The sequence below is a fragment of the Micromys minutus genome (assembly GCF_963924665.1).
Source record: "Micromys minutus genome assembly, chromosome: X".
Taxonomy (NCBI): Eukaryota; Metazoa; Chordata; class Mammalia; order Rodentia; family Muridae; genus Micromys; species Micromys minutus.
In genome coordinates this window covers 21,342,360-21,486,538 of record NC_137970.1, presented here as the reverse complement: position 1 = coordinate 21,486,538, position 144,179 = coordinate 21,342,360, and positions in this window count along the sequence as shown.

Genomic DNA, 144,179 nt, shown 5'->3' with positions numbered 1-144,179 from the left:
TCATGTATGTGGTTAACAATGCTTCAATGAATATTGAACACTCATTATTTTACATATGTTATAATTTTTGTAAGATATTTAGAAGAACAATATTTGACTAGAAAAGAATGTTTATTCTTTTTTTTAACAGACTTAGCTCATTTATTTTGTCTTTTATAAAAACCCTTATATGGTAGCCATAGCTGGAGCCTGGGTCCTCTGAACAGAGACTCTGGTGTGGGTTTTCACAAGATGATCAGTGAATTCCTTATAAGGAGACTTGGTGAACTCAGTTTCTTTCCAGAGGTCAGGGGTCACGTAGCTGTAAGTCTTTGAGATGGCATCAAAGATGGCCTCAGCAAAGTTGCCCAGGGTTGCAGCAGTGCAGCCTCTGGCTGAAGTGTAGCAGTCATCTATACCGGCCATCATCAGAAGCTTCTTGGGCACAGGAGCAGAGACAATGCCAGTGCCTCTCCGGGCAGGAATGAGATGCACCAGCACAGAGCCACAGCAGCTTGTCACCTTGCATGGGACACTGTGGGGCTTGCCAGTCTTGTTCCCCCAGTAGCCTCTCCTCACAGAGACGATGGAAAGCTTGGCCAGGATAATGGCCCCTTGAATGGCAGTGGCAACCTCCTTGGAGCACTTAACACCAAGACCAATGTGACCATTGTAGTCCCCGATATCGACGAAAGCCTTGAACCTGGTCCGCTGGCCAGCCCGAGTCTGCTTCTGCACTGGCATGATTTTCAGAACCGCATCCTTTAGAGATGCACCCAGGAAAAAGTCGATAATCTCAGACTTCTTAATGGGCAGGCAGAACAGGTAGATCTCCTCCAAAGACTTGATCTTCATGTCCTTAACCAGGCGGCCCAGTTTGGTGACGGGGATCCACTCCTTGTCTTCAGCTTTACCTCCACGAGCCCCGCGGCTACCACCATAGCCTCGGCCTCTACCACTAAGACCTAAGACTGCTGCCGAATCCTCCTTGGAAGCCACTGCATCCTCCTAAGCCTTCTGCCATTTGGTATTTTCCCGAAGAAGCAAGAATATTTATTCTTAATTTTGATAAATATACACCAAATTTTCTCCATAGAGGTTAAACTAATTTGTTTGCACTCTATTTATGAAAATTTATAGATACTTCTAGTCAACCATTGGACTGAGCTTGGAGACTCCGATAGAAGAGCTGAAGGGGATTGCAGCCCTAGAAGAAGAACAATATCAACTAACTGGACCACCCAGAGTTCCCAGGGCATAAACTACCAACCAAAGAGTCTACATGGAGGGAGCCAGGACTCCAGGTACATATGTAGTGGAGGATGGCTTTATCTGACATTAATGGGAGGGGAGGGATGCTTGATGCCCCAGCATAGGAGGATGCTAGGGGTGAGGTGGGAGTGAGTGAATGGCTGGAAGAGCACCCTCACAGAGGAAAAGGGGAGGCATGGGGAATGGGATGAGAGACTTGGTAGAGGAGTAACCAGGAAGAGGGGTATCATTTAGAATGAAAATGACTAAAATGATTACTAAAAAGTAAATAAAATTTAAAAAAAGAAAATTTATAGTTCACCCTATATATTGTTGTTTAAACTAAATAGTGTTATTAAAAATATCTTTTAAAATTGGGATGTGATAGAAAGTATTTTTCAAACAGTTCACCAATAGCACAGGCACCAATAAATAATAAATGGATTCTTATGAAGGTGAAAATACCATTATTTGTACAAAGTGACAGTCTATATAATGGGAAAAGATCATTACCAATTATGTATCAGATAGAAGGTTAAAATCTTAAATATATAGAGAAAAAAACAAAATCTGCAATCTAAAATACCACCCTTTCTATTTACTTAAAAAAAAAAAAAAAAAACTTTTCTCTCAAATGTAAGCTGTGTACAGCTATCACCATTTGAAAATCATCTAAATGACTATGTTTTCTCAAAGTTAATTAACTTTCGTAGGCTATGAGATGAAAATAATCTTCACCTCCATCAGAAATCTGTGAATGGCCAAATATCTATAATTATAGGAAGCCTACATGGCTTTTAGAACTGAGACAGGTTGTAGTGACCAATGTCCACTAGCAGCCCCCTGTTAACCACATGTGGGAGCAAATCTTCAGCATTCTGGCTACTGGAGGAGAAAAGTAACCATCAGAATCACCTAGCTGAAAACTTTGTGACCTTTAACAATAAGCTGCCTGCAAGATGTACTAGCACAATAGAGGCACAAAGGTTATGAAAGTAAACAATTATTGTTTGATTGGATTGAAGACATACTTCATGAACTGACACTGCTATAGAGGCCAAGAATTAGAGACTAGGTAAGTCATGAGCATAGGGGGAACCTCCTACTATTTTCCTACTAAAGGAACATTGATAAAATGACTCCTAAGAAAGTATTGTTTAACCCATAAATTAGTGCCTCACTCAATACACATTATTGAAGCACCTTCTTGCAGTAGATGGGAATTGCCAAAGAAACTCATAACTGAACAACATTCAGAGAGTGAGAGACTTCAAAGCACTCAGTCCTAAATTGCAAGTTTTCACCAGTTCCCTACCTTTAAGTCTTAGGGGTCCATGTGGGAGAGGAGGCAGAAAGATTTTAAGAGCCAGACATGATGGATAACTCCAACAAAGCAGTGGGTTCCATATACAACAGGACAGATGCACACATTTGCACTCACAAAAACTATGTTAGCATGCACAGGATCTGGTTAGGCTCAAGCCAGATAGAATCCCAGCACTTAGAAGGGAAAGGGGACACAGAGTCTCATCGCTAAACAGGAAGTTATCTGTAATTGATACCTGTTGGCCAAAGGAAAATCAAATTTGAATCACACTTGAGGGTAGGCCCTATGACCAGGAGCAGTGGACTCACAAAAAACAACCGTAGTATTTTTATAGACTTTTTGTTTTGATTCTCTTTGTTTCAAATTTTAAAAAAAAGTTAATTGGCCTTTTGCTTGTTTTGATTGTCAATTTTATGTTTTTAAATAGAGAAAAAGAAAGATAACAAAAATTTGTGTGTAGGGCATTGTGGAGAATATGGTAAGAACTGGAGAAAGAAAAACAGTCAAAATATATTGTATTTTTAATAATTAAAAAAAAGAGAGAGAAATGTGGTTTTTTAAATGCAATTGAGCTGTCACTAGATACTGTTGATGGAACCTAGCAGAGAATTCTGACAAAATCACACAGTGCAACAGTTCTCACATGGGATATTTATTGAAGGGAGGGGGTAAGGGAGCACAAAGGATGTCCCTGGGTGGGGGAGGGGACTAGGGGAAGGGGGAAGGGTAAAGGACAAACATGGCTTTTTACTGGCCAAGGGGCATGCACAGGAGGGAGCAACAAGGGGATTGCTGTGCAGCTGGGCAGCTAATGATGACTTGTCTCGTAGTGTCTTGGTCTCACTAGGCTGATAATGAAGGTGCCTGATTGCTAACAACTACAGAATAAGAGACTTCAACTAAAGCAATTTTGCTCCTTAGTAGCCTTGTAGTCCTTACTGGGAAGGGAATTAGGAACTTGAGGATATATTTATTGAATCACATTGAAAAGTCTAGGTTTTTTTTTTTTTTTTTTTGACTTGAATTGTCAAATCCTGTTTGCTGAGCACGAATGTATTTTTAATTGGTTTAGTTTTGCAATCTTGGTTTAATATAAACTTTTGTCTGCAAGTATATACATACAAAATAATAAAATAAACAAATAAGAACAGCAAAAAACCTAAACCAACCAGAAACAAAACATAAAAAAAGAAAGAAAAGGAACTCAAGGTGAGAATAAAAGAACAGGTATTTTATCATGAAAGCCTTAGGTCTAATACTGTACATTCAGCAATAATATGGCAGGGATTCAGGGCTCATGTTTCTTTACATCTTTATATACACTGAGTATAATCCATGCTGTCCCATTTGAAGGGAAACCGTGAACAACAAGGGTGAGGTGAGCAAGGTGTGTTAGTACATGCCTTTTAGTGTAAAGCATGTTGAATGCTCTCAGTTTTGGTTTCCAAAGCAGAGAGATCTGGATTTGATAAGTTTTCTTAACTGAAGTGAGAAAGTAAGGGTGAAGAAACAAAAATATCTAAGTGTTCAATAAAGCTAGTTGAATAGTAACTTCTTAAGCCCTACATTCAAGGCCACCCAGCACTACAGTGAGTCTGGCCTAACAAAGATTTGCAAATGTAGATTTAGACTCTGAAATGGCTCTAGGGACCTAACAAATACCCCAACCTTACTGTTAATGCACACCATCATATTTTGTGGCAACACAGAGGTACTATGGGATACTTCAGACTAATAGCTGACAAATCTTTATTTATTTTCTTATAATTTTATTGGATATTTTCTGTATTTACATTTTAAATCTTATCCCTCCCCATTCCTCTTCTCCCCTCCCTTTGCTTCCCAGTCCCAACCACCGACTCCCCACTTAGCAACTTGGCATTCCCCTACACTGGGAAAATGAGCCTTCTCTGGACTAAAGGCCTCGCCTCACATTGATGCCAAACAATGTTATCCTCTGCTCCATATGCAACTGGAGCCATGGGTCTCTCAATGTGTGCTCATTGGTTGGTGTTTTAGTCCCTGGGAACTATGGGTGGTTTGGTTGGTTGATATTGTTGTTCTTTCCATGGGGTGGCAAACCCTTTCAGCTCCTTCAGTCCTTTCTCTAGCTCCTCCATTGGGGTCCTTATGTTCAGTCTGATGGTTAGCTGCAAGCATCCTCAACTGTATCTGTATGACTCTGGCAGAGCCTCTGAGGAGGCATCCATATCAGGATGCTGCCAGTAAGCACTTCTTGAAATCAGAATTAATGACTGGGTTTGGTGGCTACATATGGGATGAATCCCCAGGTGAGGTAGGCTCTGGATGATCTTTTCTTCTGTCCCTATTTGTCACTGTATTTCCTTACATGAGTATTTTGTTTTCAATTCTAAAAAGGACTGAAGCATCCACATTTTGGTCTTGCTACTTTTTGAGGTTCATAAGGTCTGTGAATTGTTTCTTGGGTATTTAGAGCTTTTGGGGGTAGTATCCACTTATCAGGGAGTGCATACCATGTGTGTTGTTTTGCAACTGGGTTATCTCATTCAGGATTATAGCTTCACGTTCAATTTGCCTAAGAATTTCATCAAGTCATTGTTTTAAATAGCCAGGTAGTACTCCATTGTGTAAATGTACCACATTTTTTTTTGTATTTATTCCTCTGTTGAAGGTCATCTGGGTTCTTTCTGGCTTCTGGCTATTATAAATAAGGCTGCTATGAACATAGTGGAACATGTGTCCTTGTTATAGGTTGGAGTCTTTTGGGTATGTACCCAGGAATGGTGGAGCTGAGTCCCCTGATAGTAGTATGTTCAATTTTCTGAGGAACCACCAGACTGACTTCCAGATTGTTGTACCAGCTTGCAGTACAACCAACAATGGAAGAGTGTTCCTCTTTCTCCACATACATCTGCTGTCACCTGAGTTTTTATCTTAGCCATTCTGACTGGTGTGAGGTGGAGTTTTAGGGCTGTTTTGATTTGCATTTCCCTGATTACTAAGGATGTTGAATATTTCTTTACCTGCTTCTCAGCACTTCAGTATTACTCAGTTGAGAATTCTTTGTTTATCTCTGTACCCCATTTTATAATAGGATTATTTGATTCTCTAGAGTCTGTCTTCTTGAGTTCTTAGTATAAATTGGATATTAGCCTACTATTATATGTACTATTGGTAAAGATCTTTTTCCAATCTGTTGGTTGCCAGTTTGTCCTATTGACACTGTCCCTTCCCCTACATAAGCTTCGCGATTTTATGAAGTCCCATTTGTTGACTCTTGATATTAGAGAATAAGCCATTAGTGTTTTGTTCAGGATAATTTCCCAGGTGCCTATGTGTTCTAAGCTCCTCCCCACTTTCTGTTCTATTAGTTTCAGTGTACCTGGTTTTGTGTGGAGGTCTTTGATCCACTTGGACTTGAGCTTTGTAGAAGGAGATAAGAACAGACCAATTTGCATTCTTCTACCTGCTGACTTCTCTTTGAACCAGCACCATTTGTTGAAGATGCTGTCTTTTTTCAATTGAATGTTTCTAGCTTCTTTGTCAAATATTATGTAACCATATGTGTGTGAGTTCATTTCTAGGCCTTCAAATTCTATTTCATTGATCTACCTGCCTGTCTCTGTACCAATAACATGCAGTTTTTATCATGATTGATCTGTAATACAGCTTGAGGTCAGGGATGGTGGTTTCCCTGAAGTTCTTTTATTGTTGGATTTAGTTTAAGCTATCCTGGGTTTTTGTTGTTGTTATTCCAAATGAATTTGCAAATTGCTCTTTCTAACTCTAAGAAATGAGTTGGAAATTTCATGGGGATTGCATTGAATCTGTATATTGCTTTTGGTAAGATGGCCATTTTTATTATAATAGTCCTGCCAATCCATGAGCATGGGAAATATTTCCATCTTCTGAGACCTTTGATTTTTTTTCTTCAGAGACTTGAAGTTCTTGTCATACAGATCTTTCACTTGCTTAGTTAGAGTCACACCAGGGTAATTTATATTATTTGTGACTATTTTGAAGGATGTCATTTACCTACTTTCTTTCTCTACTAGTTTATTCTTTGAGTAGAGTTTATATTGCCTCTACTATGTTTAGGTATGGGCCTTGAATTCCTGAGTTTTGCATCACTTATATCATGAAGTGGTGTTGAATTTGTCAAATGCTTTCTTAACATCTAATGAGATGATCATGTGAATTTTTCTCTGAGTTTGTTTTTATAGTGGATTATGTTGATGGATTTTTATCTATCAAACCATTCCTGAATCCCTGGGATAAAACATACTTGATCATGTTGAATGATCTTTTTGATGTGTTCTTGGATTCATTTTGCAAGAATTTTGTTGTGTATTTTTGCATTGATGTTCATGAAGAAATTGGTCTGAAGTTTTCTTTCTTTTTAGGGTCTTTGTGTGGTTTAGGTATAAGCATAATTGTGGCTATGAAGAATAAATTTGGTAATGTTCCTTCTGTTTCTAAGTTGTGGAATATTTGGGAGAATATTGGTATTAGGTCTTCTATGAAGGTCTGATAGATCTCTGCACTAAATGCATCTGGCCCTGGGCTTTTTTTTTGGTTGGAAGAGTTTTGATGAGTGCTTCTATTTTTTAAGGGTTATGAGACTGTTTAAATGGTTTATGTGATCCTTATTTAATTTTGGTATCTGGTATCTGTCTAGAAAGTCATCTATTTCAAACAACTTTTGTTCTGAATTGTTGAGTATGGTATTTTGCATTAGGGTCAATACTTTTTTAATTTCCTCAGTTTCTGTTGTTATTTCGCCCTTTTAATTTGTGCTTTTTTAAATTTAAATAAAGTCTCTGTGTCCTCTAGTTAGTCTGGCTAAAGGTTTATCTATCTTCTTGATTTTCTCAAAGAACCAGCTCCTATTTTGTTGATTCTTTGTATAGTTCTTTTTATTTCTACTTGGTTGATATCAGCTCTGAGTTTGATTACTTCCTGTTATCTACTCCTCTTGTGTATGTTTGCTTCTTTTTGTTGTAGAGCTTTCAGGTGTGCTGTCAAGCTATTAGTGTATGTTCTCTCCAGTTTCTTTTCAGAGGCACTCAGAGCTATGAGTTTTCCTCTTAGTACCGCTTTTATTGTGTCCTATAAGTTTTATATGTTTTCCCTTTATTTTCATGAATTCTAAAATGTCATTAATTTCTTTATTTCCTTCTTCACAGAATTAACCTTGAGTAGAGCACTGTTCAGCTTCCATGTATATGTGGGCTTTTTGTTGTTGTTATTAAAGACCAGCCTAACTCCCTCTTGTTCTGATGGGATGCATAAAATTATTTCATTTTTCTTTTATCTGTTGAGTCCTGGTTTGTGGCCAGTTTTCTTATCAATTTTGGAGAAGGTAGTGTGAGGTGCTGGGAAGAAGGTATATTCCTTTTTTAGGATGAAATGTTCTATGGATGTCTGTTAAGTCCATTTGGTTCATAAATTGTTAGTTTCGCTGTATTTCTCTTCAGTTTCTGTCTCGATGATCTGTCCACTGGTGAGAACGGGGTGTTGAACTCTCCCCATATTATTGTGTGTGGTGCAATGTGTGTTTCCCATTTTAGTAAAGCTTCTTTAATTAATATTGGTGCCCTTGCATTTGGAGCATAGATGTTCAGAATTGAGAGTTCATCCTGATATATTTTTCCTTGGATGATTATGAAGTGTCCTGCCTTATCTTTTTTGATAATTTTTGGTTGAAAATTTATTTTCTTTGATATTAAGATGGCTACTTCAGCTTATTTCTTGGAACCATTCACTTGGAAAACTTTTTCCTGGCCTTTTACTCTGGGGTAGTATCTGTCTTCGTAACTGAGATGAGTTTCCTGTACGCAGCAAAATGCTGCATCCTATTTAAGTATTCGGTCTTTTAGTCTATGTCTTTTTATTGGGATATTGAGTACATTGATGCTAAGAGATATTAAGGAATAGTGATTGTTGTTTCCTGTTATTTTTGTTGTTAGAGGTAGAATTATGTTTGTTTGGCTATCTTCTTTTTGGTTTGTTTTAAAAAGATTACTTTCTTGCCTTTCCTAGTAGTTTCCCTACACCTATTGCAGTTTTCCATCTATTATCCTTTATATGGTTGGGTTTGTAGAAAGATATTGTGTAAATTTGGTCTGGTCCTAGAATATCTTCTTTTCTCCATCTATGTTAATTGGGAATTTTGCTGGATATACTATCCTGTACTGGCATTTGTGTTCTCTTAGAGTGAGTATGACATCTTTCTAGTATCTTCTAGCTTTTATAGTGTCTGTTGAAAATTCTGGTGTAATTCTTATAGGTCTGCATGTATATGTTACTTTACCTTTTTTCCCTTACTGCTTTTAATAAACTTTCTTTGTTTTGTGCATTTGGTATTTTGACTATTATGTGACAGGAGGAATTTCTTTTCTCATCCAATCTATTTGAAGTTCTGTAGGTTTCTTGTATGTTCATTGTCATTTCTTTCTTTAGGGAATTTTTTTCTATAATTTTGTTGAAGATATTTACTGGCACTTTAGGTTGGGAATCTTCGCTCACTTCTATACCTATTATCCTTAGGTTTGGTCTTCTACTTGTGTCGTGGATTTTCTGGATGTTTTGGCTTAAAACCTTTTTGATTTTTGCATTTTCTTTGACTAATGTGTAAATGTATTCTTTGGAATATTCTGCCCCTGAGATTGTCTCTTCTATCTCTTGTATTATGTTGGTGATTCTTGTATCTACTACTCCTGATCTCTTTCCTAGATATTCTTTCTCCAGGGTTGTGTCCTTTTGTGATTTCTTTATTGTTTCTGTTTCCATTGTTAGATACTGTATGGTTTTGTTCAAACCCTTCACTTGTTTGGTTGTGCTATTCTATAGCTATTTTATAGATTTTTGTGTTTCCTCTTTAAGGGTTTCTACTTGTTTTTTCTACTTGTTTATTGTGTTCTCCTGTATTTCTTTATTTGTATCCTTTTTAAAAGTATACCTCATCATCATGAGGTATGATTTTAAGTCCAAACCTTGTTTTTCTTTTGTGTTGGGGTGTCCACTACCTGCTGTGGTGGGAGATCTTGGTTCTGACGTTTTAGTTATTTTGTCTTCATGATTCATGTTGTTTCTTCATAATATTCTAAATTCCTTAGACATGGGTGGTCCTTGTTTCTTAACATGTTTTTTTTTCCTCTCTCAGTACTGTGGGAGTGTGAGCCACATGCCATCTCTCTTCTGGGATGTTGGTGGGAGAAATTTGATTGCTTTTAATACCTCCAAATGGATTACTTACATTACTAGAGTTGTGTTAGTATATTGCTGTATTGGTTTTAGCCCCTGTTCTCTATCAAGAGTATGAGATGTGTAGAGATCACAGTATCATAATGAATTTGGTGACTCTATTTACCAATGCTTCCACTAATGATGGCAGCTCCTTTCACATAATTACAGATCTATTGATTTTTGTGCTTTTATTAGCCATTGGGAGTTTTCATGTCAAATATTAGGGGTTTTGTATATTTATTTATTAATGCTTGCTTATGCAAAGGCTTAGAGTGAATTGATGTGACGGAGGGAGCAGTTCTAATGAGAAGATTTATGGTATGCTTAGAATTACTCTTATCTTTAAAGACTGCCTGCTATTTCAAGTATGAACTTTTTGTTGAACCCTTGTCGTCTCAGAGTCAACAATATCCCAAGAGTTAAGTCCCTTAAGTTCAAAGATTCTTGGTAATACTTTATTTCTTGGGGTAACTATGTAAAAAAGTGTTACTTCAAGTCCTTTTGAAAGTCTGTGACTACTGATGGATATAATATCTTACTTCTTCTGGAGCAGAAAAAAAAAACAAAAACAAAAACAAACAAAAGAGGGCATAAAAAGGTCCAAGGAACCTGCAATATTAAGGCTTTGAGAATATCAGCTAATCCCTTTGCTTTTTTTGCCTATATGATTTTCATTGAAGAGGTTATGAGGAACATGATATGTGAAAGAAAATGCTCTAAAGGTCCTGGTAATGTTTGATATCTGCATCATTAGTGACAAGTGTTTTATGGTTAATATCTTTTTTTAATCCTTAAAAATTCTTGTGGTGTAGACATTGGAATTCTGGCCTTATTAGTATAGAGGTTAAGAAGGAAAAACGTTAATTAGCTTGATGATCTCATGCAGCTGATACATCTGGAATCTGACTGTGAAGTCTTTAATGTTTTAACTATACAATTTCATACATAGCATCATTTAGAGCTCTTTCTGCGGCTCAAAAATGTCCCATAACTTACTAGATCCTTTTTAGTTATACAATTAAGCTTGATCTGTGTCACTAGGCAGACTTTTAGAAATTGATTAGTTAATTTTTTTCTAGGGCAGTGTATTATGTGCCCTGGTAGGCCTAGACCTTTTTGTAAAACTTAGGGTGAGTTTAAACATTTTCCAGTTTTTATTATTTATTTATTTAAAATTATTTTATTTATTTACATCTGAAATGTTATCCCCATTCCCTATCTCCCTATTGCAACCTTTGCCCTCCTCAGCCCTCTCCCCTTTGCCTCTAAGAGCATGATCCTCCACCCACCCACCCATTCTCAGCTCACCCACTTACTGCTCATCCACTCCTTGCTCACTCCTCCAACATCCCCGTTCACTGGAGTAACAAGCCTCAATAAGATCAAGCACCCCCACTCCTATCGATGTCAAATAAAGCAGTCCATTGCTATATATGTAGCATGATCGATGGACCCACCCATGTATTATATTTGGTTGGTGGTTTAGTCCCCGAGAGCTCCATGGGGTCAAGTTAGTTGATATTGTTATTCTTCCTATTGGGTTGCATTCCCCTTCAGCTCCTTCCCTATCTCTTCCACTGTGATTCCTGTGCTCAGTCAATTGGTTGCCTGAGTGTCTGCATCTGTCTTAGCCAGGTGCTAGCAGAGCCTCTCAGAGGATACCCATGCCAAGCAAGGACTTTTTGGCAGCAGTAAGAGTGTAGGGTTTTGGTGTCTACAGGTGTGATGAATCTTAAAGTGGGATGGTCTCTGGATGGCCTTTTCTTCAGTCTCTGCTCCATTTTTTGTGCTTTGTATTTTATTTGATTGTTGTATCAATTTCTTCTATGGTATCTTCTAAGCTTGAGATTCTCCCTTCTATCTCTTATATTCTGTTAGTCATTCTTGCACCTGTAACTTATGATCTTTTTCCTAGGTTTTCCATCTCCAGGGTTGCATACTTTTGTGATTTCTCTATTGTTTGTATTTCCATTTTTTTTGATCCTGGACATTTTTGTTCAATTTTCTCACCTCTTTGACTGTTTTTTTGTCTTTTCTTCTATCTATCTATCTATCTATCTATCTATCTATCTATCTATCTATCTTTCTTTCTTTCTTTCTTTCTTTTTTTAGTACAGAATAGAATTTATTCAGGTCATAGGGGAGTTAAGAGGGTAGGAGAGAGAGAGAGAGAGAGAGAGAGAGAGAGAGAGAGAGAGAGAGAGAGAGAGAGAGAGAGAGAGAGGAGAGAAGAATAGAAAAGTAGAGGAGTAGAGAAGTAGAGAAGTAGAAGAGTAGAGGTTGGCCATGAGCACGTGGATTTTTCTGTCTTTCTTTAAGGTGTTTATGTGTTTCCTGCCTAAGGGCTTCTACTTGTTTACCTGTATTTATTTAAAGGAGTTATTTATGTCCTTTTTAAGGTCATCTATCATCTTAATTTGTTGGAATTTAAGGCCATTATTTTGCTTTTCATGCATGTTAGGGTAGGCAGGGCTTGCTGTATTTGGAGAACTGGTTATGATGGTACAAAGTGGCACTGATTTCTGTTGGTTATGTTCTTGAGCTTTCTTCTTCCAATCTGGTTATCTCTGTTGTTAGCTGGCCCTGCTGTTTAATTTAGGAGTTTCTCCCTTTATTGAGCCTGTGTATGAATGACCTCCTCCAGTCAGGCTGTCTCTCTGTGTGGAGGGGTCTGGAGTCCCAATATTTGAGTCTAGTTATGATAGAACCCCTGGGAGTTACTCTGTCTCTGGTTGAGTGTGTGTGTGTGTGTGTGTGTGTGTGTGTGTGTGTGTGTGTGTGTATGCAAGGGGTGCTGGAGCACCTGATCTGCCCCCTGGGACATGTGTGCACCAGAAGGAGTAAGATGTGTCTCCAGAATGGTGGATAGGCCCTGCTTCTACTAAGTCCCATGGGAGTCCCATTTAGGTCATGAATTGAAACAAAAGCTCAAGTGTAAGTAGATCAAAGATCTCCACATTAAACCAGATACACTGAAACTATTAGATGAGAAAGTAGGGAAAACCTTAGAACACATAGGCACAGGAGAAAATTTTCTGAACAAAACACCAATGGCTCGTGCTCTAAGATCAAAGATTGACAAATGGCACTTAATGAGATTGCAAAGTTTCTGTAAGGCTAAGGACACTGTCAAGAAAACAAAATGGCAGCCAACAGAGTGGGAAAAGATCTTTACCAACCCCACATCAGATAGAGGCCTAATATCCAAGGTATACAAAGAACTTAAAAAGCTAGACACCAGAGAATCAAGCAGCCCTAATAAAAATGGAGTACAGAGCTAAACAGAAAGTTCTCAATTGAGGAATATGAAACGGCTGAGAAACATATAAGGAACTGCTCGACATCCTTAGCCATCAGGGAAATGCAAATCAAAACAACCCTGAGATTCTATCTCACACCAGTCAGATTGGCCAAGATCCAAAACTCAAAAGACTGCAGATGCTTGCGTGAATGTAGAGAAAGAGGAATACTTCTCCACTGTTGGTGGGGTTGTAAACTGATACAACCACTCTGGAAATCAGTCTGGCGATTCCTCAGAACATTGGACATAGTACTACCTGAAGATCCAGCTATTCCACTTCTGGGCATATACCCCAGAGACACTCCAATATACAACAAAGAAGCATGCACCACAATGTTCATAGCAGCTCTATTTATCATAGCCAGAAGCTGGAAAGAACCCAGATGTCCTTCAGTAGATGAATGGATACAGAGGTTGTGGTACATTTACACAATGGAGTACTACTCAGCTATCAGAAAAAATGACTTTATGAAATTCTTAAGAAAATGGATACATCTAGGGAATATCATCCTGAGTGAGATAACCCAGTCACAAAAGAACAGGCATAATATGCAGTCCCTGATAATGGGATAGTAACCCCAGAAAGCTCTGAACACCCCAGAAACAACTCACAGACTTGTGAAGTTCAAGAAAAAAAAAGAAAAGAAAAAAAAACATTATGCTCAATCCTTACACACCAAGAAAACTTTGACTAATTCTGGGTTTCATCCTCTTTTATATGTGCTTTCTGATCATTGTAACTAGTAAGACCTTAATGCACACTATCAAACCTTAAAAAAAAAAACAAGCACTGACAAAAATGTATTTATATACTTTTATGCAAAAATGCTTAAAATTTGTTTATTTATCTTTTTTTTAAATAAAATTATTCAAAAAAAAAAAAAGAAAAGAAAAAGAGACAAGGGGGTTGTCTCACCTGTGAATCTGTTTATGATTAACAACCTCCAGGGAGTAAAGGTGTCTCTGGGTGTGAAAGATTGTTTGGAGTACTACCATCTTTTTCCCAGGCAGTGTTACACTGGGAAGAAAGGATGACTTTCAGCTTTTGATATTTCTGATTCCATCCCTTGAAACTAGGATTACAAGCATGTATAACTATATTCACTTGGAAATATATATGCATGCATGCATGTACTGGGTTTTTTTTAAGACAAGGTTTGTTTGTGTAGCCTTGCAGCCTTGGCTGTTCTGTAACTTGCTCTGTAAATCAGGCTGACCTTGAGCTCACAAAGATCCACCTGCCTCTGCCTCAAGAGTACTGGAATCAATGGCATGCACCACCTGGATGAGATTATATTTTTTAGAACAGAGTTTCTATTTAGTAGAAGCCAGTGATATCTACCCCTAGTTCTGCCATGTTGTGACAGCTTAAATCAAAGATAGCACCACACTCTATTCCATATTTCTTAGTGATCAAATTTCCTGAAAACCACTGATTAAATAATTCTAATCCAACACATCTCTTCATAGATAATTTCTTTATTCTACTCTGCTCCACTATTGCTTCCATATTTTGTACTGTAGTTATATTTCTCATATCAATAACTGGCTTTATAGATTTGTGCTTAAGTGTGAATGAAAATGAAAGCCTGTAGAATGACCCATGGGCCATAAAGAGATGAATGTTAGGAACTTCTGGAAATGAACAGATGCTATTTCGGTGCCTTCTTTTTTGATTCTTCCCTTGTTTGTTGGAAAGATAGAGAGAGGAACATCTAAGAGCATGCCTGTTATTTACCTTCTGTCATCCATATCTTCCATGGGTTTGAACATTTTATCTGCAGTTACTATGACATCTTAGCCTGGGTTTCATGTGTCTCTTACCTTTTTTCTACTTTACCATTTCTTGGAGATTTTAGGAATCCTAGACAAAAAGAAGCAATTGTCCTGGTGAGTTAAAATTTGTATATTAACGGAAGTGTAATATCTTTTAAATTGGTTTTACTTACTCCCAATGACAGTTCTCTTAGCTCAGCCAATATCATGGCAGCATTTGACAACTGTAATTAGATACATCAGAGCACACATGGACACATGTGTTTAACACAAAGAGTGATCCTTTTACTTCAACTAAAGCAGTATATTTTTGTTCCTGTACTCTATTGCCTTATCTAGACAACTCTTAATGTGGAACAGCTTCAAAACTCACCTCATCTTTGATCAGGTTCTCACTAGTCTCTGCAGACAGCATTCCTGTGTCTGCTAGGCTGCCTTTTAAGAACACTAGACAAGAACAATTCAGTCTCGATGATTTGAGTTAAGTGGGAGATAGGTAAAAGAGAATTTGGCTTGCTTATTAGATGGCACAAATGTGGGTGGCTAATATTTCTGTTGGAGTAATTATTGGTTTCATAGCAACTAGTTCTCTTTCTTACCCATTTTTCCAATAAAACTCCCAGTTAGCTAGTTTTGAACAATGATGATCTTGAACATTATTTGCATTTTCATCACATATAGTTTAATCATTTATTGTTTTACTTTAAATAGGCAGTTTGAAATTATGTGAGATATAATGCATATACTGTGGCCATAGCCTTATTTCATGTATGATACATAATTTCCAGAATAATAAATAACATAGAACATAGGCAAAATATATTCATATTAATGATTAAACAAGGTGTCATTTCCTTGTTTTATTATAAAAACTTGTATTAAATTTGCAAATATGAGGACTTGAGTTGATATCCCTAGCTCTTATGTAAAATGCCATGTAATGACACATATCTATAATCCTTGTGCTGAAGAGACAAAGGCCAAAGGATGCCTGGAGCTCCTTGGGCAGTAAACCCTTCTGAAAGTGAATAGACCCTGCCTGAAAAAAGTAATGTACAGTATAAAAGTAGATACTTAACATGAAACTCTGTCTTACACATATACATGAATACATACATATGTACACTAACATGTATGTGCATACATGCACAAAACAAATATTGAAATTACTGTTTTCATGTTAATGTGACTAGATGCTACTTTAAAAACTCTACCCTTTCATATTAACAATGATTTCATATTTTCCTTATGAAAATTAATTATTTTATGAAGCATTTTTTCAGAATGTAATGATTTTCAATAAATAGAGGAAAGTCAGACACAGTGGTGTAGAACTTAAATCCCACCACTTGGAAGGCAGGAATAGGCATATCTCTGTGAGTTTGAGGTTAGCCTGGTCTACAGAGATCTAGACCAGCCAAGACTACACAGTAAGATTCTGTATTAAAAGAAAAAAAATAGAAAGAAAAGAAAAATAAAGATAGAAGGTTGGTTTCCTGTATGTTTATATTTGTGCCTGTTTGATATGTGCATGTATTTAGGTGTTCATAAAGATATATAGCTTTAAAAATACATAAAGCTATCATTCTGAGTGAAGTAACAAAAGAACACTCATGGTATGTACTCACTGATAAATGGATATTAGCCCAAAAAATGTTGGAATATCCAAGAAACCATCCACAGAACTTATGAAGATCAAAGAGAAGGAAGGCCAGAAGGTGGATGCCTCAGTCTTTCTTAGAAGGAAGAGCAAAACAATCATGGGAGGAAATAAAGGGACAAATAGAGAAGCATGAATAGGAGGAAAGACCATCCAGAGACTGCCTCACCTGGGGATACACTCCATATGCCCAATAAATCCACACACTATTGCTGATGTCAAGTAGTGCTTACTGGCAAGAAGCTGATATGGATGCCTCCTCAGAGGCTCTGCCAGAGTCATACTGATACAGAAGAGGATGCTTACAGTTAACCATTGGGAGGAATACAAGGACCCCAATGGAGGAGCTAGAGAAAGGACCGAAGGAGCTGAAAGGGCTTTCAACCCCATGGGAAGAACAAAATTATCAACTATTCAAACCCACCACTACTGCTCCCAGGGACTAAAACACCGACCAATGAGTTCCCATGAAAACACCTATGGCCCTGAGGTACATATGCAGCAGAGGATAGCATTTTCTGCCATCAATTGGAGGAGAGTCCTTTCTTCCAGTGAACGCTCATTTTTCCAGTGTAGGGGAATGCCCAGGTGCTGAGGTTGAGAGAGGGAGCATCTTCATGGAGGCAATGAGAGGGGTGGGGGGATGGGATTGTGGGAAAGGGATAACATCTGAAATGCAAATACAGAGAATTTCTCAAAAAATTGAAACATAAAAAAAGAGTTATAGATGTATAGTTGCTAAAATATGAGAGATTCCATGAACTCCAGTGTTGTTGTAAATAATAAATGGATGGCTTATCTCAATCGGCCACTGTGGTCTCACTCTGAAGACACTACTCTAATATGGAGCCGAGCACAAGGACTCGGTCACTCAGTTTGCAAGCTACATTCTCGGTCACATTCCCTTCCCAGGTGGTTCACTCTGCCTGCCCTGGTACTTCTGTCCTGGGTGGATACGACTGCCCCAGCGTGTTCCATCTCTCCATTGCCCAGCACAAACGTGACTCTAAAACCCGATAGCTTTTCATGTAGGTTTATATGTTAAATTCTTAATTCACAAAACCTCATACACAGTATGATTATATCCAATGGACAAAGATACAAACTGCCCTTCTATATGAGATAAATAAAGCATAGAATCCCTTAAAACATTCATATCTACCTAATGCCGATTAAGTCCACCTGGATCCAGATCACCCTTCTAGATCTCCATCTTGATTTCTCTCCCAGAATCTCCTCCTCTTCCGTTTTCCTAAGCTTTCCCCTGTCTCCCACTCCACTGTCCAATCCTGTATCAACTTAACATAAATCTACACTCTAGTATCTCTTCTTTCTTTTTATTTTCTAGTTTATAGAATGTATGATCAAATTCAGGGAAGTGACACTGATACAATGTGTTTATTTCTTTTTTTAAAATTTTTATCACATGTAAATATGTAACCACCACTGTAATAATATATAAAACTGTTATATAACAAAACTTCTTAATGTTTTTTTTTATATTCACACACATGTCACATAATGTGCTCTAAAGTCCTGACAACCACTAACTTGCATTGTATTCCATATTTTGATATTTTGGACACTTTATGCTCCAATCTGAAAGGGTTCTCTCAACTTCGTTTGTTTTTCTTACAACTTTGTTTTTTAAAAAAGAGGGATACATGTACAGATTTTTAAAGGCATTTTGGCATAACACTATATGAATATATTTTTGGCGGTACTTAATTCTTTTAGAGGTTTGATAGCATGGATTGAAATCCCACTAGTTACCATAAGTATAAAGTACATGTAGGACAGAATGGAACATGGAAACAGTCAGTATTCTTGGTGTGTATAGATTAAACATAAGGATCTTTGAATAAGAAAAATTGCCATAAGGCTATATTCTTAGCTCTTGGGTGATTAATGATTTAAGGTCCAGGTGTACCACATTCTAAGAAGGTGCTATTTTTTTTTATCCTAGAAGGACTGAGGCTTTTACCTTTTGGCCTTTGTTTTTCTTGAGCATATGACCTGTGAGTTGTTTCTGGGGTATTCAGAGCTTTCTGGGGTTAGTATTCAATTATCAGTGACTGCATATTATGTCTGTTCTTTTGTGACTGGGTTGCCTCACTCAGGATGATATTCTCTAGATGCATCCATTTCCGTAGGAATTTTCATAAAGTCATTGCTTCTAATAGCTGAGTAGTAATCCATTTTGCAAATATACCAAAATATTTGTATCCATTCATCTACTGAAGTACATCTGGGTTATTTCCAGCTTCTGGCTATTACAAATAGGGCTTCTTTGAACATTGTGGTGCATGTGCCCTTATTGGATGTTGGAGCATCTCTGGGGTATATGCCCAGAAGTGGAATAACTGGGTTTTCAGGTATGACTATGTCCAATTTTCTAAGGAACCACCAAACTAGTTTCCAGAGTGGTTGTACCAGTTTACAACCCCACCAACAGTGGAGGAGTGTTCCTCTTTCTCTGTATCTTCTGTCATATGAGTTTTTGATCTTAGCCATTCTGACTGGAGTGAGGTAGAATCTTAGCATTGTTTTAATTTGCATTTCCCTGATGACTAGGGATATCAAACACTTCCTTAGATGCTTCTCAGCAATTTGATATTCCTCAATTGAGAATTTTTTTTTAGCTCTGTACCCCATTTTTTTAATAGGATTGTTTGATTCTTGGGCTTCTAACTTCTTGAGTTTTTTGTATACATTGGATATTAAACCTGTATCAGATGTGGCATTGGTAAAGATCTTTTCCTAATCAGTTGGCTGCCATTTTGTTTCCTTGACAGTGTCCTTACCCTTACAGAAACTTTGCAAACTGATTAAGTCCTATTTGTTGATATTTGACCTTAGAGCAAGAACCATTGGTGTTCTGTTCAGGAAATTTTCTCCTGTGTCTATGAGTTCTAAGTTTTTTCCTACTTTCTCATCTAATAGTTTCAGTGTATCTGGTTTAATGTGGAGATCTTTGATCTACTTGCACTTGAGCTTTGTACAGGGAGATAAAAAGAGTCTATTTTCATTCTTCTGTATGCTGACTGCCAGTTGGACCAACACCATTTGTTGAATAGGCTGTCTTTTTCCCATTGAATGTTTACAGCACCTTTCTCAAAAATCAAGTGACCATATATGTCAGGGCTCATTTCTGAATCTTCTATTCTATTCCATTGATCAATTTGCCTTTCTCTGTACCAGTACCATGCCATTTTTAACACAATTGCCTTGTAATATATCTTGAGGCCAGGGATGGTGATTTCCGCAGATGTTTTCTTGTTGTTGAGGATGGATTTCACTATTCTAGGGCTTTTGTTATTCCAGATAAAATTGCACATTGCTCTTTCCAACTCTATGAAGAATTGGTTTGGAATTTTGATGGCGACTAAATTGAGTCTGTAGATTACTTTTGGTAAGATGACCACTTTTACAATATTGATCCTTCCAATCCATGAGCATGGGAGATCCTTCCATTTTCTAACATTTTTCTTGATTTCCTTCTTCAGAGGTTTGAAGTTCTTGTCATACAGGTCCTTCACTTGCTTAGTTAGAGTCACACCAAGGTATTTCATATTGTTTGTGACTATTGTAAAGGGTATCTTTTCCCTAATTTCTTTCTCTGCATGTTTGTCCTTTGAGTAGAGGAAGGGTACTGATTTGTTGGAGTTAATTTTATATTTACCACTTTGCTGAAGTTGTTTATCAGCTGTAGAAGTTTTATGGTGGAATTTTTGGGGTCACTGACTTACACTATCATGTCATCTGCAAATAGTGATGTTTTTACTTCTTCCTTTCCAATTTCTAGTCCTTTGATTTTCTTTTGCTGTCTAATTGCTCCGGCCAGGACTTCCAGTACTGTGTTGAATAGGTAGGGGGAGAGTGGGCAGCCTTGTCGAGTCCCTGATTTTAGTGGGATTGCTTCAAGTTTCCCACTGTTAAGTTTGATGTTGGCTGTTGGTTTGCTGTATATTCCTTTTATATTATTTTAGTCATTATACTGTCACAAATATTTGGAAGGTAATGGAATTACTCTTGCAAAATGCACGACGTTGGCTTCTCACATTGTCATTGAGGAAAGTTACATCAAAGGACTTGTACTATTCATTGTTGCTGAATTAGAAACTCAAGTAACTCAACTAGTTCAGAACTGTTTTTCTGATATTTTATCTAATTTTCCTTTTTTATCATGTATATGAATATGTTTGTATGTGTTTAGGTACACCCATATTTTCTTATGTGTAATAATATTCACTTGCTTTTCTGTTATAACTCCATTTCAGGTTTTTTTTTGTTTGTTTGGTTTTTGTTTTTTCATATTGTAAATCAAAATTGTAATAAGAATGTGATTTTTTCGGCTCTGCTTATCTTTATCCCCTACCCTGATCCTGAGAAATGCTCCGAGGTAGAGCTAACCTGTTTGTTGTAGGGTGTTTGGGAATATCCCTGGCTTCTTCTGCACACTAAATTCTACTAATGTACTACCCCTTCTTATGGAGTGCCAAGTCATCCAAGATTAAGAACCACTGGTCAAAACCCTTCAGTGACTGCATAAACAAAATAGGAGTCAATTTTACCCAAAAGGGGAGAGTTAAGGAAACTCAATAACATTTTATATTATCATCAGTCAAATTTCAAAATGACCTAATGAATCTACTTCTAACCTTAATTATTTTTCCTCTTAGTTGCCTTCCATAGGCTGGAGTTGTGGAACGAAAGGGAATGAGAGAAGAATGAATTATACCTTTATCAATGACTTTATCCTGATTCTAGGTCACAAGATAGACATTTTAAATCTCCATCACCTGTCAACAAAAATTCCAAACACTGCTTTATCTGTTACTGAATTAGAAATTCACAGACATTCAGGACTGGTTTTTCTGATGTTTCATCTAATATTCCTTTCATAGTGCATGTATGAATGTTTGTATGTGTGTAGGTACCCATTGGCTCCATGCTTAAACTCCAAACAAAAGAATAAGCATTAAACCAAACATGGGTAACAAATCAAGACTCAACATTGATGATCATGAAGGAATAATGCTAGGTAATAATCATTTCTTAGTCAAGAAGAGCTATGAGGCTGAGGAGATGGCTCAGATAGTAAGGTGCTCGACGTGTACACAGGAGGACTTGAGTTGGATCCCCATAGTCTTTTAGGATCTCAAGGCTGAGGAAATGGTAACAGGAAGATCCTTAGAGCTCAGTGGCGAGCCAGGTAGCTTAGCATGTGCCAAGTCCCAAGACAATGCAGAACATTGCCTCAAAAGAAAAGAAAATGTGGCAGTTCTTGAGGAATACCATTCAAGGTTATTCTGTGGCACATCCATGTATGTACATACACACATACAAAATTACAGATGGGCTGGGACATGGAGGCATGCCTGTAATCATAGCACTCAGATCACTGAAGCAGGAGGATTTCTGTGAGTTGAAGCTCATTTTGGGCTACAGAGAGTATAAGATCAGCCAGGACTAAAGAGCAAGCTCCTGTCTCAGAGACAAGGGAGGGTAGGACTTATGTTTCTACTTTTGTCATAGTTCCTTGAATATACCTATGATTACCATACTGTAAAAAATTAATAAAATGGCTTCAGAGTTGTAATTCTTGTAGATTTTTTTCTCTAAAAATTTATACACTGGGATATAATGGTATATGTTATAACAAAATCCTCGAATCTGAAGTATAAAGCTTTATGGATATTACATGTGCATATGCTGTGCTACTGTCTCCCATAAGATATCACATATTCCCATTATTTTAAAGTGTTTTCCTTGTACCTCCCAATCTAGCTAATATGTATTTCATTACTCAAAGCAAGCAGCTCTATGAATTCTGCAAAGAAAATGAGTTTTTCCAGTTTCTTGGTCTATAATTAAGCTCGATAATATGTCCTCTTTGCACATTTTCTTATTCACATAATGTTGCTAAAGCTCATTTATATACTTTCACATCAGCACATTGTCATTCTATGTCTATATTCTATTTTGCTTCATATAACACAGACTTTTGATAATTATATGCATGGGCTGTTTTTTAAATTTTTTTTGAACTGTTATTTTAAAAAGCTACAATTAAAAACTGTACAAATCCTTGTATGGATATTTGTGGCTATTTTTCCTAGCTATATAACTAAAAGTAAAATTATAATTTTAAATAACAGACAATATTAACTATCAAATTGATTTACTTGTAAAAAGAATTGAGGGACACAGTGATAGTTTCTCATTTATTTTACAGAAAAGAACAAGAAACAAATGAAATATTTGTTAATTATATATATGCCAGCACAGGTTAGCATGAAGCCAAAAGTATAATTTCTCTTGAAACTAAGAGATTTTCATATAGAAAGTGGTTCTTTTAACATTTACATTTGGGCTACTTAACCTAAACCTTGCTGAGAAAACTGGTTCTTCCAACTTTCTGACTGAGAAGACAGGATCTGGGGCCATATATCTAATCCCAACTTCAGCATTAAATTGTTTTTTGACCTTGGCCAAATTGTTTAAACCCTTGTCTTCTAATCGAGACATTGGTCAGAATCTTCTCCACTGAAATTTTATAGGGGCTCCATAAATGGCAAGCTATAAATCCTAAGATTGCAAGCCAATAAAGCTGTCGAGGAAGGATTGAGAGCTAGAGTACAGACTCCAGAGTTGAGATGTGTGCTTACAAGAGCCAGGCTATACCTGTATCTAAAATGCCACCAAATTAATTTATGAGGTTCTCTCTCCCCTTTCATTTTCTCTTCCAGTTCTGGATCCATTCTGACTTACAATAACTCTCAGCTAGCCACATATGCTCTATGTTATTTCATTAAAAAGATGTGAGCTGCAAATTACATCAACGGTTGTGACACATTTGGCAATATCTTTCTTCTTAATGTTTCAGTCACTTGACTTGCTGTATGATGAGAATCCCAGAAGGCCAGTGCCATAGTCCCTGAAATTTTATCTGGGCTAAATACTATGAAATTATTTCACATAGCTTAATTTCAACATTGAGTAGCCTTCATCAAAGCCAGTTTTCTTAAATTCATGATAGAGAATATCTTTTTTATTTCTGCCATGTGTAAATGCTTAAAAACAAGATATGACAACAACCAAAGAGAAAAAAATGCTTTTGAAATAGGAGAGACTGACTATTTTCAAGTCACTTAAAAGAATACTCATCACTAACCTGAGAAAGTTAAGTAGAAAAAAGAATAACGTAAAGAAAAATGAAGAAACAACATATTTTGTCTATTTTTTTAACCACATCTTGATACCATTTTGCTGAAATGTTTAATTACACAGGAATTTTCAACTTAAATAACTAAAGATAAGGTGCTATAGAGTATATTATTTCCTACCACAGCTATTCCATGTGAATTCACCAGGAAACATACTATATCACACAAATATAAATTAAAATAGAGACTAGAAATACAGTATACAATTTGAATACTACTAAAACATGGGTTTTTATGGAGTAAAATTTGTTTCATAGAACTATCATCACTGTAACGTTAAATTCACATTTTCACCTAAGCACTGTGGGACGGATTTATAACATCGGGCTAGTATTTAACAATTAGCTAATGTGATAACACTTTGTATATTAGAATATCTACATATTAAGGTATGGACCAGTAATCACACTTTTGGTCAGCCATTTAAAAAAATAAAAGTGAAAGTCTACATATGCATTTTAAAATAAATGTTCATAGGAGTTTTATTTGTACCAGTTTAAAAATTGAAAAAAACCCTTTATTCATCACCTGATGAACAGATAAAATGTGACATATCAATGCTATAGAATACATCTATGCAACAAAAGGCAAAAAACTCTTAATGCCAACAAAAATTTGGATGGCTATCTATAGAAATATGTTGTTTTAAAATGGTTAAACTGAAAGAGCATAAACAAATATGATTTCATTTCTATGAAGGAATTTAGTGCACTTATAATAATATTATAAAATAACTTGTATTAGGTAATTGTTAACTAACAGAAATGCCTTTCTTCACCATTTTAATCAAGGCATTAGCTTGTTTACTGTCTGGTCAGGGCTCTGGTGTCTAAATACAAAGTGTTTCTTGAGCACAGTATAGACAATGAAATAAGGGTGAGAAAAAAGTATAAAAATGATTTTCATATGGTAAATTAGCAAAATATAAGCCCATTCTTCAAAGTCCTTCTACAGGGGTTCTAATCCCACTTTTGAGTAGTCTGCCCTTATCTCCTAAAGGCCCCACCTCTATAATGGTTGCAGTAAAATTTTTTGTAAGAAGTCATAACACCTAAATAAATAGAAGCAGTCATCAAAAGCCTCCCAAGCAAAAGAAGCCCAGGACCAGATGCGTTCAGTACAGAATTCTATCAGATATTTATTGATGTCCTAATACCAATACTCTCCAAACTATTCCAAAAAATAGAGTCATATGGAACACTATCCAACTCATTTTTTGAGGCCACAATAACCCTCATTTCTAACCCACACAAAGACCCTACAAGGAAAGAGAACTTCAGACCAATCTCACTTATGAACATTGATGTAAAAATATTCAATGAAATTCTTGCAAACCGAATCCAAGAACATACCAAAATGATCATTCACCATGATAAAGTGGGATTCATCCCTGGGATGCAGGGATGATTTAATATACAGAAATCCATCAACATAATCCACCATATAAACAAACTCAAAGGGAAAAAAAAAACAGCATGGTCAGCTCACTAGATGCTGAGAAAGCAGTTGACAAAATTCAAGACCCCTTCATGTTAAAACTTTTGGAAAGAACAGGAATCCAAGGCCCATACCTAAACATAATAAAAGCAATATACAGCAAACCAATAGCCAACATCAAACTTAACAGTGAGAAATTTGAAGCACTCCCAGTAAAATCAGGGACTAAACAAGGCTGCCCACTCTCCCCCTACCTGTTCAACATACTACAGGAAGTCCTGGCTGGAGCAATTAGACAGAAAAAGGAAATCAAAGGGATACTAATCAGAAAAGAAGTAGTAAAAATATCACCATTTGCAGATGACATGATAGTATAAGTAACTAACCTCAAAGATTTCACAAGAGAAATTTACAGCTGATAAACAACTTCAGGAAAGTGTCTGGATAAAAAATTCACTCCAACAAATCAGTACCCTTCCTCTACTCAAAGGACAAACATGCAGAGAAAGATATTAGAGAAAAGATACCCTTCACAATAGTCACAAACAATATGAAATACCTTGGTGTGACTCTAAGTAAGTAAGTGAAGGACCTGTATGACAAAAACTTCAATTCTCTGAAGAAGGAAATTAAACAAGATCTCAGAAGATGAAAAGATCTCCCATGCTTCTGGATTGGAAGGATCAACATTGTAAAAGTGGCCATCTTACCAAAAGCAATCTACAGATGCAGTGCAATTCCCAACAAAATTCCAACTCAATTCTTCATAGAGTTGGAAAGAGCAATTTGCAAATTCTTATGGAATAACATAAAACCTAGAATATTGAAATCCATCCTTAACAACAAAAATGTATTGGCAGGAATCATCATCCCTTACCTCAAGCTATATTACAATGCAATTGTGTTAAAAAACTGCATGGTACTGGTACAGAGACAGGCAAACTGATCAATAGAACAGAATAGAAGATCCAGAAATGAACCCTCACACATGTGGTCACTTGATTTTTGACAAAGGAGCTGTAAACATTCAATGGAAAAAAGACTGCCTCTTCGACAAATGGTGTTGGTTCAACAGGTACTCAACATGCAGAAGAATGAAAATAGACCCTTTCTTATCTCCTTGTACAAAGCTCAAGTGCCAGTGGATCAAAGATCTCCACATTAAACCAGATACACTGAAACTATTAGATGAGAAAGTAGGAAAAAACTTAGAACTCATAGACACAGGAGAAAATTTCCTGAACAGAACAACAATGGCTCATGCTCTAAGGTCAAAGATCGACAAATGTGACTTAATGAGATTGCAAAGTTTCTTTAAGGCTAAGGACAGTGTCAAGAAAACAAAATGGCAGCCAACAGAGTGGGAAAAGATCAGATAGAGGGCTAATATCCAAGGTATACAAAGAACTTAAGAAGTTAGACACCAGAGAATCAAACAATCCTATTAAATAAATAGGGTACAGAGCTAAACAAAAAGTTCTCAATTGAGGAATATCTAGTGGCTGAGAAGCATCTAAGGAAGTGCTCAACATTCTTAGCCATCAGGGAAATGCAAATAAAAACAACCCTGAGATTCCACCTCTCACCAGTCAGATTGGCCAAGATCCAAAACTCAGATGACAACAGATGCTTACATGGATGTAGAGAAAGAGGAACACTTCTCCACTGTTGGTGGGGTTGTAAACTGATACAACCACTTTGGAAATCAGTCTGGCGATTCCTTAGAAAATTGGACATAGGACTACCTGAAGATCCAGGTATTCCACTTCTGGGCATATACCCCAGACACACTCCAAAATACGACAAAAACACATGCACCACAATGTTCATAGCAGCTCTATTTATTATATAGCCAGAAGCTGGAAAGAACCCAGATGTCCTTCAGTAGATGAATGGATACAAAAATGGTGGTACATTTACACAATGGAGTACTACTCAGCTATAAGAAACAATGACTTTATGAAAATCTTACGAAAATGGATACATCTAGAGAATATCATCCTGAGTGAGATAACCCAGTCACAAAAAAACAGACGTAATATGCAGTCACTGATAATTGGATACTAACCTCAGAAAGGTCTGAACACCCCAGAAACATCTCACAGTCTATATGAAGTTCAAGAAAATAAAAGAAAGAAAAAGAAAAAAGAAAAATCATTATGCTTAATCTTTATACACCAAGAAAACTTTGACTATTTCCAGGTTACATCTTGTTTTACATGTACTTTATGCTCATTGTAACTAGTAAGATTTTAATGCATACTATCAAACCTTAAAACAATTCAAGTACTGACAAAAATGTATTCATATACTTTTATGCAATAATGCTTTTAAAATCTGTACATTTATCTCTGTTTTTTTAAAATAAATTTGTTCAATTAAAAAATCTTTTAGGTACGTTATTGTGTTTTACTTCTTAAATCTTTTAGTTTGCCTGCCACACATGAAAAGCACTGTTGTTTGTATTATAACATCAAAATATATCTTTCTAAATCGCTGATTTAACTGTTTGGTAAAATATGTTCCAGGTAAAGGAAAATAACCATTCAGAGATGTTTAACATTTGTTCCTAATGTTAACTTTCAAACTTTGCTTAGAAAAATAATTCTGTTCAGAAATTTGATCTCTTTGCCTTCCTTTTGTATTGCTTTTGGCTCTTTCAGAACTTCAGAAATGTCAGTTTGTTATTCATGTTGGCCATTGCTAATCCTTCTAAAGAATGTGAAAAGGCTCACTCCTTTATATTAGGAAATACCTGAGATTAAAATGGATTAAGTCTGAATGCCCTTCTCTTGCTCTGAGCTGAAAAAGGGAGTGTTATCACAGTATGTATGAAGGCAATGGGGCTTTATGAACTAAGCAATCATTTCTTTGTGTGAGCCTCCAGTGTGGGCATTGATACAGTTAGGCCTGGTGACTTATTTCAAGTTAAATGCCAAGTTCCCACAGTGTTCTTGTAATGGGCAGAATTAGGTGGTAGGTGTGAAAGGATGAGAAATAGAAGTGCATATAAAGTTAAAGAATAATCAGACATGGCTATGATGAGGGTGACCAGTGAGGGATGTGTTGCATGGTAGGAAAGTGCTAAAATGTGCAAGTACTACTGTTTTAACAAAGAATAACAGAATATCCTCTTCTTCCATAGAAGGTGTAACAGAATTCAAATTACACAGTTGGTATATACTTCATCTTCCAATAATTTTAAAGAAAATAATTTTCTTACCACACTTCTTCATGTACACCTATTTAAGATAAAACACTATGATACATGGCCAAATCAATCAAAATACAGGAATCAAAATACATGTGGCATTAGGCTTCATTTGTACCCCAAGCAGATATATAAGAGACATTAGGGTGAGTATATATCATGTTACATGCTAGTTTTCCCTCTACTTTATCTAACCCAAAGCTAAGATGATGCTGAAACCCAAATCTCTCAAAGTTAGGGGAAAATATTGTATTCTTAGAGACTAGATAGAGAATGCCTCTTCTTCCCCAGAAAAAATGAAACAATTATTATTGATCCCTGAAATTGTACTTCCCCCAATGGGAAAGATTTTGCTTTGATAACTCATGTCTGTTGCCTCATATTGACTTACCTGCTTAGATCCATTCTACTGAGCAGTCATTGAAAGTGTTCCATGTTATGGATTGAATGTGAAAATTTCCCCATGGGCTCCTGTGGTAATCTCTAGCCGATGATACCATTTGAGGAAGTTCTCAAACATTTTGGACTTGGGACATAACTGGCAGATGTAGGGCTTGGGGTTTGCTGATGGCTATGTTTTCTTTCCAAGCTCTGCTTCCTAGGCATTCCTATTTCTGTTCCTATTGTCATAACCTACTACTATGCTTTCCCCACCAAGATGAACTGTACAGTCTGAAAGATGAGCCCAAATAAATCCTTCCTTCCTTCCTTAACTTGTTTCTGTCAGGTGAGGTCTGTTAGAGCAAAACGAGAAAAATAAAACAAAAATACAAAAATACTATGAGGGACTGTGAGGGCCCAGGGAAGCAGGCTTCACTTTTGTGAAGAAACAGCTTTTCAAGCTTGGTAATATAGTTTATAGTCCACCATGAAGGAAACAGGAAGCCAAATGAATTATTTTTTGTGGTCTATGCAAAGAAATAATTGTAATGTCAAATCAATTGGTAAGGTTCCTTTGGGAGAATCAGACTCAAACCTCTCTATACCATTAAGGAAAATCAACTAAAGAGTGTACAAAAAAAAAAAAAAAAAAAAAAATCAGCATGACAATTGGGTCTTCTCAACGTCTGTGTCACCAATGACTTTTCTGTTAGCATTCCCTTCCTTTTACCTGACTAATTGTTGAGATGTTATTAGCTTTTATTTCATGGCTAGTACATAAACTGGATTTTATAACTCAGTAGAAGAGGAATGGGAAGAGCATCTATTTTCTCTCTGTGTATGTGTGCATGTGCCTGTGCATGTGTGTGTCTGTCTGTCTGTGCATGCATGTGCACATAAATGTGAGTATATGGGTGCTCCCACAGATGCAGAGACCACAGCAGAATGTTGAGTTATATTGTTTACTGTAACCTCATGGCATTGAGGCAGAATCTTGTACTACACCAAAATCTTATCTTGTCATCATGGTAGGTAACTACTGATGTATTGGGATTTGTCTGTCCTTTCTTTAAGTGCTAGGATTAGAGGTGTAGGCAACAATATATGGATTTGTACATGTGTACTAAATATTTGAACTCATATCTTTGTTGCTTGTAGGACAAATGATCTTATTAAACCATCTCCATTGTCCCCACTTTTTAATGAAAAGTCATACCTTAGTTTATTTTTTTTACTTTTTATTTCTCAATTGTCCCTACTTTATTTCTTAATTTTGAGATTATAGTTTAATTGCAACAATTCTCCCTTTCCTTTCCTTCCCCCAAACCATCTCATACTTCTTACCCTCCTTCAAATGTGTGGCCTTTTATTTTTAATAATTGTTATTGTATACACACACACACACACACACACACACACACACACACACACACACTCACTGCTAAATATTACCTTATTAGTCTATATAATGTTACTTACATGTATGTTTTCAGGGCTGACTGTTTGCCACTGGGTACGTAATTGGTGTACTATCATTCCTAAATTTCCTCAGTTTCTTGTAGTTCTTTGTATAGGTTGGAGATCTAGTGGACTTTTTGCCATCCAGTTTGGCATATCCACTGGTGTCATTCTTATTCAGATCACATTTTGGCAGTCATGTTGGTAAGACTTTCTGCACGTTGCTTCAGTTATTTCTGTGAGAAATAGTCTTCTATCTTTTGACTTACAAAAACTTTCTGCCTCCTCTCCTGCAAGGTTTCCTGAGTGTTAGGTGTGGCAGTGTTTTGAGGGTATCTCCACTGGATCTATGCTCCAGCAGAGCACATTACTACTGGTTGTGGTTTTCTGTAGTGGTCTCTCTGCTTTGTTGCAAAGAGGAAGTTTCTTTGATAAGGAGTCAAAAGTACACTTATCTGTGGGTTTTATCTTACTTTAAATAATGTGCTTTGGGTCTAGAATGCCTTACAAAGAGTCATTAGTCTTACTATTTCAGAGAAGATTTTGCATGACATTTGGAAGGCTTGGATCTCAATGTAACAAATTTCAAAGGTTTGAGAGAATATTGGCTTACTAGGGTGCATATATTGATGTATTTATAATTTTACATAAAATTAGGAGATTAGACCTCATTTAAGGGAAATGGATTTCTAGGAATGTGTTGGGGGTTATATTTTGACCTTGGCTGATCACCATCTCTTTGTTTCCTAGCAATCAGGATGTAAATATCTTTGTTCAACCATATCCTCCTTTCTGCGAGATTCTGCTTGCTATAGCCAAAAACCAGTAGAGCCAATGGATTACGAATTTTGAAACTGTGAGCCAAAACAAATCTTTCTTCTGTTAAAGATGATTTTGTCGGGTATTTTGTCATAACCATGAAAAGTTAACTATGGTACTTGAAGAAGCCTATTTAAATGTTAAAATTGTTTACAGCATACAAATTTTAAATTGCTGAAGATATTATAGAAGGTTTTGGATTTTGTTTTAGGGCCTTGATGATAGACATTTATCAATATAATTATGTTACACATTTTTCTGTCATAGGCTTAAAAAGCAAACAAATTAAATGCAGAAAGAAAAAGTAGCATTTATTCCTGATACTTCAAACCATAAAGTTTTCTCTAATATCAATTCACTTCAGGCTTGTATGTAGGGATTGTCTGTAATATATGTTTTTTATGATAGCATTGCCTTTTCTTAGCTCTCACTCAATGTTTCAGCCTCATAACAGTACAGTTTGTAGGCCAAGTACTCTTTAAAACTATTCCCCTCTTTATTTTATCATGCACAATTATTTTAGTTTTATAATTGTCTTGTTTAGTTGGTTTTGTCTCCTCTTTGTACTTATCTCTCTTTTTGTCATTGTCCTTCTCCCCTCTTTTAGAGATTCTATGCAATATAACATTTATTACCTTCCTTAAATAGAGAACCCATATCATTATTTATTACTTTTCTATGCCTAGATTCTTTTAGACAAGGGTTTCTCGAATTGGCAATATTGATATTTTGGGGAAAACATCTATGTATTCAGATATCACTAGCAATTAGTTGTTGTGGCAGCCAAACCATATCCAGACATCATCTTGTGCATCTAAGAACTACTCTAATAGATATTGATTAGTCATATTACCAAGAAGTAAACAAAGAACTTAAAGAGATGGCTTGAAATTAAGTATATTTTACCTAACAATCATATTAATTGGTAAGTTCTCCCTTTATTAACAGATATAGCTATTTTAAGTTTTCTAAGTAATTAGGAAGGAAATATGTTTTTGTCTTTTTTCACAGAAGATAGTCAGTTTTAAAAGATTTTGTTTCATATATTTATTTGGATAAGAAAAGATAAATTATAGGGTTGAAAAGATGGCTCAGTGGTTAAGAACACTGACTGCTCTTCCAGAGGTCCTGAGTTCAATTCTCAGCAACCACATGGTGGCTCACAACCATCTGTAACAGAATCTGATGCCGTCTTCTGGTGTGTCTGAAGGCAGCTACAGTATACTCACATACATTAAATAAATAATATTATAAAACATTAGAAAAACCAAGTCAAAAAAGGATAATTTATAATAAAAATAACTGCTATCCTTAGAAATTTTATCTCATTTTTTATTAAGGAACATTTGTTTGATGTTTTTCCATGTAAGAACAATATATTCATTACAAAATTTCTGGAACACGCCCAAAACCAAAAAAAAGTATTGTGTGATTTAAAGGTTAGGCAGAGTGCAGAGTTTAATTTTAAACATTCTATTAGTCAAAACTAACATTTTCCTTTGAACCATATGACTGTTTTAAGCTCACCAATTTAATTTTTTCAGTTTTATCTAAATTTATTTGTGTTAAAGGTTCTATGCAGATATTCAAGTATTGCTTGTATATAGTGAAGGATTAGGTTTATAGGACAGTGACAATCCGGAAAACAAAATTATCATTCAGCTCTAACAGGTAGCCTTTCTACCCAGGGGATTTCTTTTCTTCAAAATAGGGTATTACTTAGCCATAAAAGGACAAAGCACTGCTACATGCTATGACTTGGGTAAACTTTAAAAATGTTACGCTAAATGAAAGAAGCTAGATCCAAAGGATCACATATTATATGAATATATTTATATAAGCAATATTCAATAGCTAAATGTATACAGATGGGAAGTAGATTAGTGGTTGCTTTTATCCTTCCAACATCCCTCTGGAAACTTTTACTAAAAAAAAAAAAAAAAAAAAAAAAAAAACAAAGAAAAACCATTTGGGGATCAGTCATAATCTATAATTCATATCTTCACATCACCCAAATTGTAAAGATTAGACACAGAAGGTTTTTAACAGGTATAATTTATGTACCATATATGATCTGCCTACAGTACAAGGATGTGTTTTACTCTTCTTGACTTACTTTCCATATTCCAGAGGAAGGTCTCATAAGAAAACTAATGATGTAGTTCTTACATAGAAATAAATAGAACTATGGAGAAAGGGTGAACATTGTCTGGTTTCACTACCCCAGTGGATTCTTCCCATGAGTTGATTCTGTTCTCAGAAAAACCATGCTAGAATAGCATCTTAAGATACTCTTGGAAGGGATAGAGTTTTCATGGGAGTTCAAGTGTATTACACTCTTTACTGTGATAACAGCTAAGATGAGATAAGTTCTATTTAAATAGGGTTCCTTTTCTTTTTAGCCATATGCTTGAGGAGCCTCCATAAAAGACAAATAGTATAAAAGAAATTAAAAATGTATTTAAGGTTAGTTTCTAATAGAGGTGTATATCATAAGTGAAGGCAAATTATAAATTCGATCAATTTGGAGGACTTTTCAGTGTGAAGGAAAGTATATAATATACATTGCCAAGTGATTTACTCAGCAAACAATTATTGAATGTTTACTTTGTTCAAAGTATTATTTTGGGACTTTGAGGAACAAAAGAATTTAGACAAAGTCGTTATATAAAAATAAGAATGGAAACCTGTCTTTTGAGAAGCTGTGGCTCACTTAAGCCTTCATAATATGTAAAGAGATGAAAAAGTAAGTACTTTATAGGTGTTTTGGTATTAATGGACATGACCTTCTTAAATATTACATAATGAGTCATAAAAAATCTAGACTGGTTTGGCTCAAATACATGGATTTTTTTTCACTGTTGCATATTACTTCTCTTACTTATTTTTTATAATTTCTTTGATGTATTTTCATTATCTAGTAGTTTAAATATAGTCTGGCACTGTCACTGAAAAAGACTACTTACTTCATATATCTTTAAGTTTATAGATTGAAAATATAATAGTATATTTAATACACTTTAAACATAGTATGTGTGTGCATTTGATATACATAGAAATTAATTTAAACAAAAAGAAAGAAGTGATAGGAAAATTATATGTATTTTCTAGAAGGAGTATATATCTGCAAAAATTTTATTCTTTATTTTTCTAAAATAATGTTTGACATTGCCTAAAATAATTGACAGTTTAAAATAAGCCATTTAAATATGTTTAAATATTTAACATTCACATATTATATACACATTACAGATATGCATATATACATGTATATATATGTGAGATATATGAGTATACATGTATATATTCATAAACTATATATATATATATATATATATATATTACTTCTATGCCTGTATCTTCATCTGAGGACTTCAAATGCAGGAAAAATAGTTGAAAATAGAATGTAAGGTTTGCTGAGGACTATGGCAAGCATATGTTAGTGTCAGCAATAGAGAATATATAATTGTTTCCAAATGGGAAGCCACAAAATAAAAATTAAATGTTAATTAGAATATTATCAAGTCACAAATCTCCAGGTATAGTGATGGAAGGATGAGTCACTTTCTTGTAGGACTGAGCACTGTCACTCTCTGCGCATTGCCATGTTGTGTGTTTTTGTGCTATTTTCCATTTACTGCATGAAGAAGTTCTTCTGATGAGGGGTGAGTGTGGCCACACACACAAAAGACCTACAAAGGTTCAATCCAGATGGAGTTCCAGTACTGAGAGTGGGATATGCTCATGGGATCCCACTGCTAACCAAGAAGCTATCAGTAACTGTCACCTGCTGATAAAGGAAAGGTTATTTTTTTTCTTTCCTAACGAAGTCTCATTAGGTATATTAACCACATTTTAGGGCATACCTCTGGGGCAGGAGTAGTTAAACAACAGGGAATGAATTTAATGCTATTTTTGTGGACTATTGTTTCAATTCATGTTGTTTGGGTTTCTCCCTCTTATTGTTTAATTTGATTTCCATTTTTGTGTTTGTGGGTTCTATTTTACATGTGTTTATTTTTTCTGTTTGAGAGGGAGAGGGGGAGAGAGAGAGAAGGAGGGAGAGAGGGAGGGAGGGAGGGAGGGAGGGAGGGGGAGAGAGAAGAGAAGAGAAGAGAAGAGAGAGAGAGAGAGAGAGAGAGAGAGAGAGAGAGAGAGAGAGAGAGAGAGAGAGAGAGAGATAAAGTAGGTAAAGTAGGGTAGCTAGGGCAATGAAGCTCTGGAGGAAAATGGAGAAGGGAAACAAGACACAATTAAACACCCTGTATGGATTTTTCTTTCAGTTGAAAACAATAACATGGAAAACCATAAAGAAAGAAATGTATAGGAGGTTTGTTAAACCATTAGATAATTTACTTTTGGTTTTCAACACAAAAAGGGTAGAAGGAGTTCATGATAAATTTTTAAGCTTAGAGGAAAATATGGAAATGATAACACAAAACCTTAGAAGGAAAAAAAAAAAACTATTGATAGTGTGTTCATTTGTTACTCATATTGCAGTAAACCTGAAAAGATACCACAGTCCTGGATAATCAAGTAGCAGACAGGCAGGCAAAGTTACTCTGAAAAAGAGCTGATGTAATCCTTACAATGATCCTGTAAGTACAAAATGATTCACCAGTCTTTCTACTGTGGAGTTTCTCTCTCTGGCTCTCTGGCTCTGTCTCCCTCTCCCTCTCCCTAGCTCCCCCTTCTTTCTTTCTCTCTCTCTTTTCCTGTGTATTTGTGTGTGTGTGTGTGTGTGTGTGTGTGTGTGTGTGTGTGAGAGAGAGAGAGAGAGAGAGAGAGAGAGAGAGAGAGAGAGAGAGACAGAGACAGAGAGAGAGAGAGACAGAGAGAAGAGAGAGAGAGAGAGAGAGAGAGAGAGAATAGAGAGAGAGAGAGAGAGAGAGAGAGAGAGAGAGAGAGAGAGAGAGAGAGAGAGAGAGAGAGAGAGAGAGAGAGAGAGAGATTCGGAGCTCTTTAAATAGAGGCCCAGAAATCACAACTTTCCTATGTTGAAGTGCCCTGGTTTAAAAATTTTGATATAATTGAGTCTGTTTTTTGGTCAACTAAATGGAAATTCAGATGGACAAAATGGAAATAGTGCATTACTCTGTCTCTAGATTCTTAAATTAGATATTATGAATAATGAATATATATTATGTAACATAAATGTTTAATTATATATATGTATATGAATGATTTCCTTTAGTTACTAAAGCTTAGTGGGATTTTGAGAAGCTCTTAGCCAAAAGTTTAAACCTTTCCTTAATGCCTTATTTCTCATTCTGACAAACACATATAAAATAAATAGTGGTAAAATAGCTAAAAAACCAGAAGATTTTACATGGATTTTCAACTAACTAATATGTAACAAATTAAATTATATCTGAGATTATGGGAGAATTCCTCAGATGACTATTGGGGTGCTTTTCAAGAAAATATTTTTACCTCAAATCAATTATTCTGCTGACATTATGTTAACTATTCTGGGGGAATTTTAGATTTTATTTCTGTCAATAATTTAAGTACATGTCATAAGAATAAGTGCACTTTAGCTCAAAGAGTTATGAATACTTTCAGTCTTGTAATTAATTAGAGTTAAATGATGCTAGAGTTGGAGGTATTCCATGGAACATTTTTGTTTTTATCTTTTCCTATGTCAGGCTTAGAAGATGTACCTCCAGAAGAGACCAAATGCAGTGAGCACCTGTAATAGAACTTAGACTTGAGGCAAAATCACTCTGTATTGCTGAAAAAAATAGAAACTAGTAGAATGGGTACAATCATATATATTAATATTATATTTTCATGTTCAGACAGAAACGTTACTTGGCAAGCAACCAGAGATGATTACCAAACACTTTGCGGCTGTAATTCTTAGTGAATTCATGGATAGTCCCTTTAATGTAGAAAAAAAAAATAGTGCATCAATTGCCAAGAGAATGGCTTCCAGAAATCCATTTTCCAGTCGCTAATGGGATGAAATGGCATACATCATAATGACATATTTGTAGGAAGGGGTAAGGCCTATAATTCTGTACATTTCAACCATGAATATGGAAATAACTTTTTAAACTAGGAGATGAGTGTCTATAATTGTGCCAGACTAAAGCCAATCTTAATGATAATCCTATCCTTTCTCAAAGCAAAGAACTTTCCCAGCTCAACAAAAAAAAAATCCAAAATAATAAAATCTAGGCATGCAAGCTACTGGGTTCTCTTTTAGGATTTTGATACAGAAAGTAACACTGGATATTTTGAAATCATTTATATTATTTTCTTCTGCATGTTTCCTTGCCAGGCTTTTGATATTTCATCATAGTTCAACAAAGACTCCAAAAGGTTCCAACTATAATTTCAAGTTTTCATTTCTCCATCAACAGGGCCAAGCCTAGGTGCTTACGTCCTGGTGCAATTATTTCCCTTGAATGAAAACCTTCCTTCCTAAAGTAAGGAAGGAAGGGGATTCATAAGGCTCAAATAGGCCATAAAATCCACAAGACCAAGAGCTCAGAAAATGTCAAGATTAGCAAAGTCCCTCTTCAAATTCATATAAGCAGTACACAGTTTTTTCAGTGGAGTTGACTGAAAGCTAGACAGTAAGCTCCCTTGATGAAACTTTTAAGAGTCATTGCCCCAAGCTACAGTATTTTGTATTTTTTGTTGTTGTTTGCTTGTTTTTTGTGACTCAGCTAGCTGCCTTTTAGTCACCCATGCTTATCTTCCATCTAGGGGTTTGTAAGTAATCCTGATAAACTTGTCAGATCACCAAGCTATAATTGGATGGAATTGTTTCTTTGGTTTGTTGGCAGTGCCCTATCTGGAGTGGACAACTGTTCTACATTTCCCTTAGGAAAGTCAAACAGCAGAGCTGATTTGCATCTTGTGTATGACACTGGCATCAAACCTAAATTATTGAATATTCAAGAACTCTAGCTAAGAAAGATCATTTCTTCTTTTTCTGTGCCTTTTACTGTCTCTTCCATATATTATAAACACTAACTTTCTTCATTCAAGGAATGTAGTTACTAGAGCAGGACAAGAAAACTAAGGAACAGAAAGGTGATTTGATATCATCAAGTTCCCATAGCCAGGGAAGAGCAGAAATATAATCTTGAAAGAGGTCAACTGGCTTAACCTTTACTTCATACTTCTCTGCTTGGAGAAGATTTCTAGAATTATAACCTCTACTTTTCATTGGAAAACTCAGAACTGAAATTTCCCATCCATACTTGTTACAGCTTTCCTCTTAACCCAAATGTTTCCATCAGTACTTTCATTTAGGCTTCATGGATTCTTCTAAGGTACAGATACTCCTGTGGACATCATTTCAGTTTGTTTGCATGGGTACTCTCTCTCTCTCTCTCTCTCTCTCTCTCTCTCTCTCTCTCTCTCTCTCTCTCTCTCTCTCTCATATCTTACACCTTGTTTTGTTCTTCTGCCTTGCATTGTTCAGTGAGGTCTCTAAAGTCTATATCAATGACCTCCACATTTTTCATTCTCATAGCTCACTACCTTTAAAATCCAGAAAAATCACATCCTACATTTAAAAGAGGTATAACATCATCATCCATGGTTTCATACTAAGGACTGCACACATTATCCAGTATCTACTTTAAAGTTTGGATCTTGTCAATCTTACAGAATTCCATGCGTTTCCAACATGATTCTTCTATGTCATCATCTTTTTCCCAAGCCTTTTCATTTTCCCGAGTTTCAGCACTTACCAGGTCTTTTCTCTAACTCTAATGTCTTCAGTGCTTCTGTTTATATCTTTTTTCCATACTCCACAGCTATCAATCTTGGAGGACTCAGGAACCTATAGATTGTTGTACCCACAGACCGCAGTGGAACTCCCATCAATTAGGCCCCTCCCAACCCATGGATGAGAGAGGTTTTTGTTCTAGTAAAGTCTGTCATTTTGTTCTTCTTTTGTATTTGTGGCTGATGTTTCTTTATTGTTGTTATTCATCTATATATTGTCATCCAGTCTTTATGGATCTGTATTCTCACTATGTGGCATTGTAATACTCCTTTCTAGTTTCAGATCTGTTACCGACTTTGTATCTGGAACCTGAATGATCTCTCCTTTTTCTCTATGTTTGATGGCAGCTACTTTACTGTCCCTTCTTGAGATCTGTAACAGTCAGGTTTTATTGGGGACCATCAGGATCTCAAAGTCTCAAGCTAGTGGCAGCTTCCATTTTGTATTTTCTGTCCCAAACCTGTAACTGTCACTTTCTGTCAGGGAACATGGGCTTGTGAGAGTGAGCCTCCTGACTTCAGAAGGAGCTCAAGATTCTTAAAGTGTGTGGTACACTTATAGTTTATTACCAGAAACATGATTTTTCAAATACAAATTTAAATTTATTTTTATTGGGTATTTTATTTATTTACCTTTCAAATGGTATCCCCTTTCCCAGTTTCCCATCCAGAAACCCTATCCCATCCTCCATCCCCCTGCTTCTATGAAGATGCTCCTCTCAACCCACTCCTGCCTTCCCACCCTGGCATTCCCCTACACTGCAGAATCAAGCCTTCCCAAGGGCCTCTCCTCCCATCAGTGCAAGACAAGGCCATCCTCTGCTACATATGTGTCTGGAGCCATGGGTCCCTCCATGTGTGCTCTTTGGTTGGTGGAGCTCTGGGGAGTGTGGTCTGGTTGGTTGATATTGTTGTTCTTCCCATAGGTTGCAAACCCATTAGGCTCCTTCAGACATTTCTCTAACTACTCCATTGGGTACCATGGGCTCAGTCCAATGGTTGGCTGCAAGCATCCACCTTTTTGTCAGCCTCTGGCAGAATCTCTCAGGCGAAAGATATATTAGGCTCCTGTCAGCATGTACACCTTGGCATCTGCAATAGTGTTTGGTATCTGTATATGGGTTGGAACCCAGGTAGGGCAGTCCCTGGGTTTCCTTTCCTTCAGAATCTGCTCCACACTTTGCCTCTGTATTTTCTCTCTTAAGGATTTTGTTCCATCCTTCTAAGAAGGACTGAAGTATCCACACTTTGGTCTTCTTTCTTCTTGAGTTTCATGTGGTTTGTGAATTGTATTTTCGATATTCTGTGCTTTCGGCCTAATATCCACTTATCAGTGAGTACATACCATGTGCGCATGTGAAAACCTGAGTTTGAATCATCAGAAGCTTCATAAATCCAGGAATAGCAGGTAGCACACATCTCTAACCCCAAGTGTTCCTATGGAGAGATGGCCTCTGATCCTCTAAAGGGACAAATTTTAAATTTATTTCTATTCTATACGCCTAACACATAGTATGAGTTCAGTATTTGTAGGGTGATTAAATACAGGAAATGCAAATATTCTGATGAGCAAAATAATTAATAATTTATATTATTTTGAAGCCATAAATTTGTTTCATTCATTTGAATCCCTCCAAAACCATTTGATTAAAATTAGAACTAGTGTATTAAAGCCTAGATTCTCTGAGTTGTGTATAAGATTGACCAACATTAATGTATTAAAGTTTTCTGGGCTTCAAAGGCAATGATTAGTATTTTCATGTGTCTGACTATCTATCTGTGACATTTTCCTCTAGAAATTTATTAATAATAAACATATTTATGGTGCCCCCCACTATGCCAATTTGCTTAATTCCTTAAGAAGCATTAGATTACTAAATGCTTCTCATATTTTGAAATAACAACTTACAAAAAATTTAGAAGAGATGAGAAATCAATATATTTTAGAAATGATATTAGATAAAGTTCATTGAAAATCTGCCTGGTAATCACAGCATCCTCAATCAAGTTGGTTTAAGCCAGAGAAAAGGTGCTTACTCAACAAAGAGAAGGTTCATAGGAAGGAAATGCTGAGTTATAAACTTTAGTCAAGTTGATGATTATACACATCACCTGTAAATACAATGCTTTCCTTTCATATTTCCATATGCATTCCTATGTATGTGTATATGTGAATTTGTGCATACATGTGTGTGAGGGTGCATGTGTATGTATATGCACATGCATAAGAAAGAAAGAAGTGAATGTTAAATGTCTTCTACGATTGTTCTCTTATGAGGCAGGGTTTCTCACTGAACCTGGAACATACCTATCCAGTTAGAGCCACTGGCCAGTGAACTCCAGAAATCCTATTATATCTGCTCCTAGCACTGAGATTGAAGTCATATACCACAAAATTTTTTTTATGGATGTATTAGAGTCTGACATCATTTTTTCCAAAGAAAAAGAAGAGATGATGCCACTTGATTCTCTTTTCAAACAAGGAAAACTTTTTTTTAAAAAAACAACTTTATTTTACAAAACAAAGTTAAATGTACAGATTGTAAACAATTTTTGCTTAAAATTATATATTTTTGTCAGTACTTTTTTCCGACTTTAACATAGTTTTTACATAAAACTATATGAATATATTTTTTAGTCATTACTTGATTTTTTTCGAGGTTTGATAGTATGCCTTGAAAACTTAATAGTTACAATGAGCATAAAGTACATGTAAAACAAAATGTAACATGGAAATAGTTAAAGTTTTTTGTTTTGTAAATATTTGTTTTGTTTTGTTTTGTTTTCTTTATTTCTTGGACTTCATACAGTCTGTGAGTTGTTTCTGGGGGAGTGCAAGCCTCTGGGGTTAGCATCCCGCTATCAGTGACTGCATATTATGTCTGTTCTTTTGTGACTGGGTTATCTCACTCAGGATGATATTCTCTAGATGCAGCCATTTTCTTAAGAATTTGGTTAAGTCATAGTTTCTGGTGGCTGAGTAGTATTCCATTGTGTATATGTACCACAATTTTTGTATCCATTCATCTTCTGAAGGACATCTGGGTTCCTTCCAGCTTCTGGCTATTATAAATAGAGCCGCTATGAACATTGTGGTGCATATATCTTTGTTGTGTATTAAAGTGTCTCTGGGGTATATGCCCAGAAGTGGAATAGCTGGGTCTTCAGGTAGTACTATATCCAATTTTCTGAGGTATCGCCAGACTGATTTCCAGAGTGGTTGTATTAGCTTGCAACCCCACCAACAGTGGAGAAGTGTTCCTCTTTCTCCGCAGCCTTGCCAGCATCTGCTGTCATCTGAGTTTTGGATCTTGGCCAATCTGACTGTTTTGAGGTGGAATCTCAGGGTTGTTTTGATTTGCATTTCCCTGATGGCTAAGGATGTTGAGCACTTCCTCAGATGTTTCTCGGCCATTCGGTGTTCCTCAACTGAAAATGTTTTGTTTAGCTCTGTACCCCATTTTTTAATAGTGTTATTTGATTCTCTGGTGTCTAGCTTTTTGAGTTCCTTGTATACCTTGGATATTAGGCCACTATCTGATGTGGTGTTGGTGAAGATCTTTTCCCATTCTGTTGGTTGCCATTTTGTTTTCTTGACGATGTCCTTAGCCTTACAGAAACTTTGCAATCTCATTAAGTCCCATTTGTTAATCTGACCTTAGACCTTGAGCCATTGGTGTTTTGTTCAGGAAATTTTCTCCTGTGCCCATGTGTTCTAAGGTTTTCCCTACTTTCTCATCTAATAGTTTCAGTGTATTTGGTTTAATGTGGAGATCTTTGATCCACTTACACTTGAGCTTTGTACAAGGAGATAAGAAAGGGTCTATTTTCATTCTTTTGCATGCTGAGTGCCAGTTGGACCAGCACCATTTGTTGAATAGGCTGTCCTTTTTCCATTGAAAGTTTACTGCTCCTTTGTGACCATATACATGAGGGCTCATTTCTAGATCTTTTATTCTATTCCATTGATCCACATGCCTATTTCCATAGCAGTACCATGCAGTTTTCAGCACAATTGCCTTGTAATATATAGCTTGAGGTCAGGGAAAGTGATTCCCTCTGATGTTTTTTTGTTGTTGAGGATGGATTTTGCTATTCTAGGTCTTTTGTTATTCCATATGAAATTGCACATTGATCTTTCCAATTCCATGAAGAACTGGGTTGGAATTTTGATGGGAATTGCATTGAATCTGTAGATTGCTTTTGGTAGGATGGCCATTTTTAAGATATTGATTTTTCCAATCCATGAGCATGGGAGATCTTTCCATTTTCTGAGATCCTCCTTAATTTCTTTCTTTAGATGTTTGAAGTTCTTGTCATATAGGTCCTTCACTTGCTTAGTTAGAGTCACACCAAGGTATTTCATAGTTTTTGTGAGGATTGTGACGGGTACCTTTTTCCTAATTTCTTTCTCCACATGTTTGTCCTTTGAGTATAGGAAGGCTACTGATTTGTTCAAGTTAATTTGGTATCCAGCCACTTTGCTGAACTTGTTTAACAGCTATAGGAGTTCTCTGGTGGAATTTTTGGGGTCACTCAAGTACACTATCATGTCATCAGCAAAGACAGATGTTTTTATCTCTTCCTTTCCGATTTGTATCCCCTTGATCTCCTTTTGCTGTCTAATTGCTCCAGCCAGGACTTCCAGTACTATGTTGAATAGGTAGGGGGAATGTGGACAGCCTTGTCGAGTCCCTGATTTTAGTGGGATTGCTTCAAGTTTCCCGCCATTAAGTTTGATGTTGGCTGTTGGTTTGCTGTATATTGCTTTTATTATGTTTACGTATGGACCTTGGATTCCTGTTCTTTCCAGGACTTTTAACATGAAGGGGTGTTGGATTTTGTCAAATGCTTTCTCAGCATCTAGTGAGATGACCATTTGATTTTGATCTTTGAGTTTCTTTATATGGTGGATTACGTTGATGGATTTCCTTATGTTAAACCATCCCTGCATCCCATGGATGAAGCCTACTTTGTCATGATGAATGATCGTTTTGATGTGTTCTTGGATTCGGTTTGCAAGGATTTTGTTGAGTATTTTGCATCAATGTTTATAAGTGAGATTGGTCTGAAGTTCTCTTTCCTTGTAGGGTCTTTGTGTGGTTTAGGTACTAGGGTTATTGTAGCCTCAAAAAAGGAGTTAGGTAGTACTCCATCTGATTCTATCTTCTGGAATAGTTTGGAGAGTATTTGTGTTATGCCGCAATAAATGTCTGATAAAATTCTGCACTGAACCCATCTGGACCTGGGCTTTTTTTGGTTGGGAGGCTTTTGATGACTTCTTCTATTTCTTTAGGTGTTATAGGGTTATTTAGATGGTTTACTTGGTCCTGGTTTAGCTTTGGCATCTTGTATCTGTCTAGGAATTCCTCCATTTCCTTCAGATTTTCCAATTTTGTGGAGTATAAGTTTTTGTAGTAGGATCTGATGATTTCTTGAATTTCCTCAGTTTTAGTTGTTATGTCTCCACTTTCCTTTCTGATTTTGTTAATTTGGATACTCTCTCTTTGCCCTCTAGTTAGTCTGGCTAGGGGCTTATCAATCTTGTTGATTTTCTCAAAGAACCAACTCTGGGTTTTGTTGATTTTTTAAATGGTTCTTTTTTTTCTATTTGGTCTATTTCTGTCCTAATTTTGATTATTTCTTGCCGTCTACTCTTTTTGGGTATATCTGATTCCTTTTGTTCTTGGGCTTTTAGCTGTGCTGTCAGGTTGCTGATGTAAGCTCTCTCCAATTTCTTTTTGGAAGCACTTAGGACTATGAGTTTTCTTCTCAGTACTGCTTTCTTTGCATCCCATAGGTTTGGGTATGTTGTGTTTTCGTTTTTGTTGAATTCTAGAAAATATTTAATTTCTTTCTTTATTTATTCTTTGACCCAGCTATCATTTAACAGAGCGTTGTTTAGTTCCATGTGTATGTGGGCTTTTTGTTTTCTTTGTTGTTGTTAAAGACCAGCTGTAGACCATGGTGATCTGAGAGGATGCATGGCAGTATTTCAATCTACTTTTATCGATGGAGGCTCGTTCTGTGTCCAATTATGTGGTCAATTTTTGAGAAGGTGCCAAGGGGTGGTGAGAAGAAGGTGTATTCTTTTACTTTAGGATAATATGATAATATGTTCTGTATATATCTATTAATTTTAGTTGGTTCAAAGTCTCTGCTAGTTTTTCAGTGTCCTTGTTCAGTTTCTGTTTCCATGATCTGTCCATTGGTGAGAGTGTGGTATTAAAGTCTCTCACTATTATTGTGTGGGGTGAAATGTATTTTTAAGTTTTAGTAGGGTTTCTTTTATGAATGTTGGTACTTTTTTATTTGGAGCATATATGTTAAGCATTGAGAATTCCTCCTGACAGATTTCCCCAGTAATGAGTAAAAAGTGTCCTTCCTTATCTTTTTTGATAACTTTTGGTTGGAAATTTACATTATTCGATATTAGAATAGCCACTCCAGCTTGCTTCTTGGAGCTGTTTGCTTGGAAGTTTTTTTCCCACCCTTTTACTCTGAGATAGTGTCTGTCTCTGTCTCTGAGATGAGTTTCCTGTATGCAGCAAAAGGCTGGATTTTGTTTATGTATCCATTCTGATAGTCTATATCTCTTTATTGGGGTGTTGAGTCCATTTATATTGATAGATATCAAGGAATAGTTGTTTCTGTTTCCTGCCATTATTGCTTTTTTGGGTTGAGTTGTGTCTGTGTTTTTTTCTTCTTTTAGTTTTCTTGTTTAGGAGTTTTCTTGTTTTTACTAGGCTGTAGTTTCCCTCATTGTATTGGGTTTCCCACCTATAATTCGTTGTAGTGCTGGGTTTGTGGTCAGATATTGTGTAAATTTAGATTTGTCTTGAAATATCTTCATTTCTCCATCGATGGTGATTGATAGTTTTGCTGGGTATAGCAGCTTGGGCTGGCACTTGTCCTCTCTTAGGGTGTGCATGTTGTCTGTCCAGGCTCTTCTAGCTTTCATAGTCTCTGTTGAGAAATCAAATGTGAGTCTGATTGGCTTGCCTTTATATGTTACCTGACCTTTTTCCCTTACTGCTTTTAGTATTTTTTCTTTGCTTTGGGCACTTGATGTTTTTACTATTATGTGTCGGGAGGTATTTCTTTTCTGGTCCAACCTATTTGGAGTTCTGAAGGCTTCTTTTATGCTCGTGGTCATCTCATTCTTGAGGGTAGGGAAGTTTTCTTCTATGATTTTGTTGAAGATATTTACTGTGCCTCTCAGTTGATACTCTTCTCCCTCTTCTATTCCTATTATCCTTAGGTTTGGTCTTCTCATTGTGTCTTGGATTTCCTGGACATTTTGGGTTAGGAGCTTTTTGTTTTTTGCATCTTCTCTGGCTGTTTTGTCTATGTTTGAAATGTTGTCTTCTGTCCCAGAGATTCTCTCTTCAATCTCTTGTAATCTATTGGAAATGCTTGCTTCTGTTACTCCTGATTTCTTTTTTTGTTGTTCTGCCTCTAGAGTTATCTCTTTTAGGGTTTTCTTTATTGTGTCAATTTTTGTTTTAATTTCCCTCTTCCATTCCTTTATTTCTTGGGTTCTGTTTTTCTCTAGTTCTTTGAGTTCTTTGAGTGTTTTTCTTGTTTCTTCTCTAAAAGCTTCTGAATCTTTTTGCTTTTCCTCTCTTTCTTGTTTAAGTATCTCTATAAGCATCTTGAGGTATGATTTCAGGTCTGCATCTTCTTTTTCTGAGTGTTTATAATTCCGATGTTTGCTGTCATGGGAGAGCTGGGTTCTAGTGTTTCTAGATTGTCTTGGTTTCCTTGGGATATACTCTTTCGCTTTCCTCTTGCCATTTTGTTGTCAGTGATATGTTCTTGCCCTTTTCTTGTATCTGGTCTGTGTCTCTGGATCTCCACTGGTCCATGTGTCAAATGTGATGAGCCCTGTTCTATGTCTCAGAGTGGTCGGGTGGGAACAGAAGTTCCAACGTTCTGTTTTTGGTCGCTGGCTCAGGCAGGGCAGGGCAGGGCAAGGCAGGGGGTGCACTTTCCGTGTGCACTCCGCAGAGATCTCTCTGCTCTTTGGCAGCCCAGGTCTCCCACCCACCAGTTGCTCAGCCTCTACGAGCCGCCGCTCTGGGTGGCAGATGGGCCAGGCTCCGCTCTGCGTCCAGAAGTCGCCGCCAGGTGGAAACAGAAGTTCTAATTTTCTGTTCCCAGTTGCTGGATCAGGCATGGCAGGGCAGGGCAAGGCAGGGGGTGCACTTTCCGTGTGCACTCCGCAGAGATCCCTCCGCTCCCCTGCAGCCTAGTTCTCCCACTCACCAGTTGTTCAGCCTTTGTGAGCTGCTGTTCCGGGCAGCAGATATGCCGGGCTCCGCTCTGGGTCCTGATGTAGCTGCCGGGTGAAAACAGAAGTTCTAATTTTCTGTTCCTGGGCGCTGGATCAGGCAAGGCAGGGCAGGTCAAGGCAAGGGGTGCACTTTTTGTGTGCACTCTGCAGAGATCTCTCTGCTCCCCGGCAGCCCAGGTCTCCCACCCACCAGTTGCTCAGCCTCTACCATTTTTTTTTAACATTCAAGAGTTCATCTCTCTCCTAGTCCACCCTCTGGCTGCTCTACATCCCATACCTCCTCCTCTTGTCTCCTCAAGGATGTCCCTACCCCTTAAACCCCCACCACATCAGACTTCCTCACTACCTGGGGCCTCCAGTCTCTTGAGGGTTAAGTAAATCTTCTCTGAATGAACCCAGACCAGGAAGTCCTCTGCTGAATATGTGTTCAGGCCTCATATCAGCTAGTGTATGTTGGTGCCCCAGTGTTTGAGAGATCTCAGAAGTTCAGGTCAATTGAGACTGCTGGTCTTCCTCCTACAGGGTCACCCTCCTTATCAGCTTCTTCCATCTTTCCCCCAGTTCAATTACAGGTGTCAACACCTTCTGTCCATTCGTTGGGTGCAAATATCTGCATCTGACTCTTTCAGCTGCTTGTTGAATCTTTTGGAGGGCAGCCATGATAGGTCTTTTTTTGGGGGGGGAGCACACTATAGTCTCAATAAAAGTGTTAGGCCATGGGCTTCCACTTGAGATGGATTCCAGTTTGGGCTTGTTGCTGGACTTCCTTTTCCTCAGGTTCTTCTCCATTTTTGTCCCTGCAAGAACTAGGAAATCTTTAAGAGAAGCCATTACCTTTTGTCATCTCATCTCTAATGAGCTACAGTAAAGTCATATGCCCATTCTTCATTGAATTAAAAGTGACAAGACTGATATTCAGTGGAAATACAGGTGGCCTGATGTTGAACCTAGAGCACATGAAAAAGTCAACAATTTCACTAACACTAGTGTAAGCCTATTGCACTGTCGATTGAAACCTGAAGTCATGTTTTGACCAACATGTTCTTATGTTCAATAAAAACCAATAAGTTAGATTTAGATGCATATTCTAGCAACCATAGTTAGTAGAGTGGAGTTGCTGAAATCTATGTCAAATTTGTTCTATTTCAAACTAATGCCTTAAGCTTATGGAATGTAGAATACAGTATGTCCAAAATCTCTACAGGAAAAAGAACTAAAGAAAGCTCAGCAGGCCAGTAAACACAAGAACAAAATTGAATCTTGACTTAGTCACTGGTGAAAAGTAATGTCTTGGCAAAATAATTACTATCTCAAAGCCTTTTATGGCACAATGGCTCTAGAATAATGGGAGTTGGCAAAGCATAGCCCTCTGGTCAGATGAGGTCCATTGCTTGCTTTATAATCACAATGTTATTGGCACACAGTCACTTCTATTTGCTGATTTAGCCAGTAACAGCACAGCTGAATAGTATGACAGGCCATATGTCCATTAAAGCTTCAAGGTGGTGATTAGCTGGTTCTATATAGAAAATATTTGCCAAACCTTGTACCAGAGCTGTTTTTCTTCAATATGTTGATGGCTTAAATATTTAAAAATTGATGAAAAGAAACTGATGATTTCCCAGTTTAACATTCAGAAGTCTTTATTTAATTAGTCTAAGGCAGAGTCCAGTCAGAGTCATTATTTTTAGTAATTTAGATAAATATTATGTAGAGCTAGAAATTCTGAATGTACTTTTAATTGAAGCCATAAAGATGAACCTGATCAGGGAATGTTCTTTCTTGTTGGTACTCAAATGACAGAACTCAGATCCACCCTATTCCTGAGGTCAGGCTTGTTGCCACTACTTACTAGCCTATCTAATCCCCTTCTATCATCATATGTGTTTTTCAGTTATAAAATAAGAATAATAGACCAGCATAAGACAAAACTAGTTAAAATTCTTTTATGGCTCAGGAAGTCCTACCTCTGGATAAGAAGTGGCAGGAGAGAGTAGGTAGGTGGGAGGTGGAGAACCCTCATAGAAACTGGGGTAGGGAGGATGGGATAGGGGTTTCTAAAGGGGAAACTGGGAAAGGGGATAATATTAGAAATGTAAATAAAGAAAATACCTAATAAAGAAATTAAAAGAGTAAAAACTATTAATAATAATAATGTGGGAAAATTAAGCCATTGGTAGTCATAGAGGAGAGTATATTTTCTTTAGGGATATTTCCCCTGAAAGTCTACTCAAACTTTAGTTAATAGTCATACAACAGTGTAATATATATCACTATCACTACAAATATCACTACAGATATCCCTGAGTTTTGAAAAAAAAATATACCATATGAAGTTGGAAAGGAAAACTAGAGAGCAATAGAAATCAAAGGAGACTGTATGGGAGAAGATTAGATCAAAACTCATTTTATGCATGCATGAAATACTCAAAAAAATGTAAGTACCCTCTGAAAAATCCAAAATAAGTGTAACAAAATGTTTCTCTGCTTCAATGAGCAAAGTATATTGAGATGGGTTTTCTATATGTACCTTAAAAACCCAAAAATAAATAAATGTAAATACAATTTTGTGAACTTTGTTAGACTCAAATGAAAATATTTTATGTTAACAGATTTACCTTCGACTATAAAAAGAAAACTTACATTAAGTATACATATTTCAAATTTTATTCATTTCATGCATCCTCATTAAGTCCCATTTGTTAATCTTTGACCTTAGAGCTTGAGCCATTGGTGTTTTGTTCAGAAAATTTTCTCCTGTGCCTATGTGTTCTAAGGTTTTCCATACTTTCTCATCTAATAGTTTCAGTGTATCGGGTTTAATGTGGAGATCTTTGATCCACTTACATTTGAGCTTTGTACAAGGAGATAAGAAAGGGTCTATTTTCATTCTTTTGCATGCTGAGTGCCAGTTGGACCAGCACCATTTGTTGAATAGGCTGTCCTTTTTCCATTGAAAGTTTATGGCTCCTTGTTATAAATCAGGTGACCGTGTACATGAGGGCTCATTGCTGGATCTTCTATTCTATTCCATTGATCCACATGCCTATTTCAGTACCAGTACCATGCAGTTTTCAGTACAATTGCCTTGTAATAGAGCTTGAGGTCAGGGATAGTGATTCCCGCAGATGTTTTCTTGTTGTTGAGGATATATTTCGCTATTCTGGGTCTTTTGTTATTCCAGATGAAATTGCACATTTATCTTTCCAACTCAATGAAGAACTGGTTTGGAATTTTGATGGGGATTGCATTGAATCTGTAGGTTGATTTTGGTAGGATGGCCATTTTTAAAATGTTGATCCTTCCAATCCATGAGCATGGGAGATCTTTCCATTTTCTGAGATCTTCCTCGATTTCCTTCTTTAGAGGTTTGAAGTTCTTGTCATACAGGTCCTTCACTTGCTTAGTTAGAGTCACACCAAGGTGTTTCATAGTTTTTGTGACTATTGTGAAGGGTATCTTTTCCTTAATTTCTTTCTTCACATTTTTGTCCTTTGAATATAGGAAGGCTACTGATTTGTTTGAGTTAATTTTGTATCCAGCCACTTTGCTGAACTTGTTTATCAGCTGTAGGAGTTTTCTGGTGGAATTTGTGGAGTCACTTAAGTACACTATCATGTCTTCTGCAAAGAGTGATGTTTTTACTTCTTCCTTTCCGATTTGTTTCTCCTTGATCTCCTTTTGCTGTCTAATTGCTCCAGCCAGGACTTCCAGTACTATGTTGAATAGGTAGGGGAAGAGTGGGCATCCTTGTCAAGTCCCTCATTTTAGTAGGATTGCTTCAAGTTTCCCGCCATTAAGTTTGATGTTGACTGTTGGTTTTCTGTATATTGCTTTTGTTATGTTTAGGTATGGACCTTGGATTCCTTTTTTTTTTTTCCCAGGACTTTTAACATGAAGGTGTGTTGAATTTTGTTAAATGTTTTCTCAGCATCTAGTGAAATGACCATGTGATTTTGTCCTTTGAGTTTGTTTAAATGGTGGATTACATTGACGAATTTCCTTATATTAAACCATCCCTGCATCCCAGGGATGAAGCCTACTTGGTCATGGTGAATGATCATTTTGATGTGTTTCTGGATTTGGTTTGCAAGGATTTTGTTAAATATTTTTGCATCAATGTTTATAAGTGAGATTTGTCTGAAGTTCTCTTTCCTTTTAGGGTCTTTGTGTGGTTTAGGTACGAGGGTTATTGTAGCCTCAAAAAATGAGTTAGGTAGTATTCCATCTGATTCTATCATTTGGAATAATTTGGAGAGTATTGGTGTTATGTCCGCAATAAATGTCTGATAAAATTCTGCACTGTACCCGTCTGGACCTGGGCCTTTTTTTTTTTTTTTTTTTTTTTTTTTTTTTTTTTTTGGGAGGCTTTGATGACTTCTTCTATTTCTTTAGGTGTTGGGATTATTTAGATGGTTTTCTCCGTCCTGGTTTGACTTTAGGATCTTGTATCTGTGTAGGAATTCATCCATTTTTTTCCATATTTTCCAACTTTGTGGAGTATAGGCTTTTGTAGTAGGATCTGGTGATTTCTTGAATTTCCTTAGTTTCAGTTGTTATGTCTCTACTTTCCTGTCTGATTTTGTTAATTTGTATACTCTCTCTTTGCCCTCTAGTTAGTCTGGCTAGGGATTTATCAATCTTGTTGATTTTCTCAAAGAACCAGCTCTTGGTTTTTTGATTCTTTCACTGGTTTTTTTTTTTTTTTTTTTTTTTTTTTTTCTATTTGGTATATTTCTGCCCTAATTTTGATTATTTCTTGCCGTCTACTACTCTTGGGTGTATATGCTTCCTTTAGTTCTAGAGCTTTTAGATGTGCTGTCAAGTTGCTGATGTATGCTCTTTCCAGTTTCTTTTTGGAATTTCTCAGAGCTATGAGTTTTCCTCTTAGTACTGCTTTCATTGCATCCCATAGGTTTGGGTATGTTGTGTTTTCGTTTTCATTGAATTCTAAAAAATCCTTAATTTCTTTCTTTATTTCTTTTTTGACCCTGCTATCATTTAACAGAACATTGTTTAGTTTCCATGTGTATGTGTGCTTTTTGTTGTCTTTGTTGTTGTTAAAGATCAGCCTTAGACCATGGTGATCTGAGAGGATGATGCATGGGAGTATTTCAATCTTCTTATATCGATTGAGGCTCGTTCTGTGTCCAATTATGTGGTCAATTTTCGAGAAGGTGCCATGGGGTGCTGAGAAAGGGTGTATTCTTTTCCTTTAGGATGATATGTTCTGTAGATGTCTATTAATTCCAGTTGGTTCATAGTCTCTGCTAGTTTTATAGTGTCCTTGTTCAGTTTCTGTTTCGATGATCTCTCCATTGGTGAGAATTGGGTATTAAAGTCTCCCACTATTATTGTGTGGGGTGAAATGTAGTTTTTGAGCTTTATTAGTGTTTTTTTTTATGAATGTGGGTGCTTTTGTATTTGGAGCATATATATTAAGGATTGAGAATTCCTCCTGACAGATTTCCCCTGTACTGAGTAAAAAGTGTCCTTCCTTATTTTTTTGATAACTTTTGGTTGGAAATTTACTTTATTCGATATTAGAATAGCCACTCCATCTTGCTTCTTGGGTCCGTTTGCTTGGAAGTTTTTTTTCCAACCATTTACTCTGAGATAGTGTCTATCTTTGTCTCTGAGATGAGTTTCCTTTATGCAGGAAAATGCTGGATTTTGTTTATGTATCCAGTCTGATAGCCTATGTCTCTTTATTGGGGAGTTGAGTCCATTAATGTTAATAGATTTGAAGTAATAGTGATTTCTGTTTCCTGCTATTATTGCTTTTGTAGGTTGAGTTGTGTCTGTGTCTCTTTCTTCTTTTGGTTTTCTTGCTTAGGAGTTTTCTTGTTTTTACTAGGATGTAGTTCCCCTCATTGTATTGGTGTTTCCAGCTATAATTCATTGTAGTGTTGGGTTGTGGTTAGATAGTGTGTAAATTTAGATTTGTCTTGAAGTATGTTCATCTCTCCATTTTTGGCGATTGATAGTTTTGTTGGGTATAGTTTTGTTCCAGCTTGGGCTGGAACTTGTTGTCTCTTAGGGTGTGCATGATGTCTGTCCAGGCTCTTCTAGCTTTCATAGTCTCTGTTGAGAAATCAGGTGTGATTCTGATTGTTCTGCCTTTATATGTTACCTGACCTTTTTCCCTTACTGCTTTTAGTTTTTTTTTCTTTGCTTTGGGCACTTGGTGTTTTGACTATTATGTGTCGGGAGGTATTTCTTTTTTGGTCCAACCTATTTGTAGTTCTGAAGGCTTCTTTTATGCTTGTGGTCATCTCATTCTTAAGGGTAGGGAAGTTTTCTTCTACAATTTTGTTGAAGATATTCTCTGTGCCTCTTAGTTGATATTCTTCTCCCTCTTCTATTCCTATTATTTTTAGGTTTGGTCTTCTATGTACATTTTTCTAAGCATGATTTCAAAAGCATCTACTACAGAGAGGATCACTTCTTCAACTTCATACAATGAAGCCTATCAGTGTGGTCCAATGAAAATTGTCATTTATTGACATTGTTGCTATTTGCTTTTCCTTTTATTATTCTTCACATTATTTAATTTTCTACACATAAATATTTACCTCACTGTTCTATTCCGGCTTATTTTTTAGTAGAGCAAACAAAGCTTTATTAAGGAAAAGCAAGAAGCAACTCCCAATAGTGGGAGGGCTTATAAGGGAAGAATACCACTGTTTCAAATATATTTCTTTTCTGTTTTTCTTTTTGCATATTATATTAAAGGAAGGTTTATTGGTTATTTGCTCTTGGGCAAGATCATTGACCTCAAGGATTCAGACCAGGGGAATCACCATGGGGCAAGGGGTTGTGTTGGGGAGAGAGAGATAAATGTTGTACACACACACAGAGAAAAGAGGAGAAGAAGAGCCAGATTGCTTAAATGCTAGCTATTACTGTGAGTTTGTTTTTCCCCTTAGCAGCAACTGTTATTTTATTTATGCAAAGACTGATGCACATGTTACATTACTAGCTAGTAAACTATGACTTGAAAACCAAATGCAAAAACTGCCTTCAAAAAGAACATTGTTTATAAGCATATACACGCCTATATATTTACAGCATGTATGTATTCTTGCTTTGTACTAGAACAGGTTTAGAAATTGAGAGTGGGACCATATGGTGTGCAAAGTCTAAAATATTTACTCTCTAACCCTTTACAGGAAGTTTGCTAAGTCCTGTGACAAATGAATGCACAGGTTTATACATTAACCATATACTACAATAAGGTAATTAACCAGGATTGATTTATATTTCTCTTTCATTTTGTACATTTTATGTTAAAATGAATATAGATGGCTTTACTAGATATTCCACATTCCATGAACAGCTGATAGAGGGATTTCAAGGAAGAAGGAATACTTGTCTTTTCTGTGGTTTTCTGGGCTAGTGCCATGTTACTGACAAAGTAGAAAACAAAGCCTGGAAGCAAATCTCTTCATGTGGCAGACTAGAGAAAGGAAGACAGAGTGGTGTGATAAAAAGTGATGCACAGAAGGGTCCTACTGTAAGCAGGAGAGTACATTTTGAGTAACATTTTCAGTTCATTGGAACATATGAAAGAGAATTTATATGAAAACCAAGAGTGTTTTATGTAGAAGAGAGTGTGAGAGCTTAGACATGCAGGAGAAAATAAGCTTGTGTATTCCCCAAACAAGAAATTTCTATACTGTTTAAGGAAGAATTGAGCCAAACTTCAGAGATTAAAGATACTATGACAGAAGCCAGATTTTCTTGGTTCCTGTGGCACAAGGTAGAGGAATCTAGAATTTATACAGTAGAAACTCATGAAAGGGGGATGAGTGTGGGAGAGAACTGCTATGATATGTTTGTGAGGATAGACATTATTCTCTCTAAAGAAGGAATTTAGAACAGAAAGAGACAAGAACCATTGCTGTTGAATAGTAACACAATATTATCTCCAATTACAGAGACACATTTGTAACATTTAAACTTAAACTTCTACTAGAAAATGGAGGTCCGGTTTATATATAAGGGTGGAGGGTATTATTTCAATAGCCATAAATTAGTCTGGAGTTTGTTAGATCCCCTAAAAGAAATTTAACAGCAATCTATAGGGACAGGGAAAATGAGATGCGGCTTGTAAGTTGGAGAGTGTTAACAACTTGAAGTGTTGAAAAATATCACCTTATGCTTGGGGGAAAGCGAGGACAAATACATTCACTCAGCAGGTAGTTTTAATCACTCCAAACAACATGAGAATGTCAAAATCCTTCCAGGAAAATACATTGCTATTAATATGACATTAGAAATGAGAAAGTAAATACTTTTGTATTAATTAATTAATTAACTAGTTTTAAGTAGAATGCACTCATCATTTTTACCAGTAGATGTAATTGTTTTAGCAGATCTTAAATGTTAACTTTATTAGTGAATGCATAGGACTTTAATAATGGTACAGATGAAGTTTAACATTTTCCTTTTAGCTATTCTTTAAATTTTGCCTTAAAATATCTAATATCATGATGCAAATAGAGGAAAGAAAAGACTGTGTAGATATATTCAGTGAACAGAGAAAGTACTATCTGTAGACTATTGAGTTCACTGTGATCTCATACATATACAGAGACCAAGTGTGAGTAATCTCATCAATCGTTGCAGACATTAAATAATATATGGGAAAATATTTTAAAAATTATAAAGTTTCAAAGAACCTTTGAAAATTACATATGATCATTTGTTTCCTAATGTATAAGAGAAAATGAAGGCTGAACTAATATACTAATTTGGAGAAATTGCAATGTATCTGAGCATTATTAAGAAATTGTATATATCTAGTTCACAGGGCAAGAAAATGAGCAAAGTTTATAGAATGAGAACACAATATAACTAGACTGATAATGCTATATGATTCAACAATGATAGAGCACATACATATTAATGTACATTTTTCTTTTTTGTTTTTATTATATATTTTTATTTCAAAAAATTTTCAAGTTTAAATATATTTTGATCTTCTTCTTCTCCCTTAAGTCATTCCACATGCTCCTTTTCTCCCTACATATATAATTTTCAGTTTTTATCAAAAAACAAAAACAAAAGCCCTAAAATATCAATGGCACCCAGGAAACAAAATAAAACCATGTCTAAAGATAAAAGGCAACACATATGAATTAATTAATTTTAAATATAACTAAAATAAAATATAAGATAAAACAAACCTATCACCTTGAAGTTGAACAAGACAACTAAACAAAAGGAAAAGAGCCCAAGAGAAGACTCAAGAGTCAGAGACCCACTTGTTTACACACTGAGGTATGTCATAAAAACACTAAATTCCAAGCCATAACTTAAGAATAGAGAACCAGGTATAAGCCCATGCAGGTACTGTGCATGCGGCCTCAATCTCTGACTTCATCTGCGCTTTGATCATGTTGTTATACAAAACATTCTTAGTTTTCTCATGCCCTATGGCTTTGATTTTCTTTATACCTCCTCCTCTGTGGGATCCCATGAACTCAAAGGAGACATCCAGGTAGGGCTGAGTGTGTCAAGGACTCTTGGTCTCTGCCTAATTTCTAACTGTAGTTTTCTATATTTGTTTCTCTATATTTGTTTGCATCTGCTACTGGGAGAGCTTTCTCTGCTCATAGATGACCAAGGCATTGATCTACAAGTACAAAAGAATATGATTAAGAGTCATATCACTAAATTTCTTTCTTCCTTCCTTTCTTTCTTTTTCTTTCTTTTTTCCTTCCTTCCTTCCTTCCCTCCTCCTCCTCCTCCTCTTCCTCCTCCTCCTCCTCCTCCTTCTTCTTCTCTCTCTCTCTCTCTCTCTCTCTCTCTCTCCCCCCCCCCTCTCTCTCTCTATATATATATATATATCAGTATTAATTGCTTTTTTATCTTATCTCTCTGAGCTATCTAGTGTCAGCAATTTATCACTCAAACTGTCAGGATGTATGGATTCCATCTTGTGGAGTAGGACTTAAGTCAAATCACTTATTGGTTGGTTACTCCAATAAACTTTGTGCCACCACTGAACTAGCATATCTTGCAGGCACTACACTATTGTAGACAAAGTTTTGTGGCTGGCTTGGTATTTACCTTTCTCTTTTGAGTGTACACAGAGAACCTTCCTATATCAAAAACACTGAAATTTAGGAGTCGTTTATTTAGACACTGACTAAACATCTCCATTTGCAGCCAACACCAAACTTAACGGTGGGAAATCTAAAGCAGTCCCACTAAAATCAGGGACACTAAAAGGCTGCCCACTCTCCCCCTTCATAATCAACACAGTACTGGAAGTCTTGGGTGGAGCAACCAGACAGCAAAAGGTAATCAAAGGGATAAAAATTGGAAAGGACTAAGTAAAAAACATCACTATTTGCAGATGACATGATAGTGTACGTAAGTGACCCCAATAATTCCACTAGCCAACTTCAACAGCTAATAAACAAGTTCAGCTGGATATAAAGTGGCTGGATATAAAAGTAACTCAAAAAAATCAGTAGCCTTCCTATATTCAAAGGACAAACATGTGGAGAAAGAAATTAGGAAAAAGATACCCTTCACAATAGTCACAAAAACTATGAAATACCTTGGTGTGACTTCACCTAAGCAAGTGAAGAACCTGTATGACAAGAACTTCAAACGTCTTAAGAAGGAAATTGAGGAAGATCTCAGAAAATGGGAAAATCTCCCATGCTCATGGATTGGAAGGATCAACATAGTAAAAATGCCCATCTTACCAAAAGCAATCTACAGATTCAATACAATCCCCATCAAAATTCCAACCCAATTATTCATAGAGTTTGAAAGAACAAAGTGTAATTTCATCTGGAATAACAAAAGTCCTAGAATACCTAAATCCATCCTCAACATCAACAAAACATCTGCGGGAATCACTATTTCTGACCTCAAGCTATATTACAAGGCAATTGTGCTAAAAACTGCATGTTACTGGTACAGAGATAGGCATTTTAATCAATGGAATTGAATAGAAGATTCAGAAATGAGCCCTCACATATATGGTCACTTGGATTTTGACAAAGGAGCTGTAAAAATTCAATGGAAAAAGGACAGCCTCTTCAACAAATGGTGTTGGTCCAACTGGCATTCAGCATGTAGAAGAATGAAAATAGACCCTTTCTTATCTCCTTGTACAAAGCTCAACTGTAAGTGGATCAACGATCTCCACATTAAACCCGGTACACTGAAAATATTAGATGAGAAAGTAGGGAAAACCTTAGAACTCATAGGCACAGTAGAAAATTTCCAGAACAGAACATCAATTGGCTCGAGGTCTAAGGTCAAAATTTGACAAATGGGACTTAATGTGATTGCAAAGTTTCTGTAAGGCTAAGGACACTATCAAAAAAAAAAAAAAAAAAAAAAAAAAAAAAAAAAAAAAAAAACAAAACTGCAGACAAAAGATTGGGAAAAGATATTTACCAACCCCACATCAGATAGAGGCCTAATATCCAAGGTATACAAAGAACTCAAAAAACTAGACACCAGAGAATCAAACAACCCTATTAAAAATGGGGTATAGAGCTAAACAAAAAGTTCTCAATTGAGTAATATTGAGTGGCTGAGAAGCATCTAGGGAAGTGCTCAACATCCTTAGCCATCAGGGAAATGTAAGTTAAACCAACCCCAAGAATCTACCTCACACCAGTCAGATCGGCCAAGATCCAAAACTCAGATCACAGCAGATGCTGGCAAGGAAGCAGAGAAAGAGGAATACTTCTCCACTGTTGGTGGGGTTGTAAACTGGTACAACCACTCTGGAAATCAGTCTGACGATTCCTCAGAAAATTTTACATAGTACTACCTGAAGAACCAGTTATTCCACTTCTGGGCATTTACCTAAGAGATGCTCCAACATACAACAAAGACATGCACCACATTGTTCATAGCAGCTCTATTTATTATATAGCCAGAAGCTGGAAAGAACCCAGAAGTCCTTCAGTAGATGAATGGATACAAAAATTGTGGTACATTTACACAATGGAGTACTACTCAGCTATCAGAAACAATGACTCAACAAAATTCTTAAGAAAATTGATGCATATAGAGAATATCATCCTGAGTGATATAACCCAGTCACAAAAGAACAGACATAATATGCAGTCACTGATAATAGGATACTAACCCCAGAAAGCTTTGAACACCCCAGAAACAGATTACAGACTGTATGAAGTTCATGAAAAAAATAAAGAAAATGAAAAACCTTTATGCTTAATCTTTACACACCAAGAAAACTTTGACTAATTCCAGGTTACATCTTGTTTTACATGTACTTTATGCTCATTGTAACTAGTAAGATCTTAATGCATACTATCAAACCTTTAAAATACCAAGTAGTGACCAAAATATATTCATATACTTTTCTGCAAAAATGCATAAAATCTGTACATTTATCTTTGATTTTTAAAATAAATTTGTTCAATTTAAAAAAACAAATAAACAAACAAAAATTTATTATTTCCACTTCTAGATGTGTAATAATATTACTCTGTCAATGTCTGTTATTAGGAGTAAAATTTTCCATCACCTTTACCACTGTTCTACTATATATATCTAAGCTTCCAGAATAACCACCTGAAAACCAGAAAATACCTCTTATGACACTACAACTGAGTAGTGTTATATTATTATTGAAACGAAATTTTTTGACACTGACATTAGTAATATTTGTCCAAATGAGCCCTGGGACATATTCGTTCTAGAGGAATTTTTGAAAAAAATATAAGTTTTTGTACTTAAATACATTGAAAAAGATATGAACCATATTTTCTTAATTCTTGTATTTGCTATGTACCTTTATATGAAGAATATTGTTTCTAAAATATTTTCCAAAAGTTTTGACTTCTCATCCTTAATCCATGGAAGTCTTTCCATGAGACCTTTTCTTGGAGGACAGTAGGAGCATGTGTTGGGGCAATGCTGGCTTAAAATGGAATCTTCAAAAGAAGAAATCAGCCTCCAGGAAACAAAACCTAAGAGAAGAAAGTTCAGATAGAAAAGGGGAAGGAGAGAGTGTTGGAGACCATTCTCACAGTAGCCTTCTCCCAGTACTGTTGGCCTTTTCAGTGATTTGAGATATGGAACAAAGTCCTATTCTGGGCTGCCTTGTTGCTCAAGGAATTTTTAAGAGACAAGGGTGAAGGATTCCTACTGCAAACATATATACATGTGGGTGTAAGAAACATAAACACAAAAGAACACTTATGAGTAACAGAAGTGCCAGCTGGGACTTTAAAGCTGGGTGGTTTGTGTTTGCACAGATTGTTTTTTTCAGTTAAGAGTACTTCTCAGAGTACATAATCCATATGGTGTGTTTAAACTAGACCACATAGTCTGAAAATGGAGCTCCTGAGAAATTTACAGATAAAAATCTCACTGTTATTTTCATATGTAAGAGCTGGAATCATCTTGTAAAGATAATTCAAGATGAAATATTTCCATTTCCATTTGAACACAGGATTAGGTGGTTTACATTGCAAAATGCTCCAGCCAGAGTCTTCTAATAAAGCTGCGTGCCTGACTCCAGGCATTTTTAAAGTATCTGTTACAAAATTTCAGTGTCTAGCTCACAAGAAAAGATATAAAGAGAAGATAGGAAAATACAATAAGGAAAGTTCTGGAATGCAATGTTCTAATAATTAGTTCTACAGGGGTCAAGGAGAGGTAACCCATAGAATAAGTATAGTGGGCACATAGGTACTAAACTATAAGAGAAAAATCTAAAGTTACTTTCATTAATTTCTTCCTGAAAATTATTTAATTATAACTAGGTTACATTAACTAGATTATATATATATATATATATATATATATATGTATATATATATATATATATATATATATTGAATAGATGAAAATATGGACTTTGAACCAAAATATAATGTTATAAAGCTTTTTTATGACATTTATTTGTGATAACCTTTTTTCCTTTTCTATTTCCAGATTTTTATCATTTAAAGCTCATGGTTGGATTATTCACAACAAAGTTATAACACAGGAATATGCTCTGTGGTAAACATTAAAGTTAAATGTGATTATATTTTAAAATAATGAAAACGCACAAATGGTCAACAACCATCAACATTCTTTTGCCATTTTTGCTTGGCAAAAGAACCAAACATTCTTTAGGTTTATTCAAACATGGCAGACACGAAATTTGTTACATATCATTGCATTCTTTGACCAATTGTATGAGGTATATTTAGCAAGTATGTGCTTGCCTAAATTGATAAACTTGACAAATCCCTTCCTACATATTTTACAATGGACATTTTTATATTCTGGAGAAAAAAATAAATTGTAGAAAAATTATATAACTTTTTGAAAACCTATGACAAGATTTTTTAACTATGCAGTATTATATATTAAATAGTACACATTATACAGTACACTTTTTAAGTATGTAGTGTAAATACTTTTCAGCTTACCTTAGAAAGCATTGTACTGTTTGCTTAATGGAAAAGACTTTCATTTCAGACTAAATGCTGGAAGTAAATAACGTGCTCAGGGACCTAGGCCAAGTTTATATACTCATAATAAATTAGCCGACACAACTTTACACGGCAGTTTTGGAACGACTGACTCCAAATAAGTCAAGCAAAGAAAGATTAGTCTGTTGGAAAAGTCCCAGAATAGTCTAACCAAAGAAAAAAACTGTTATCCAGGATTGGCTGCTAACCAGCTCTGTGGCCTTAGAAAAGTCACATGTCCTCAGGGAGGCCTCATTCCTCATTTGTAGTAGAAAGGGAATGGTTACAGTAGATACTCATTAAAGTCTAAATATCCATGTTCTATGAAGCTAATGTTTTGTTTAGCCTCTTAAAGTAGACACTACAATACATGTGGGATTTCTAATTTGTTATAGTTCCACTGGCTGCAAATTATACTAAAACTTGCTTATACATGTAACACAATGATCAGAAAGAGATGTCTCTCTATACGGTGTTTAGTATTATATTCAGAGCTTTATTCATGCTGGACAAGTGCTCTATCCTAAAGCCAAAACATAAATATACTCTCAGCCCTTGAGAGTTGAGTATTTGGGAACAAAAACATTCTAAGTTATCTCACTTCACCTTTAATTGCAGAAATTATAGGGCCACATTTGGTACAAAATGAATTTAAATCCATTAAATAGAGTAAAATATTCTTAAAAATTATCATAACAAATCATTTAGAAGCCATACTTACACAATTGTTCTTTGAGTTGGAGTCAATAAGTCGTCACACACTGTCTGCCTGTACATCCTTTATAGAGTTTACTTTGCTTCCAACTGTAAGAATCAACTCCAAGAGAACTGTTTGATGTTAGGAGAATTTAGTTGCCATTACTTAATTATCAGACTGCTTTGGAAGTCAGCTTAATGCTATCTGTGTGTCATTTATATGATGATGTATGTTAATATATATGTAAGATTTTCAGAAATAAGAAAACAGAGTTGCACCTTCAATGGAAATATCCAAAAGTCTATAAATTTGAAAGTTCTTTAATAGAGCTTATATTAACATCTATGAACCCACAGAATGATAAATATATTAATATTAAGATTTTCTCAGCCTTGAGGTAATTGACATTTGGGACTAGGTAATTTAATATTTGGTTGTTTAGGTTGTCCTGAGTACTATAAAAATGTTACTTGTTTTTAATCACTGGGTTTTAGTAACACACAAATCTCATTTTTCTTAAATTGGATATTTTCTTTATTTACCTTACAAATGTTATTCCCTTTCCTGTTTCCCCTCCAGAATTCCCCATCCCACCATCTGCCTTTATGACAGTGCTCCCACACCTACACACACCACTCCCTCCTGTCTCCGCACCCTGGCATTCCTCTACTCTGGGACATAGAGCCTTCACAGGACCAAGAGCCTCTCCTCCCATTGATGCCTGACAATGCTATCCTCTGCTACATATGCAGCAGGAGCCATGGGTCTCTCCATGTGTGCTCATTGGTTGGTGATTTATTCCCTGGGAGCTCTGGGGGGGGGCGTCTGTTTGGTTGATATTGTTATTCTTGCTATGGGGTTCCAAACCCCTTCAGCTCCTTCGGTTCTTTCTCTAACTCTTCCATTGGGGACCCTATTCTCAGTCCCATGGTTGGCTGAGAGCATCTGCCTCTGTATTTGTTAGGTTCTGGCAGAGACTCTCAGGAGACAACTCTATCAGGCTTCTCTCCGCACACACTCCTTGACATCTGTATTTTGTCTGGATTTGGTGATTGTATATAGGATGGATCCCCAGGTGGGGCAGTCTCTTGATGGCCTTTGCTTCACTCTGCTCCACTCTTTGTCCCTGTATTTCCTCCTGCATATTGTTCCCCTTCTAAGAAGGACTGAAGCACTCATACTGTGATCTTCCTTCTTACTGAGCTTCATGTGGTCTGTGAATTATACGTTGGGTGTTCTAAGCTAGTATCCACTTATCTGTGAGAGCATACCATGTGTGTTTTTTTGTGACTGGGATACCTCATTGAGGATGATATTTTCTAGTTACATCCATTTGCCTAAGAATTTCATAAAGTCATTGTTTTTAATAGCTGAGTAGTATTCCATTACGTAAATTGCCACGTTTTTGTATCCATTCCTCTGCTGAAAAACATTTGGGTTCTATTCAGCTTCAGGCTATTATAAATAAGGCTGTAATGAACATAGTGGAGCATGTGTCCTTGTTATATGTTGGACAATCTTTCGGGTATATGACCAGGAGTAGTATATTGGGTTTCTCAGGTAGTACTTATATCCAATTTTCTGAGGAACCACCAGACTAATTTCCAGAGTGGTTGTACCTGCTTGTATTCCCACCAATAATGAAGGAGTGCTCCTCTTTCTCCACATCCTTGCCAGCATCTACTGTCAACTGAGTTTTTTTTTTTTTTTTTTTTTTTTTTTTTTTAATCTTAGTCATTCTAACTGGTGTGAGGTGGAATCTCAGGATTGTTTTGATTTGCTTTTCCTGATTACTAAGGATCTTGAGCATTTCTTTAGGTACTTCTCAGTCATTCCATATTCCTCACTTGAGAATTCTTTCTTTAGTTTTGTTCCCCATATTTTTAATAGGGTTATTTGATTCTATGGAGTCTAACTTCTTGAATTTTTTGTATATATTGGATATTAGCCCTCTATTTTATATATTTCTTCGGTATTTTTCAATGATCCTAATAGGAAAAATTGCAAACCCCACCACAGTTCAAAATTACTGTTTCATAGCAAAGTAAGTTATTGACGATTTTACATCATAACATTTGTTTTCCTGAATATAATGGTGGTATCATTATACATTTGACAAAAAAATTGTTTGATTCTAATTACTAATTTAACTCTAACTTATATTTTTAGTGCTGTCATCTTGAATTTTTTTTGTGAGTGTGGTTAGTAATGGTAAGCTGTTGCTTTTTAAAATATTTAGGCAATATAGAATCATTTTGCAAATGTTGAGTAGAAGCTGGACAGGGAATTAGGGGTCAGTCCATACGTTAAAATTGATAAGGAGACGTTACTATCAAGGTTAGAAAAAGAATTTGCTTCTTTCCCTTGGAGTGGACAAAAGTAACTTAACCCATGCCTGTTTCCTACTATAATATTAGAAGCAAGGAAGATAAATACAGAAAACAAGTACATTTAAAAATAAATAAAACAAACCAAAGTCATTTTTTGCACAGTTATTTCATTTGGGAAGAGAAGTTCTAATAACTGATATTATAATAGACCTTTATTCAAATTACTTTTCTATAAAATCTTTTATTATATGATACATGATAATAGTTTGTGAAAATATCTAAAAACGATAAAGTCCAATAAAGTTATGCTTGCATTTAGAGTTTATGTTTTTTGTTTGTTTGTTTGTTTTCTTTGTGTGTGTGATCCTTGGAAGTATCAGAGACCAGCTGGGACCACTATGATCATCCATATAGGGATACTGTATTTTAGATGTGACTGAAAAGTGAGAAGGTGGTTACATGAAGAAGTGACAGAATTTTCAGTGGGTCAGATATAAATATGGGATGAGTCCAGGATGTCTTTAAGTTCTTCAGCTGAAGAACTTGATTAAATGAAGAGATGTCGTTAAATGCAATGGAGCAGCATAGGAGGAAAAGGAATAGTAGCAAATGGTACATGGGGAGAATATGTAAAGGAATATTGTAATATTATACTTTAAATGAGAAATTAAACACTTGCTTTCCAGTTCATTGTGTTATATAAGTTTTAGATTACGGGGCCTTGCTGGAGAAAATGTTTCACTAGGAACAAGATTTGAGAATTTTATAGCTGTATCCCACCTCTAGTTCATTCTCTTGATTTTCTAAGTATGGTAGTTTAAATAGGAATAGCCACCACAGGCTTATATATTTTAGTGCTTAGTCACTATGAGTGGAACTGCTTAAGAAGGATTAGGATGTGTGGCTTTGTTGGAGTAGGTATGACCTTTTTGAAATAGTTGTGACCTTATGAATGTTTAGCTTTCAAAAGCCCATGCCAGGTCCAGTGAGTCTCTCTCTCTCTCTCTCTCTCTCTCTCTCTCTCTCTCTCTCTCTCTCTCTCTCTCTCTCTGTGTGTGTGTGTGTGTGTGTGTGTGCGTGCCTCTCCAGTGCCTTTCTATCCCTCTCCCTTCCTCTCCCTCTCTCTTTGCCTACACATCAGGATGTACCTGTAAACTGCTTCTCTACAACTATGCCATCTGCCTGCCACCATGTTCCTGAAGTAATGATACTAGACTAAACCTCTAAAACTATAAACGAGGTTCCAATTAAATATTTTCTCTTATAAGAATTGCCTTGGTCATGGTGTGTCTGTTTAGCAATAGAATAGCTAGTAAGTCATTAAGTATGGTTATAAACTTAATCTCTCAATTCAATTTTTATGTTAGCATACCTTCCCCACCATTTTAGATATCTAGCCCTTTGGAACCATATACCCAAATAAACTACTCTTTTCATTGGTTTTAATCATTTTATTTTTATCAAAACAGAAGAACAGTAATTAATATAAGTTTCATTTTGAAACTGGGCATAGTAGTGTATGTCTGTAACTCCAAAATGTTGGGAGAATAAGATGAGAGTCTAATTTGACTCCAGGCATTCAAGATTAACCTTGTGTAGAATGGGAAGAAACACATTATTTTTTCTATTAATTAATTCATTGACTTTATAGCCTGATCATTGCTTCTTCTCTCTCGTCTCCTTTCAGTCCCTATACTTGCCTCATCCCCTTCTCCTTTTTTTCCCCAACTTTATTCTTGCATATCTTGTAGCTAGGACAAATTGTGGGTCTAAGATTTTGTAGGTGGTTGGTGTCCCATTCCCTTCATTGAAAGACTTGCCTTGATGTAGAAGGTGGTTCTTTCAGGTTCCATAACCCCCATTGCTAGGAGTTGTAGCTAGGGTAATCCTTGTAGCTTCCTGTGAGTTTCTATTGTCCTATATTCTTAGTTCATTCTAGAGATGCATATTTGCCACCTAATCCAGTTCTTTCTGGGCGTTCTTTTCTCTTCCCTCCTGTTCCCTTTCCCACCTCTTCTCCCACTGATTACCTTCATCCACCCACTCTCATGTCAATTTTATTTCTCCTTCTCAGTGAGATTCAAGCATCTTCCTTTGGTCCCTCACTGCTACTTAGCTTCTTTGGGTATGTGGATTGGTTATCGTGTGATTTAAGGCCAATATCTACTTATAAGTAAGTTGGTATCATGTTTGTCTCATAGGTCTGGAGTATCTCACTCAGGATGATCTTTTATAGTTCTATCTATTGAAGCAATTATTTTAATTGTGTATCATGTTTGTTTTCTTGATGAAGTACCCTTTTTAGACAGGCTTATTGGTATTAGAAAATATAGCTTCCTACAAATAATGTTGCCTACAAATACAAAATTAATACAATGCATTAGTACTTTTTGTCATAGAATAAAGGCATAGTTTGGTTTCTGCTAGTCTCTTTAAAGAGAAACCTTTGTAGAGCAAAGAAATAAACCAAGAAGCCAGCTTGAAATAATGTACAAGTCTAAAGTCAGTGTGCTGAGCTGGAAAGAAGTGAGTGTGTACACACATGTGTGTTTATTGAGAGTGTTTTAGTGCAAATGAAACTCAATTTTATTACAAAATAAAGAAATTCAAGGAGCTCCAAAGTACAGATAGTAGAACTTGAGCCAGAAAACACTGACATTTCTTTAGAAGAGTTCTGTTATAGACGACATCTGTTATAGAGGCCCAGCATGTGGTAACTAAAGAGAAATTGGAATAAATATGTATTTTAAAATTAGAAGAAACAGTGTAAAATATTAACCTACCCTCTTCCAAACTAGTTTCTTAAACACTACTAATAGATGAATATACTAGCACATGAGTACAGATTATCCTCACCTAATATTATCATGCAAAAACCCAAATATCATTTTTGTTTTCCACCTTCAGATGAAGGACTGAAATCAGAGATATTTGCTTTCTAAGGTATTGATATGAAAACTCCTGTAAAATTCTTAATTTTTACAATTATTTCCATAAAAATTTCTCCAATAAGACTGTTGTATGCCTTTGTCATATCAATGGCAGGATGAAAGGAGAAAAACAAAGATGGGAGCTAAACGTTTCTTTGCATAATCTGTTTGTTTTATGAGTTTCAGTAAAAGTATACTGTGTTAACATATAAGAATGATGAATATGGAGACCTAGTATTAAGGATGTCCTGGAATCCACTTTCCTCTGTCTAAAGTAGGGAAAACATAGAGTACGATGCATGAGGAGTCAACCTGCCAAACATCTGCTTTTAATTTTTCAACAGTAGTGACCACCCAGGGGGCAACAGAGTTTTCCCAGGGAAACTCAATTACACCAGCATGAGGTGCCTTAACTTCCTGGAGGAAAAATTATATCTTTGGTCAAGCAGAAAAAAAATGCTTTGGAAATAGTTTTCCATAATGTTGTAACAGTTTGAGTTCAGAAAGTGTCTTTCAAAACGTCTTTTCCTTTTCTTTTTCCTTCCTTTCTTCCATTTCTTTTTAATTTTAGAGGAAAACATTATAACTTGGTAGTTTCATCTATTTTCCCACTATCAAATTTGAGAGGAGGAAGGGGAGGTCAAAGAAGGTTCATTTGGAAGCAAGTCAGTCTGTCAGACGTTGAAGAAATCACATGTTTTCTGCCTAGTCTGCTGAAGTCATTATCATTGGAGGCTGTAGTATATAAATGGGGTATGTTCATGAGAGAATTCATAATTATATTCCATTAGGTCAGTACTTTTCTTTGGTCATTCCGAAATGACAGGATTTTCAAGCCTGGCTTCCAGATGTTAGTATGTGTTGGCAGCATCCTCAGATGATCCAAGAGAAGTCAGGGTGGATTTAGACAGAGACTCAAGTACTCTTGGTGCTTTGGGTACCATGTTTTAGTCTAGCAAGTCTTTCATCCTGTGTTATTCTTAAATGGCAAATCATATTTCCTTTAGTGTTATACCAGCTATTTTTGAAGTGCATCGCTTAAACTTTTTTATGCAATAAATTTTTTTCAATTTTAGCTCATTATACATTATGAAATTTACCTTTATTAGAATCAATGACAAGACTTAAGTTATTTTTATTGTTTTTGTATGAACTGATCTGTTTGAATACTTTTTATACTTGTAGTATTCTTTCTTGATACACTTTGAATACCCAGAAGACAGTGTCTGTGTATCTTCTATTCCATTTGCATTTTAATCAAATGATAAATCGCCCTTTTCCTATCTATACCACTGCTTGAGGAGAAGTTAGACGCCAGAGAAACAAACAATCATATTAAAATGGAGTACAGAGCTAAACAAAAAATTTTCAATTGAGGAATATCAAATGGCTGAAAAGTACCTAAGGAAAGACAGCATTAGCCATCAGGGAAAGGCAAATCAAAACAACCCTGAGATTCCACCTCATACCAGTCAGAATGGCTAAGATCAAAAACTCAGTTGACAGCAGATGCTGGTGAGGATGCAGAGAAAGAGGAACACTCCTCCACTGTTGGTGGGGTTGTAAACTGGTACAAGAACTCTGGAAATCAATCTGTTGGTTCCTCAGAAAACTGAATATAGTTATATCCAGTTATTCTACTTCTGGGCATATGCCCCAGAGATACTCCAACATACAATAGGGCACATGCACCACAATGTTCATAGCAGCCCTATTTATAATAGCCAGAAGCTGGAAAGAACCCAGATATCCTTCAGTAGATGAATGAATACAAAAATTGTGGTATATTTACACAATGGATTACTACTCAACTATTAGAAACAAAGACTATGAAATTCTTAAGAAAATGGATGCATCTAGAGAATATCATACATCATGAGTGAGGTAACCCAGTCACAAAAGAACAGACATAATATGCAGTCACTGATAATTGGATACTAGCCCCAGAAAGCTCTGAATAACCCAGAAACAACTCACAGGCCATATGCTCAAGAAAAACAAAGGCCAAAATAATTAAAGTGTCAGTTGTTCTTAGGAAAAAATAAATGTATAACACCGGCTTAGAGTGTGGTACATGTGGACCTTAAATCATTAATAGTCCAAGAACTAAGAATATAGTCTTGTGTCAATTTTTTGTATTCAAAGATCATTATGCCTAATCTATACTTCCAAGAAAACTGACTGTTTCTATGTTACATTCTGTCCTACATGTACTTTTTGCTTATGGTAACTAGTGGGATTTCAATGCATTCTATCAAACCTTTAAATGAATTAAGTACTGACAAATTTATATTCATTTAGTGTTATGCCAAAATGCCTTTAAAATTGTATATATATTCCTCTTTTTTCAAAAAATAAAATTGTAAGAGAGGAAAAAAAGAATTTAAGATCTATCTGTTTTGTCTTCTATGTCAGTGAATGTGCTTGGGCTGAATAAATGAACAAATGAACACTCGAGTACTATGAACTGCAAAGTTATTCCCAGTCTAATTCATATTCTCTGTGCCATTTTGGTGGGATTAAGTTGTTGACTTTCATTGAAGGTCTCCTTAATTTGAATTCTTAGTTTCATACCCTGTTGAGCATTTATTCTTTCTTAGTTTTCTTATTTCTTGAATGAGAAAATTGCAATTCGTTCCAAAAAAGAATTTATTCCCAAATTCTATCCATTCTAACAATTTGATACTTTGAGGATATCTACCTGCCTTTTGGAATGCTTTCTTCTTTCTATGTCTTATCATACAAACTAAAGTAAAATGTCTTTCTTGGAGTCTGAAGTATATGCAATCAGCATCATTCATAGATTTACATTATACTACATAACAGATGCAACATAAGGTTTACATTGGTTTCTCAGTTACATGTTGTCAGTCTTTCCAAGTGTGAATTTATGGACCCAGATAATATCTCAAAGTAATTGTATATGTCCAGGTTTGACTCAATGTTTACAAGTCTTTAAAGGGATAGAAGTCTTAGGGTAGTTTGCCCTCCTGGATTTTTAGAAATGTTAAACTAAAGCTGAAAGAGAGTGTGGAAATTACAAGCAGGTGAAAGAATGTGAAACCTAGGCAAGTACTTATCAGATTCCAAGGGCAGTAAGTTAAATAAAAGCAGAGGCAACAAAGAAAGAACGTTTATAAACTGATATGGTTTTGTTGTAGACAGAGAAGGCAAAGCAGTTCACACAGTGATGGAAAACTTCTAGCAAGGTTCACAACATTGGAAGCTCCTTCTAGACTCAGGAGGAGCAATGTTATGTATAACACATTATTATAATCAAAATCCTTGGAACGCAAATAAAATCCTAATTATGTCTATAATTGGTACAGACAAAATTTAACCTAGACTCTAGGTTTATGTCCCAAATATAAGCTTCATCTTCAGAGCATCTAAAATAATCTGATATTATTAGTTATTTCCATAGTCAAATTTGAAACTATCTGGTTCAGTTTTTATTAGTATTTTCATTATCTAGAGCACTACATTTTATAATATTCTTATAGTAATTAAGGTGAAGAAATGTTTTCTATAATTGTTAAGGTTACATATCTGTTGCTTTATATCACTGTAACAAAACACTTGATACAGGCTAACTTTATTAAGGCAAGAAATGTATTTCGTTTATAGTTTTAGAGAGTCAATAATGATATCACCATAAGCTAGTATTATGCTAGCTCATAGCAAGCTACAGAGGGATTCATGGGTCAAGCTTAGGTTTTTATACTGGACAACTCACTTGCAGGGAACAGAATTTTGTGCTGAGTGAAACACTCCTAAGAATCTAAGGACATCTCATTTATTTATACTTCATACACTTTTTATCAGCTTCACATTGTAAACCAAGTTCCTAGTATAGAACCCTCACCTAATATATATTCAGACTGTGGGACTTTAGTTATTAGAAAGGACTGAATGTCACACTTCAAATAAGATTAGGGCTAGATGATATTTGAATATAACCTTTCCATTTGAGGACCTTGGGAAAATTTATGAAATTCTTCAGGTTGATGCTTTTTCTCTATAAAATAATGGTCATGACTATTATTTGTTTAGAGAGTTGTGAGTTAGCACATGATAATGTCTTTCAATATTCTATAACATTAAATAAAAAATAATAAATGAGCACTGTTTTACACAGTTTGGTGTGTGTGTGTGTGTGTGTGTGTGTGTGAGGGATGGAATTGTAGGTGTTCTCATTTGTGGTTTCCATGTCGGATCCACTCTGAGCTTTGAGATGTTTATTATTGAGCCCTAATTTCTAACAATTAAGTCCTAAACTCAAAAATGAAACACCTGGATATAAGTGTTCTTGTTGATTTGAGCCAAAATGTTTAAGAGTTGTGATACCCGTGTGATAGCTATTGACTTAGATACAAATTACTTGAAAGTGGGTTTATAGGGAATTTATCCAAAAGTTCAACACAGGTAATATATAAGTGAACAGTTCTATTCCTAGGTATGTTCTCAAGTAAATGAAACATGTTAGTTGTCGCATCTTTTTTTCATAAGAGCCAAGGAGATAGGAATAATGGAAATGACTATTATTTGATGAATGGATAAATGAGATGTGATATATTCATCATATGATAGAATATTATTTAATCACAAACAGGAATGGAGTAGTGACTCACGCTACAATGTGGATGGACTTTGAACATAATGGTAAGTGCACAAAAGACCAAATATTGTATATATTTATGTAAAACATCCCCCAAATTATTTCATAGAGGCGGAAAGTATACTAATATTTGCCATCACTTTAGGCATACACAGATAGGGAGTGACCGATAGTGAGTAGGTATGAGATTCTATTAAGGGTAATTCAAATGTTCTATAATTTGACAGTAAATATTTTATACAACTTGGTGACTATATAAAAAACATCTCCTGTATGCTTCAGAATGTTGAATTTTACAGTATGGGAATTTTATCTTGGAAAAACAAAACTAGGCCCAGCCCTTGATTAACATTTGACTTGAGCTTATGAATTATCATAATTGGTGGAAGTTCAAGTGTCTCACTTTAGTAAAATGGAAGAGAGGCTCCCAAAAGAGATGGTGGCCAGATGAATTTTCATGTTATGAAATGCCTATACAAAATCTGTTCTTAATACATGGAAGTCTGTGCTTCCCTCATAACTTGCTTCCCCAGCCTCAGAGAGAGACTCCATGAAGATACTATATGCATACAGAGAAATAAGAAGAACTAAGTGGAAAGGTAGAAGTTGTTTAGTCACTCTTTTCTTGTTATACACCCCCTGCCCCTTTCTCTGTGAGTCTCTGGACATTTGGATGTTTAGGGGTAAATCTTTGGATCTTTATGAAGTTTACATGTTGTAGTCTTAGCCTCCATGTTATGGTTATTTAGTAAGCTCTTGGGAGGTATTTAACTAAGAAGAAGTCGTAGGGTGGGGTGCTCATGTTGGGATGAGTTTGTTATAAGAGAGAAAACTAAACAACACAATTACACATATGAGTGTACAAATACCACATACCTCAAGCTTTCTTTTCCTTTTTTTTCCTCCCATGCTCCACACTATGTGAGGCTGTAGCACAAAGTTAGCCATCTGCAATACATGAAGATAGACAAATCTCACCAGACATCAATTGGCCAGCACCTTGATATTGAGTAAAGAATGCTAGGCATATAACCTTTTAAAGATTCCTTTTATTTGCCATAAACTTGTGCATGTATCATACGAACAGCTGTGAACAAGGCTGATTTATTAACCCATGATATTTTTTTTGAACTTATGTCCTGGTTCTGGAAAGAAATCCTGATCTTGACTTTTGGTTGTTCCAGAATCCCATGCGTTTTCTTTTGGCTTTCTGTCAGTGACTTCCTTCAAATATGTTCTGTCTCTATGCAGACTTTTCTGTTTTAATTTGCAGAGGAAAATTATAACAGCTTTTCTTATTTCCTGGATGTCTCAATTTATTTTCCAAGAATTTAACTCCACATAGGTGGGGTTAGCCTTCATTTATAGAATTTTGACCTAGCAAGCATAAGCAAAAGTTTGATTCCTAGCACTACAAAGTAATTTGAGAAGCTACATATAGATTAACTTGATGATTTGAGGAGGCTGAGCATATTATTTGTCATACGGCTTGGCCTGGTTATCTACTGACTTGGCTGGATATGGTAAGGTAGAAAGACTGATATCTGGAGACAAATTGTTACATTTGAACATATTAAGAGTTGCAGGGTTTAAATACAGTTTTGACTGTAGAAGAAAGCATGATATGTTCTGAAAGCCATGTATACCAAGTGAGCTAGTGTGTGTGTGTGTGTGTGTGTGTGTGTGTGTGTGTGTGTGTGTGTGTATGTGTGTATGTGTGTCGGTGGGTAGGTGGGTGTATGCACACATGTACCTGGCAAATTTTCTAATTTTCAAGAGTAAAACTGGCCAAAGACCCCCTGTGTTCTAAAGTTAATTTCTGTGTTTCCACCAAGTCCTAACAATGCCTAATTGTGATGGGAAGAGTCTCAGCCTGGCTTATCCCTGGAACACATGGTATCCTTTTATTGGCCTACTTTTACTTACCCTAGTGTATTTGGGGTACAATCTTCATGCTACATGAAAATTTAGAATCATCTTTTTTCTTTCTTATTTTGGAAGTCAATGTACTTCACAACTGACTATATTCCCAGTCATTTTCAATTCTAGTTCTTTGTGTATAGGAGTGTGTCTTTATTTCTCATATACTTATGACATCTGCTTCTGAGAGAATATAAACTAATGGATATAGATAACAATAAACAAATATGGTACCTACAGGAAATGGGAGTATAGATGTGTATACAGTGGAGTGTATAAAATAGGGGAAATACTAGCAAATGATACAAGTGCATTATCAGCAGCAGGAAGGTAAGAGATTAGTTGAAGTTTGTTGGTTGGATAAATATCACAAAGCATTTAGAAGCTTAAGATGATTCTGGAGTATAGATCCCAAGCAATCTATGATCTGGGAGGAACCCACAATGAACACAAAGAAATATAGTTGTAAGAACTAGGAATGAGATCAAAACCAAAGTGGCAGCCCAGAGGTCTGAAACAATGTTCTGGAGATTAATCCAGATATCCTTAAATCTTCCCATTGGAGATTAAAGTTGAGTCTAGATACTAGTATACATCTTATCTATTAGTTATGGCAAAGAATTTTTGTACACAATATATGGTGGTGTCCTGGGAGAGAACAGATTTATTTTGAAGCTTCATGATAGCATATACTTAGCTTGGAGAATGGGGACATCAACTGAGGTGGCCTATTTCTGAGTGCTGGACTAGCATATGATCTATGACTATTTATTATTTCCTATCAATAATTTTAGATATCTACCAAATTCATAGACAGACTAAAATACACACTTTGTTTTTATTGGGCTTCCACCATTGAGTATGGTATAAAATATTCCAATTACTTTTAAACAAAGCATAAATATTAGGGAGAGTTCTCACCAAGTAGGTACAATGTATAAAAGATGGCATCTTTTTCAGGTAAAACCCAGGAGTAGTTCTGGCCTGGGCATTGATAGAGTGTCCTGGTATTCAACATCATCGTGTGAAGAAATAGACAATAACTTGATGCTACACCATGGTTAAGTCTTTGGTAAGAACAATGGCTCTTTGTTTTTGTATTGACTGCAATAATATCACCTTTCCTCCCTATATTACTTCATCATCTTGATTATCTTAGTTAATTAACCTAATTCCCATTAATTTAAATATTTCAAATTAACCATCAATTCTACAAATCTCACCTGGTTCTTTTCTAAATGACACTCCCTGTACTTCATTTCATTCTGTATTTGTTTCATTCTGTATTTGTTTTGTCTCCATAACTATTATGTTTTATCATGAATGTTTGCCTAATTTTATCTCCTAATATAGTTTTAACACCATTAAAAAAGAATTTGTATCAGTATTACTTACCAGCCTGTTGCACAGAGCCTGACCCTATGATCAGCATCCAATAAATACTTATTTGCACAAACACATATAAAACAATTATATAGAATCATTTTTCTTATGGTGATCATGAGTAGTTAAGCAATATAATTCTAGGAGATGCTAATCACATACAAGGCTTTGTAGATGCTTCTTTTTTTGTAATTGTATGTTGTAAAACTGACACAGTCTTACATGATAGCATTCATCCCATCTGCTATGTGTTGCAATCAAATTGTTCTTTGCTGAGTTAGTTGAAATACAGATGTTTGGTGGATAATAAAAGACAGAAATGGCATTTGAGTCTGCGTATCCAAAAAAAAAAAAAAAAAAAAAAAAAAAAAAAAAAAAAACTCAATAAAAGTTCCTTAGAAAACTTTATATAATGTACCAATCTAATATTTGCATGGCCCTTCCTGAAGATCAATGTTTCATAATCTGGAACAGCAGGAAATTGTTTATTATTAGAGAATATTTTCTGATTGTAGTGGACAAAAAATAAAAAGGAAATTAAGACACTATCTTATTTACCACAATCTTTAAAAATATATTTTATATACACATATACATAAACCAGGCCTGCAAAAGCATACACATACACACACAAACACACACATACACCCCCCTCGCACACACGAAGGAAGAGATGCAAGTGGGAAACAAAAAAGAGAGGAAGAGAGAGAAAACTTGCAATATCCAGGAATAGACACAAACACACACATTCACACACAGACACACTCACAAAAATGAATAAATAAATAAATAATAAAAATATTAAAACTTGAGTATATAGTTCAGATTTTAATATTTAAATGTTTTTAGGCTATAGTGTTATGGATGCCAACTATAAATTTAATGCCAGTTTCTCTGACTTTTACCAAACAAGTAGAAGTACAGATGAACTCAATTAGTTATGTGCAAAGAGGTGACCTAGGAGATAATTTGACAGTGTGGGATTAGGAAGTTATTCATAGTTCAGACTGCTGATCTATAGTTAACTAATAAATGCAACATCCAGGGATATAATTTTTCCAGCAACTGTCAGTCTTCTATAGTATTCCCAAGAATATTTTTTCTATGTTCCAAAGTTATACTCCCTTATAAAATCTATGTCTTTCTTTTAATGGTTAGTAATACCTTTTGATTAGTAGATATGCTCAAAGAATTTTCTATAATGTAGTCTAATCTGGAGTTAGGTATTTAAATAATATTAGTGACTTTAGATTTGGTTTTTCCATTAATTCAATTAAGATCTTGCTAACTTATGAGTTTATTTATATATTCAATGCCTTAATTATTAGCACTTGAATATTTTAAAGTACATTATGACTAACCATATTCTATTGTGATTTAATACGTTTATTAATTTTTTGAAAACATCATAAAATGTATTTTTATCATATTCACTCCCCATTTTTCCCAGATCGATTCCCATGTACTCACCTCTCCTGATTTTAGGTTATCTTTATTTGAACAACTTACTAAGTCCTATTTACTGTCCATATACTTCTGAGTTTTGACCAAACACTTAAAAAGAACAATCTCTTTTTTCCTCAGAAATCATTACCTGGCTATATCTACTCGGGTAGTGAAAAGAGCCCATTTTTCCATGTTAGACTATAACCAGCCATTTTATAAAAGTTGCAGTTTAAGTGGCCGAAGTGATTTAACCAGCAACATACATTTTTAAAAAACCATAATTAGTTTATAATTATTTTCTTCTCTTGATCTTCATAGCACACTCACATAGATCTTAGAGCAGCTCATCTACTTGTACTACTGTAGGTTTTCATAGCTAATAGACATCTTACTTCCTTTATGAAGGATGTTTACGCCTAATGCTAGATTCCGCCTCTAAAGCCAACAAAAATGTTTGCCTGGAGGTGGGTTTGGAATACCTGTATTTTTAATTAAAATACCATATTAACTCTTTAAGAATTTTGTGCAATGCTTTGACCATTTTCACTGTTCCTTCAACTCTTCTCAAGCATATCATTTTTACTGTCCACCTATCTTTATACCCCCCTTTTGCTTTCTTTTCTTCTTAGTCCCTATCAAGTCCAATATGTCCTGCCAATATATATTGTTCATACCACCTTTCAGTGAAGTGTAGTCACCTTACCAGAGGCTACACTTAAAAAACAAAATTGGCTCTTCTACCAGCAGCTATTAGTTGTCTTTTGCTCTTTGGATATCAATTTTGTGTCCATGCAAATATATAAAGATTAAAACTGGAAACATATGCCTTAATTTATACCTTTTCTAACATACCAATTTTTCTTATTTCAGATTTTTGTTTTGTCTTAGATTTTTAGGATATGATAAATATATCTCTAAAGATATATAGATAGATAAATTGATATATATACATACACACATATATATATATATATATATAAAGATAGAGATAGAGATAGAGATAGATAGAGATAGAGATACATACATATTCCCTTGAGCAGGCATGTAACAATGTTTATGTTTAATAAGTGCTTGAGAAATATATAAAGATGTAAAGCAGGGCATAGTCATATTGAATCTCATAGGGATTGTAATTAATAGACAAGAAAAAACTATGTGCACAATGACTAACAGCTTTTTATTGTCCATTTTCTCTGAATATCCTTGGAATTGTACAGAAAAGTACTTTTGGTTTTACAGTAGCACAATCCAGTAATATTTTTATAATGATGAGGATATTTGAAACTACTCTCTTTAATATGGAAACTACATGTGGCTATTGAACAATTAAAATGTGACTTGGGTACTGAAATTTTAATTTTACAAAATATTTATTGATATTTATTTCAGTATTCTCATGTAGCTAGCAATTTCCTTATTGCAGATAGTTCTTCCCAGGGATGAGCAGACAGTAATGGGTACTTTTAGTTACCATTCTTTATTCTTCCTCTCTATCCTGGCTGGTATTCTAAATTAGCTTATTATTTGGTAATATTGTTAATCTAATTGACTGTTCCATATTGTTTTTTGTTGCCATTTTTCTTAATCAAAAATATGTTTCCTCCTGTGTTTTTGATCTGTCTCCTTGGTCCTATTGGTGAATCTTATATACAAGATAGATGTATTAGGGCCTAAGATGTCCCTTCTTTAGCTTGAAAGAAATTTAGGAATATACTACTTCTATGGGTGAAGGAATCAACAAATACTAATTGAATTTTCTAGATAATTTCTTCGTGGCTCTCCACTGTCCTTGCCTAAACAGAGACTTTGATCTCAGATCCCATGTTGATTGATCATACATGTTAAGAATCACTTTCCCTCTTCTTGCAGAAACACTGAGCTTTGGTAATTCAAATGTCCCACAAAGTAAATTGTTGTAAAAACATAAGTTAAAAAGTCAACCAAGCTGATTAAAAATACAGCCATGCAGTTTAAAGTATCAGACTATTAAAATGTAAAACTGAATGGAGTGATCCTGTGATATCCTAGCCAGAATTATCAAATTCACACACCTGGAGACTGTTTGTAGATGTTGTCAGAAGTGTTTGTTCAAAATCCTTTTCAGCTAAATCCTCTTGTAATGAACTTTGTTGGACAGTCTTAGTTTTGGATGGTTTCCTTGATTGTTAAGGAGAAAGGGGTCATATGGGTCTTACTCTCCTGGCATGGTTCACTGATATACAATATTCACCTAAAAATGACTTAAACAACTTGCTGCATTCAAGGAGGCATTACAAATTTTATAACAGTAATTCATAAGCTTTATCATGACCTGAATATTTTGTAGAATACAGATGTTTGACCTCTTTATCACAGTTTCTGGGTGGTGTTATATACTATGTAATTCATTTACATTTTCAACGAACTCCCAGAGTTCTTCAAAGAGCACACTTGGAGAAATATCTCCTTAAGTGAAAAGTACGCTTCATGATCATCAAAAATTATAAAACTTTATTTTAAGACCTTGCCATTTTCATTCATACAGTTGAAGAGGTAGTCTAGTTTATAAGATGCCTTCCAAGCACTAGGACATGAGTTCAGTCCCCAGAATACACATACAATTTCCAGGTAAGCAGTATTGGGAAAGTTGAGATATGTGGGTTCATGGGTCTTGCTGGCCGGTCGACCTAGCATACATGGCAACTTCAAGGCCAGGAAGAAAGCCCCTCTCTTTAAAAGGCAAGATGGATCCTGCCTGAGAAAGGACATCTGCAGTTGCTTATACCTGGCCTTTACACCCATTTGAACACATATGCATAGGAGCACACCCACACAAACGCATACACACAAACAGCCACATGAAATATTAAACTCATCTTGTGTACATCTATCAGATACTTCATGTGACTACATATACAAATTAATTAATTTAACATTATATTCTACTATATGCAAGATTGTGGAGACGCATTGTATCAGATATTATTATATGGTCAGGAAGTACACTGGAAAATGGACAAATACCTGAGATAATAATGTGCTTTAGGTTACAGAGCACAGCGCATTATGTCAGGATGTGTGATATAAGCTTGTTTGCATCAGGAATATTTCTGAAGCATGTCATCTCTAAGCTGAGACCCAGTGAATATTGAGTTATACAAGTACAAAAGGGAAGGCAGAGAAAAGGAGAAAGATACAATAACATAGACGTATGAAGGTATTCTGCAGGAAGGAATGGGATCTACCCCCTTGCCCCAGTGCAGAATGTGAAGAAGACAGGCCATACAGTTAGGAGGACAATAGGATTCTGGTCATATGACTGCTGCCAAAGTGTTTAGATTAATTGTTATGGCTTCTATCCAGATATTTTGGACCATCATTTTCTTCATCATATTTTTGTTTAATTTTGGAAAATATTATCTGCCAGGGAAAGGGAATGTAGAAGACAAATAAATCAAATAAGGAAAACTCATATAACTATTGCCATGCAACATGACTTCTTACTGCTCACATTCCTGATAAAATTTTATGAGGAAGGGTTAAACATTCCTCATGTAATAAAATTTTATTCTGATTATTCTTATGTAGCATGTAATTCTTGTGGTTATAGACAGTTGCAAAGTCTCAGTTCATAAATCTTACTCTAGACTAAGTTATAGATGATAAATGTAGACAATTTCCCAAGCATGAATCCTCAAAAATACCAGGGCATGAACTTGAATTTCTCCTTTATTTCAAATTTCTAGTACTTCAGGTGAACCAATTAAAAGTGATGCACTAGGGAAAGATGTCATTTATCAAGGCAGGATTAGCTTTTCTTTATGTTGGAAGGAGTCCTTTGTCGTGGATTTTGAGGGTCCCTTGATACACCTTGAAATTCCTGACTTTGATCCTCCTAGGCAACCACTTCTATTCTATTTGGTCTCAAATGTTAGCACTTCCCACTCTCCCCTTATAGTGTCATTTACTAAAACTGATATCAGCACAGCTCGGATGGTTGGACAATTCATACATTCTACCTGAATACCACATTTCAGACTCAGTATCTTCATGGTCAACTATGCGGGGATTTCTCCAGATCAGCAAGAGTTACTTTAGGCCTTAAAAAATCATTTCCTTCAAGTATGACAAGGATGTTACTGACCCAAGAGTGACCCCATTTTCCATCCGTGTTCTCTGTCTTCATTTATTTATTTGTTTCCAATACAGCCTCACAAAACAGTATCACTTAACAACTCACTGTTTTAGGTTCTTTCTTGAGGATTCCCACAACTTAACAGCCTACCAATGTGTGTTACCTTTCACTTATTACCAGAGGTTTTGTTCACTTGTTTTGTTTTGTTACCTTATAGGGATGTCAATTAGATGGAATGCAAAGCCAAGTTCTACTTTCCATTTCTTTGTGATCAATGTCTTTGGAAAAGGAACTACGAACATACCAATTGTTTCACAAAACCCTGTAATTTTCTAATTGGTTACAATTGCTTAACTTTTAGAACCCACCAATACCATTTATTTGTAAATCTCAGAACCATTTTTCCTTAAACTCTGTAATGATGCCATATATTTTTCATATACTAATCTGAAGACGCTTAAGACTTTAAGGTAAACCTTACAATGTAAAGCTTTACAATGGAGCTGATGGTACAGCATGGATATACCTTAAGTGCCGAGAACCCCACTATCCACCAGCAATTATCACCCTTAATTCTACATTATCCTCATAAATCACATAATAAAATCCACTTGCAGTTGATAAGAACCCTTATACACACATGTGTGTTTTATATATGTGTATGTATGCATGTACATATATTTATACATATATGTACATATATAGACATATATGTACACACACACACACACACACACACACACACACACACACATATATATATATATATAATTCATATTTCTAGTGCAGCAAATAAAAGAGGCATAACAACCTCTTAAGCCATGTGGCCAATGCACATAATATAAGGAAAATGTATCCTATGAAAAGCAGGAAAATAATAAATACTATAGTGGTTATACTCAAAATAAAATACTGAGTTAATCAAACAAGTATAAAAGGAGAAGAATCAAGAAAAATATCATTGGAAATGAAAATAAATGATAAGTCTTTGCCTTTTCTCCCATTTTATTTTTTTTTAAAAAAACATGGTGGTATGAAAATTTCTTTTAAGGTATTTTATGTGTGTTACTGTTTTCCCTACATGTATACTACATGTGGGCTTAGTACCTGTGGCAGTCAAAAATTGGCATCAGATTCCCTGAAACTGCAGTTATAGGAAGTTGTAACCTGCAATATAGGTGAATGGAATAAATCACTGGTTCTCTGCAAGAGCAACACATGCTATTACCCACTGAGCCATCCTCCCAGACTCTGTATAAAATTTCAAAATACTCTTATGGAAAGGGAAGAAAATTTGAAGGTGTATATCGAGAGAAAAAAATAATAAAATAGAAGATTAATCTGGAATCTCTAAAAGTGCAATAATGAACACTGCAGAAATTATAGAATAGAAAAAGCAACTGGAAAGACATTTTAAAGAAATAAAGCAGTCCAGAACATTTTAAACATCAGCATCTTATCATAATTCACAATTTTCTTTTGCACTTTCCCCAAGGCCCCTTTTCATATGACTAAAGGAACCATCAGCAAGCTAAACTAATTTTTTCTATCATTCCTACATGTTGACATTCATGAATTTATCCAGCAAGGGTTACAAAGAAAGATTAATTCACTTATGTACTTACTGTCTTAACCAAATCTCAACGAGAGTTCAAGTGTTTCTGCTACATGGAAGAACAAGATCTCTAGAACTCAAATAACATCATCTCCAAAATGAAAATACTGACACTATTAATGATACTCTGTTATGCTTACACACAGGATTCTAACATAATTTTTGTCTAAGAGGCTCCACCACATGAACTGACTGAAGCAGATGCAGAGACCCACAGACAAACATTAGATGGAGCTCTGGTAGTCTTGTGGAGAATTTTGGGTGGGGGGGTGGCAGGCTTGTTGAGAGACCCAAAGAGGATATGGATTCCACATGAAGACCAACAGAGTAAACTAACATGGATCCTAGACAGCTCTCAGAGACTGAACCACCAACCAAAAAGCAAACAAGAACTAGACCTAGACCTCCATACATATATACTAGATATGCAGCTCAGTTGATATTGGGATGTAAAGTGAATAAATATTTTTTAAATATAAAAAGATGAAGGATAAAACCATTTTCATCAACCCTTATCTGGAACGAGACAGAGGAATGTCTTCCAAACATTGTATAGAAAAATAATTGCCAACCTAGACTGTTATATCAGCTGTCCTAGTCACTAAAAACGAAAGTGAATTTTTTTTTAACTTTTAATATATCTTTTCCTGAGGAAGTCCCTGAAATATGGGCAATATTATCATAAATTATGAAAGAAATAAGGATTTGAAACAATAGGTCAAATACAGAAGGAACAACTCCCCAAAACCATGGTAAAAAATGTTTTGAAAAGACAATGATTAGAGATTCAAGAAAAGCAACTTGCTCTAATGGAACATGAAAAGGGGAGATAGTTGGGGAGAAAATGTTAGCCAAAATAGTAACTGGAAGGTCTGATTGAATGGATGAATTTTAAATTGTCATAATGTAGAATATAGAAAGAATTAACAATGAGAATAAAGATAACACAAATGTAAATACAGAGTATCTAATGGAAAAAAAGAAAAAAAAGATAACTAAGCAACGGAATATGAGGCTCTGACCAGCTCTAGAGGAAAAAGAACTTACAAGAAAATTAACTTAATTAGATCATACATTAGCCCAATGATACTAGATAACAACTAACACAAGGTTATACTCTATCTATTCTTGAATGATGAGTTAAAGTGACAGAGGATATGAGACCTACATAATCATGTATCAAAATATCTACTAAATAGATGATGTCACCTTAAATTGGTTTATATTATGAAATTAACTTAATCTGAGCTAATTTGATGTTTTGTAGCATGTTGTCTTTTATTTAATTTCATTTTTATTAGATACTCTCTGTATTTACATTTGAAATGTCATCCCTTTTGCCCACACCACTCCCATCCCTCCTCCCCACACTGGTCTTCACAAAGGTACACTAGCTCCCAATCACTCTCTCCACCTCAGTGCCTTGGCTTCCCCTACATTGGGAAAACGTGCCCTCACTGGACCAAAGGTCTTTTCTCACACTGATGCCAGACATTGTTTTTGTGTGCTGCATATGCTCCTGGAGCCATGGGCCCCTCAATGTATGATAGATAGCTGGGGATCTAGTCCATGGGAGATGTGGAGGGTTTGGTTGGATGACAATGTTGTTCTTCCCATAATGCTGCAACCCCCTTCAGCTCCTTCATTCCCCCCACCCCATCTCATCATCCTCACCAGGGTCCCCATACTCAGTCTGATGGTTAGGTGCAAGCATGCTCAGCTGCATGATTCAGACAAAACCCCTCAGGAGGCATCTCTATCTGGTTCCTGCCAGCAAGTACCTCCCAGCATCAATGATAGCACTTGGTCCTGGTGGCTGCACATGGGGTGGATTCTCAGGTAAGTCAGCCCCTGAACGATCTCCTCTTCAACCCCTGCTCTTCCACTTGAGCCTGTACTTCCTCTCGTAAGTGTTTGTTCTCCCTTTTGAGAAGGACTGAGGCTTCAACTTTTTGGCCTTCCTTCTTTTTGAGCTTCTTGAGGACTGTAAATTGTTTCTTGGGTATTCAGAGCATTCTATGGCTAGTATCCAATTATCAGTGACTGCATTCCATGTGTGTTTTTTGTGTCTCGGTTACCTCACTCAGGGTGATATTCTCTGGTTCTATTTGCCTAGGAATTTCGTAAAGTCACTGTACCGCATTTTCTTTATCCATTCCTCCATTAAAGGACATATGACTTCTTTTCAGCTTCTGCCTATTATCAATAAGGCTGCTATGAACATGGTGAAGCATGTGTCCTTATTATTATATGTTAGAATATCTTTAGGATATATGCTCAGGAGTGGAATAGCTGGGTTTTCAGGTAGTAAGTACTATGTCCAATTTTCTGAAGAACTGCCACACTATTTTCTAGAGTGGTTGCACCAGCTTACAACCCCACCAACAGTGGAGGAATATTCCTCTTTCTCCACATCCTCCCCAGAATCTGCTATTATCTGAATTTTTGATCTTAGCCATTCTGACTGGTGTAAGGTGAAATCTTAGCGTTGTTTTGATTTTCATTTCCCTGATGACTAAGGATATTGATCACTACCTTAGAAGCTTCTCTGCCATTCAATATTCCTCAATTGAGAACTTTGTGTTTAGCTCTATACCCAAATTTTTAATAAGGTTGTTTGATTCTCTGGTGTCTAACTTCTTCTTTTTTCAAACTGAAAAACTTTATTTTAAAAAACAAAGATAAATTTTGTATAGATTTTAAGCATTAATGAATAAAAGTATGTGAATACATTTTTGTCAGTACTTGATGTATTTAAAGGTTTGATAGTGTGCATGAAAATCTTACTAGTTACAATGAGCATAAAGTACATGTAAAACAAGATGTAACCTGGAAATAGTCAAAGTTTTCTTGGTGTATAAAGATTAAGCATAACGGTTTTACATTTTTCTTTTGTTTTCTTTTGGCCTTTCTATTTTCTTGAACGTTATACAGTCTGTGAGTTTTTACTGGGGTGTTCAGAGCTTTCTGGGGTTAGCATCCAATTATCAATGGCTACAGATTATGTCTGTTCTTTTGTGAGTGGGTTATCTCATTCAGGATGATATTCTATAGATACATCCATTATCTTAAGAATTTCATAAAGTCATTGTTTCTGATAGCTGAGTAGTACTCTATTGTCTAAATATACCACAATTTTCATATCCATTCAGCTACTGAAGGACATCTGGGTTCTTTCCAGCTTCTGGCTATTAGAAGTAGGGCTGCTATGAACATTGTCGTGCATGTATCTTTATTGTATGTTGAAGCTTATCTGGGGTATATGCCCAGAAGAGAAAAAATTGGATATTCAGGTAGTACTATGTCCATTTTTTCTGAGGAACCGCCAGACTTTTCCAGAGTGGTTATATCATTTTACAACACCACCGAGAGTGGAGAAGTGTTCCACTTTCTCCACATCCTCCCCAGCATCTGTTGTCATATGAATTTTTTACCTTAGCTATTCTAGTTGGTGTGAGGTAGAATCTCAGTGTTGTTTTGATTTGCATTTCCCTGATGGCTAATGATGTCGAGCACTTCCTTACATGCTTCTCAGCCATTCAATATTCCTCAATTGAGAACTCTTTGTTTAGCTCTGTACCCCATTTTTAATAGGGTATTTGATTCTCTCATGTCTAACTTCTTGAGTTCTTTGTATATCTTGGATATTAGGACTCTATCAGATGTGGGGTTGGTAAAGATCTTTTACCAATCTGTTGCCTCCGTTTTGTTTCCTTGACAGTGTCCTTAGCCTTACAGAAACTTTGCAGTCTCATTGAGTAACATTTGTCGATATTTGAGCTTAGAGCACGGGCCATTGGTGTTCTGTTTAGGAAAATTTCTCCTGTGCCTATGTGTTCTAAGGTTTTCTCTAATTTCTCCTCTAATAGTTTCAGTGTACCTGGTTTAATGTTGATATCATTGATCCACTTGTACTTGAGATTTGTACAAGGAGATAGGAAAGGGTCTATTTTCATTCTTCTGTATGCTGATTGCCAGTTGGAGCAATATCATTTGTTGAAGAGGCTATCCTTTTTCCATTGAATGTTTACAGCTCCTTTGTTAAAAATCAAGTGACCATATATGTGAGGGCTCATTTCTGGATCTTCTATTCTATTCCATTGATTTATGTGCCTATCTCTGTACCAGTACCATACAGTTTTTAGCACAATTGCCTTGTAATATATGTTGAGGTCAGGGATGGTGATTCCCGCAGATGTTTTCTTGTTGTTAAAGATGGTTTTCGCTATTCTAGATCTTTTGTTATTCCAGATGAAATTGCGCATTGCACTTTTAAACTATATGAAGAATTGGATTGGAGTTTTGATGGGGATTGCATTGAATTTGTAGATTGCTTTTGGTAAGATGGGCATTTTTACAATGTTGATTCTTCCAATCCATGATCATGGGAGATATATCCATTTTCTGAGGTCTTCCTCGATTTCCTTCTTTAGAGATTTGAAGTTCTTGTCATACAGGTCTTTCACTTACTTAGTTAGAGTCACACCAAGGTATTTCATAGATTTTGTGACTATTATGAAGGGTGTCTTTTCCCTAATTTCTTTCTCCACATGTTTGTCCTTTGAGTAGAGGAAGGCTACTGATTTGTGTGAGTTAATTTTATATCCAGCCACTTTGCTGAACTTGTTTATCAGATGTAGAAGTTCTCTGGTGGAATTTTTGTAGTCACTTACATGCACTATCATGTCATCTGCAAACAGTGATGTATTTACTTCTTCCTTTTCAATTTGTATTCCTTTGATTTCCTTTTGCTGTTTAATTGCTCTGGCCAGGACCACCTGTACTATGTCGAATAGGTAGGGGGAGATTGGGCAGCCTTGTCCAGTCTCAGATTTTAGTGGCATTGTTTCAAGTTTCTCACTGTTAAGTTTGATGTTGGCTATTGGTTTGCTGAATATTCGTTTATTTTTTTTTTATGTCTAGTTATGGGCCTTGGATTCCTTTTCTTTCCAAGACTTTTAACGTGAAGGCATGTTGAATTTTGTCACATGTTTTCTCAGCATCTAGTGAGATGACCATGTGATTTTTTTTCTTTGAGTTTGTTTATATGGTAGATTATGTTGATGGATTTCCTTATTTTAAACCATCCCTGCATCCTAGTGATGAAGCCTACTGGATCATAGTGAATGATCGTTTTATGTGTTCTTTGATTTAATTTTCAAAGATTTTGTTGAGTACTATTGCATCAATGTTCATAAGATTGTTCTGAAGATCTTTTTTTTCTTTGTGTGGCTTAGGATTGAGGATTATTGGGGCCTCAAAAAATGAGGTAGATAGTATTCCATCTGACTCTATTTTGTGGAATACTTTGGAGAGTATTGGTATTAGGTAGTCAATAAATGTCTGATAGAATTTTGTACTGAACCCATCTGGACTTGGCTTTCTTTGGTTGGGAGGTTTTTGATGAGTTCTTCTATTTCTTTAGGTAATATGGGATTATTTAGATGGTTTATCTAGTCCTGGTTTAATTTTAGTATCTGGTATCTCTCTAGGAATTCATCCATTTCCTCCAGATTTTCCAGCTTTGTTGAGTATAGGCTTTTGTAGTAGACTATGATGATTTCTTGAATTTCCTCAGTTTCAATTGTTATATCTCCACTTTCCTTTCTGATTTTCTTAATTTGGATGCTCTCTCTTTGCTCTCTATGTAGTCTGGCTAAGGGCTTATCAATATTGTTAATTTTCTCAAGGAACCAGCTCTTGGTTTGGTTAATTCTTTGATTGGTTCTTTTTATTCTGTTTGGCCAGTTTCTGCTCTGAGTTTGATTATTTCTTGCTGTCTACTCCTCTTGAATGTATTGGCACCCTTTTGTTCTAGAGTGTTTGACTGTGCTGTGGTGTTGCTAATGTATGCTCTCTCCATTTTCTTTTGGAAGCACTTAGAGCTATGTGTTTTCCTCTCATTGCTACTTTCATTAGATCCCATAGGTTTTGATATGTTGTGTTTTCATTTTCATTAAATTCTAGAAAATCCTTAATTTCTTTATTTGTTTCTTCTTTGACCATGCTATCATAATAGAGCATTGTTTAGTTTTAATGTGTATATGGGCTTTTTGCTGTCTTTTGTGTTATTAATGAACAGCCTTAGACCATGGTGATCTGATAGGATACATGGGAGTATTTCAATCTTCTTATATCTATTGAGGCTTGTTTTGTGACCGATTATATAGTTAATTTTGGAGAAGGTTCGGTGAGGTGCTGAGAAAAAGGTGTGTTCTTTTGTTTTAGGATGAAATGTTTTGTATATGTCTATTAATTCCAATTGGTTCATAACCTCTGCTAGTTTCACTGTGTCTTTTTTCATTTTCTGTTTCCATGATCTATCCATTGATGAGAGTGGGGTGTTGAGGTCTCCCACTATTAATGTTAGGGTACAATGCATTTTTTGAGCTTTAGTAGGGTTTCTTTTATGAATATGAGTGCTCTTGTATTTGGAGCATTTATGTTAAATATTGAGAGTTTCTCCTGACAAATTTTCCCTATAATAAGTAAAAAGTGTCCTTCCTTATCTTTTTAGATAACTTTTGGTTGAAAATCTACTTTATTCGATATTAAAATGGCCACTCCAGCTTGCTTCTTGAGACCATTTACTTGGAAGTTTTTTTTCCCAATCTTTTACTCTGAGATAGTGTCTGTCTTTGTCTCTGAGATGAGTTTCCTGTATACTGCAAAATGCTGGATAATATTTATGTATCCAGCCTGATAACCTATGTCTTTTTATTGTGGAATTGAGTCCATTTATGCTAACAGATATTAAGGAATAGTGGTTGCTCTTTCCTGCTATTTTTGCTTTTAAAGGTAGAATGGTGCCTGTGTGTCTTTCTTCTTTTGGTTTTCTTGCTTAGGTATTTTCTTGTTTTTACTAGGAGATAGTTTTCCTCCTTGTATTGAGTTTTCCACCTATAATTCGTTGTACTGCTGGGTTTCTGTTTAGATATTATGTAAATTTAGTTTTGTTTTGGAATATATTGGTCTTTCTATCTATGGTGATTGTGAGTTTTGCTGGGTATAACAGCTTGGGATGACACTTGCTTTCTCTTAGGTTCTGCATAATATCTGTCCAGGATCTTCTAGCTTTCATAGTCTCTGTTGAGAAATTGGGTGTGATTATGATTTGTCTGCCTTTATATGTTACATGACCTTTTTCCCTTACTGCTTTTAGGATTATTTCTTTGCTTTGGGCACTTGGCCTTTTGACTACTATGTGTCTGGAGGAAGTTCTTTTCTGGTCCCATCTATTTGGAGTTCTGAAGTCTCTTATGCTCATGGTCATCTCATTCTTAAGGTTAAGGAAGTTTTCTTCTATGATTTTTTGCAGATATTTACCGTGCCTCTCAGTTGATATTCTTTGCCCTCTTCTATTCCTATTATCCTTAGGTTTGGTCTTCTCATCTTGCCCTGGATCTCCTGGATATTTTAGGTTAGGAGCTTTAAGGCTTTTGCATCTTTGACTGTTTTGTCTATGTTTTCCATGTTGTCTTCAGCCCCTGAGATTCTCTCTTCCATCTCTTGTAGTCTGTTGGAGATTGTTACATCAGTGACTACTGATTTCTTTTTTAGCTTTTCTACCTCCAGGGTTGTCTCTTTTAGTGTTTTCTTTATTGTTTGCATTTCCATTTTAAATTCCTTCTTCAATTCCTTCATCTCTTTGTTCTGTTTTCCTCTAGTTCTTTGATTTATTTGAGTGTTTTTCTTGTTTTCTCTTTAAAAGTTTCTATTTCTTTATGCTTTTCCTCCCGTTCTAGTTTAAAGATCTGTATCATCACCTTGAGGTATGAATTTGGGTCTGAGTCTTCTTTTTCTTGAGTGTTTGGCATTCAGCTGTTTCCTGTGATGGGAGAACTGGGTTCTGGTGTTGCCAGGTTGTCTTGGTTTCCATTGGGTATGTTCTTTTGCTTTCCTCTTGACATCTTGTTGTCAGTGATTGGTTCCTGTCTCTCTCCTGTACCTTGCCTCTGTCCCTGGATCTCTGTTGTTCCTGTTAGCAGATGGCCTGAGCATTTCGTCCTCATCCAAGGGCCCACCTGGTGAAAACTGAGTCCCTATGGCAGAGTTCCTGTGCTTTCTGAGTGCTCAGTCCAGACCTCTCTGTGCCCTGGCTATGTGCAGAGCAGTCTCACCAGACCTGCTTCCCTGGATCTCTGCTGTTCCTGGTAGCAGATGGCCTGAGCGTTTTCAGCTCACATGGGCCCTCTGGGTGGAAACCGAGTTCCCTGCATCCCCAAACCATTCAGGGTAGGCACACTTTCCATGTGCTTGTCCCAGACCTCTCTGCACCCTGGCCACTTGCCATGCAGTCTCACCAGGCCTGTGTCCCTGGCTCTCTGTTGTTCCTGGTGTCTGATGGCCTTTAGATGTGTTTCTTATATGTAGCAAAATGCTGGTTCCTATTTACATATTCAGTCTTATAGTCTATGTCTTTTATTCGCGAATTGAATCTATTGATGTTAAGAGATATTAGGAAATAATTATTTTTGTTTCCTGTTATTTTTCTTGTTAGCGGTACAATTGTGTTTGTGTGCTTTTCCTCTTTGTTTTTTTTTCTTTTTCTTTTTCTTTTTTTTTTCTTTTCCTATGGTGTAGTTTCCTTCCTGGTGTTGGATTATCCATCTATTATCCTTTGTAGCACTGCATTTGTGGTCAGGTATTTTGTAAATTTGGTTTGTCCTGGAATATCTTGGTTTCTCCATCTACTGTAATTGAGAGTTTTGCTGGATGTAGTAACCAAGGCTGTCATTTTTGTTCTCTTTGAATCTGTATGATGTCTGTTCAAGATCTTCTAGCTTCTATAGTATCTGTTGGGAAATCCAGTGTGATTCTTATAGGTCTGCCTTTTTATGTTACTTGTCCTTTTTCCCTTACTACTTTTAGTATTCTTTGTTTTCAACATTTGGTGTATTGACTGTTATTTATTGGGAAGAATTTCTTTTCTGGTCCAATCTTTTTGGAGTTTTGTAGGATTGTTTTATGCTCATGGTCATCTTGTTTTTAAGGGTAGGGAAGTTATCTTCTATGAAATTGTTGAAGATATTTACTGTGCCTTTTTGTTGATATTTTTAGCTCTCTTCTACATGTACTATTCTTATGTTTATGTCCTGGATATCCTGGGCATTTTGAGTTAGAAGATTTTTATTTTTTTCATTTTCTCTGACTGTTTTGTTTATGTTTTCTATCTTGTCTTCTGCCCCTGAGAACATTTCTTCCATCTCTTATAGTATGTTGGTGTTGCTTGCATTAATACTCCTGATTTTTTTGTACGTTTTTTATCTCCAGGGTTATGTCCTTTTTGTGATTTCTTCTCTGCTTCTATTTCCATTTTCAATTCCTTCACCCATTGGTTGTTTTTTTTCCCTGTAGTTCTTTGAATTATTTCTCCTGGTTCTCCTGTAATTGTTTAGGGGAGTTATTTATGCACTTCTCGAGGATCTTCATTGTCATTATGAAGTATGATTTTATGTCTAAATACTGTATTTTTCCTGGTGTTTTTGGAAATTCACTACTTGCTTTGATGGGAGAACTGTGTTCTGATGTTGCCAGGTTGTCTTAGTTTCCATTGCTTAGGTTCTCATGCTTTCCCTTGCCATTTCGTTATATGTGGTTATAGAAGATCTTGTCTCTGACTGGAGCTTGTCTCTCCTGTGGTCCTGAGGGCCTGTGGGCTCAGAAAAAAGATTGCTCCTGGGATTTAGCTCTTTGTGGGCAGGCAGTGAGTTCTGATGGCAGTGACTTAGTTCTGTCACTGTGGACTCAGGTGTGAGAGTGCCTGTGAGGTTGTTCTGGGACCTCAGCTGTCTGCATGCAAGCCCTGAGTGTTGCTGAGGTCACATGGCCCTCTCTCTGGGCTGGAAAGGGTCTGATCCCAGAGTGTACCAAGCTATCTGTGTTCTGAGAGATCCCAGTGATCCCTTCCTTGATAGCTGGTGGGAGTACATGGCTGACACACTGTTACTCAGGTCTTAGAGCGATTACCAGGCTGTTCTAAGAGCTCAGCTGTCTGCATGCAGGTCCTGAGTCTTGCTGGCCATCACACAACCCTCTCTCTGGGCCAGAAAAAGCTAATTTTGATTTTTATTTATTCACTTTACATTCTGTTCACTTACCCTCTACCACATTCTCTCACCTCCCCCTCTTCTTCCCCTCCCCAGTATGGCATTTGTCTGTGAGGCTAGATGTTTCTTCTCCCACTGTGACCAAACAAGACAGCCCAGCTGGAAGAATATATCCTATGCACAGGCAACAGCTTTTGAGATATCCCACATCCCAGTTGTTCAGAACCCACATGAATGTTAAGCTGCTCATCTGCTACATATGAGTTTTAAGATATAAGTCCAGTCCCTGTAAGCTCTTTGATTGATGGCTCTGACTTTGAGAGATCCCTAAGGACCCATGCTAGTTGACACTGTTGGTCTTCTTGTGAAGTTCTTATCCCCTATGGGACGCACATTTTTTTCTCCTTTTTTTTTGCTAAGAATCCCAAGTTCTATCCACTGTTTGATTATGTGTGTCTGTGTCTGTCTCAGTCAGCTTCTAGGTAGAGTCTCTTAGAGGTCATCATACTTTTGTCTGCAAACATAACAAAGTATCATTAATAATGTTAGGGATCAGTGCTTGCCCATAGGATGGGTCTCAAGTTGGGCCAGTTACTGGCTGGTTATTCCGTTAGTCTCTACTGCATCCTTCCATACCTGCATTACTGGTAGAGAGAATAAATTTTGAATTGAAGGTTTTGTGGCTGTATTTTTGTCTAAATACAGAAGGTGGCCTCTTCAGGTTACATATCCACAATGTAGTAGGTCAAAGGTAAGGTCACCAGCATTGATTTTTGGCAACACTATTTCCCCAGACCATGTCTCATCCTGGAAATGAACCCCACCTCCTCACCTCTGTCAGTTGCAGATTTACATTTATTTTCATGGCCATTTAGCCATCCCTCATGTCCTTCTCCATATCTGACCATGACTCCCCAGTTCCCCTCCTCATCTCCTCTTTTTCCTATTTCCCTCTCTCCATATGTCTTCTGTGACTATAATATTCTCCCTCTAAATGGGATTATAGCTTTCTTGCTGAGGCCTTCATTTTTGTTTAGCTTCTTTGTGTCTGGGTAATGTAGCATGGCACATTTATTTCATAGCTAATATTCACTTATGAATGAGTACATACTATATATGTTCTTTTGGGAGTGGGTTAACTCAATCAAGATGATATTCTCAATTTCCATTTATTTGCCGGCAAAATTCATGAAATCTTGGTTATAATAGCTGAAAAATAGTCTATTGTGTAGATGTGCCTCATTTTCTTTATCCATTCTGCACTTGAGGGACATCTAGCTCATTTGCAGTTTCTGTGCATTACAAATAAAGCTGCTATGAATATAGTTGAGGAAGTGTCTTTGTGAGCTTTTTCTGCATCTTTTCTTCATGTATCCAGAAGGGACATGACTAGGTCTTGACATAGAATTATTTTCAGTTTTCTGAGAAAATGCCAGATTTATTTCCAAAGTGGTTGTGCAAGAATACACTCCCACTAGCAATAAAAGAGTATTCCCCTTGCTCCACATCTTCAACAGCTTGAGTTATCTCTTGAGTTTTTTTTCTTTTTACCTTAGCCATTCTAATGGATTTAGGATGTAATCTCAGAGTCATCTCATTTTGCATTTCCTTGATGTCTAGTGACTTTGAAATTTTCTTTAAGTACTTCATAGCCATTGGAGATTCCTCTGGTAAGAATTCTCTGTTTAGATATGTACCCCATTCTTTAACTAGGTTATTTGGGTTTTGGGTGTCTAACTTCATGAGTTCTCTGTAAATTTTGCATATTAGCTTTCTTTATGTTCAGGTTTGGTGAAAATCCTTTCCTAATCTGTTGGCTACCACTGTGTCCTATCGACAGGGTCATTTGTCTTGCAAAAAATTTGCAGGTTTCTGAAGTCCTATTTATCAACTTTTGATTTTAGAGCATGAACCATTGGTGTTCTGTTCAAGAACTTTTCTCCTCTATCAATTTGTTGTTGAGCGTATTTTCTACTTTCCTTTTTTTGAGATTTAATGTATTTAGTTTTATGTTGATTCAATGTGTGATTTAGGCTTTAAAACTGTTTCTTTTATGAATGTAGGAACCCTTGAATTTGGGAGCATGGATGTTCAAAATATAAGTATCATTTTGGTAGATTTTTCCTTTGATGCATATGTAGTGCCCTTCCCTGTGTCTTTTGATTAATGGTCAAAAGTATATTTTATTAGATATTAGAATGCTTACACCAGCTTGCCTTTTGGATCCATTTCCTTGGAAAACTTTTTTTTCCAGCCTTTTACACGGAGGTAGTGTCTGTTTTTGTCACTAAAGTGTGTTTCATGTATGCAGCAAAATTCTGGGTCCTCTTTTCACATATACTATGTGAAAACTTTGTATTGGAAAACTGAATTGAATCTGTTGATGTTGAACAATAATATTAATGGCTAGTGATCATTATTTTCTGTTTACTGTTATTTTAATGTTGGTAGTTTGTGTGGCAGGAGAGTGGGGGAGAGAAATTTTGTATTTGATTTTCTTGCTTTTGATGGTATAGAATTACTCATTTCTTGTGTTTTCTTGGATGTAGGTATCTTTCTTGAGTTGGAGGGTTTTTTTCTAATATTTTCTGTAGAGCTAGATTTGTGAATATATATTTTTTGTATTTGGATTTTACTTGAAATATTTCATTTTCTCCCACTATGATGATTGAAGGTTTTGTTGGGTATAATATTTTAGATTGGCACCTGTGTATTTTTAGATATTGCAGAATATTTGCACAAACCCTTCTGGTTTTTAGTGTTTCTGTTGAGAAATCAGATGTGATTTTGATAGGTTTTCCTTTCTATGTTATCATTTTTTCTCTTACTGCTTCTAATATTCTTTGTTCATTCTGTAGGTTGTGTGTTTTAATTATTATGTTCTGGGAGGATTTTATTTTCTGGGCACATCTAATAGGGGCTCTATAAACCTCTTATAGGGTTATAGACATCTCTTTCATTAGATTTGGAATTTTTCCTCTTTGATTATGTTGACAATATTTTCTGGGCCTTGGACCTAGAACTCTTTACCTTCTTATAATCCTATTAATTTTAGGTTGGGTCTTCTCATGGCATCCCATATTTCTTCCTTCCTTCCTTCCTTCCTTCCTTCCTTCCTTTCTTTCTTTCTTTCTTTCTTTCTTTCTTTCTTTCTTTCTTTCTGTCAAATCCTTTCTGCCTTTAACATTTTCTTTGACTGATGTGTCAGTTTCTTCCATGTACCTTCTATGCCTGAGGTTCTTTCTTCCATCTCCTGTACTCTGTTGATTAAGCTTGCATCTATTATTGTTCCTGTTCTCTTTCCTAGGTTTTCTATCATCAGGAATTCCTTTTTTGTGTTTCCTTTATCATTTCTATTTCTACTTTTAGATTTTTTACAGTTTTATTTATTTCCTTCATCTGTTTAATTGTAATTTCTTATATGTCTTTAAGGGTGTTATTTGTTTTCTCTTTAAAGACTTCTGTCTTGTTTATTATATTTTCCTGTATTTTTTAAGAAATTTATTCATTTCCTCTTTAAAGGCCTCTATCATCTTTATAAGGTTGGGTTTAAAGTCATTTTCTAGTGTTTCTGTTGTGTTAGGCTATCCAGGGCTTGCTATAGAGGGGCAGCTGTGTTTTAGATTTGCCATGTTGCCCTGGGTCTTGTTGATTATGTTCTTTTGAGGGCCTGTAGCTATCTAGATTGCTTTGTTCCCTGGATGTTCTTGTATTATTGGGAAAGGGGGAACTTCAATGGTCTTGGTATGACAGACCTATCATGGATATCCTTGGGCTCTATGTTTCAGTATCTGCATTTTTGAATGATTCAAGAGCCTCTTGTCCAGTAGAAGTTGGCATAGAGGTAGGAGGAGAATGGATGTCCCCTGGCTATGGTAGTCTTCTCAGGGTAGGTTGGCTTGGTCTGTAGTTCTCAGCCAGTAGGAAAGGTGGGTGTGGGAAAGGAAGCATACCAGTATGAGTCTGGAGTCTGATTGAGGTGGGGGAGATTTAACCAGAGAATGGCAGTTCTTCTAGGATGACAAGCTTCTCAGGGCAGCTTGGCTTGGATCAGAGGTCTCAGAAAGCAGGAAATCTGGATGGAGGAAAGGAAGCTTTTCTGTATGATTTAGAAGTCTTATAGAGATGAAAGAAAGGCAGCAGAAGAACATAGCTTCCACTGGGATCGCAGTCTGCTCAGGGTAGGTTGGCTTGGCACAGAGGGTTCAACCAGCAGGGAAGATGGGTTCTGGAAGGGAAAGTTACATGTATGATTCAAGAGTATGATGAAAGTGCAGGAAAGGCAGTAGGATAATGAAGAGCAGCTTGTTATTTTAAATAAACTGTTTCCTGTATTGTCTAAGATGCTTAAATTTACTATTAAAATGACTTAGAAAGTTCACTCTGAAATACAGTGTTAACTGTTATACAACAGCAAAAAAAAGGATAAAAAATAACTCACATTAAAGTAAATATGTCTCTGACCCACAAATACATAAGAAACAATAGAAGACATAAGATTAATGAAAAGCAGAAATAGTAGCTGGATGTATAGCTCATCAGTAGAGCACCTATTTAGCATGCATGAGGCTCCAGCAAAACAAAAAGTAAAGTAACTGAGCATAACTCTGACATGAAATTTGTTTTTGTGTAAGAAATAAAAATGGGATTCTAGACATTAATAATAAGAGAGGATGTAGAAATTTCTAGCGAGGGTTAAAGAATTAAATATTAATTTCTTCCCATAGCCTAGAGAACAATGGTGCTATAAAATAACCATAATGTTATATGACCTTCGTTCTCTGGACTTGTTGTATTTTGCTTTTGCTATTGTTAATGAAAACTACTTATATAGAAGAAACATTTAAGTTTTGTATGCATGCTAGCATGTCTGAGTAAACTAATATAAATTTTCATCTTTTCAAAAGGATGGTTTTAAAAGTTAATAATCCTACAAAAGTCAGGAAAATAAAACTTGAGAGTAACATAGAAAAATTATAAAGAAAAAAAAAATGTCTGAAGTGATGGCTTGATGACTAAGAGCACTGACTGCTCTTCCACAGGGCCTTGGTTTGGTTCTCAGCACCCACATCATAGCTTACAACCCTCTGTAACTCCAGTTCCAAGCCATTTTATACCCTCTTTTAGACATCATCACCACGCTATGCACATAGTGTTCAGACGCATATGTAAAAAAACACACAACATAATTAAATTTAAAGAGACAAATATGGTACATATATCTATCTTACAAGTAAAATTAATGAAAAATTATTAAACTACAACATTTATTGGATTAAAAAGAAATGTTCTCCACAGTCTACAGAAAACACAATTACCTGAAACAATATGAAGAAAATACTTTAAACGAAAAGGATTTAAAGAGATAGCCACAAGACTGTCTATTTGCCAAACTAGCATGTTAATGAGAGAAAACAAATTTAAGACACAAAATATTAAAATGGGGTGGAATTCTATGAAATACTTTCTACTGGACGGTACATATGGCCATTAGATTCAGGAACTTATAAGACCTGCACAAGATTAATTCAGTCAAAATTCCTCAATGGACAGGAAAGATGCCCCCCCCCCAGGCCATACCTTTTGCTGAGTGACTTTAGCCGTTGATGGTGCTGAGGAATGGGTAATCGTTTTAGCAGGGCAGTGGGAGGAGGATGTGGCCACTAATGGGTTATCCATTCTCCAGTGAATGGCTCTATAGCTACATTCATATGGAAAGCACTACTTGTAAAATAAAAATAAAAGAAGACATGAAGTGAGGAGATGTTTTGGTTATAGGGTCCCAGGGGAGCTGAAGATGGGGAAAACGATGTGTAAATATAGTCAAAATATACTGTATACATGTAAAAAGTAAATATAATAAATGATGTTTAAAATAGAAACAAATTACAAATCAATCTAAGAAAAAAAACAAAGTAAAGAGAGAGAAAGAGAGAGAATATACATAACATTAAAGGGGATATTTGTTAACAATGACACGTTTCATGGTAAAAGGGGGATGAAGCTTAAGCCAAGGAACAAATCAAATACTAATGCCCAGAAGAAAAGCAACACTTGAGAGTTAAGCACTTCAGATTTTTATTAGCTCTTAGTAAATAATGTAAGATTAAAGGAAAGCAACAGAGACAGCCAAGAGATCTTCACTCTTTACCCTGATCTTAGTTTTGGTGGTGAGCACAAAAGAACTAAATGAATACCATATGCTCTACTGTTTAACCTGGCCAGCAGGATGTAGGCTTTTGAAGAAAAGGGAAATAAGAACACTTTCCAAAGCATTCAGGTGCATAGTTCAGTTTGTGGAGTTCATTTTTGCTTTCACTGAAAGCGGTAACTTGCTGCAACCAAGAGCAGTCAGCAGAGGAAAGAATCATGCTCAGCTTGGTTTCTCAGGGAACTTAAGAATTTTCTTTATGACTGCTTCTCGAACTAACTTGACCTTTTCCCTCTTTAAAGCATACTGTGCATACCTCCTATTTACTCAGCAAAACTTTCATTCTGTCTCAGATATTTATACCACGTGGAGAAGGAAACTGAGGCAGAACAGTAAACATGTTTCTTAAATTTGAAATAAGGAGGAAATCTGAACAGGATTTTCTATGTCCCATCTCTTAGAAATGGCCATTGCTGCTGATTTAAAATTTAGGTGAAATTCAAGATAAAGTAAGCTCCCAATCCCCCCCCCCAATGTAATGTTAGGTCTATAAATGTTCCATCTATTACTTCTCTGATATCAAAGTGTGGGTTAGGAACATTATAATAACAGAACTGACAACTGTCCTATACACTGCACTGGGCTCTGAAGTGAGGCTTCTATCTGTTACTCGTCCTTGGTGTAGTCTCCTTATGGCTTCGTGTATGTTTTCTTTATTGGGAGAAATCCAAGGCAGATCGTTTGACTCAAACTCAAAGCCTAGCCACATCCTTTTATTTTCCCAATTAACATGAGCTATTACCAGAGTCTAGAGGAGAAGCATCACACCACCGACACTCAACTCAGGTGAGAGTCACATATGACATTCTCCATTTTGATAACATCAAAAGCAAACTCTTGGCTCAATCTTCATCATTATGAAGGGTTTTCCTACTTATGTTGTTGAAATAAGGTGAAGATCTTAGATTCTGAGCAATACTAAGTCAAAAACGTACAGAGTAATTGTGCTGTCAACCTTTCTGATATCCAGGCAGTTTACCATGGGTGTCTTTGCCCTCACTTCAAATTCTTGTAGTGTAAATATTTAATTTATGTCAGAATTTTGTCAATTTTTTTCTGATTCTTGTCTTTCTCCTAAGTGAATATTTGGCTGGCCTTCACAATATCTGTGGAATATATTAATTTCACTCTTAATAACTGATTATGAGGAATTTTTTCAGTTGAATAGAGACCCTCTTGGTGGATCAATTCATTAAATAAATTGTATAAAGAGTAGTATCATTTATTTAAGTCTAAGTTAAACTTTATATCAGTAAGCCTCTTGTTCATTACCAAAAATTCAGAATAGTATTAATATACATTTTGCTAAAACTTCCAACTTTTTTGCTTCAGTAACAAATTTTCTTAGTTCCAACACACAATTATGGAATTGCCATAAGCAAGAGAGTTCTGATATAAATGGAACTGATATTTGCCAGGCCCTTAAGGAGTTCCATGAAAACTTTGGTAATCATCACAGAAGAGCAAGACAATTACTTTTGACAGTTCTGATCATATTCACCCTCTCTTCACCACCTCCCTTGGGTGCATGTGAGCACACATACACAAACACATACACACAGTGCCAACCAAGCTTGCCTGAAAGCTAATACAGCATTTCAAAGTGTATTTGAAAAATACACCTTTCAAATGTATTTTCAAAATACATCTTTGCTGAGGAAAATCAGCTATAGTATAAAAGAATCACTAGTATATTAGAAATTGATCATTTTTCTTCATTTATACTAGAAACCATGAAAGTCATGGTTCATAAAAATATTCATTAGAATCTTTACTTTCTTCTGCCTTATAGTCCCCACCATCCCCCACCGGCCCTATGGAGAAACACCATGGCAACACTTATAAAGGAAAACATTTTTTGGGGGGTAGCTTACATTATCATTATGGCAGGAAGCATGGCAGTACATAGGCAGACATGTTGTTCGAGAAGAGAATAAGAGTTCTACAAATGAATCGGCAGGCAGTAGGAAATGAATGAGCCATTAGTCCTATCTTGAGCTTCTGGAACCTCAGAAACCAACACCAGTGACTCATTTCTCCAACAAGGCAACATCTACTCCATCAATGCCACACTTCCTAATAGTGCCATCATATAGGAGCCTATGGGGGCCATTTTCATTCAAACCACCACATTTCCCATGAATGTAAAATTTCTATGCCTTGTGCATCATCTAAAACTATGTAACATGCTGGACCACATGGATAATAACAAAACAAAGGACTCTTATTTCAAAGCTCTGAAACTTTGGGGAAATTGGAGTTCTTTTATGGATTCTTAGGCTCATTAATGTAGTAATTTTGAAACATACTTGGAAGGAAGTTCCAATACCATTTTTTTGAGTTTGAAAGAAAATGAAAAGTATAGGCAAATTGTAAATATAAGTAGTTTCTAGAGAGGAGGGATATTGGAAAGAGTTTAGGGTCAAAAAAAGCTCCCAGATTCAAGAATGAAAACTTACAAGCTATTCCTAATATCTCTTAACATCAATGAACTAAATTTCCCAATACAAAGACATAGACTATCAGATTGGATACGTAAACAGAATCCATCATTTTGCTGCATACAGGAAACTCATCTCAGGAGCAAATACAGGCACTCCCTCAGAGTGAAAAGTTGAAAAAAAAACTTTCCAAGAAAATGGTCCCAAGAAACAAGCTGGAGTAGCTATTCTAATATCGAATAAAATACATTTTCAACCAAAAGTTATCAAAAAAGACAAGGAAGGAAACTTTTCATACATCAAAGAAAAAATTCTATCAAGATGAACTCTCAGTCCTGAACATCTATACTTCAAATACAAGGGCACCCACATTTATAAAAGAAACTCTACTAAAGCTTAAAGCATATGTTGGACCACACACAATAATAGTAGAGACTTGAATACTACACTCTTATCAGTAAATAGATCATGGAAGCAGAATATGAACAGAGACACAGTGAAGCTAACAGATGTTATAAACCAAATGAATTTAACAGACATCTATAGAATATTTCATCCTGGAACAAAAGAATATAACTTGTTCTCATTATCTCACAGCACCTTCTCCAAAAATGACCATATAGTTGGTCATAAAACAAGCTTCAACAGATACAAGAAGATTGAAATATTCCCATGCACCCTATCAGATCACTATGGACTAAGGCTGGTCTTCAATAGCAACAAAGACAACAAAATGTCCACACACACATGGAAGCTTAATAATGCTCTACTCAATGATAGTTTGGTCAAGTAAGAAATACAAAAAAAAAATCAAAGACATTTTAGAATTTAATGAAAATGAAGGCAGAACATATCTAACTTAGAAGATAAAATAAAAGCCATGCTAAGAGGAAAACTCACGGCTCTGATTGCTGCTAAAAAGAAACTGACTTTTTTTTTTTTAATTCCTAGGTTTCATATCTTAATTTTTAAAGCTCTCCCTCTTGTGTATTAGATATAAATACAGCAGGTTTTAGAATGAGACTTTTGAAAATCATTGCATCACTATGGCTTTGACTCTTTCTTTGAATTAAACCAATCATTTATTCAAGCTTAATGGCTTATTGGTGGTAGAATTTTAGAAGGTAGAGGCTAATTTGAGGAAGTACATCACAGGGACTATGCCTTTGAAGAAATATTGAAGCCTGGTCCCTTTGTTTGTCTCTTTTCCTCTGTTCTACGGTATTTCCTCCACTATGTAATACATCAGCACAAACCCAGAAAAAATGAGGACAAAAAAACCTTAAGGTAAAATATTTGATATCATAATCCAAAGGAAAATTTCACCCATTAGTTGTCTTTTTTTTAAGCTTCCTTTTCACAGTGGCAGAAATCTGCTCATCATATCACATTTGAGAGGGGCTTTCTCTAGTTCATCATTTTATATTTCCCTCTCCCCAGACCATACTTTCATATGTGTTTTTTTTTAATTTATAGTTTCTACTTCTACCTCTCCTAAAGTATTCCGCTTCCATTCTAATACTTTCATTAACCTCTTTCTGTTCATAAGGATGAATGACCTGCATGTCTTCTTATCCAGTTGTTTGTGGTTAGTTTTCTGTCCTCACTTGATCTAGAGTCAGCATTTAATGACATTGGTCAGTTGGTCCCTGGAACACGTTCGTGGTTCAGCCCACATTTCCTCCCCACTGTCTGTCCCAGGAGAGGCCACCCAGAGCTCTCAGGTTGTACGGCGTTGCCCTTTACCACTTGCTCTTATTTATCCACCTTGCTGGACTTCCACATATTGTGGTTCCTTGGGTTCATCCCATTGTCTATCCTTACTTCTTTGTTGCTTTATTTTAAAAGAAATGAAAATACCAACTGCACCATAATGCCTCAATGAGACACATCAAGCTGATACATTTCACACTCCTGTTAGACCACTGTAGGTTACCTACTAACTACAGAGAATGTGAAGCTAAATTTGTGTGCTTTTATAGAACTAGAGGAATGACAACTGGCTGAATTTCCCTGAGTCAGCTGCGCAAAATCCTTCAATTTATTTTATTATCATATTTAGAAGGAACACTTATTTATTCCATAGTTTATAAAACCCTCAATGTATTTCAATTCTTCTTCCCCCATAACTCATGCTATTGCTGCCGCCTGGCCTCTCATACACGTTCCTATTGGGACCAACAGTCCCTAACACCTGCTGGGATTGTTTTGTACAAAATGATCTTCTCCAGGGCACTTGTCTGATTGGCTTTCCAACCTCTTTCTTGTCTCTACTCACATATCACTTACTTGATTGAAAAATAGTACTTCAGTTGTCCTCAGTCCTTTCAGAGTATTTAGTTTTCTTTATTGCACTCACAGCTCTATGACACAAAGCCAGTCCATCATCTGTTTTTGACCAGTCTTATCAGAATGCAAACTTCACAGATATAGAAATGGGCCATTTTTTTAGCCACTATATTCCTCAGGCCTAAAAAGGTGTCTATACACATTAAATATTTACTTAAATTACTAACTGGTCATTCTGTATAGAAAATCTTTACCTGAATATTGTTAGTGAGCAATACAACATTATAATAGACTTTTGTAAACTTAATACCTCATAAGGAGCACTTCTAATGTGTCACTTTTTCAATGTGGAGAGGTGAGTAATATCATGTGAGGCTTCTCACTGATAACCTTGGGATCCAAGTTATATAAACTGTGAGATTCAGCTTCTTTCACTCACATTTTATTGCTTTATTCATACTTTTTACATATACTGCTTATCCAAAAGTGATTCTTTCTACATCCTTTGGATTTTGAACTCAATATTATAATAAAAAGGGAATAAGAATATTATTTTCAAGTAATGAAATGTGCTTTAAGAATGGTAACTGGAGTTATATCAGAATATTTTTCATTCATGTCCATATGTCTATTTGTATACAATGAAAAAAAAACACATTACTCAACCTTGTGCTCTATACTAAAATAGCTATAAAGTATTAGCTTTATAATATTCTGCAATGTTTGTTTTCCTTTTTCAAAATGTTACAATTTGTATGAAATGATTTTTCCTTTTATTCCTTTGCTCCTCATCAACATTGTTACTGTTGTTGTATTGTTTTACTGATTCTTATTGCCTCTCTGGCTTCAGGTTTTCCATTATTCAAGTTGTTTCAGGACAATCACAGATAACATTACAAAGTAATCAGTTGTATCATTGTCATATTTTAAAATGTCTCTAAACACTTATAGTGTGGTTGCCAAATTATTCCACAATAATCAACTCAACCAGCCATCTGGGCAGCCATCCAGACATCTTTTCTCAAAAGGTTATTATAAAGATAAAAATGATAAATTATGCATAGTATCTATAAACTAGGAAATAGACAAAAGCACAAATCCTCTAAAGAGCTCAAAAGAGTGAGATGACACCTCAAAAAGATTTGAGTGAAGCCACTTATGTATTCTGGTTTGGAAATTTGAAAGAAAACATAGGGACTTCATGAGCCCAAATAAATGGTAGTTCATAGAATGTGTCCTCACCTATATTGATTCACTTTAGAGTTTTGCTAAGAACATATTAAATGAGGTTGGGCCATAGTCTTTCAGGTTAAGTTTTGTGAGTCCATCCATTGTGTAGAGATCCTATGTAGAAATTTACTGTGCCTACATACTGTATGTATTTGTGTATTGTGTGGTATGGAACCTCAGAGGTGAATGCATGCTAAATATGTACTTTACAACTGAGCACATTCCAAACCCAAGTATTATATCTAACATGTTAAGTACCACTTGTTTCACAATACTGAAAAATATATTAATAAATATATTTACATAAATATATGACTTGCTGTTTATAAAATAGTTTATAGAAGGATGAAACTATGACACTCAAGGGACACTTGGTAAAGACTAAAGATATTTGTGGTTGTTGTGTCTTGGAGATCTCCATGGCATGTAGGTATTCGAGTCCAGAGATGCTACTAAATACCATGTAACAAGATGATTCATGTACAGCAAATAATTATTTAGCTCCAAATATTCAGATTAATGAGGTTGATAAAAATCTTGAGCTTTATAATATCATTTCAGATGGGCATAGTTGTACACACCTATAATTCCAACACTCAGGAGGCAAAGGAAGGAAAACCACAAATTTCATTTTATCCAACACTATTTAGCAAGTTCCAGGCTCTTCTAGGAAGCTCAGTAGGACCATATGAAGATGAGGTTCCAAGGCCTGGCATTAGTTCTGATGCTATCCTATGCTTACAAACAGAAGTCTAACATGGCTGGCTTCTGAGAAGCCCAACTAGCAGCTGACCTAGACAGTAACAGATGCTTACTCCCAACCAACAGATAAAAGACAGAGACCCCTGAGGTTGAATTAGGGAAAGGCTGAAAGAGCAGAGGACCACCTGATCTGGCCTCAGTGAGAGAAGATGTATGTAACCCTTGAGGCATCAGGGAGTGGGTAGGCTCGGGGGGATTGGCGTTGGGGGATATTCTCTTGGAGTCAGAAAGAGGAGAAATGGAATATGGAACTTTAGAGGGTAGCATGTAACAACTGGACTGTGAGAAAATAAAACTAGTAAAAAACTCACCACCTTCTAGTCTTCATCTATGCCCCAGAGCTAAGACTTTCCCACAGCTCTCCAGGCCAAAAATCTGCATGGAGAAAGATGGTCTCAAAGTAGTGCTGAAACACTTAAGATCACAGGCTCACAAAGCCACAGGAAGGACAAGCTCCAGTCAGAGACAGGGACACCAACTTACACCAAAGATAGCCAGATGGCAAGAGGCAAGTGCAAGAACCTAAGTGAAAGAAACCAAGGTTACTTATCATTATCAGAACCCAGTTCCCCTACCAAAGAAAGTCTTGAATACTCCAACACAAAGGAAAACAAGATTCTGATTTAAAATCACATCTCATGATAATGATAGAGAACTTTAAGAGGGACATAAATAACTCCCTTAAACAAATACAGGAGAACACAGGCAAACAGGTAGAAGCCCTTAAGGCCCCAAATATTCCTTAAAGAATTACATGAAAACACACACACACACACACACACACACACACACACACACAAACAGGTGAAAAAATAAAACAAAACTATCCAGGATCTAAAAATGGAAATAGAAACAACAAAGAAATCACAAAGCCAGACAATGCTGGAGACAGAAAACCTAGAAAAGAGATCAGGAGTCACAAATGCAAGCATCATCAACATAATACAAGAGAAAGAAGAATCTAAGGTGCAGATGATACCATAGAAAACAGTGGCATAATAGTCAAAGAAAATGCAAAATGTAAAAAGATCCTCACCCAAAACATCCAGGAAATCCAGGACACAATGGAAAAACCAAAACTAAGGTTAATAGGTATAAAACACAACAAAGATTCCCAACATAAAGGGCCAGTAAACTTCTTCAATAAAATTATAGAAGAAAACTTCTCTAACCTAAAAAAAGAGATATCCATGAACATAAAAGAAGTCTACAGAACTACAAATAGATTGGGGCAGAAAAGAAATTTCATTCTTCTCATTACAGTCAAAACACCAAATGCACGAAACAAAGAATACTAAAAACAGTAAGGGGAAATGGTCAAGTAATGTGTAAAGGCAGACCCTATCAGAATCACACCAGACTTCTCAACAGAGACTATAAGAGCTAGAAGATTCTTGGCAGATGTCATATATGTCGTAAGATAACACAAATGCCAGCCCTGATTACTATATCCAGCAAATCACTCAATTAACCTAGATGGAGAAGCCAAGGTTTTCCATTAAAAAACCAAATTTACACAATATGTTACCACAAATACAGTCCTACAAAGGATAATAAATAGAAAACTCTAACACAAGGAGAAAAATTACACCCTAAACAAAGCAAGAAAATAATCCCCTTTCAACAAACCCAAAAGCAGATAGCCACAAAAAATAATTCAACTTCTAACAACAAAAATAACAGAAAACAACAATCTTTGATCCCTAATATCTCACAGCACCAATGGACTTCAGTAAAAAGACATAGGCTAACAGACTGGATACTTAAACAGGATCCAGCATTTTGCTGCATACAGGAAAAATACCTCAGTGACAAAGACATACAGTATCTCGGAGTAAAAGACAAGAAAATAATTTTCCAAGCATATTGTTCCAAGAAACAAGCTGGAGTAGCCACCCTAATATAGAATAAAATTGACTTTCAACCAAAAGATATCAAAAAATATGAGGAAGGACACTTTTTACTTTTCAATGGAAAAATACACCAAGATGAAATCTCAATTCTAAATGTCTATGCTTCAAATGCAAGGGTACCTACATCCATAAAAGAAACCTTACTAAAGCTCAAAGAACACATTGCATCTCACATAATAATAGTAAGAGACTTCAACACTACACTCTCATCAATGGGCAGATCATGGAAACAGAAACTAAACAGAGATACAGTGAAACTAACAGAAGTTATGAACCAAATGGATATAACAAATATCTATAGAACATTTTATCCTAAAAGAAAAGAATATAACTTCTCAATATCTCATATTATCTTCTCCAAAATTGACCATATAATTGGCCACAAACCGGGCCTCAACAGGTATAAGAAGACTGAAATAATCCCATCAGATCATCATGGACTAAGGCTGGTCTTCAATAAGAACAAAAAGGACAGAAAACCCACATGCACATAGAAGATGAACAGTGCTCTACTCAATGATAAATTGGTTAAGAAAGAAATAATGAAAGAAGTTAAACACTTTTTTAGAATTTAATGAAAATGAAGGCACAGCATACAAAAACATAGGGAATGCAATGAAAGCAGTGCTAAGTGGAAAACTCATAGCTATGAGTGTTTCCAAAAAGAAACTGGAGAAAGCATATACTAGCACACATAAAACCTCTAAAATGAAAAGAAGCAAAGGCACCCAAGTCAAGTACACTACAGGAAATAATCAAACTCGTCTGAAATCAACCAAATACAAAGAAAAAGAACAATAAAAAATGAACAAAACCAGGAGTTTGTTCTTTGAGAAAATCTAGATTAATTAGATAGATAATCCCTTAGCCAAACTAACTGGAGGACACAGAGACACTAATGAAATTAACAAAACTAGAAATGAAAATGGAGACATAACAACAAAAACTAAGAAAATTTTAAAAATCCTCAGATCCTAATACAAATGCCTATGCTCAACAAAACTGGAATATCTGAATGAAGTGGACAATTTTCTAGACAGATACTAGGTATCAAAGTTAAATTGGAATCAGATAAACCATCTAAAGAGTTCTGTAACCACTAAAGAAATAGAAGCAGTCATCAAATGTCTCCAAATTAAAATAAAAGAAAAACAAACAAACAAAAGAAAAAACACCCAGTACAAGGGGTTTAGTGCAGAATTCTATCAGAACTTTATAGAAGACCTAATACCAATACTTTCTATACTATTCCACAAAATAGAAACAGAAGGCTAATTCCTTTTATTAAGCCACAATTACACTTATACCTAAACCACACAAAGACCTAACAAAGACAGAAAACTTCAGAACAATGCCCATCATTAACATTTCTGCAAAAATACTCAATAAAATTCTTGCAAACTGAAACCGAAAATACATCAAAAGAATCATCCATCATGATCAAGTAAACTTCATCCCAGTGATACAGGGATGGTTCAACATACAGACATCCTTCAACTTAATCCTATAATGGGGAAATAAAAACACATGATCATCTCTCTAGATTCTGAGAAAACATTTGACAAAATTCAACACCACTTCATTTAAAAAATCTTAGAAAAATCAGAAATTCAAGGCCCATAACTAAGCATAGCAAAAGCAATATACAGAAAAACAGTAGCCAACATAAGCTTGAATGGTTAGAAACTTGAAGCCATCCAACTACAATCAGGGACTAGACAAGGCTGCCCACTCTCCCCCTACCTATTCAATGTAGTACTGGAATTCCTAGTCAAAGCAGTTATAGAGAAAAGGAAATCAAAGGGATACAAAATGAAAAGGAAGAATTCAAAAATATCACTATTTGCAGATGATATGATAGTATATTTAAGTGTTCCCAAAACCTCCACCAGAGTACTCCTAGAGCTGATAAACAACTTTAGCAAAGTGGTTGGATATAAAATTAACAAATCAGTAGCCTTCTTCTACTTAAAGCAGCCTCTAAGAAATTAGAAAAGAAAGAAATTAGGAAAAGGGCATCCTTCACAATAGTCCCAAACAATATAAAATACACTGGCCTGACTCTAACCAGCAAGTGAAAGATCTGTATGACAAGAATTTTAAGTCTCTGAAGAAAGAAACTGATGATCTCAGAAGATAAAATGATCTCAGAAGATGGGACGATCTCTGATGGTCATGGATTGGCAGGTTTAATGTAGCAAAAATGGTCATCTAACCAAAAGCAATCTACAGATTCAGTGTAATTCCCATCAAAATTCCAAGTCAATTCTTCATAGAATTTGAAAGAGCAATTTTTAAATTCATTTGGAATAACAAAAACCCAGGATAGTGAAAACTGTTCTCAACAATAAAATAACTTCTGGGTAAATCATCATCCCTTAACTTAAGTTGTATCACAGAACAATTGTGATAACAACTGTATGTTATTGATACAGAAACAGGAAGGTAGATCAATAGAATTGAATGGAAGATCCAGAAATGAACCTCCACAGCTGTGATCTCTTGATCTTTGACCAAAAAGCTAATACCATCCAGTGGAAAAACAGATAGCATTTTCAACAAATGGTACTGCTCCAGCTGGCAATCTAGAAGAATGCAAACCTATCTATTCTTGTTTCCCTGTACAAAGCTAAAGTCCGAGTAGATCAATAACCTCCACATAAAACCAGATACACACAAACTAATAGAAGAGAAAGTAGAGAAGAGCCTTGAAAACATGGACACTGAAGAAAATTTTCTGAACAGAACACCAGTGGCTTATGCTCTAAGATCAAGAATCAACAAATGGGACCTCATGAAATTGCAAAAGTTCTGTAAGGCAAAAGACACTGTCATTCGAACAAAACGACAACCAACGTAATTGGACAATTTTTTTTTGCTAATCCTACATCTGATAGAGGGCTAATATCTAATATATACAACAAACTGAAGAAGTTAATAACACTATTAAAAGCAGGGTACAGATATAACCAATGACTTCTCAACTGAGGAATATTGAATGGCAGAGAAGCACCTAAATAAATGTTCAACATCCTTTGTCATCGTGGAAATGCAAATCAAAACCACGCTGAGATACCACCTCACACCAGTCATAAGGGTTAAGATAAAAATAAACCCAGGTGATAGCAGATGCTGGAGAGGATGTGTAAAAAGAGTAACACCCCTCAATTTTTGCTGGGATTTTAAGCTGGTAGAACCACTCTGGAAAATTGGACATAGCAAAATCTGAGGACGCATCTATACTACTCCTGGGCATATACCCAAAAGATGATCTAGCATACAACAAGCTCAAGAAGAATGACCAAAGTGCAGATGCTTCCATCATTCTTAGAAGGGGGAGAAATATTCTCAGGAGGAAATACAAAGACAATGTTTGAAGCAGAGACTGAAGGAAAGGCCATCCAGAGACTCCTGCATCTGGGGATCCAGCCCACATACAGATACCAAACCCAGACACTATTGCAGATGCCAAGAAGTGCTTGCTGACAGGAGCTTGTTATACCTGTCTCCTGAGAAGCTCTGCCAGAGCCTGACAAGTCCAGAGTCGCAGGCTTACAGCCAACCATTGGACTGAGCACAGGGTACCCACTGGAGGAGTTAGAGAAAGGACTGGAGGAGCTGAAGGGTTTTGCATCCCCGTAGAAGATCAACAATATCAACCAACCAGAACCCCAGAGCTCCCAGGGACTAAACCACCAACAAAGAGTACACATATAGGGGTCCCTGGCTCTAGCCACATATGTAACAGAAGATGGCATTTTCTGGCATCAATAGAAGGAGAAGACCTTGGTCCTGTGCAGGCTGAATTTTTCAAGTGTAGAGGAATGCTGGGCTGGTGAGGTTCGAGAGAGTAGGTGGGAGTGGGTGCATCCTCAAAGATGCAGGGGAAGAGCAGATAAGAGAAGGGGGTCCCAGAGGGGAAAACAAGAAAGGAGTTAACATTTGAAATGTAAATGCATAAATTATCCAATAAAAATCATCAAGGAGGTGGGCCAAAAAACAAACAAATGAACAGAAAAGGAAAAGACCAAACCACCACCAAACAAACAAAAACAAAAACATACAAACAAACAAAGAACAGTAGCAAAACCCTAGGACATCATGAATTATTAATTCGAATCGATAGCACTAGAAAATATCATCCTGAGTGATAAGTAACTCAGACCCAAAAGGGCATGCATAGTATGTACTCACTGATAAGTCGATATTAGCTATAAACTACAGATTAACCAAGCTACAATCCACAGAACAAAATAAGCCAAATAACAAGAAGGGTCCAATAGGATGGTTGAATTTTACTCAGAGAGGGGAAATTAAATAGATATTGGAGGTAGTGGGAGGAAGAGAACTGGATTGGAGGGGGGGAGTATGGTGGGAAGTCTTAGGTGCACGCACAGCAGGGAGGAAACTGGAGAGTGAATCATGTCTAGGATTTTCCAGAGCCCTAGGATGGGGGGAGTTGGAAGGCATCAGGGTATCTTTGGGAGTGACTCTAGCTGATACTCCTACCAGTAGGAGAAATGGATCCTAAAGTAGGCACTTCCTATAGCCAGGTAGGACTTTTCGTGGAGGAATAAGGACATCAATGCAATAAAACCTTCACCCTGAAGTGTATCCTACCTACAAGTTTGTCTGGGCCAAAGGTAGAGCTGAGACAGAGGAAATTGCCAACTAATCACTGAACCAAATTGAGACCCAGCAAATAGGCAAGAACCAATCCCTGACACTATTAATGATACACTGATATGTTTGCAGTCAGTGGCCTGTCATAACTAGGCTAATATCGGGGTATAAAGTGAATACGTAAAGAGATAAAAATTAAAATAAAATGAAAGAAATTGAAGGATAATAGAAGCAAAGAAGGATAGGAAAGGAAAATAAATAAGGGAAAGAATTACTCTAAATATCTTTTTCTCTTTGATCTGCCAGGAAAACCACTAATAATTAGAAGAAAGCAGTATTTTTACAAACATGATTTACTCCAAAGAATTTGAAAAGTAACATGATATCTCATTGGCTTTGGTACATGGGTGAATTACCCTGATGAAAAACCTGGCATTGTCCTTTTACCAGTGAAGGTTGAAATAGACATTCAGAATCCTAAAAGGAGAACTTGGCAAAGACAAAATATAATTATGAAAAGACCCACTGCCTTGGGAGAAACCTGCATTGAGAACAGATATCTCAGTAGAATCTTGGACCTTCTACTCTGAATGTTGCCTAATTGAATCCATGAGATGCTGAATGTATATGCATCTTGAGTTTCATGGTATTTAACATGCTACATTTTCTGGAATTGCCTGATAAGTAAAAATACACAACTCTGTGAAGCTTGAAGCAACTGCAGTAAACATGTTTATAAAACTGAAAAAGATCAAGAAATGCTAATATTCCATCAATTTTATCTACTCAAAAAGGCAAATATGCACATTGCTAAGTTGCACCATGGCTCAATAAGAGATTGGCATTGTGTGTGTGTGTGTGTGTGTGTGTGTGTAAAAACATTATCAGTGTCCCCAGAAAATGATGTCTACTCTGCATTTCCCTGTTCTGACTGTGAATTTTCCAAGGCAGAATCACTGTCAAGGCAACAACAACATACTCCAAAAGACCCCCTAAACACTTTCAAAAAGATCCTTCTGGAAACCCAAACAAGGCTGGTAAAGAGGACTGAGTTGAAAACCAATGTACTTTTTAGGCTCAGAAGTGCACCTTTGTTCCTGCCACATAAAAGAAAAGCAAATCTTTGTTTAATGGTTAACAGTTTTTGGCAGCTACTACTTTTTAAACTATGCCAGGGCTAAGATTACTATCTGGAGAAGCAAATTACAGATCACTTGGACAGCAGATTATGCCATGTTGACCTGCTCTGAAGTTGATTTTCAACAGTGATTATATTCTTATTGTGCAGTCCGAATTTTCTTCAGCCTTGTTATCTGCACTCAGTGGTAATAGAGCGAGTGCATTTGTGCCAACGTTGAAAATTGACCCAGAAGCTGGAGGCATCCATGGAACACATGACTAAGGTTTAGACTCAAGAAAAGTCTTGTTCTGGCAGAAATGCAAACTGAACCATCAATTTGGAAATTTAGAAAGCACCAATCAGCTGATCTTCAAACCTGAAAATTAATTTCAACATGCCATGTGACTGAACTATGAATTACGTATTATACAAAGATGCAAGTCTCTTTCAAATAAAATTATGTCTTCCTTCTATATACAGTGAAAAAAAAAAACTGCTGTGAGAAAAAAAATTCTTTAAGTAAAATAAACTTAAATTTTAATTTGACTGGAGATCCTAGTACAATTTACAGAGACAAGCACAACACACAGTAACATATTTTATACATTTCATAGTTACATTGTGGAGCTACTGTGATGGATGTATGTTAGGAAGAATGCCAAGTAGAAGAAGCAAGTCCATCTGCCTGCTAACCCCAAAAGAATTCCTTCCTCCATTCCTCCACTTCTGAATTTGTCCTCTCTCAGCTACCCTAGGCCGGTAGTGCCAAGCTATGCATTCTCTGCCAACAAAACCAATTGGCTACACTGTCCAATCATAACAGGCATCTTTTACATATTTTGACTTGTGGGTTAGATGATATGCCAACTCAGTATTCTTAATATCAGCTTCATAATCCTCAAATGCTGTTGTGTAATAAAAATGTAATTTGTGATAGATAAACTATAGCTTGAAAACAATTTGAATTAACTTCAAACCATTTCTGAAAATTGAGTGTAACCACAATCATTTGAGAAAAGTCGAACCTTGGAATTTTAGCTTCCACTTCCTGTCATGAGCAAATTAAATTTAAACAAAGCAATATTTTAAAAGATGCTTTTGTTGTAATTGAAGATATTGGATAACAGAGTATCAGCTGACACTAATAAATTATTATTATTGTTGTTCATGTGATTAAATTTCCTTTAGTTTTAAAGTATTTTTGTAAATTCATACTTAAATATTTACTAGTAAAAATAAAATAAAGTAGGGTATTTATGCATATGTTGTGGTGCTAGGGGTTGAACTTAAGGTCTGGCACATACTAGACAAGTGCTTTATGACTGTGCTACACTCCTAGACCAAGATATGCTTTAAAGGATCACAGTTAAGACAAACAATAACAAATGGAGATGATTAATGAAATGAATTGATAATTGTTTAAACTGTTCAGTTTTTACTGATTCATTATAATTTTCTATTTCTACATATGTTTTTGAAATCATAATATCAAATTAAATTTTCTAGCAAAAATGAAGCTAAAACTATTTTAGAATAGATTGTATAATTAAAACGAAAGGATGTTTGGCACTGGGATAGTAGAGTATGTAAAGGTATTTGACACCAATCCTGACAATCTGAGTTTAGTTCTTGGGACATACACATTAGAAGGAAAGAGCCAACTCCCAGGAGTTTTTCCTGACCTCTGTACTTCTGCCATGGAAGAATACAAGTGTGCACACTTGCTCACACACACACATACACACACACAAACACACACACACAGAAAGAGAGAGAATAAATAAAATACAACTCTATTATTTTTAAACAGAGCTTTTTATATATTTGCATTTTTATTGTTTATTTTATGTATTTACACTTCAAATGTTATCCTCTTTTCAGATTCCCCTTCTCTCATTCTCCTGCCCCTGCTTATATGAGAATGTTCCCTCTCTCACCCACCCACTCCCACCTTACCACCCTGGTATTCCCCTATACTGGGGAAATGAGCCTTCACAAGACCAAGGTCTTCTCCTTCTATTGATGCTAGACAATACCATCTTTTGCTACATATGTTGCTGGAGCCCAGGGCCACTCTATGTGCACTCTTTGTTGGTGGTTTAGTCCCTGGGAGCTCTAGGATTCTGGTTGGTTGACATTGTTGGTCTTCCTATGGGTTGCAAACCCCTTCAGATCCTTCAGTCTTTCTCTAATTCCTCCAATTAGTTCCACATGCTCAGTTTGATGATTAGCTGCAATCATCCTCATCTGTATATAGCAGAGCCTCTCGGGAGACATCCATATCAGGATCCTGTCAGCCATCACTTCTTGGCATTAGCAATAATGACTGGGCTTGGTGGCTGCATATGGAATGTATCCCCAGGTGGGGCAGTCTCTGCATGGCCTTTACTTCATATAAATTAAAATTCCTTCATAAAAATACAGGGCTTTTTGTCCCTGTATTTCCTCCCATGACCTCCACATAAAACTAGATACACTGAAACTAATAGAAGAGAAAGTGGGGAAGAGTCTCAAACACATAGGCACAGGAGAAATTTTCATGATCATAACACCAATGGTATATACTCTAAGATCAAAAATCATCAAATGGGACCTCATAAAATAGCAAAATTCTGTAAATCAGAGGACACTGTTAATAGGACAAAATGGAAATCAACAGACTGAGAAAAGATCCTTATAAATCCTACATCCAATACAGGACTAATATAAAATATAGACAACAAACTCAAGAAGTTAGACTTCACATAGCCAAATAACCCTATTTGAAATGAGGTACCATGCTAAACAAAGAATTCTCAACTTCGAAATATCAAATGGCCACAAAGCACCTGAAGAAATGTTCAACATCCTTAGTCATCAGGGGAATGCAAATCAAAACAATCCTGAGATTCCACCTCACACCAGTCAGAGTGGCTAAAATCAAAAACTCAGGGGACAACAGATGCTGGCAAGGATGTGGAGAAAGAGGAACACTCTTCCATTGTTGCTGGGATTGAAAGCTAGCACAACACCTGTCTGGAAATCTATCTGGTGGTTCCTCAAAAAATTGGACATAGTACTACTTGAGGATCCAGCTATACCCATCCTGGTCATATAACCAAAAGACAGTCCAACCTATAACAAGGATGCAATTTAGTTACATTAAAGGCATACTATACTCACACAATACTGTCATACAAAATATCTAAATCCCAAAGACCTACCACAAAACCAGATATTAAATGCTTGCAGAATGCTTTTTACAATAAGAAAAGGGGAGGAATGGAAGCACTAGGACTGCTCCTGAAAATTTTTTCTTTCTTCCAAACCAAATGTACTTAATTTCTCCCTATAATGTATACATACGTGTGTTCCAGCATCTTGTCAAGTCCAGGTGCTCATTACATCTAGAACAGCTCCAGAGAAGCAACCTACAGATGCTTCAGCCTTCTCTCGCAGACACAGACGCTTATACTGGACCTGTTCCTTCTGACCTATCCTCAGATGGTTCCACAGACCCTGGACAAGAAGGAAACAGCCAACTCTAAGACTGGACAAACATCCCTACCCCCACTTTTCTGGACTCTATAGAAATGTCGCCCCAAACAAGTGTGAAGCAGTCAAGAGATCACAACGACCCTATTCCTGGTCCAGCATCACCTCTAATTTTTCTTTTTAATTAAACAAAAACAGGGGAATGTTGGGATTCTGTAAACCCCACTCCTCAATTACTTGACAGTAGCCAGGTATGCTCCCCGCTCCCGTGACCTGACACTATAAAAGGGGCAGCTTGCCCCCTCCTCTCTCTCTTGTCCTCTTTTGCCTCCTGGCTCTCTTGCTCTCCCACCCCTATCCCTCTTCTTCCCCCTTCCCCCTCTCCCTCCACGTTCTCATGGCCAGCCTCTACCTCTCTCTCTCTCTCTCTCTCTCTCTCTCTCTCTCTCTCTCTCTCTCTCTCTCTCTGTATTTACTACCCTTTTAACTCTCCCATGACCAGAATAAACTCTATTCTTTACTAAATAAAATGCAAAGCATCTGGAAATCTCAAAGACTGTTATTGAGTATGCAAAAGAGTGGGGCATCTTTAACATATTTTAATTTAACAGTTTCTTATGAGTTTAAACATAAAATTATCATGCAGTACAACTGTATCACTTTTTGTACCCAGGGAAAATTAAACTTTATAATCACAGAAAAATCAAGTGTGATTACCAAAAGGAGACATTGGTAAGGAAGCCGCAGAAAGCCTAAGCTGAGATTCTGAGGGAATAAGACATTTCTGTTTAAAATCACTGATTTGGCAGTACTTGTCTTTACTGGTGCATTCAAAGATAGGTACCTCTGCATCTATGGCCTCAGGACAACAGTCAATAAAGTAAGATTATTGTTCATGTATCAGGAGCTGGGATTACTATGACCTATTACTATAGTTTTATAAATGGACTAGCTGGGAGCCATAATCCTTAATGACGCTTGCACATAGCTGGCAGAAGGAGATGGTGGTAGTAGAACAAGAGGAAACTCTAATCAAGATATATTGTATGATAAAAAACTATATTTTTAATAAAATGTAAATAAATGACAAATAAGTGGTCAGAGAGGTATCTCAGCAATTAAGAGCTCTTGTTGCTCACATAGAGGACCTGGGTTTGATTTTTAGTATCCTCATGATGTTTCACAACTATCCATAATTTCAGTTCCTAAAGAGCTAAAACAGAAGAAAACCAACTAAACAAAAACAAAACAGAAATGAACAAAAAGACAATAAAAGCACATAGAACAAAAAATAGAGCAAAATATTCTCAACAAAATATCAGCAAATGAATTTAACAGGACATAAAGTGGATCATATACCCCGATCAGGTAGGATATTTCTAAGTGCTGTAAGAATGGTTTGTAATATGTAAGTCAATTAATGTGCTATAAAAATAAACAAAACAAAGAACCAATAATGATCCTTTAAATTACTGCAAAAAGATATTTGATAAGGCTCACCATCGTGTTATGATTAAAAACTTTCAGTGAATTAGGTATAGAAAAAATATGCCTCATAATAATTGACGTTATAGCTGACAACTACGCAGAAAGTCTGGTGCACAGAGAAAATCAGAAAGTGTGTCCTCGAAGTCTGAAAATAAGAAAAAATGTCACCTTTCACTACTCTTGTTCAATATAACACTGCAAGTCTCAGTAAATAAAGGAAAGAAGTAGTAAAAGACGATAGTAAATAATCCATGTTTGCAGATAATGAAATTCTGTATATAGAAAAGCCTTATATTTCATTTATTTATCTTATTTATCTAATTTATGTATTTCATCCCTAAAATTTTAGAAATTAATAAACAAATTAAGGAACATATCTGAATAGAAAAACAACATACAAAATCAGTAACATTTTTTTCTCTCTTACAACTTTATTTAAAAAAGAGGGATACATATACAGAATTTTAAAGGCATTTTGGCATAACACTATATGAATATTTTTGTCAGTACTTAATTCTTTTAGAGGTTTGATAACATGCACTGAAATCCCACTAGTTACCATAAGCATATAGTACATGTAGGACAGAACGTAACATGGAAACAGATTTCTTGGTGCATTTTTATGTACACGTAATGGATTTGCTGGAAAAGAAATGAAACCAATCATATACATAGTTACTAAATATCTAAAAATGTTTAGAAAAATTTTGGTGAAGAAAGTAATAGCCTTCTGTAGTAAAAGCCAGACAGCTGTGTGAGATATGTTATAGGGTACACAAAAGTGGCAATAGGATCAATGTTCATAGATTAGAAGTATCAATATTTTTAAAATAGTCATAGTACTGAAAGCGATCTCTAGTTTCAATGTTATTACCCTAAAATTACAATGACTTTCTTAAAAATGAGAGGAAAGTGCAGAAGGTCCACAGAGGCAAAAGAGATTCTGAATAAACAATAAACATAAAAAAAATAAAGGCATCATATTACCTGACTTGAAATCTTAATCACACTATCAAACCTTAAAAAAAAAAAAAACAAGTACTGACAAAAATGTATTGTATACTTTTATGCAAAAAAATGCTTAAAATCTGTAAATTTATCTTTGTTTTTTAAAATAAAGTTGTAAAAAAATAAAATAAAATAAAAATAATTATCATTTGAATCTTAAAAAAAAAGAAAGAAAACCTACTGTAAAGATACAGTTACTGAAACAGCATACCATGGATATGACAACAGACACTCAGACAAATGGAGCAAAATAGAGAGTCTGGAAATTAATCCATGCTCCTCCAGCCAACTGACTTTGAATAAATGCTCCCAGAACATGTTGTGAAGGAAAACTGAATACAGGTATGCAGAAGAATGAGAATGAATTTGTGTGTCTGCTGAGACACCGCAAGAATGTGGTGCACAGACATAAATTCAGGTATTTACATCAAATAAATAAATGTCAATAAAATTATACTGTGGCATACAAAGGGAATGAGATTTTATAAAGCCTTAAGGCTAAAGGAAATCTTATCACTTATAATAGTATAGATGGATCAGGATAACAATTTTATGTGGAATGAGACACATGATGCACAGGAACACAAATAATCCATGTTGTCATTCATGTATGGAAACCATGTAGCACTAGTGAACATTTGAGACAGAATAGTAATTAAGATAAACTATTAGGTACTGAGAAGGCTGCTGGTGGGAAAAGGCTTTGTGGGTAAGAAGGGGAGATTAGCAGTCAGTCTATGCAGGTGTGGAAATGCCAGAGTAACTTTAATTAATTGACATGATTAATAAATAGCAATACAATTTAAATAAGATGAGTAATAGTTGTTTGCCACTTTATGAAAATTCAAAGTAATAATTATCTTTTAGGCGAGGGATGTAGTTAGCTTTGGATCTTGAACACTTGTAGCACATTGTTGCTATTCAATAATACTGCGTGAATAATTCTTGTGGATGAGAGCAACAGTGCAGATGGATGAGATTGTCATACTTCTTTTGTTCAAGTTTTTGATTATTTCATTCAATGATTTTACCTGTGTGTTCTTCCAGTTTGGATTCAGAGCCTGCATTCAAACTGAATTCTTTTTTCATCTTAAAACTATTTGTTAGTTTCATGTAACTCTGCATTCCTTCCAGCTAAATATTCCATCACTCTTTTGTTCATTAAAAGAATTCTATTCCAGCAGTTCAGCTTTATAAACAACTTTTCAATAAAAAACAAGTGTTTGCATTGAAAGAATGAGGCCCATTTTAGACAGGAAATAGTCTCCAGGTTCCAAATTCAGTGTCTACGTTTCAACCAAAAACGTGATTGGGAAAACACTGAAAGGGGATTGAGAGGTCTTTTCTGTTCCTTCACAACAATAGCAACAATATCAACAAAACAGCAGCAACAACAAAGTACACTGATAATGAGTATCAAAATTCTTGGCTTTCTTTGATGAACGGAAGGGTTTCCTGTTTTAAATGTCTAAGTGAAAGACAAGGAGAGGGAGAGAACTAGACAGAGAGAACTAGAAACTTACTTTCTGAAGGAAAGCTTTTGCACCTATTCATTTCTTGTGGTTATTCCTCCATTCAACTGATAAAAGTAGGTGTAAAAGTTTGTAACAAAAAGCCATGGCTTCTACTCTCAATTCTTTTGTTCTCCTGTTATGTGACCTTAGGACTTTATAAAATGACACTAATGCTTCTTAGTTGAAAAACCATTGTAAATGGTAACCGATAATAGAAGAAACACCATTAATGGAGGCTGACAGCCCCAGATAAAATCAATCAAACTAAAACACTTATTGATTTCATATATTATATGCAAACAACTTTACCAATGCTGATGAGATAACTGCTAGACATTGGGAAAAAAAGACTTCCATTCTTCTTGTTCTTCATTCATCATCGATATGAGTGAGTAAGGTGGGTTTCATATTTTAATTTTCAATGACAATAAATATAAACAGAAACCTTTAAAAATGAATACTGTGAGTAGGCATCCAAAGTATCCTAGAAGAAAGAACTAGTGATCAATATTGAGAGTGATTCATAAGACTGTAAATCTGAAACTGACACCACTCAGAAGACTGTGGGTGTCACCCAGCTAGAATTAGCTCCAATCTCAGAAAGCAGCTCGCCCTCATGACCCAGTTCTTCCATGCAGCTTCTGATGTTTTCTTTGCAGCATTTAGTACTGTTACCTTGTCCACAAGGTACCTCCATTTGATGGAATTGTTAGATTGTAATGTGGCAACCAACATTTTGTATGTTTAACTGAGATTGTAGTAAAGTGGGAGAATACTTGTCTAGGATGCAAATGACTCTGGATTTCACTCCAAATACAACCTTAGAAAAAGCCAGCAAGGACTTCAGGACTCAGAGCAGAGCCTGGCCCATCTGCCACCCAGAACGGGAGCTCGTAGAGGCTGAGCAACTGGTGGGTGGAAGACCTGGGCTGCCAGGGAGCAGAGAGATCTCTGCGGAGTGCACACGGAAAGTGTACCCCTGCCTTGACCTGCCCTGTCCTGCCCGATCCAGTGACCAGGAACAGATAATAGGAACTTCTGTTTCCACCCAGAGGCGACTTCAGGACTCAGAGCGGAGCCTGGCCCATCTGCCACCCGGAACTGCGGCTCGTAGAGGCAGAGCAACTGGTGGGTGGGAGACCTGGGCTGCCAGGGAGCAGAGAGATCTCTGCGGAGTGCACACGGAAAGTGCACACCCTGCCTGGCCTGCCCCACCCTGTCTGCTCCAGCACCCAGAAACAGAACTTTGGAACTTCTGTTCCCACCCGGCGACTCTGAGGCATAGAACAGAGCTCGACCCATCTGCCACCTGGACCAGTGGAGATCCAGGGACACAGACCAGATACAAGGGAAAGGCAAGAACATATCACTGACAACAAAATGGCAAGAGGAAAGCGAAAGAGTATATCCCAAGGAAACCAAGACAACCTGGCAACACCAGAACCCAGCTCTCCCATAACAGCAAACATCGGAATTCCAAACACTCCAGAAAAGGAAGACACAGACCTGAAATCATACCTCAAGATGCTGATAGAGATACTTAAACAAGAACGGGAGGAAAAGCAAAAAGATTCAGAAGCTTTTAAAGAGGAAACAAGAAAAACACTCAAAGAACTCAAAGAACTAGAGGAAAACAGAATCAAAGAGATAAAGGAATGGAAGAGGGAATTTAAAACGGAAATTGACACAATAAAGAAAACACAAAAAGAGATAACCCTAGAGGTAGAACACCTAAAAAAGAAATCAGTAATCACAGCAGCAAGCATTTCCAATAGATTACAAGAAATGGAAGAGAGAATCTCGGGGGCAGAAGACAACATTGTAAACATAGACAAAAAGCCAAAGAAGATGCAAAAAACAAAAAGCTCCTAACACAAAATGTCCAGGAAATCCAGGACACAATGAGGAGACTGAACCTAAGGATAATAGGAATAGAAGAAGGAGAAGAGTATCAACTAAGAGGCACAGTAAATATCTTCAAAAAAATCGTAGAAGAAAACTTCCCTACCCTCAAGAATTAGATGACCACGAGCATAAAAGAAGCCTTCAGAACTCCAAATAGGTTGGACCAGAAAAGAAATACCTCCTGACACATAATAGTCAAAACACCAAGTGCCCAATGCAAAGAAAGAATACTAAAAGCAGAAAGGGAAAATGGTCAGGTAACATATAAAGGCAGGCCAATCAGACTCACACCCGATTTCTCAACAAAGACTATGAGAGCTAGAAGAGCCTGGGCAGACATCGTGCACACCCTAAGAGAACACAAGTGCCAGCCCAAGCTGTTATACCCAGCAAAACTATCAATCACCATCGATGGAGAGATGAAGATATTTCAAGACAAATCAAAATTTGCACAATATCTGACCACAAACCAGGCACAACAACGAATTATAGGTGGAAAACCCAATACAATGAGGGAAAATGCAGCCTAGTAAAAACAAGAAAACTCCTAAACAAGAAAACTAAAAAAGAAAAAGACACAGACACAACTCAACCCACAAAAGCAATAATGGCAGGAAACAGAAACAACTATTCCATGATATCTATTAACATGAATAAACTCAACTTCCCAATAAAGAGACATAGGCTATCAGACTGGATACATAAACAAAATCCAGCCTTTTGCTGCAAACAGGAAAATCATCTCAGAGACAAAGGCAGACACTATCTCAGAGTTAAAGGGTGGGAAAAAACTTCCAAGCAAACAGCTCCAAGAAGCAAGCAGGAGTGGCTATTCTAATATCGAATAAAGTAAATTTCCAACCAAAAGTTATCAAAAAAGATAAGGAAGAACACTTTTTACTCATTACTGGGAAAATCTGTCAGGAGAAACTCTCAATCCTTAACATATATGTTCCAAATAAAAAAGCACCCACATTCATAAAAGAAATCCTACTAAAGCTCAAAAAATACATTTCACCACACACAATAATAGTGGGAGACTTTAATACCCCACTCTTACCAATGGACAGATCATGGAAACAGAAACTGAACAAGGACACTGCAAAACTAGCAGAGACTTTGAACCAACTAGACTTAATAAATATATACAGAACATATTATCTTAAAGTAAAAGAATACAGCTTCTTCTCACCACCCCATGGCACCTTCTCGAAAATTGACCACATAATTGGACACAGAGCGAGCCTTAATCGATATAAGAAGATTGAAATACTCCCATGCATCCTCTCAGATCACCATGTTCTATGGCTGGTCTTTAACAACAACAAAGACAACAAAAAGCCCACATACACATGGAAACTAAACAACGCTCTGTTAAACGATAGCAGGGTCAAAGAAGAAATAAAAAAAGGAATTAAAAATTTTCTAGAATTCAATGAAAATAAAAACACAACATACCCAAACCTATGGGATGCAATGAAAGCAGTATTGAGAGGAAAACTCATAGCCCTAAGTGCTTCCAAAAAGAAACTGGAGAGAGCTTACATCAGCAACCTGACAGCACAGCTAAAAGCCCTAGAACAGAAGGAAGCAGATATTCCCAAAAAGTGTAGACGGCAAGAAATAATCAAAATTAGGGCGGAAATAGACCAAATAGAATCAAAAAGAGCCATTGAAAAAATCAACAAAACCAAGAGTTGGTTCTTTGAGAAAATCAACAAGATTGATAAACCCCTAGCAAGACTAACTAGAGGGCAAAGAGAGAGTATACAAATTAAGAACATCAGAAAGGAAAGTGGAGACATAACAACTGAAACTGAGGAAATTCAAAAAACCAACAGATCCTACTACAAAAACTTATACTCCACAAAATTGGAAAATCTGGAAAAAATGAATGAATTCCTAGACAGATACAAGATCCCAAAGTTAAACCAGGAACAAGCAAACCATCTAAATAACCCTATAAAACCTAAAGAAATAGAAGAAGTCATCAAAAGTCTCCCAACCAAAAAAAGCCCAGGTCCAGACATGTTCAGTGCAGAATTTTATCAGACATTTATTGGGGATATAACACCAATACTCTCCAAACTATTCCAAAAGATAGAATCAGATGAAATACTACCTAACTCATTTTTTGAGGCTACAATAACCCTCGTACCTAAGCCACACAAAGACCTTACAAGGAAAGAGAACTTCAGACCAATCTCACTTATGAACATTGATGCAAAAATACTCAACAAAATCCTTGCAAACCGAATCCAAGAACATATTAAAACGATCATTCATCATGACCAAGTAGGCTTCATCCCTGGGATGCAGGGATGGTTTAATATAAGAAAATCCATCAATGTAATCCACCATATAAACAAACTCAAAGATCAAAATCACATGGTCATCTCACTAGATGCTGAGAAAGCATTTGACAAAATCCAACACCCCTTCATGTTAAAAGTCCTGAAAAGAACAGGAATCCAAGGTCCATACCTAAACATAATAAACTCAATATACAGCAAACCAACAGCCAACCTCAAACTTAATGGCGAGAAACTTGAAGCAATCCCACTAAAATCAGGGACTCGACAAGGCTGCGCACTCTCCCCCTACCTATTGAACATAGTACTGGAAGTCCTGGCTGGAGCAATTAGACAGCAAAAGGAGATCAAGGGGATACAAATCGGAAAGGAAGAGATAAAAACATCACTCTTTGCAGATGACATGATAGTGTACTTGAGTGACACCAAAAATTCCACCAGAGAACTCTTACAGCTGATAAACAAGTTCAGCAAAGTGGCTGGATACAAAATTAACTCGAACAAATCAGTAGCCTTCCTATCCTCAAAGGACAAACATGTGGAGAAAGAAATTAGGGAAAAGGTACCCTTCACAATCGTCACAAAAACTATGAAATACCTTGGTGTGACTCTAACTAAGCAAGTGAAGGACCTGTATGACAAGAACTTCAATCCTCTAAAGAAAGAAATTGAGGAGAATCTCAGAAAATGGAAAGATCTCCCATGCTCATGGATTGGAAAGATTAACATCTTAAAAATGGCCATCCTACCAAAAGCAATCTACAGATTCAATGCAATCCCCATCAAAATTCCAACCCAGTTCTTTAAGGAATTGGAAATATCAATGTGCAATTTTATATGGAATAACAAACGACCTAGAATAGCGAAATCCATCCTCAACACCAAAAACCATCTGCGGGAATCACTATTCCTGAGCTCAAGCTATATTACAAGGCAATTGTGTTGAAAACTGCATGGTACTGGTACAGAAATAGGCATGTGGATCAATGGAATAGAATAGAAGATCCAGAAAAGAGCCCTCACTTATATGGTCACCTGATTTTTGACAAAGGAGCAGTAAACATTCAATGGATAAAGGACAGCCTATTCAACAAATGGTGCTGGTCCAACTGGCACTCAGCATGCAAGAAATGAAAATAGACCCTTTCTTATCTCCTAGTACAATGCTCAAGTGTAAGTGGATCAAAGATCTCCACATTAAACCAGATACACTGAAATTATTAGAAGAGAAAGTAGGGAAAACCTTAGAACACATAGGCACAGGAGAAAATTTCCTGAACAAAACACCAATGGCTCAAGCTCTAAGGTCAAATATTAACAAATGGGACTTAATGAGATTGCAAAGTTTCTGTAAGACTAAGGAAATTGTCAAGAAAACAAAACGGAAACCAACAGAATGGGAAAAGATCTTTACCAACACCACATCAGATAGAGGCCTAATATCCAAGGTGTACAAGGAACTCAAAAAGCTAGACACCAGAGAATCAAATAACCCTATTAAAAAATGGGGTACAGAGCTAAACAAACAGTTCTCAGTTGAGGAACACCAAATGGCCGCGAAACATCTGAGGAAGTGCTCGACATCCTTAGCCATCAGGGAAATGCAAATCAAAACAACCCTGAGATTCCACCTTACAACATTCAGATTGGCCAAGATCCAAATCTCAGATGACAGCAGATGCTGGTTAGGCTGCGGAGAAAGAGGAACACTTCTCCACTGTTGTTGGGGTTGTAAACTAATACAACCACTCTGGAAATCACTCTGGTGATACCTCAGAAAATTGGATATAGTACTACCTGAAGACCCAGCTATTCCACTTCTGGGCATATACCCCAGAGACACTTTAATACACAACAAAGATATTGCACCACAATGTTCATAGCAGCTCTATTTATAATAGCCAGAAGCTGGAAAGAACCCAGACGTCCTTCAGAAGATGAATGGATACAAAAATTGTGGTACATTTACACAATGGAATACTACTCAGCCACCAGAAACAATGACTTAACCAAATTCTTAAGAAAATGGCTGCATCTAGAGAATATCATCCTGAGTGAGATAACCCAGTCACAAAATAACAGACATAATATGTAGTCACTGATATTGGGATGCTAACCCCAGAGGCTTGCACTCCCCCAGAAACAACTCACAGACTGTATGAAGTCTAAGATATAAAGAAAACAAACAAAAAAATATATTTACAAAACAAGAAAACTTCGACTATTTCCATGTTCCGTTTTGTTTTGCATGTACTTTATGCTCATTGTAACTATTAGGTTTTCAATGCATACTGTCAAGCCCTTGAAAAAATCATGTACTGACTAAAAAATATATTCACATTGTTTTATGTAACAATTATTTTAATATCTGAAAAAACAGTACTGATAAAAATGTATAATTGTAAGCAAAAATGTTTAAAATCTGTACATTTATCTTTGCTTTGTAAAATAAAGTCGTTTTTTTTTTTTAAAAAAATAACCATCTGGAAAATAAAAAAAAAAAAAAAAAAAAAAAAAAAACAAAAAAAGAAAAAGCCAGCAAAACAAATGGAAACACCCTCATTGCGTGCAGGAAAACCTTTCTCAGTCTATGAATTCCATATTAGTAAAAATCTTTTAATTTGGAAAACTCCTGATTCACATAATGGCTTATTTAAGACAACTGAATATGTCTATATCCCCAAACCAGAATGATGAGAACCCCCACTACTTTTGTATTTAAAATCCGAGTTTGTAAGTCAAATGTTTAGAGTCCTCAAATTGCTTAGTGGTGAATATTTTTCAGTAAAGCCACATCTTACAACCACATTTGCTGAACCATGAGGTTTGCTGTGGTCACTCTCCAAATATGGCCTGTGGCTTACTTATTTCTGCCCAAAGGAATGCATGAATATCATCATCAGAATGAGTCTCTAGTCTGTCTCCTGTTTGGTGGTAAAAGTCCTTTATTTCTCACAATATAGAAGCAAATTGCTGACTAAATTCTCAGATAAAAAACAATTTACTTAATATTTGAATTCTAATATTACAAAATAGCATATTAAGACATGGATCCTATACTTCTTATAACAATATTTACTCTAATGAAATCTAAGATATGAAAGCAGCTATTTGATATTTTATTGAAACTGATTCTTTTACTTCAAATCAAATTTATATAAAATGTGGCATGGGTCAAAATGAATTTCCAGACACATGATAGGATATTGTGGGCACTGAAAATATTCAATTATTTTTCTCTTTTCATTCATTTTATGTAATAACCACAGATTTTTGCCTATCTTGCATTTTGCTTACAACTATATAACTTCCAAGTTTGTTAAAATTGTTAAATATCATATTACATTAACAAAGACCTCTAAAGTGTTTTTAATACTACTTAAGAATAAATACAGAGAAATATCTTCACAGGGATTCCAATTCTAGAAAAAAAGATTTCAAAGATTTAAGCAAAGCCCAGAGGGTTATAGTAAAAAGAAAAATAAAACTGATACCTCACTCCTCTAAAAAAAGTTACACACACACACACACTCCTAGAATCAAATTATTTGAAGTTCTCTCCTGGTTCATCCTCATCTACTTAGTCACCATTCAATGTTAAAAGCTTATATTTCAAAAGTATAATGTTTAAACATTACACACAATGGCAGGCCAGAGATGTATCAAATGATGAAGAGAATGCAAGTGTTTTCTTTACTCCAACTTATTAAAATAATTTAAAGCAAGAACTTGGTTCAAATTTCCATGTCATAAAATACCAAGTTAAGAGGACATTTAATTGAGTCAGTCGGTTGTTGTCAGTTTAGATCAAGCCAAAAAAAAATCTTCATATAAAGTACTTCCAAATAAGTGTATAATGTATGTTAGTTAGGGAAATAAGTTATAAACAATTACTTAGTTAACCTCCAAATAATGCTTACTTTTCTATCTAGAAAAAAATCGGAACTAAAGAAAATCAAAGACCCATTAATTCTTAGCCAACATTCCCAGGATGTTGTGCTTTGTTTTTAATTACGCTGTTCAATGTTTTTGTTGTGTTTTTCAGCATCTTCATAGGCCTATAAGGAAAGGCAGGAGATAATCAGGCAATAATAATGAAGTGAGGCCAGCAAAGCACTTTTTTTTCAGACTTGGCAGACTAAGGTTCACTACCGTGGATTCAGCATGCTTATTCCTTTATGTATTTCAAGATGGTAAACCAATATTGAAGAATTCTAGTAGACATCACCTCAGCAAAGTGGGCAAGCTAGGTGTTGCTAGTAGTGGCTATGGACACCATGCACATATGATATACTGTGAAGTATTTTCTTCTGTAGTTTTCTTACCCCAAATTCATATCCAAAATGGACACAGCAGAATATCTAACCAACCTAAGTTGAAGGTCATCCTCCAAAGATGTAGCTGGTACACTCCACAACTATCAAGATGCTGAAAGACATAGGGAAAAGATGGCAAACTCTCAGAGATTAGAAGACTCTAAGGAGACAGGTTTAGTTAATACAAAATATAGTTCTGGATGGGATCATTGAACAAAAGACTCAGGAAAACATAATGTGATTGCATATTTTCTCATTGCCCATTGTATCCACGGATGTCATATTTTACATAATATGTTTCTAGCACAAGGAATAAATTGGAACAATACCAACTGTATCTTCCGAGTAATTTGGCCTTTCGGAGCTTGTAGATGTGGGAGCATCCTATGCATGGAGTGATGCAAATGGACAGCGACACTGACTCAATCAGTCAAAGCACCATAAACAAGATTGAAGATTTGGGTACTGACACTTTCTAGCAATCATTCCTTTCTATAGGAATAGGGGTAGGAAAGTGATTGTGTTTTCTTAAGATGGTGAGTCCACTTACAGGGTAAAATAAATAGACCTCATGGCACCCCGATAAGATTGCCAAAATGCTGATCAGGGAGTATTTGTTTTATTTGAAGATCAGAAGTTTGCAAGGGAGATTATTCCTTGAGAAGAGTGATTGTTGTGTGAGAAAGCAATTGTGGGGGAAGCATTTTATGTACACTATTTACAGAAAAGCAGCACACAGACCATTTAGACATTTGGTTAGACCTTTGACTAAACCAATGTTTGATTAACATTTTTAACTGCAATTTCCAAAGTAATTCAGTATTTTTTTAAAAAAATAGAAATACCTATTCATCTGGAGAGTCTGTCCTTAGAGGAATCTTAAGGAACATTGCTTTAATGTTATTTTTTTCTGTTTACGGAATGAACATTTGTGAGGTTACATACAAATAACAAGAAACGGACGTTTACTGTAAGAAGTTGACATTCAATTTGGAAAGTTAGATAAATGCTCTTAGTACCTGGTGGAAATAACGATATAGAAAAAAAGAAAGCTTGAATTTTATATGTCACAAATTGTTGTGTAGAATTTATGAAGTAAAGTGAAGTATGGAGCTCTAATTTCTAAATAACACAATGGAAGTTTATTAGATATAAAGACAAAAAGGCTATCATAGAATTTTATATTAGTATTGAATAGATACTGAACTCCTAGAGCATGCTTTGTATTTCTTCTCTTTCTTTGTACAGTGCTCATACAAGGTAAGTGCCATGCTGCTGTGAGTCTGGATCAAGATATCTTCTTAGTCACATAACTTAGTAACATAACAGGTATCTATGCCTCTGATTCATTATGAAAAATTTCATCTTTGCTAAATATTAAATGTCTATGTGCATATACACACATACACATGTAGTATATTATCTCAACATACATGCATACAACATGTACAAATTCAATGTATCTATACATTTTTCTATTGATAAAAATTGCTACTGTAGCTCATGCATTTGTTTTTCCCATCCCTGCCTCTTCATAGAATCCCCTACCTTGTTTTTAAAACAGTTCTTTGATGCTTTAGCAAAATTTGTCTGCATTCATTTCTGCTGTCTAACTTCAGTGTCACACCACATGCAAAATTTCAGTTTTATTTGGGTTCTGTACATGTATGGATTTCGTAATCTGTCATTAGTTGCCAATGACACAGAATCAGGGGTCTTTCTTTGTGTTTTTTGGCAAATCTTCCGCTGATCCCACTGATGTTTTATAAGCCTGGTGAGACCCTGCTGGGTTTCCGGGAGTTCTTGTCTAGCAGGTCAGATATCACTGTAGGCAAATTCTACTTGCACCTTCTAGGCGTTTATACTTCTCTCTTTGAAAATTTATTTATGCTTCTGTTTTAGAATATAAGCTTCCATTTTATGATATTCTTTCAAAATATCAAGTCATCTGTGAAAAAGATAAAATATTTTTATTGAATTATCTTTTCTCATTAAGCCTTCGTTATGCAGTTTCTCAGCATGAGGCTAAGGCAAGGTTTGCTACTGACTGTGTGCCAAGCTGTTAACCATATCACATCTATTGAATGCCCATACCATAAGATTTCATGTACAGGGCTTTGAGCATCCTCGGATCATCTCGCTCCCTTCCAAAGCCTTCCTAGGATGATTTTCCCATTTCCTCTCCTGCTGACTGCACCCTTGGAGAAGATTTGAAGTTTGAAACATCTTTGATGTTTTCTTCTAGCAATGCCAAAGCTTCCCCAGGAGAAAACAGGCTCTTGCAAGCTGTTGTAAATGGAGTTTTCAGTGAGGAGCATCTGCCAAGCTGTTGTGTTTCATGGCTTTCTCTTTGATGTTCAGCTAGCATGGTGCCTTGTATAACCACCCAGTATTTAGTGTGTTAGTGAATCCTCATTACCATCACCGTACTATGGAAACTTGCATGGAAAATATTTCTGAAACTTATCCTAACCTTCCTCCTTTAGTACCAAGTTTATTTCCTTCTTCCCATTTCATCCTCTTCCCTCTTCTTTCTAACATAAAGACATTTGCTAGATATAAAGGAACTTCAATAAAAGAAGACAAAACTGAAAATAAAAACAGGATGGAATAAAACCATGGTTCCATTCAATGACCAACTGCAGGGTTAGAGTACATTTAAACATATCATTTTTGTATAGAAAAAAAAATCTGTGATTCTTGGCATCAGATCTTTTGAAAAGGTTTTGGAATCTTTCTATTTGCCAAGTTTAAATATGCTATCTTTTCCAGAGGTTTGATAAGTGTGTCTATAAAGTGGCTAATCAAAAATGATGTTAACAAATTTAACAATCATTTTTACTACTTATCAATATATTCATTGATACCTAAAGACAACTTTCACCAAATTTTATTTTCATCATGGTAGTTTGTTTCTGGGGGATACAACTTTATAGGAGGCAATGCCAAATTGAGAATTTGAATAAATATTGATATCATTCACAGTGCAAAGGTACACTTAAGTTTATAGACTTTTAGAACTCAAAAGGTACCAGAACTTTCCTGTGAAACCCTGTCATTATACAAAGGAAAATGCTGAGACATAGACAGCATACAAACCTTGAATTCAAGTTTAACTACTGAGACATTTGCCCATGAAGTTTTTTTCTAAACATTTTTTCCTTTTAATATAGTTGATTAAGAATTGGACTCTTTTGTGTTCTTACCAGTATTGACTGATATTTAAAACAAGTGACTTGTCAAATATAGATTGACTAGTCTATAGCCTTTCATTCCCACGTTCTTCACTAGCAAGTCCAAGGAGGTAAATCACTTGAGTTTGGAGTTTGGAGGTAGCCTCATCTACAAAGCAAGTTCTAAGACAGCCAGAAATACAAAGAAAAACCATCTTTTGACCCAACCCCCAGCCACCTCACACGTTAGACCAGTCTAGGGCAGTGTCTAGCTAGCATAGTGTGTGTGTGTTTTCCCAGAGACTGGCTAAACCATTTATAGCTCTAAGATTCATAATCTCTTGTTTCTTCCAATGCAATCTACAGAACTCAAGAAGTTTAACAGGTTGAAGGACCCAAGTGAGGATGCTTCAATACCACTTGGGAGAGAGAACAAAGCAATCATGGGGGAAAGGCAGAGAGAGATGGGGGGACTTGGATGGGGGTGTGGAGGGGAAAGGGGGAACATGACCAGTTATTGTCAGAGATAGAAGAGAAGTCCAGAGGGTCAGAAGAATGAATGGAAATATACAACATCTGTGGAAGAGATGAGAAGTGGCAAAACCCTTTAGAATGTACCAGAGATTCAGCATGTGAGAGAATCTCAAGACTCAAAGGGAGGGGCTTTAAATGAAATGCCCAACAGTGGGGAGAAGGAACTTGTAGATGCACCTCCAGGAGAAAGACAGGGCATCAATTGGTGGGATGGGGCTGCCATCCCACAATCAGAAACTCTGACACAGAATTGTCCCTGTCTAAAAGAACTGTAGGGACAAAAATGAAGAAGAGACCGGGGGAAAGGAGGTCCAATGATTGGCCCAAACCAGGATCGACCTCAAGGGAAGGTGCCAAGGTCTGACACTATTACTGATGCTATGATGTACTTAGAGACTGGAGCCTAACATGGCTGCTCTCTGAGAGGCACAGCAAAGAGCTGACTGACACAAAAGCAGATACTTAAACCCAACCAATGGATAGAAGCCTGAAACCCCTGTGGGCGAATTTGGGAAAGGCTGTAAGAAGCTTGGGAGGAGGGCAACTCCATAAAAAGACTAACAATCTTAACTGACCTGGACCCCTGAGATCTCTCAGACCCTGAGCCACCAGCCAGGCCCCATATACTAGCTGGTCCAAGGTCTCTGACACATATAGAGCAGAGAACTGTCTACTCAAGTCTCAGTGAAAGAAGATGTGCCTAATTCCTGAGAGACTTGAGGCTTCAGGGACTGGGATGGCTTGGTGGAAGTTGGAATGTGGTGGGTGCATCCTCTTGGAAATGGGAGAGGAGAACTGGGAAGAAGAACTCTTGGAGGGTGGAAAAAGGAAGGAAGGAAGATGCCAGGAAAGTGGGGTAAGGATTGAAATCATATTTCTGTTGGCTCACATATACCTATGGAACAGAAATAATGCAGATCCTAAACATGATGTGTTCATGAGACTTGGTACTGTTTATTTTATGATGAAATTTGAATGTGAACATTTGGCTTTCCAAATAGATACAGTTCACACATTATGGGTTTAAACACTGCACGGGAGCATTAAACAAGTTTTTGAGATAGCTCTCCTAAAATCCCTGTCCAAGGCTCAGCAGCAGCATTCTACCTCCTAGTGAATCTTATACCATAAAAAGTTTTGGAGAAAAATGTATTGTTCTCCTGGTGCAACATTTTTTCCAGAGCGAGAGAGAGAGAGAGAGAGAGAGAGAGAGAGAGAGAGAGAGAGAGAGAGAGAGAGAGAGAGAGAGAGAGAGAAAGAGAGAGCTCTACTAAATGTGTCACCCAGCTACTCTGCATCTGAATTTTTCCCAAAGGAGACATAGCACAAAAATTCTTGCTATAGTAATTAATAATCAACATACAGGATGCACTATTGAGTGATAGGATTTTTTTTCACGATTATACTAAGTGTGGTTCCAAAGGAAAACATATATAAACTGTTTACATCCATTTTTGTATTTGTGTACTTTATATGTATTTGCTTATTTTAAAGAGAATACATTCTCTTTTATGGTGGGAAAAAATCAGAACTAAATCTCCAATGAACAAAAAGTATTGCACTGAGCACAAGTTTTAAGATCCTTGACAAAGAATTATAGAAGGGACCCTGCATGATGTTTTATGATCTTGATTCTACAAAATCATATAAGATATTCTCTTTACAGTAAAGCACTTATTTTAAAAACAGTTGGCATTCAAGCACATTCATGTGCAGTGTGTGTAACATGAAAGTAAAAGAAAGTTGGTGAAAAGGGAGGAAGAAATCCTGGAGAGAGAACAAAGAAAATAGGGGATAAATTCAAATATTGCATGTTTTCTATCATATTCAGAATTGAGATTTAATTCTCTCCCTTCTTTCTCTCTCTCCCTCTCCCTCTCCTTCTACTTCCTCTTTTTCTGTATCTGCAAATGCATGTGCACCTGTGTGTGAGTATGTCAGTATGTGTTTGTGTGTGTGTGTGTGTGTGTGTGTATGCATACAATATGAAAGCAGAAAATGGTACTATATTTGAAGAAACTGGTAATGGGACAAAAGAAAGGAATAAAGTAAGGGGATAAATAGAATCCATTACAATGACATAACTGTATGCAAATATCACAATGAAATCCATTATATTTACACTAACACTAGTACTATATAATGTTCAATGAAAGAAGGCCACTTGACATAAAATATTGGTTATAGAAAATGGCAGCAAATTTGTCATTTTCACGTAAAATTAGAACAAATATAATCTTTTTCTTTTTGTGTGTTGAAACTATTTTTAAGTTATTGTTTTCTTACTTTTGAGATTTTAATATAATTACATCATTGCTCCTATCTATTTCCCTTCTCTATACCTTGCTTCTTTCTTTCATACAAATTCTTGGTCTCATTTTCATTAATTTTTTTCCATAACTATGTACTTCTACATATATAAACAAACCTTCTCAGTCAGTATAATATTGCTTATGCTTTCTGGGCTGACCATTTGGTACTGGATATCCTAATTGTATTCTTCTCCTTGGGAAGAGGGTGTTATTTCTACTGCTCTCAGCACTCTTTGGTTGCCTGTAGTTCTTTGACTAGGGTTAAAGATTCATGGCCGCTTTCTCGCCCAAGTTAATACATCCATGATTTTGTCTGTTTCCTGCTCATTTTTAAGAAATAATGCAGTTAAAACTTTATGGGTATAGATTCTGACATTCCTAGAAAACATAATCTCATATCAACTTCCTTGATCTTCTGGCTCTTACAATCTTTCTTCACCCTTTTAGGCAGTGATTCTTGACCCTTCGGTGTGCCACCAATTTTGTAGATATAGCAATTGGGCTTTATAAGTCTACATTTTTATAAACTAGAATTTTATGCGGTCATAATTGTCTTTTGCAAAGAAAAATTTCCCTGATGGCAATAAAAAAAAAACTTATCTGTGTGTATATGAATATGTGGCATATATATGTGTATATATATATATATATATATATATATATATATATATATATATATATATATATATAGCTTGAACACACACACATATGTATGTATATGTTCAAGCTCCACCCACTGAAGAAAACAGTCCCATTCTGCTGCCTTTGGATGAAGATGTGGAACTCTCTGCTCCTTCAGCACAATGACTGCTTACATTCTGCCATGCTTCCTGTCATGAAGATAATAGACTGAACTTCTGAAACTGTAAGCCAACCCCAATTAAATATGTCCTTTATAAAAAGTTGCTTTGTTCATGGTGACTATTCACAGCAATAAAAGGCTAACTAAGACAAAAACAGATATTTAGAATGTAGTTAGTTATTGTTCTTGTTTAATAGAGTGGTATTTATAGGTGTCCCTTCAAGACTCATGAGTTCCCTAGCTCAGTTTTGTTAACTGGGATTCTAGTATCAGGCATAATTACCCTCTTGTTAGTGAGTCTTCAGTGCCATTAAGGAGCTTTTGGTTAATGTGAAGGTATGCATGTTACTACTTTATCTTTAGCATTTTTGTTTTGTGTTAGTTGCTGTTTTGGTCTATAGGATGTATAGCTCAGTGGTGCTGACTAGTACCATGAAAGCTAATCCTTAGGGAGCTTTCAGGTTAAATACAACTCGTAACCCTCTGGGCACTGATTTAATTGCATAGTGTCTTAAGCAATAGAGACTTGTCTTCCACCTCTAGGGGACAACAAGAGTGATAGAAATGGCTAGTATGTTTTTGAGGTCTATTGCACAACTCTGACAAACAACTCAAAAGGAGGCTTTTCATGGCTGGTGATAGGGTTTTTGTTACATAGTCTTTGCTTCTTGAAGGGAGGATTGTGAGCCTGTATGAGAAAATTCCATATACATATACAAATATATGAATTTATAAGCTCAAACCTACACATATTATGTGCTATTTAAGTTAAATAATTAATAGTATGACCTTTAATACTGTTCCATACATTCTTACTGTTATTTTACCTTCTTTTTTCTTCTGTATCTAGCACTCTCTTTTTCTGTAAGGGGTTGTATAGCTGTAACCTATGATAAATTTACTTTAAGCATTTTGAGAATTCACCACACTAATTTCCAGGGTGGCTTCATCAGTTTGCAATTCCACCAAGAAGGAATGAAGGTCCCCTTCCTCCTATATTCACTCAGGTGTTTGTTGTACATTGTTTTGTTGATTTTTGCCATGTTGGATAGGTAAGATGATATTCCAAAGTTTTTTGATTTGCATTTTTCCAATTGCTGGGGAAGACAAATATTTTTTCATATACTCCTTAACCATTTTTGTCCTCTTTTGAAAACCCACTATTCAGGTCCTAGGCCTTTTAAAAATAATTTGTTGAGTTTGTGTGTGTGTGTGTGTGTGTGTGTGTGTGTGTGTGTGTGTGTGTGTGTGTTCTTTATTACTGACATTAATCTTCTGTCAAATGGTTAGCTAACAAACAAAAGCTCTCCTCATTTTGTGGGTTTCCACTTTACCAGAATGATTATTTATTTTAGATTTGCAGAGGTTTCTGTTGTATGAAATCTTGCTTGTCAGTTGTTAGTCTTATTTCTAAGTGAAAAGTACTTCTATCCAGAAATTTCTGACACCTATATCATGTAGGTCACTGCCTATATTTTTTTCTAGTAGTTTCAGTGTTTTGTGTTTCATACTTAGGTCTTTGATCCTGTTGGGGATAGCTCTTTTTTCTAGGTAATAGAAACTACTCTAATTTCATTCTTGTGCATGTATTTATCTAGTTTCTCCTAAACCATTTGTTGAAGATGATGTTTATTCACTCCATGTTTTTGGTATATTTCCCAATATTAAATACCTCAATTTATTGGTATTCATGTTTGGGTCTTTCATTTTGTTCCATTTGTCTATATGTCTGTTTTTATACCAGTGCCATATTGTTTTTTTATTAGTATAACTCTGAAAATTACTTTAAGGTCAGGAATGATAATTCTTCTAGCATTGTTCTTATTGCTTAGGATTATTGTAGCTATCTGTGGGTCTTTTCTTACTTCATCTGAATTTTTATGTTTTTTCTTATTTCTTCTTCTTCTTATTTTTACTTATTCACTTTACATCCTACTTACTGCTTCCCTCCAGGTCACCCCTTTCCAAAATCCTTCCACCATGCCCCTCATCTCCTACAAGCAGGTGGGGGACTCCTGAATATCTCCCCACCCGAGGACATCAAATTTTTATGAGGCTAGGTAATCCTCTTCTACGGAAGCCAGACAAGGTACCCAAGCTATAACATATCCATAGACAATGAACGACTTTTTGGGATAGCTCCTACTCCAGTTGTTTGGGATATACATGTTTGGGATATACAAACTCCACATCTACTACATATGTGCAGGGAGGCCTAGGTTCAGCCCATGCATGTTTTTTGATGGTTCAGTCTCTAACAGGCGCAAGGGTCCAGGTGTGTTGATTCTATTGGTCTTATTTTGGAGATCCTATACCCTTTGAGGCTGCAATCATTTCTCCAATTCTTTCATAAGAGTCCCTAAGTTCCATCTACTGTTCAGCTCTGGGTGTCTAATTCTTTCTGACTTAGCCATTGGGTTAAACTCAGAGGACAGCCATGCTAAGGTCCTGTATGCAAGCATAACAGAATATCATTAATAGTGCCAATGATTAATACTTGGACATGAGATAGATCTCAAGTTGGACTAGTTATTGGTCAGCCATAACCACTGCTTCAGTTGGTTATTGAGTCTGTGCTGATGTAGAGTAACATGAAAGTGGGAACATGTAATAGAGATTACTCTTAGCTCCTGAAATACAGGAATCATGTGGAAGAGGGAAGGAGACAGGCAAAAGAGAGAGTGGGTGAGGAGAGGAAGAGACCAAGACAAGAAACAGCCCCAAACTCTCATAACTATATCTTTTAGCCAAGTCACAGATCTTAATTTTTTTTTTTTTTTTTTTTTTTTTTTTGGAATTTCACAAAATAATAACACTGACTTGGAACCAAGATCATCAGATCTTCAGCACATCAGATATGGGGGTTGTTACCTTTAAACCCAAGTCCAATCCATCCCTAAGCATTTCATTGTTTATTCTATTCTATTCTATTCTATTCTATTCTATTCTATTCTATTCTATTCTATTCTATTCTATTCTAGATGATTTTATTTTTATTTCGTTTTGCTGTATGCCAATACATAGTACAATTATTTTCTTGTATGATACTCTTGTTGCAATCTGCTACTTTGTTCAGCTCACTCAATAGTTCTAACATATATTTCAGTGGATTTGAATTTTTCTGTATCAAGCTACTACCTCATCTGGGATACCAGCAGCTGTGCTTCTGCCTTTTAATACAGATGCCTTTATTTTGTAATTTGTTTCTTTGTCTTTAAGTTTCTATACCATGTTACACAGGGGCGGAAAAATGATCACCCTGAATTTGTTTTTATTTTATAAAATTCCCACTCTTTCATAGTGAAAAATACAACTGTAGCTGTAGATTTACAAAGATACCAACTATAACATTGAGAAAATTTTCTTCTATTCCTATTTGCTGACAGAATTTTGTTTTCAGGTATGGAGGTTGAGTTTTTCAACGTTTTCTCTGTGCATGTTATAGTAATCAAATAGTTCTTTTCTTTTTTAAGTTTGTTAAATATAGTAAATTATATTAATTTATTTTTATATTTTATGACATCTTACATTCCTGAGATCAACCATGAATGAACATATGTATTATTCTTTTAATACATTGCTGTTATTATGTCATTGTTTTTAAAGGCATTGTTATACCACCAGTATACTAAGTATTTAACACTGTTAATGAATGTGTCCCACAAACATATATACCTCTTTCATAATTTCTTTCTTTCTTTTTTTGAGTGTGATGAATAGGGCTATAAAAACATATGCTGAGCATTATATATGAGTATTATAAATCTTTGGCTTGGAATTGTCATAGGTGTTTTAGATTCAATTATACTTAAGCTTAAATTGCATTTCTGGATTTGGGGGGACATGAAAATAATGAGCACGGGTTCCTTCCTGTCTATGACAAAGGGATCCAGGTGGGAGTGTCTACCTACATACCAAATATTTATTTTAATTTGCATTTCCACATTTTGACTTATACAAGTATTAGAACATTCTACTGAACCATGGTTAAAGAAACTTTATATCCATAAAGTGTTGTTATATCAGACTTTGAGTTGGGTAAACTTATTTCTACACATTATAGTCTTTAAAAAAATCATAAGTAACAGCTGTTTATCCTTGAGACATAATATATTCAGTTTGGATCCCAGGTAAACATGCTATTGTATAAATTGACAAGCACATCTGTTTAAATATTTGTAACCTTATAACTCCTTTGAATTTGTTGAAAAATACCTGGAACAACTTCTTTGTGTTACTACCTTCCCACATTTCTGGGATTAGCACCCTTCTCTGTATAACACAGTCATTTAAATTGTCTCAGAAGCCTATCTGTTATCAAACACAAACTGTTTACACAACAGATAGACTCCTTGCCAACAGCCGAGTAATTGTAAGCCTTGGAGAAAAGAGCAGTAAATGTATCAACAGTCAACTGTGGGCAGTAGGTTATCTTTTGCATCATGAAATATAATGCAAGCTACTCTATATAATCCTCTTTGTAGAAAGCACTATTTAAACTCAGAATATTTACATGTAAGACCCTTAGTGACACACTGTATATTAGGCTGAAACATTCAGGGTGTGGCAGCAGTTTTATTCTTAAGGTTTCAAATACTAATAAGGCAGGCTTGTTTGCTCTTCCAATTTGCCTTCTGACTTCCCTGAATGATCCCATTTGAGGTTTTAAGAGACTAGAATTTAATATTTTAAAATCAACTTAAGCTATGGTTGAGTGGAGGTACATTTCTGAAGTGAATCATGGCTGTGGGCTAGCCACATTTTCTTCCCTCCTCTTTGAGGTCCTTTATTTATTTATTATTATATTCTGGGAAATGATAGAATGATAAATTAGTAGACATTTTGTTGACTACAGTATGTTGCTAAGAAATCACTGAGCTATTTCACATGAGAAAATATTTTAAGCCTCCTCCCTATGTAGTGGCTTTAAGAACCAGAAGATGCCCTTCTAAAGGAGGGAAGCAACCAACCTTTCTACCTGGCTATAATGCCTTTTAAAAAAAAATTACCAGCATGCTATGATAACCTTAAAGGTGCAATAATGACTCTCATAACTTGGTGGTCCCTAATTGCACTTAAGTCCCACTAACAAGTTAGAGTAAAAGCATCCCTGATACTGAATGCCAAATCATCAACTCTGTGCTAATAAAGATATGGATCTTGGTAAGGAACCCACAAACACCACTGTAGTAAATCACCACAATTCCTATCCATATTCTAAATATTTATCCTTTTCACCATCAAGGAAATATTTCATTGCAATAGACAGAAAGATGACTGCAGAAAAGCTTAGTCAATAAAAATGTATGATGCCCGGTTTCAATTGATATATCTACAAAACAGCTCCAACACCAAAGATCCATAAATTACTGCCTAAGGGGGAGCAGAGGATCAAGGAATTTGATATGAGATTGTGTCTCCTACGAATGTCAGAATCTATACTCACAAAGTTTTACCAGCATGATTGCTTACAAATGAGCTAAAAAAGGACAAGAACAGGATGTATTAACTTGGGCAAGTGAAAGGCCACGAATACCCAATCTTAGTCAAAGAACTATAGGAAACCAAAGAGTCCTGAGAGCAGGATAAATACCACCTTCCTCCCAGGGAGGAGCATATAATTTGGTTATCCGATATCAAATGGCCAGTGTTGAAAACATATATACCGGTAACACTGTAAAGACTAAACAGGTCTTATTTATATATGTAGGAATATATGTATGGAATGTAACTAATGGAGAAAGTGGCCATGAATTTGGACAAAAGCAAAGAGGAGTAAATGGGAATCTTTGGAGGGAGAGAAGGAAAGAGGGAAGAGGGGAGTGATGCAATAAAATTTTAAGAAATAATTGAAAAATAATAAATAAAACAATATTTTACAATAGGTTCTTTAACAAATTATGCAAGCAAAATCAAATATCCACATCCATAAAAGTTCAATTAAATCCATATTTCTCATTTTTAAAAAAATCAATGGTCAATGAACCAAATATCTTTAAATATAAGACCTGGAATTCTGAAGCTACTAGGGGGAAACATAGAAGAAACATTTCAAGATATTGACTCAGACAATGATTTCCTGAAGAGGAGCCAAATAGCTCAGGAAAAGCAAAATTGACACATGGAATTAGGTGAAACTCAATGTTTCTACAGACTGAAGGAAACAATAGTAATGGAAGTAATAGCCAAACAGAACACCAAACAAGTAATCCAATCAACAATCAATCGGCAAGTGATCTGAAAAGATACTTCTCAAAATAAGTTCAAATTGGCAGTATGTAAAAATGCTTTCCCCTTATCTTCATTAGGAAACTTATCTCATTCTATTAAAAATGCTATTATCAAAAAGAAAAGAAATATCAAATGCGGATAAGAATGAGGGGCAGGGGACCCACCACAAATCATTTGACTGGCAGTATAAATTATTTCATCCATTATGTGAATCATTTTGAAAGTTCATTAAAATACTAAAAATAGAACTGCCATATAATCCAGATATATACCACAAAACAAAGTCAGTACCTATAACCAGTACCTACAATCCATGTTTACTGTGACACTATTTACAATAACCACACTATGGAATTATGGAATCAGCCTCAGAGCCCTTCAACAGATAAATGGATAAAATTTAGTTATATATCAAAAGTGGAGTTCTATATATGGAACAAGTTCTTGTTATTTCCATGAAAGTGAAATGGACTAGATAATATCAAATTAGACATAATACAGACCCAGACAAATAAGCACCTTGTGTTGTCTCCCATTGTAGATGCTACATTTAATTTTATATATAATATAAAGGTAGTAGTGAGACTTCTAGGAAGTGTGAACAGACAAGAGTGGAGTATTAGGTTGCTATTTCTTCTGGGATTAAAATATATCTGTGCTGGACACAAACTGGTCATCTGAGAGAATGGAACCTCCATTTTTTTTTAATAATGCCTTTATAGATAGGGCAACAGGAAATCTTGTGGGGGAACTTTCTTAATTAGTGATCATTGGGTGAGAGCCCAGCTCATGGCTTGTGCTATCCCCCAGGCTGGTGGTCCTAAGTTCTATATGAAAGCAGGGTGAGCAAGTTATGAAAAGCAAACCAGTAAGCAGCACCCCTCTAGGGACACTGCATCTATTCCAGCTTCCAGGTTCCTGTCCTGTTTGAGTTCCTGTCCTGACTTCCTTTTTTCTTTTCTTTTTTCTTTTTCTTTTTTGATGATAGCAATAAAGAAGTATAAGCCAAATAATCCCCTCTCTCCACATCTTGTCTCTTGGTCATGATGTTTTATCATAGCAATAGAAGTTCAAACTAAGATGAAAAAAACTGGATGCTTATGAAAGTCAAAAAGTAACATTTATATGTTGTGGCAACATTCACAAGAATCCCTCCCCAGGAGTATAGAAGCAGTAAAGAACTGTGGCTGGAGGACAGTTTAGCCAGCTTTGATCCATAATGATTTCTCAAACCTGTTGAACTGCCTTCAAGTTGTTCAGAAAGTTATAGTCAGTGTCATTCTGTATACATTATTGAGTGACTCCCATCAACTCCAAAGTAGACCATAAAACTCTCAAGCAAAATATAGTCTACAAAATGACTGATAGTGAGAGCCATTGGTTGTTTTTGAACATACTTAAGATTTGGCCACAATAGTGAATACCTTCTGTTTAAAGCTTATTGCTTACCTTAAGATGTCATTAGGAATGATTCCCAATTTTGCTTGTACCTGAATGTGATCAATGATAACAGCTTCATACAGGTATATTAAGAAGATCTTATTAAGTTTCTTACAGAATATTGGTCATGCTTGACTTGTTCACATAAAATGGGTATTTGGTCATCTCAGAGAATGCAGTGATCATGTTGATAAAATGTTCCTTTCAAATTTGCTTTCTCAACATAGGATTGCAGTTTCACCTATACCATAAGCTTCCCTCTTTCTTTTTTTGTAAATAATTAAGTTGATGTGTGTTTTAGATTTGACACTTACCTCACTGGAAGTTTGTTTTTGTTGACTGAATTTGGTTTACTCCTTGTTTTCACATCAATAGCCTGGCTAATTTAGATACATTGAACT